Source organism: Microtus pennsylvanicus, chromosome 3 (genome assembly GCF_037038515.1).
Source record: "Microtus pennsylvanicus isolate mMicPen1 chromosome 3, mMicPen1.hap1, whole genome shotgun sequence".
Taxonomy (NCBI): Eukaryota; Metazoa; Chordata; class Mammalia; order Rodentia; family Cricetidae; genus Microtus; species Microtus pennsylvanicus.
The window spans coordinates 9931400-10041080 of NC_134581.1; the positions used below are offsets into that span (position 1 = coordinate 9931400).

The following is a 109681-nucleotide window of genomic DNA, read 5'->3' on the forward strand; positions in this document are numbered from 1 at the left end:
AGATTTACTTATTCACTTATACAATATCCTGTCTATAGGCCAGAAGAGGGCACCAGATCTCATTACAGATGACTGTGAGCCACCATGTGGTTGCTGAGAATTGAACTCAGGACCTCTGGAAGAACAGTCAGTGTTCTTAACTGCTGAGCCATCTCTCCAGCACCTGACTCTAACGTTTTATACCTAATTTACCTTTTATCGTAACTAAGGAAAACTTTCACTATGACTGTTAGTCTTAACTCCATCAAAGATCCCAGAAGCATGAAAAGTTACCTAAGGACAGGGCCATCTGCCTGGACAGTCACCCAGAGTTCTGTAACATTGGGGCATAATGTAGGTGGGCCTTCTGTCTATGTGTTACTTTCATTGGTTAATAAAGAGACTGCCTTGGCCTTTTGATAGGCCAGAAAATTAGGTGGGTGTAGTAGACAGAACAGAGTGCTGGGAAGAAGGGAAGTGAGGCACTTCCGGTTCAGTTCCCACGCACAGATCCCCTGGAATAATGAGTGCACGTCACCTCTCTAAACACTAATACAGCCCTTGTCAAACATGGATGACGCCCTGGGGTTAATCCACTACACGGAAGGTGGGGGAAGAGAACCTGATTTAACAATTTGTTTTGTCCTGGGATTAAAGGCTTGTGCCCCTACACCCTACTCTAATAATGTTCTTAATCTCTGAGCCAGCTCTCCAGCCCCACCCCCATAATTTTTTTGTTTTTTTGAGACAGGATCTCACTGGGAACTCTAGGCTGGCCTTAAATGATAGGTATTCCTCCCGCCTCAGCCTCCAAGATAGCAGGTGTCTACCACTATTTGTAAAGTGGAAGGGCCTTCTCTTAGCACCCAGTGTGAGGATTAAAGTTCAGTCCTTGGGCAGTGTTGTGACTCAGGTGGTAAAGCGTGCTCGCTCCGCATGCAGGGAATAATATCCCCAGCCCCTCGGAAACCCCACTATAATGGTATATGCCTGTAATGCCAGCATTCGGGATAAAGACATGAAGGTAAGGAATTAAAAGCCGGCCTGGGCTACATGAGTCCCCATGTCTTTGAAAAAGCAGATGAACCTGGCAGTGGTGGGGCAGGCTTTTAATTCCAGCACTCTGGAGGCAGAGACAGGCAGATCTCTGTAAATTCAAGGCCAGCCTGGTCTACAGAGCAAGTGCCAGGATGGGCTGGCTCCAAAGCTACACAGAGAAACCCTGTCTCGAAAAAAAAAAAAAATAAAACAAAACAAAAAAGGGCAGATGAAATGTTTCAGTGGGAAAAGGCATTTACCAACAAACCAGAAAGCGTGATATTAGCCCTGAGCTCCCATGTGGTGGGAGGAGAGAACCAATTGCTGCAGACAGTTCTATGGGCACCTGTTCTGTGGCATAAATACAACACACAAATAAATGTAAAAAAAAATTGTAAGTAAAGATAATAAAAATAATAATTAAAATACAATGGGATCACAGTGCAGAAGTCTGGCCCACAGACTAGATGAATCCATTCACCCTCTGCTGCCTCTGAACCCTTGTTCTTAGAAGCCACCAGAAGAAAAGCAACTGATGGGGCTGGAGAGATGGCTCAGGTTGAGAGCACTGACTGCTCTTCCAGAGGTCCTGAGTTCAATTCCCAGCAACCACATGGTGGCTCACAACCATCTGTAATGGGGTCTGGTGCTGTCTTCTGGCCTGCAGGGATACACACAGACAGAATATTGTATACATAATAAATAAATAAATCTTTTAAAAAGAAGAAGAAGAAGAAGAAGAAGAAGAAGAAGAAGAAGAAGAAGAAGAAGAAGAAGAAGAAGAAGAAGAAGAAGAAGAAGAAGAAGAAGAAGAAGAAGAAGAAAAGCAACTGATGATGTCATGGACCTCCGAGTCAGTCTTTGGCTTGAGGTCTTGATTCTCTTGCTGAGACAGACTTGACCTGGAACCAGGTTCTCCCCGCCATCTCCACCCCCCATCCTGGGTAGGGTTTCTCTCTATAGTCTGGTTGTCTTTTTTGTTTTGCTTTTCTTTTTTACATTTATTTTTATTTTATGTGTGTTGGTGTTTTGCCTGTTTGTATGTCTGTGTGAGAGTGTCGAGTGTCTTGGAGCTGGAATTGCAGACAGCAGCGAGCTGTCATGTGGGTGCTGGGAATTGAACCTGGGTCCACTGGAAGAGCAGCCAGTGCTCTTAACCACTGAGTCAACTCTCCAGCCCCTTTGTTTTGTTTTTCAAGACGGAGTATCTTTGTGTAGCCCTGGCTGCTGGCCTAGAACTCACAAAGATCCTCGGCTTCTGCTGGGATTAAAGGCATGCACCACCATTTCTCAGGCAACTTTGGTCTTGTGCCTGAGTTTTGTTGACTGTGGCGTGGATACCTTGGTCTTTCCACACCATGGAAGAAAATGACCTGTGCTGGTTGGTGTTTGTCAGCTCCACACAAACCAGTGACCTGGGAAGAGGGAACATTGCTGGAGAAAATGTCCCTGTGCTTTGATTGTTGATTGATATGGGAGGGCCCAGCCCATTGTGGGTGTTACCACTGCTGGACAGGGAGTGTAGACCAGACCAGCGGTGGTGCACACCTTTCATCCCAGCACTCGGGAGGCAGAGGCAGACAGATCTCTGGGAGTTGAGTCCGAGGCCAGCCTGGTCTACAGAGTGAGTTCTAGGACAGCCAGGGCTATGCAGAGAAACCTGTCTTGGAGAAAAAAAAAACAAAAACAAAAAACAACTTGAGCCAACTTGAGTCTGGGAGCAAGCACAGAACAGTGTTTCTCCATGTCTCCTGCCCCTGCTCCTTCTTGAATTCCTGCCCTGACATCATTCAGTGATGGACTGACTGGGAATCCGAAGACAAAATAGGCCCTTTCCTCCCCAAGTTGCTTTGGTTTTGGTATCTGTCATGGTGTTGGTCACAGCAAGAGAAGACAAACTAGTTCGGAGGTTGCAAAGAGGCTGAAGGCCTGGTTGTTGTTACTGTTCCTATTTTTGTGCCCCAGCTCCTACAGGGTCTGTAATTCTTATTTTTGTGTATATGTGCACATGCATAGAAGTGGCCAGGAAGCCAGAAGACAACAGTGAATCCCTTGGAGCAGAGTTACCAACAGTTCTGGGCCACCGGACCTGAGTGCTGGCAACTATGGTTCCCTGGAAGAGCAGCAAGCAAACTTCGTTTACTTAGCTATGTTGTAGTAGCTGCTTAGCCACTGCTCTGTGACTGTAAAGAGACACCATGACCACAGAAACTGTTATACATGGAAGCATTTAATTGGAGCTGGCATAGTTTCAGAGGTTTTATCATTATCTTTGTGGTAGGGAAGCATAGTGACAGGCAGAGGTGGTGCTGGGGACAGGATGGGGCTGATAGCTACATCCTGATCCTTATGCAAAGAGAGAGAGAGACTGGGCCTGGCTTTGGCCCTTGGGGACTCAAAAGTCCACCTCCAGTGGCACACTTCTTCCAACAAGGCCACACCTCCTAATCCCTCTCAAATAGTGCCATTCCTGATAACCAAGCATTCAAATATATGAGCCTATGGCGGCCGTTCTTTTTCAAAACACCACAGCAGCCGGGCGGTGGTGGCGCACGCCTTTAATCCCAGCACTCGGGAGGCAGAGGCAGGAGGATCTCTGTGAGTTCGAGACCAGCCTGGTCTACAAGAGCTAGTTCCAGGACAGGCTCCAAAACCACAGAGAAACCTTGTCTCGAAAAAGAAAAAAAAAAAAAAAAAACACCACAGCATCTTCCAGTCAGAGGGTACCACTGAGCTGTGACCCTCTGGCCTCCACCTCCTGAATGCTGAGCTTATAGGCTTCCAGCTTCAGTCTCCCCACTTCCCTTCCTCCCCTCCCCCAGAAAGAGTTTTCATTTCCCCTGAAGGGTGATGCCTTGGGCCACTCAGTTGCTAGACTGACCCTTACAGTTTCCGTATATAGTGTTCTTCATTCACCCTTCCAGCCCCCAAAGCCTCTTTCTCTTGGGTGCTCCCTGAAGACATCCAGGGCTGGAAAGTGTCTGGTCCCCTAAAACAAAAGCCATCATTCCCTCAGGGCCTTGAAGAAAGTTTCTGCTTGCTAAAAAGGGAGTTATTCTCTTTATCTCTGGCAAGAGGAACCTGTGGCCCTTCATTAGCAGAACTGTGGTGCCTATTAATTCATCAAGGTCAATGCCAGCCTCTTGGCTCCCTCAGTCCCTGCTCACAAGCCCCATCACAGCTCACAACAGAGACTGTCTTAGCAGTTTGGAATAAATTTTTCTCTTTTCGCCCATTTTCTTTTTTTTTTAAATATTTATTCATTCATTTATTTATTTATTATATATACAGTATACAATACTCTGTCTGTGTGTGTCTGCAAACCAGAAGAGGGCAGCAGACCTCATTACAGATGGTTGTGAGCCACCATGTGGTTGCCGGGAATCGAACTCAGGACCTTTGGAAGAGCAGGCAATGCTCTTAACCACTGAGCCATCTCTCCAGCCCTCTTTTCATCCATTTTCATTCAGTAAGGTTTTCTGTTGAAACTACAAAAGTCTACAGCACATTTTGTTTTTCATGGTATTGAGAATCAAACCCCAGACATCTCACCTCCCCAAGGAAATTTTGCTTTGTTTTTTGTTTTCATTTTTTTGAGGTGGTGGTGGTTGTAATGGTCTGCTCTGTTCCTTTAAGAGACAAGCCACGCCCACTCCCTCCCCATCCAGCTGATCTTCAGCTACCAGCCTGAATCTCTTCCTTTTCCATCTCTCTGGAAGAGTCAGCTTCTGTCTCTCCCTTCTCCTCACTTCTCCCTTTCCCCCCATTCTCTCTCTCTCTCTTTCTCCTTTCTTCCCCCTTCTCTTCTTCCCTTCCATAACCCACTAAATAAATATCCAACTTCACCCTCCATGGCGTGCCTGTCTGTAGTCTGTCTCTTGCCCTCCGCATGGCTCCCTGCCCAGGACCAACCACCTTCAGAGACCTGTGGTGTGGTCTCGTGGAGTGCCCATCTGTCTCTCCTCGTGGGACTCGCTGCCTCATTGAGGTCTCTCATCCACTAAGCAGCACATTGCCTGGGACTTGTGGCCTGCTGCAGCCACTTGGGGAACTGTGCCATCCCTGCCTGGGACTGGCTGCTCTCGTGATCCCTGCCTACCGCCACTTTGGGGACCTACAGCGTGGTCTCATGGCCCACTGCAGCCACTTGGGTATCCGCAGCATTTTACTTAAACCAGAACAGTAGTGGTGTTTTCTTTGAAACAGGGTCTCTCTGTATTCCAGCTGTCCTGGAACTCATCATGTAGACCAGACTAGCCTCAAACTGACACCTATCTCTGCCTCCCAGATTCTGGAATTAAAGGTGTGTGCCACCTTGCTGGAATAATTTTTTTCTTTTAAGAAAAATTTGCAAAAAGAAGAAGAAGAAGAAGAAGAAGAAGAAGAAGAAGAAGAAGAAGAAGAAGAAGAAGAAGAAGAAGAAGAAGAAAAGAAAGAGAAAGAAAGAAAGAAAGAAAGAAAGAAAGAAAGAAAGAAGAGAAAAGAAAAATTTGCTCTGTGTGGTACACAAGCCTTGAAATCTGGAGAGTGAAGCCAGCCTGGTCTACATGTCAAGTTCCAGGCCAGACCGAGCGATGGTAGCACGCGCCTTTAATCCCAGCACTCGGGAGGCAGAGGCAGGCGGATCTCTGTGAGTTTGAGACCAGCCTGGTCTACAGAGCTAGTTCCAGGACAGGCTCCAAAGCCACAGAGAAACCCTGTCTCGAAAAAAAAAAAAAAAAAAAGTTCCAGGCCAGTCAGGTATTCATAATGAAACTCTGTCTCAAATGGGGGGTCGGGTGAGAAGGTGGCAGGAGGGGGGAGGTTTGCAGGGATGGCTATATGGCTTAGAGCCTTTGTCCATTCAGAGTACCTGGGTTCGAGTCCCAGAACTCACGTGGTGGCTCAACATCACCTGTAGCTCGTTTCCCGGATCCAGCGCCCTCTTCTGGCCTCCATGGACACAGCACACAGGCAAAACACTCAGACCTATAAAATAAAATAATATGGTATTTTTCTTTCTGCGCATGGCAGTGACACAAGGAGCCTGAGATGGGGTGGCCTGTAAGAGCCCCAAGGTTCAAGGGGCCTCGGGATCCATGACCCTCAGGATCTTGTGAGTAAGAGTTGAAAAAAGGCCCGGGATAGGTGGGTTAGTGGTGAGACTGGATCCTGGGAGGCAGCTGGCCCGGCCTAAGGTAAACAAGCCGACACAAAGCCGGAGGGGAGCAGCGTTCCGGGCCGGGTACGAGTGGGCTGCCACGGGAGGCTGCAGTGAAGTTCATTAGCCCCCTCATTTGGGGCAAAACGAATCCGTGTGGTGACACACAATTGTCTTGGAGGATTTAGGGGGATTTGCCCGAGTGTCCCGGTGGGCCCCCAGCCTCCTCCTAATCCTGTCCACATTTCAGACTACTTAGGAACGCATTAAATGTCAAAGCCTGCGTTTAGGGAAATATCTACATTTCGTATGCATCGCCCGGGTCAAAAGAAAAGCTGAAACGAACCTTCCAGCATTTGGCGCGTGAGGCGCCCTGTGTGGTCCCCGGTGTGAATGGGGAGGGCCGCGCTCCAGGCCTAGGAATGCGGTCCTTTCACATGGAGAAAACGCTAATGCTTTGTTCTGCCTCGGCCTCCCCAGGCGCAGAGGCGCCCAGCACGATTGTCACTGCCACATTAGCATGTGAGCTGCCCCTGTCCCCACCCCCTACCCCCAAAGCGGCCCTGGTGGGGACTTCTGGGACTCCCGCAATGGCCGGCTGCCAACGGCTTGCCATCATCCACGGCTCCGCTGAAGCCTCAGGAAGCGAACCCAGGCAGCAGGCAGTTGGGGAGTTTTCATTCCACACTTAAATGTTCACCCGTTAATGTATGAGAAACAACTTTATTGTGAATGGTCCCACCAAGGAAGTCCAGTCATTGGAACATCTGTGGTCCAGCTGCGCGTCTGTTCTTGTGACCAGTGTATCCTGCACACGACGCGACGCTTCCCACGACTTCCAAAGCTTTTCCTGCGGGGACAACCGGGACAGAGACACCGTGCAAAGCCGTGCGACTGCCTGCCTGCCGGATCCCCTCGGGAAGGAACGGAGGGGCAGAGGCTCCGGACACTGGTGGGGACCCGCGTGGACCCCGGCACACCGAGCACCCGCTAGCGACGACGCGGCGCAGACCCGCCTCTTAAGTCACCCAGGCCGCCAAAAAATTTACCCAGTTTTCTTCATGTTAGCTGAGCTTGCTTTATTCGTTTATTTTCATTTCTTCTATTTTTTCCGTTTTACTTATTCAACTAATTCTTCAGCTAATTCGTTTTATATGACTTTGTTTTACTCCCATCACTTACGTGGTTAATGATTTTAGCTGAGTAAATGTTTCGTCCACTGTCTTCAGCTTTTTGTTTTTCCGTTTGTTTTTTTTTTTATTTTTGCCGTAACACAGTATTTAATGTATTTTATTTATTTGCTTCGATTCCATCACTTATCTTTGTTCTGTGGGTGATGACATAAACCCATTTTTGTACTCTTTTGAGGCTTTTCTGCCTGAGTTCTGAAGAATGGTTAAGAAAAGAAAACGCCTTACCTAAGTCCTCGAGGTATTGTTAACAACAAAATTTTATGGCTTTATGCCGTGACTGGTTCAGGCAAGCATCTATTAATTGGATACATACCATTATTAATAAGTCCTTCAGCTGAACATTATGACACACACCTATAACACTTGGAGTCACTAGACTGAGTGAGGCAGGAGGATTACTGAAAAAAAGTTTGTTTAAAGATTTATTTATTATGTATATGTGTTGTCTGCATGTCTGCCTGCAGGCCAGAAGAGGGCGCCAGATCTCATTACAGATAGCTGTGAGTCACCATGTGGTTGCTGGGAATTGAACTCAGGACCTCTGGAAGAGCAGCCAGTGCTCTCAAGCACCTGATTACTCAGAATTCAAGCTTGGCTACATAATGAGTTCTAGGTCAGCCTGAACTATGGAGTGAGAACTTGTCACAAAATAATCAAACAACTGGGCTGCTGCTCTTCCACAGGTCCCTAGTTCAATTCCCAGCAACCAACTGGTGGCTCTCAGCATGAGATCTTGTGCCCTCTTCTATGTAGGTATACATGCGAGCAGAACACTGTAAACAAAAAATAACTATACCTTTAAAAAAAGAAACAAAAGTCAAACAACAGGGACTGGGAAGATGGCTCAACAGTTAAATGCTGGCTGCTTTTCTATAAGACCAGGATTCAAGTGTCCCACGTGACCACAGCCATCTGTAACACCAGTTCCAGGGGATTTGATGCCCTCTTCTGGTCTTCCTAGGAATTGTAAGTGATGCACAGACATTTATGCAAGCAAAACACCATACACAAAACACAAAATATAGAGCTAGAGGGATGGCTCAGAGGTTAAGAGCACTGACTTCTCTTCCAGAGGACCTGGGTTCAATTCCCAGCAACTACATGGCAGCTCACAACTGTCTATTACTCCAGTTCCAGGGGATCCAATGTCCTCACACAGACATACATGCAGGCAAAACACAATGCACATAAAATAAAATTATTTTTAAAAAATACAAGCAAGGCCAAAAGATGTGGTTGCCTGTGACTTTAATTCTGACACTCCAGAGGCAGAGGTAGGCAGATCTTTGTGAGTTCAGGTCAGCCAATTACAAAGAATTGTAATTGTCTAACAAAAAAAAAAAAAAGAAACAACAGTAATACATAATATATAACATACTTCTCCAGTTGCTATAGTGTAAAAATAATAATTGAAAAATAATATATTAAAACAATATTATAATTAAAACAATAATTAAATTAAAGAAAAGTGAAATTCTTAGGTCAATCAGTCTCATTTGTTTGTTTTTTGTTTGTTTGTTTGTTTTTTGTTTTTTTTTTTTTTTTTTTTTGGTTTTTCGAGACAGGGTTTCTCTGTGGCTTTGGAGCCTGTCCTGGAACTAGCTCTGTAGACCAGGCTGGTCTCGAACTCACAGAGATCCGCCTGCCTCTGCCTCCCGAGTGCTGGGATTAAAGGCGTGCGCCACCACCGCCCGGCTGTTTGTTTGTTTTTTAATGTCTCAAGACAGGTTTCTCTGTGTAACCCTGGAACTCACTTTGTAGACCAGGCTGACCTTGAACTCAGAGACCCACCTGCCTCTGCCCCCCAAGAGTTGAGATTAAAGGCGTGTGCCATCACCACCCCGTTTTTTTTCAAGACAGGGTTTTTCTGTGTAGCTCTGGCTGTCCTGGAACTGTCTCTGCAGACCAGGCAGGTCTTGAATTCATAGAGATCTATCTGCCTGCCTCTACCTCTCTGTGCTGGGATTAAAGGCATTTGCCACCACTGCCTGAATTTGATTTCTATCTATTTATGTTCTTTCATTCATCCATTTATTTGTGTTTGTCAATGGGCTCCATCTAGGAACTGCTCCTGGCAAAGCATGTTGCTCAGCTCTAGAGCAGAACTGAAGGGGAGGTCCCTGCCATGGGCTGAGTCCCAAAGAGCCCCAAGTCAAATTTAGAGCAAAGAGGGGGAGCCCAACCCAAGGAGTAGAACAAGACTGAGGTTTGGTGTTTAGTCCAATGGCCCTGGGTTCCCTCCATAGCACAGGGGGCAGTTAGAGACAGAAGAATGTGGCAGATGGAGCAACGAGGATGCCTGTCCCTCTGTGAGCTCAAGGCTAGCCAAAACTACATAGTGAGACTCTGTGTGTGTGTGTGTGTGTGTGTGTGTGTGTGTGTGTGTGTGTGTGTGATTATATATGAGAGATGCGTCAGCAGTTAAGAGAACTTGCTGCTTTTGCAAAAGATATGAGTTCAGTTCCCGGCACCCACTTGATGGCCAACCATCTGTGACTCCAGTTCCAGGAGACCCAAGTCCCTCTTTTGGCAAGCACTTCCCTTTCAGTGGTGTGCAGACATACATCCAGGCAAAACACTCACACCCAAAAAATAATGTAAAAGAAATAAAACGAAAACTGTGTAATTGGGAGAGTCAGTTTTCTTTCTTTCTTTCTTTTTTTTTGGTTTTTTTTTTGTTGTTGTTGTTTGTTTGTTTTTTTCAAGACAGGGTTTCTCTGTAACTTTGGAGCCTGTCCTGGAACTAGCTTTGTAGACCAGGCTGGCCTCGAACTCACAGAGATCTGCCTGCCTCTGCCTCCCGAGTGCTGCAATTAAAGGCATACACCACCACTGACCAGCTCCTTCTTTTTTAAAAAATAAATGCATTTATTATGTATATGTGTTCTGCCTGCATGTCAGAAGAAGGCACCGGATATCATTATTGATGATTTGAGTTATCATGTGGTTGCTGGGAATTGAACTCAGAGTCTGTAGCACGAATAATAAAAACCCAGAGACAGATATTCAGGTTCAACCTGAAGAACAGCCAAGCCACTAGAGAGCTCTTACCGCTAAGAGATCCTCAGACTAAAAGAGAAGGAGTTCTTATCTCATCCCATGTCTTATATTCCCTCTTTAGTGGTGGGATTAACGGTGTGAGTCACCACCACCTGCATCTGTTTCTGCATTGATCTTGAGTCGCCCAGGGTAGCCTTGAACTCACAGAGATCCATCTGCCTCTGTCTCCCAAATTCTGGGATTAAGGCCACTAGTGGCTTAGTTTTATCTTCTGGTCTCTAGGCGAGCTTTATTTATAAAACATAAATAAAATGTCCCTGTAAGACTCAGCTTTCTCTAGGTACATGTTCCCTGGCAGGTTGCCATGCTCCGGGAGACGGCTCCACACCCGGGCACATATGTGCAGCAGTCCTCATTGGACTCCGTGGGCAGTAAGGTAAGGGGAGTGTGGAGCAGGAATCCAGGGCTGGAGGGTGGACTGGGGTGGAAACAATTGAAACACACGATATACACCCGTGAAATTCTCAATATTAAAATTTTCATTTAAAAAAACTTACCAGGTGTGTATACGTGTTTGCCTGCCTGTGTGTCTATGTACCGCATGAACGCAGGAGCCGTGGAGGCCAGAAGAGGGTGTTGGAGCCCCTGGAACTGGGGACAGGTATGATCTGCCATTTAGAGGCTGGGAACAGAGTGATGTTTGCTCTTCTCACAGTGATCAGGTAGACACCCTTCTTTTGGCTGGACCAGAGGACTGGAAGAACACGACGGTGGCAGTGGATGGCAGGAGACAGGAAGACATGTGTCTTCGGAGTTTTCTCATTTGCTTTGCTTGGTTTGGTATGGTTTGGGGATTCTTGGGTGTTTTTTGTTTTGTTTTTTGGGGAGGGGTTTGAGATAGGGTCTCTCTATATCATCATGACTGTAGACCATCCTCAGCCTGTAGACCAGGCTGGCCACGAACTCACAGAGATCCGTCGGCCTCTGCCTCCTGAGCATCACCACCGCCCGGCTCACATTTGATTCTCTGCTCTGACTCAGTCACCACAACTGGTGTTAAGTCTGTGATCCCAGTTCCTAAGTGGCTGAGGCAGAAGAATTACCATGAGTGATTTAAAGCTTCTTGGGAAGCCTTGTCTCCAAAAAACAAACAAACAGAGCCATAGAGTTCAATTCCCAGCAACCACATGGTGGCTCACAACCATGGGTAATGAGATCTGGTGTCCTCTTCAGGCAGAACACTGTATACACAGTAAATAAATTAAAAAAGGAAAACGTCTTTTTTTTTTTTTTTTGGATTTTCGAGACAGGGTTTCTCCGTAGCTTTTTGGTTCCTGTCCTAGAACTAGCTCTTGTAGACCAGGCTGGCCTCAAACTCACAGAGATCCACCTGCCTCTGCCTCCCGAGAGCTGCCACCGCCCGGCGAAAACCGTCTTAAAAAGGGGTGGTGGTGGCCAGATTTGGTGTAACCTCGGCTAAGTGGGCCTCAGAGAAAGGAGAAATGTCCAGAAGTTCAAAAATACGGTGACAGAAGTAGACCCTGCGTCTAAAATCAAGGTGGAAGGGGAGAGTCTCCTCCCGAAACGCTGTCCCTCACTTTCACACGTGTATGTATGAAGCATGCACATGGCTGCACACACAATCAAAAATCGCCCTTTTGCTGGGTGGAGGGGGCACAAACCTTTAATCCCAGCACTCGGGAGGCAGAGGCAGGGGGATCTCTGTGAGTCTGAGGCCAGCCTGGTCTACAAAGAGGATTTTAGGACAACCAAGGCTGTTACACAGAGAAACAAGAAACCCTATTTGGAACAAACAAACAAAAAATGTTTTGCCAGGTGGTGGTGGTTCAGGCAGGCAGATCTCTGTGTTCAAAGCCAGCCTGATCTACAAAGCGAGTTCCAAGACAGCCAACACAGAGAACCCCTTTCTCAAAAAGCAAATAATAATAACAATAGTAAAAGTAATAATTGCATTTATTTGTGCTGGCACAATGGAGAGAGACAGAGGGGCGGCCCCTGTGAGGGCCTCTGTGTTTGCCGTGGGATGAGTGGAGGTCAAAGGGCACCTGGCAGGAGCGGGTTGTCTCCTATCTTGTGGGTCCTAGGTATTGAACACAACACGAGTCAGTATGTTTAGTGACAAAGTGTTTCTAGGCCGGGCGGTGGTGGCCTAGAAAAAAAAAGTTCTATCTTCTGAACTCGCTCCTCAGGCCGAGTGAAGTTTAAAGCTGGCAGGCCCAGTGTGGAGAAATGACTCGGGACCCAAGTTTGGTTCCCAGCACCCGCATCAGTCGGCTCATAATCTCCTGTAACTCTTGCTCCAGGGAGACCCTACACCCCTTCTGGACAACTCCTTGGGCATCTGCACTCATGTGTGCATGTACTTACAAGCAGACATATTATATACAAAATTAAAAATACAATTAATTTTTATTTAATTAAAAAAAAGATTTACGGGGGCTGGAGAGATGGCTCAGTGGTTAAGAGCATTGCCTGTTCTTCCAAAGGTCCTGAGTTCAATTCCCAGCAACCACATGGTGGCTCACAACCATCTGTAATGAGGTCTGATGCCCTCTTCTGGCCTGCAGGCATATACAGACACAATATTGTATACACAATAAATAAATAAATAAATAAATAAATAAATAAATAAATAAATAAAAAGATTTACTATGAGTATAATATTCTGTGTGCAGACCAGAAGAGGGCACCAGATCTCATTACAGATGGTCGTGAGCCACCATGTGTTTGCTGGGAATTTAACTCAGAAACTGGAAAAACAGTCAAGTGCTCTTAATGACTGAACCATCTTTCCAGACCCTAAATTTTATTATTTATTTGTTTGTTTGCTTGCTTGTTTGTTTGTTTTTGGCTTTTCGAGGCAAGGTTTCTCTGTGAAAGCCACAAGTAATTTTTTGTAAAACAGAAACAAGCTGGGCAGTGGTGGTGCACGCCTTCAATCCCAGCACTCGGGAGGCAGAGGGGGAGGGGGTCTCTGTGAGTTCGAGGCCAGCCTGGTCTACAAGAGCTAGTTCCAGAGCAGGCTACAGAGAAACCCTGTCTTGAAAAACCAAAAGAAGGAGAAACAAGGAAAGATAATGGAACAAAGAATGTGACTATGACGTGGGCCCCAGGAAAGAGGTCGTGGGTCCACTGAGTCTGTGTAACTCGATCCAGGTTGGCAGCTAACACACAGATTTCTTCCTTAGGAGAGACAGAAAAGGGACTCTTCACTACGATCCCAACAGCGTACCACCCTCACAGTCCCGCTGCGCTTGAACAAAAACCCTAATTCGGTCCTACCGGTAAGGTTCCACCTGCCAGACTGGGCTGCTTGAGAGAGCAAGCCCACTGAATTAAAATTCAATTAATCGAACTTTAAGGGCAAGAGAAAGTATTTGTAAAAAATCATTAGAGAGCACATAAAAGACTTGGAGGAGCTGACGGAGGCGGGAGAGCACAGCCTGGCTTTTGTTAAGGTACTTCGGGCCCAATGAGTTAACTTTTTTTCAGGAATTTTAACAAGATCGTGGTCAAAGTGAAATTAGTTCGCCTAGTTTATTTAAGGTTTTACAAGGCCCTGGAAAGAGTCCGGCCGTCCCCTGGGTCTGGAGGCACAGAGCTGCTGACAAGAGGTGAGGTGTGGACGCTCAGAGGAGGAATTTTCAAACATGGTGTGGGCTGTGTGACAAAGCCACCAACTGCAGGCCTGGCGGGGTCCTGAGAGACCACGGGCGCCTGGGGGGGGGGGCTGTTCTGTAGGCAGGGAGTCAAAGGACGTCTTGGGACAACCGATGAAATGTGAACAGTCTGTGGATTAGATAGTAGACTTGTATCAACATGGGATTTCCTGGTTTTGATAACGGCACTTCGGTTGTATAAGATAACGTGGATGGTCTTAGCGAACACACACGGAAATGGTCGCGGTGAGAGGGCCGCTCACAGGAGCGGAGGTTTGATGGAGGTTTGATTTGTAATTGTCAGGGGCTGGGTGCACAGGTGAGGGAGTCGGCAGCATTATTGCGGGCTCTGTGGCTGGGCGTGGGAGTGGGGGTAGATAGGGTCTTTCTGTGTAATCCAGCACAGCTGGGCACCAACGGTTCTCTCCCTCCCAAGGGCTGGGATTTCAGCACGTGGGGTTTTCTTTTCCTTAGGGGGCAGGCATATTGAAGGCATTGAAGCTAAGTAGATGCTCCTCTATCTTCAGCCTTCCTTTTTCATTGTACATGCTCGTATGTGTATTTCTGTGTGAATGTGTACTGGTATACATGCACTCACTGTGTGTGGAAGTCACCAGGTTAGTATTTATTATTATTATCATTTTGGTTTTTTGAGGTAGGGTTTCTCTGTGTAGCCTTGGCTGTCCTGGAACTCGCTCTGTAGACCATGCTGACCTCGAACTCACTGAGATCCACCTGCCACTGCCTCCCAGATGCTTGGGACTAAAGGTGTGCACCACCATGCCTGGCCCATTTAGCTTTTTTTTTTTTCCGTAAAGATTTGTTCAGTTATTATTCCGGGCAGATCATTTTTAAAGATTTGTTTATTTATTGTTTATTATGGTGGCACACACCTTTAATTCCAGTCCTCCGGAGGCAGAGCCTGGTCTACAGAGCGAGTTCTAGGACAGGTTCCAAAGCTACAGAGAAACCCTCTCTCGAAACCCCCCCCCCCAAGAAAGATTTATTTATGTATTTAAGTGTTCTACTTACATGTGTGCATGCATGACAGAATGGGGTATCAGGTTATAGATGGTTGTGAGCTACCATGTGGTTGCTGGGAATAGAACTCAGGACCTCTGGAAGAGCAGCCAATGCTCTGAACCACCAAACCATCATCTCTTCAGTCTCTCAATTTTTGTCTTTTAGGTATACTTTTTTTTATGCTTATGGTTTTGCCTGGTCATATGTACATGCACCATGTGTATGCAGTGCCTGTAATGGCCAGAAGAGGGCGTCAGAATCCCTGGAATTGGATTGCCCACACCTTATTTTTGAGACAAGGTGTCTCACTAACCTGAAACTTGTCAATCTGGTTGCACCTGCTGGATTTGCTGGCCAGCAAGCCCCAGGAGTCCTTGTCTCTGCCTCCCCAGCTCTAGGATTAAAGACACACACTTCTGTACCAAACTTTTCTTTATCTTTTTTTGGTTTTTCGAGATAGGGTTTCTCTGTGTAACAGTACTTCCTATCCTGAAACTCGCTTTGTAGACCAGGCTCTGGCCTCCAACTTGCTGAGAACTGCCTGCTTCTACTGCCCAGCTTGTGTGTGTGTATTGTGTTTTTTTTTTTTAACTTTTATTGTCTTCAATTGTTTGTTTTGAGACAGGGTCTTACTGTATAGCCCCAGCTGGCTCACTATGTAAACCAGCCTGGCCTAGAACTCATATAATTTCCACCTGCCTTTGTCTCCCCAAGTGCTGAGATTAAAAGGTGTGTACCGCCACTGCCTTCCAAACAATTTCAAAGTTGATTCATTTTTAATTTATGCTTTTATTATTATGGGCCAGGCGGTGGTGGCACACACCTTTAATCCCAGCATTCGGGAGGCAGAAGCAGGTGGATCTCTGAGTTTGAGGCCAGCCTGGTCTACAAGAGCTAGTTCCAGGACAACAGGCTCCAAAGCTACAGAGAAACCCTGTCTCAAAAAACAAACAAACAAAAGACAGAGACTCATTAAATAGCTTTGGCCGATCTGTATCTATAGACCAGGCTGCCCTTGTACTGACAACAATCCTCTTTCTTCTATCTTGTGGGTGCTACGATCCCAGGTGGCCACCAGGCCCAGCCTCAGTGGCCAGAGAGTCTAAGCTGGGACCCCAGGGAGGATAAGCCCTAGGGTGGGGAAACGGCAGACAGTCCCTAGGGTGGGGAAACGGCAGACAGTCCCTAGGGTGGGGAAACGACAGACAGTCCCTAATACAGCAGAGGCCTGGCCTGTGCTGACAAACCCCTGGAGCCACAGAGTCTGCCCAGCCCAAGTTGCGCAAGGTACTGGAGCTCACCTGCCTGCGGGCTGCAGTCCCTGGGTCAGGGTCCCCTCTGGATGGGCATGTCTGAGGAGGGATGGACATGTCTGAGAGGGAATGCACCTCGTGTAGCCAGTGAGGCAAAGTATCGGCGATTTCTAGAAGGATCAGAAGCAACTCTACCTCTAGGTAGGTACCCGGAGGATCCGAACTCAGCATGTGGGAGAGATTTCTTGAAAAGATTTATTGTTTTGTTTCAGTTTTTGAGACAGGGTTTCTCCGTGAAACATCCTGGCTATTTTGGAACTCACTCTGTAGAACCGGCTAGCCTCTGACACACAGAGATCCACCTGCCTCTGCCTCTGCCTCTGCCTCCCAAGTGTTGGCATTAAAGGCTTGTGCCATCACTGCCCAGCCTAAAATGTATTGTTTTTATCTTACGTGTGTGTGTGTGTGTATTTACCTGCTGTGTACACATGTGCACTCTGTGTGTGCCTGGCACTCTAAGAGGTCAGAAGACAGTGTCAGATGGTCCCCTGGAACTGGAGTTACATATGGTATTGAGCCACTATGTGGGTGCTTTGAATTGAACCCAGGTCCTCTGGAAGAGCAGTCAGGGTTCTTTGACCTGGGAGCCATCTCTCCAGCCCCTGTTGAAGAGACTTTTATGTTTCAGTGTTCATAATGTGAACTCAGCTTAAATGTCCTTTGGATAAGGGAAATTAGAGAGCAGGACACTGGTGTATGGCGCATGCCGCCACTTGGAGGCTGAGGGAGGAGGGTCAGGAATTTGAAGATGTTGGAGAACTATGCAGTTTCTCTATCAGGAATAAGAGAGGATGACAAGGCATGGATGAATGGACAACACGCGGATGAGAGGGGAAAGAGAAGAGAGAGAGAGAGGCTCCTGCAATGGAATACGTTTTAGTCTCTGATAATAATCTTATTTACCTATTTTTTTTTAGAAAGTCACTTTTTAAAAATTAATTTATTTATTTTTATTTTATGTTCATTGGTGTTTTGCCATGGATCCCCAGTCTCCCAAAACTGGAGTTACAGACTGTTGTGAGCTGTCATGGAGGTGCTGGGAATTGAACCTGGGTCCTTTGAAAGAGCCAGCAGCCAGTGCACTTAACCATTGAGCCATTTCTCCAGCCTGATATTAATCTTATTTTTAATTATGCTTATCTGTGTGTGGATTTATGCACACAGGAGCAGAACCTTCAAATGCCAGATCTCCTAGAGCTGGAGTTCCAGGCAGTTCACAGTTCACTTTTTCTGTTTGAGACAGGGTTTCTCTGGCTCTCCTGGAATTTGCTCTATAGACAAGACCTGCCTCTGCCTCCTGAGTACTGGGACTAAAGGCCCAGTGTGTGTGTGTGTGTGTGTGCGCGTGTGTGTGTGTGTGTGTGCTTTCTGTGCTTGCCTTCCCTTAGTCAGCCTGATGTCTTCCAGGCTTTCCATATTCTCACAAATAGCAGATTTCCTTTCTTCCTGAAGACGAACAAGACCCGGAGAGATGTGTGTGTGTGTGTGTGTGTCTGTATTCACTTCCCTTTTCTTTCTTTCTTTCTTTCTTTCTTTCTTTCTTTCTTTCTTTCTTTTTTTTTTTGTCAGACAGGGTTTTTCTGTGTAGCCCTGGCTAGCCTGGAACTGGCTCTGTAGCCCAGGCTGGCCTTGAACTCACTCAGATCCGCTGCCTCTGCCTCCCAAGTGCTGGGATTAAAGATGTGAGCCACCACTGCCCGGCAGTGTCATCTCTCCGGGTCTTGTTCGTCGTCAGGAAGAAAGAAAATCTGCTATCTGTGAGAATATGGAAAGCCTGGAAGACATCAGGCTGAATGAGGGAAGCCAAGCACAGAAAGAAGTGGTCTCAAGTGTGAAATCTGAAAGACAAGCATTGGTACGCATCTGTCATGCATCGACTTATTCAAGAGGCTGAGGCAGGAGAATGATAACTTTGAGGTCAGTCTGAGCTATACAGGCAACATAATGAAAATCTGTCCTTTTAAAAAAAAAATTGGGGGAGAAGAGTGGTGTTGCACACCTTTAATCCCAGCACTCAGGAGGCAGATGTAGACCGATCTTTATGAGTTTGAGGCCAGCCTGGTCTGCAGAGTGCGTTCTAGGACAGGCACCAAAGCTACAGAGAAACCCCGTCTGGAACAACCAAAGGGGGAAATGGTAGTTAAGAGCACTAGCCACTCTTCTGAAGGATCCAGGTTCGATTCCCAGCAGTCACACGGCAGTCCACAGCTGTCTGTAACTCCAGTCCCAGGGGATCCAGTGCAGGGAGATCTTGGTGAGATTGAGAGCAGTCTGGTCTACATAGTTAGTTCCAGGACAGCCAGGGTTATATACACAGTGAACTCTTGTCACAGTGAGAACTTGTCTTAAAAAAGAAAAAGAAGAAAAAGGAAGGAAGGAATAAAGAGCCCCCCAGGTGAGTTGAAGGCCAGGCTGATCTACCAAGTGAGTTCTAGTACATGCTCCAAAGCTACAGACAAAAAAACAAAAACAAAACAAAACAAAAACAGAGAGTGGGGGAGGAGGACGAGGAAGAGGAGGAGGAGGAAGAGGAGGAGGAGAGGAGGAGGAGAAGGAAGAGGAGGAGGAGGAGGAGAAGGAGAAGAAGAAGAAGAAGAAGAAGAAGAAGAAGAAGAAGAAGAAGAAGAAGAAGAAGAAGAAGAAGAAGAAGAAGAAGAAGAAGAAGAAGAAGAAGACGAAGACGACGACGACGACGACGACGACAACGACGACCTGGGCGGTGGTGGTATGCGACTTTAATAGAGGCCGGCAGATATCTGGTCTGTACAGTAAGTCCAGAACAATCAGGGCTACACAAAGAAATCCTGTTTCAAAACAAAAAATAACAAAAAGGAAAAAAAAGTTTGAGTCTTGGTATGTAGCTCAGTAGTAAAATGTTTTGTTTTGTTTTTTGTTTGTTTGCTTTTCAAGAAAGGTTTCTCTGTGTAACAGCCCTAGATGTCCTGGAACTCACTCTGCAGACCAGGTTGGCCTCGAACTCACAGAGATCCACCTGCCTCTGCTGCCCAAGTGCTGGGATTAAAGGTGTGTGCCATCAACAACCCACTTATTTTTGGTTTTTTTTTTTGTTGTTTTTGTTTGTTTGTTTGTTTCCAAACAGGGTTTCTTTGTGTAGCCCTGGCTGTCCTGGAACTGGCTCTTTAGATCAGGCTGGTTTTGAACTCAGAGATCCTCCTGTCTCTGCCTCTCAAGTGCTGAAATCAGTAGTGAAGTATTTGCCTAGCATGTAGGAAATCCTGAGTTCGATCCCCACCCAGCACTGTGTAAACCGGGGCAGTAGTGGAGCATGCATTTGGAAACTGAGGCGGGAGGATCAGAAGTTCAAAGTCATCCTCAGCTACACAGTGTAGAGACAGTGTCTCCAAATAAAACAAACAAATAATACCCTAAGCAACAATAACAACAGAAAACCCTGCCAAACAGAAATTTACCACAACATAAATTAACTTCAAAGTAATTATCAGTGTATTAAAGTCAGGGGCTGGGGATAGCCCAGGGTCAGGGAACTTTGACCAATACAAGGGAGTCCAAGGGTTCAATCCTCCAGGGAGGGAATCAGGGGCTTGAATCAGGCAGCAGAGGTAAGGTAAACTGGGTGGGGGCTCTTTTAGTTCCAAAGATCAATTTCTACAAAACAAGTGACTTTAAAATGTAGTGGCGTGAAACAATGCTTAACTGGGTGTGGTGGTCCACGCCTGTAACTCTAGCTTTGAAAAAGCAAAGCCAAGAGAATGGTCACAAATTCCAGAATAGCCTGGTCTAGATAGCAAGTTCCAAGTCAGCCAGGACTGTATGGCTGAGATCAGTGGGCTGGAGAGATGGCTCAGTGGTTAAGAGTATTACTTACTCTTCCAAAGGTTCTGAGTTCAATTTCCAGCAACCACATGGTGGTTCACGACCATCTGTAATGAGGTCTGGTGCCTATAGGCATACATGCAGGCAGAACATTGTATATGTAATAAAAAAATAAATTAAAAAACACACAAACGAAAAGGGCTGGCAAGATGGTTGAGTGTATAAAGAGACTTGCTGTTGAGCCGAAAGATCTCCATTCCACACCCAGGATCTATATGGTAGAAGGAGACAGCCAACCCTCACAGTTGCCCTCTGAGCTTCTTATGTGTGCATATACATGCTTATACATATACATTCTAAATAAATATGTAATAAATTTAGGCCTGGAGGGGCAGATCAGTGGTTAAGAGCACTGTTCTTGCAGAGGACCCAAGTTCAACTCTTAGCATCCACTTGGTAGTTCACAATATATATATGGTTATATAACACCATCCTCTGGTCCTGGGCATTAGGAATGCTGATGTAGGCAAAACATCCATACATATTTTAAAGTTACATCAATTTATTTATTTTTATATGTAAACGAATGGGTGCATGCATGTCACAACGTGTTTATGGAGGTTTGCTCTTGAGTTCAGTCCCCGGTACCCACGTGGTGGCTTACAGCTGCAGAGGATCCAATGCTGTCTTCCGCCCGCATAGATGCTGCACATAAGCATACACATGGACAGAACACCCATACACATAAAATAAACTTACAAAACATCTGTTTGCTGAACTTTGTATGTACTTGGTACTATGTAAAGCATTGCATATTGATTGAGGAGCTTACTAAATCTGATTGGCCATTCATATCATTCTTGTTATGTGGACAAAAAATTGGATGTACAGAGTACAATAAGGGGACCCAAAGGAACCCAAAACCCGAGTTCTAAGTAACTTTTGTTTCTGAGAGAGGGTCTCGTGTAGCTCAGGCTAGCCTTGTGCTTGCTGCGTAGCCAAGGATGACCTTGAATTTTTGAGTACTGAGATTATAGTCTCACAGTCCAGTCTCGCCATCCTTCCTCCCTTCTTCCCTGCCTCCCTCCTTTGCTCCTTCCTTTTCGCTGCTCTGGTAATTCTCAGCAGTTGTGCTCAGGAAACCAATTTACTGTCTGCAGCCAAGTGTCATTTCTTCTCAAGTCCTGATGCCCTGCTCCTCAGGGACTGTCCACTTTAGGACCCAAAGAACTCTTAGTTTTTTCCCCACTGTGCTGTCTTGTCTTTATTTTTGGTGGTGGTGGGTGGGGCCAAAGAGTCTCCTCTGGAGCCATCTTCCTTCTGGCATTTTCTCCTATTCCCTCTTTCTGGCAAGTTCCCAGTCCCCTCCACCCCCACCCGCATCTGTTTTGCCTATTTTCTTCCTTCCTTCTTTCCTTTCTTTCTTTCTCCTTTTTCTTTCTTTCTTTCTTTCTTTCTCTCTTTCTTTCTTTCTTTCTTTTTCTTTCTTTCTCCTTTTTCTTTCTTTCTTTCTTTCTTTCTTTCTTTCTTCCTTTCTCCATCTATCTATCTATCTATCTATCTATCTATCTATCTATCTATCTATCTATCTATCTATCTATCTTTTCCCTACAGGATTTCTCTTTGTAGTCCTGAGTGTCCTGGAATTCACTCCATAGACCAGGCTAGCCTCAAACTCACAAAGATCCCCCTGACTCCACCTCCTGACTGCTAGGCATCACTACTGCCCGGTTATGTTTTTCTAAAGATAAAGTTAATTTTATTTTACATGTTTATGCGTTTTGCCTGCATTTATTTAAGTGGAAATGGAGTTATGGATGTTTGTTAAGCCCCCATGTGAGTGCTGGGTGTAACAATTCTGGGTCCTCTGGAAGGGCAGGGGGTGCTTTTAACCCGTTCAGTTCCAGTTTGTTTTTGAAACAAGGTCTCTCTACATAGCCCTGGCTGTCCTGGAACTCACTCTGTAGACCAGGCTGGCAGAGACCCTCGTGTCTCTGCCTCCTGAGTGCTGGGACTAACTATGTTTGCTTGTTTTTAAGTAACCAACCAGAAGTCTAGGATGTACTTCAGCCACTGGATTGATGGCTTTGAATGCAGGGCAGTCTTGTTGTTTGGGAGGGAGAGACAAGAGGATTAGAAATTCAAGGGCTCAGTGGTTAAGAGCACTGGCTGCTCTTCCAGAGGGCCTGGGTTCAATTCCCAGCACCTACGTGGCAGCCCACAAAGGTCTGTAACTCAAGATCTGATGCCTTTACACAGACGTACCTCACAGAGATCCATCTGCCTCTGCCTCTTGAGTTCTGGGATTAAAGGCATGCGCCACCACCGCCCGGCTCCTTTTTTTTTTTTTTTTTTTGACAGGGACTCACTTGGAGCCTTGATTAGTTTAGAATTCAATACGTAGACCAACGTGGCCTTGAACTCACAAGAGCTCTGCCTGCCTCTACCTTCTGAGTGCTTGGATTAAAAATGTGTGATATTGTATTGTACCTGGCCAAAACCTTTTTCCAGGATTTATTAATGTCTATGAGTGTGTTGTCTGTGTGTGTATGTATGTATGTATGTATGTGTATATATATATATATATATATATATATATATATATATATATATATATACACACAATGCATGCATGTGCCTAGTGCCAGAAGAGGGAGGGGAATCCTCTGGAACTGCAATTACAGAGGGTTGTGAGCAGCCATAAGGGTGCTGGGAACTGAGCCCAGATCCTCTGGAAGCAAAGTGATTGCTTTTAACTGCTGGGTCAGTTCTCCAGCCTGTCTCTTAAAATTACAATAGAAGAATCCTGTACTGTCAACTGGCAATACTAGCCAGGCATGGTGATAAATGTCTTGGACAATTGGGAGCTTGATATAGGATTATTGAGGCTAGCGTGAAGAAAAAAGAAAAGATGCCACAGAAAAGGCCTTTCAGTGACCCAAGGTATCACACACAAATTCTTTACCACTGTGTTAAACCTCCAACCTTTATTTTTTTATCGTTTATCAATCAAATTTTTCTTGAGATCAGGTCTCAAAAATTGTAGCCCTGGCTAGCCTAGAACTCAATTTTTAGACCAGGCTGCCCTCAAATACATTTCTCTGCCTCCTGAGTGTTTGGATTAAAGGGATGTATGGCCATGCCTGGCTTATTTATTTATTTTTGCATCTTCACAGTAGAAACCAGGGTACCATTCTGCAGCCCAGGCTGGCCTAAACCTTTCAATTTTGCTACCTCAGTTTCCCAAATGCTGGCATTTTAGGTTGCGAGACCACACCAAGCTTTAGCCCCTAGTTTTATTGTTTTGTCTTTTGAGATAGGATTTCATTATGTAGCCAAGGCTGGCCAGGGACTAGCTCAAAGTCTTAACCTCTCAGTGGTGAGATTACATGTGTTTGTGACAGCATGCCCAGCTTCTGCCCCCCATTTCTATTGAAACAATGTTCAGGGGCTGTAGAGAAGAAGGTTGAACAGTCAGGAGTGCTTACTGCTCCAGCAGAGGACTGAAGCTCTCAGTCCCCACCACCCAGATCAGCAGCTTGAGGAATGCTTCTAACTCCAGTTCCAGCGTATTAGATGCCTCCTTCTGGTTTCTGTGGACGCCTGAACACACACAGGTACAGCAGTAAGTCTCTGCCACCACAGAGGACAACTTGTGATTTGCTTCTCTCCATCCACCACGGGGTTCCAGGGATGGATCTGTTTTTCAGGCTTAGCTGCAAGTGCCTTTAGCCTGCAGAACCATCTCCTGTGCACAGACGGTCATTTCAAACAATGCTTTTTTGAGGTGTCCCCAACAATTTCATTACAAACGGAAAAAAGACGTCCTCTTGGTCCTCCGTGCTCCATCTTTGCTTAGTGGAGCTCTGCTCAGTTTTAGAGGACTGAGTTTTCTCACTTCCACACCCCAGAAGCAGATGGTCAGAGATCTTCAGCGTTGTTTCAAGGGTGAGCAGGGGAGCTCTGGAAACAGCTGTCTTCCTATGGAGCCGAAGGCTCTCTGGGTCTGGGAAGCTCTCACCCCAGGAGCAGCCCAGCCCTTAGGGCTCTGCCGCAATCTATCCAGTAGAATTGAATCATGGTTCCAGAATGATCTTCCCTGGTTTATCATGGATAGAAAGCAGTATCTAGGATTGCATCCCATCCCTATCACGATCCAGACAGATTGGAGGCTAAATTCTCTTCTAGTCTCTCTCTTTACATTTTATTTTATTGCTTAATTATGTATGTCTATGTGCCCATGAAGCCAGGTGCCCGACAGTGGCAAGAAGTTGGATTCCCAGCAGCTGGAGTTACAGGCAGTTCTGAACCATACATGGCCGGTTTTGGGAATTGAACTCTTGTCCTCTTGAAAGACTACGGTTCCATCTCTCCAGCTCTTTCATTGCTTTCTTGAGAGGTCTCATGTGGCTCAGGTCTTGAACTTCTGCGGCTCCAGTGTCCATCTTCTTTTTTCCACCGGGGTATAACCTACACAGTGAAATTTTATACACACTTTAGATGGCATTTATTTATGTATTTTACTCATGTGTTAATCTGACGTAGGGTCTCCCAGTGTAGTTCAGGCTCAGATCAATCTCCTTCCACAGTTCCTGCTGGATTATAATTGGGGCACTACCACGCCCATCTTAAATGGCATTTTTTTTAAAGTTTTGAGAGCCGCCTTTCCAAGTCATTCTTCAGAGAGCCTTAGAGTTGCTTTCCTAGAACAGCCTGGGGCACCACCCAGATGGCCTAGGGGCCGTCAGTGGGTCACCTCCTCTTAACAGCTGCCTGGGCTCCCATTAAAACAGAGGGTAACCGGCCCCTCGGATGATCAGAATTCAGATTCGTTTATCTCCACACATCCAACTGCACAACTGTGCGCTGCTTCGAGGTCAGTCTCAGCTTTGCAGAGTCCTAGAGAAATGCAAAGGAAAGAGAAAAAAGGGGGTGGGGGCTGTGGAGCAGGGCAACCCTAGCTCTCCCGGGCAGTGGCCATCAGCTTCCAAGAGGCAGGGATTCCGAATGAAGTCTTTTTTCTTTTTCTTTCTTTCTCTCTCTCTCTCTCTCTCTCTCTCTTTTTAAATAAACGGAAGAGTCGCTCTGCGCTCCTCGCCCGGGAGGTTCCAAAGGTCGTCACACTGAGGCCTGGGGGCGATCGTCTCCCCCGCGGCCGGAGCGGGGGAGGAGGGTGGTGGGAGGAGGGGAGGCGCACACAAAAGCGGGCCGGGCCAAGAGGGCTAATGTTTCCTGTTTGCCTGGAACCCCCTCCCCGGCCTCCCCTCCCCCACCCCTCCCAGCACTCGGGCGGAAGTGAGTTTGCTCCTTTGGAGATTAAAAGGATTCCGAATTCCGATCAGTCCCAATAACCGGCGTTCCGAGAGGCGGCAAAGCGGAGAAAGAAGGGGACACGCGCGCGCACGGTGCCCCCCGTTTCAGGGGAGTTGAGCAAAAATAAAACCCAAAGCAACCCAGGAGACCAGGGCACCGGGAGAGCCAGAGCCCGGTAGGCGCAGCGCACAGCCGGGGCCACCCGCGTCCCCGCTCAGTGACTCGTTTGCAGGAGGATGACGCAGGCGGGAGCCGCGGGCGGCGTTGGCCACGCGGCTCCTGAAGTGGCCGCGCGGGTCTCTCGGCGGCTCCTCTGATTCCAGCACGCCCGGGAGGGAGGCTCGGTCCCCGAGGCTTCGGGATTGCAGGGGGGACCCGAGCGAGGGTGAAATGGCCCGATGACAAAGGAAATGTGATCCCCCCTTCGCTGCCCAGGTTTCGGAGAGGACGGCCGTGAGGAGGAGGGGCGCGCGGCGCGCGCGGAACGCGGATAGCATTGCACGACGGCCCCGCGCGGAGCGGGCGGCGGGTACATCCAATATCTTCCCGCCGATGAATAATTCAGGGTGGCCCGCGGGGACCTGCGGCCCCGCGCCGCGGAGCGCCTGAGGCCGGAGAAGGGTCGGAGCGCGCGCTAGAGAGAGCAAGGAGGCCCGGGGACACGCGGGCGCCGGGCCGCGTGGGGCGCGCGTGCGTGTGAGCGCACAGAGACCGCGGCCCGGCCGGGCTGCGCAGAGGAGCGGAGTGCGTGGAGCGCGCGTGCGTACTTGGCACGCGTGCTTCCGCGGGCCGGGGGCCCCCGCACGAGGTGCAGCTGCGCGCTCCAGCCGACCGCGCCGCGGGGGAGGCTGCGTCTCGGCCGCCACGCAGGAGCTCCTGCCGCCGCGTCATGCGGCGGGGCGGCCGGCGTCGCGCGCGGGGACTGGGGCCGCTTCTGCTGCTGCGACTTCGGGGCGTTCTCCCCTCCCTCCAGGAGACCCCATCCGTTTAGCCGGGGGCAAAAGAAAAAAAAAGCAACACACGCAAGACTCGTCGGGACCAATTTTCCCCCCCTGGAGCCGCGGGACCGCATTCCACGGCGGACTTTGGGTTTTGGGCGGACGCTCGCTTGCTGCGGAGTGGCGGTGCATGCCCGCCTTGCCGAGGTGGCCCAGGGGTCGCCTCCACCGCGTCCTCGATGCGCTCTGCTGAGTGAGCCGCGCGCCCTCCTCCTCCTCCTCGCCGCACGCCCTCTTCCCTCCGGCCCGCCTGCAAATGGCTTCGTTCCCCGAGACCGACTTCCAGATCTGCCTGCTGTGCAAGGAGATGTGCGGCTCGCCCGCGCCGCTCTCCTCCAACTCGTCCGCCTCGTCGTCGTCGTCGCAGACGTCCACGTCGTCCGCGGGTGGCGGCGGCCCCGGGGCGGCGGCGCGGCGCCTGCACGTCCTGCCCTGCCTGCACGCCTTCTGCCGGCCGTGCCTCGAGGCGCACCGGCTGCCCGCCCCCGGCGGCGCCGGCCCTAGCGAGGCGCTGAAGCTACGCTGTCCCGTGTGCGACCAGAAAGTGGTTCTAGCCGAGGCGGCGGGTATGGACGCTCTGCCGTCGTCCGCTTTCCTGCTCAGCAACCTGCTGGATGCCGTGGTGGCCACCGCCGATGAGCCGCCGCCCAAGAACGGGCGAGCGGGCGGCGGCCCCGGGGGCGCGGGCGGTCACAGCAACCACCGGCACCACGCGCACCACCCGCCCCAGCGAGCCGCCGCTCCGCCGCCGCAGCCGCCTCCCGGCCCGGCCGCCTCCCCCGCGGCGCTGCTGCTGCGCCGACCTCACGGCTGCAGCTCGTGTGACGAGGGCAACGCCGCCTCGTCGCGCTGCCTCGACTGCCAGGAACACCTGTGCGACAACTGTGTCCGCGCGCACCAGCGCGTGCGCCTCACCAAGGACCATTACATCGAGCGCGGCCCGCCGGGGCCAGCGGCCGCCTCCGCGGCACAGCAGCTCGGGCTCGGGCCGCCCTTCGCGGGCGCGCCCTTCTCCATCCTTTCGGTGTTCCCGGAGCGGCTCGGCTTCTGCCAGCACCACGACGAAGAGGTGAGCGCGCGTGGGAAGCGGGCGAGGGTAGGGGACACTTGCAGGGTTGTATCATACCCCCCTTAAGTTCCTCAGAGAACCACGACCTGGCGACATACCCTTTCCCTGTGTATGTCCTGTCCCAAAACATTAGATTCCCTCCTTTTTTTTTTGTTTACTTTTCTTGTGCTTTTTAGGGGTGAGGGTAAAACCCAGGGCCTTTTGCTAGGCAAGTCTACCCATAGACTCCTAGCCCCCGGATTTAGCTTTATTTATTTATTTAATTTTTACATTTGGTTGCACTCGTGTGGAGGTCAGAGGACAACGGTCAGGAATCGGTTTTCTCCCCACTTCTCTTGTGGGTCCTGGGGATCGAAGTCGGGTCGTTTCAGGTTTTGAGGCAAGTGCCTTTTAATCTGTAAGCCATCTCGCCAGCCCACCTATATTTATCATTATTATTATTTCCCTGCGTGATGAGATGTGCAGTTGGTGTATCCAGTTGGGCACGAGTTTGGAAGAGATAAGTGTGTTTGGAGTCGTGGACTCCTTTTGTGTGGGCCCGCCAGAGGCCGCCCAACGTGCTGAGAGGCTCTCCGGGGTGGGGAAGGGGTGGTTGAGGTGCGGACTTGCTTCCCACGTGAGTGCTGGGTCCGAGGACTTGGATTTTGTTGTCATTTGCACAAGTTGGCATTCTCCGGGTTGTCTGGTTGTTGGTAAAAAGCATATGGCTTTTTGAGAACTGAGGAACCCCCGGAATTGACTCCTTAATTTTGCTTCTACAGTTGTTTTTACGTACTATGTGTAAAGCATGTTCTGGTTGGTGAGGACCCACGTGCGGTGACCATGTGGCCTCGTGGGGGCTCCTGAGAGAGCGACAGAAGCCAGATTGGGACCACCGCCGTTGGGCTTTGGCGCTGTTCCCAAGATGGCCCCATCTCCCATCCCGCGGGGACTTGGTCGCCACCCTGCCCATCCACAGGCGCCCTCCACTTGGGCAGCCACCCGCCGCTCGGTCCTGGGGGTTGTGTTGCTGCCCTCGGACCTGATTGTCCCTTTGCGCTCCTGATTCCTCCCCCACTTTGATACAGGACCGTCACCACTTAGCCCATCCACTAGAAGCTGAGAGCAGAGGCTTGGCGGACCACCCTTGATGGGTTGGGTAAGCTCGTCTAGCTCTACCTGGAAATATGAGACCCTGTGCGGTCGCAGTGCCATCCCTATCGCTGGGAGGAGAGCAGGGGACAAACAAGGCTTTCGCTGCCCCGCGTGATTTAGAGTGGGATTGCCGGCACCGCCGCGGCGGGTCCACTTTAACGTGTTATTTCGGGAGGAGGGCGGAGCCATCCTCTACCCTCTGGCCTTAAATTGACTGGTTTGGAAAAAAGTTTGAAATTGTAAGGCGAGGAAGTTAGCTTTTTAAGTTTTTTTTCCTCCCTAAAATGAAGTTCACTTCGGTTTTCAGCCGTGGGTTGACTCCCGTTTTCTCACAGTCGTAGCTTGATGTTTCTAGTATGTTCTTTCATTACTTTTAGAAAATCCCTGAGCGGGGAGATGGAGCCAATTCACTTGAAGATTAGGATCAAGTGCCAGGACTAGGCAGGGAATCCGGGTTTTTTTCCACGGAGGGGAAAAAAATTGAAATTTTTTTTTTTAATTTTTAGTCAAAGGTGCTCCATTTGGGCTAAGACTGTAGGTGTTTGGTGCTGACTGATTTGCCAGAAGCTAACTCACCGTGTTTATTTTGAGGTAGGGTCTTTTTCTTTAGCCTAGGGTGTCCTGGAACTATGTAACCCAATGCTGAGATTACAGATGGGAGCCACCATGACTGGCTTCACTTCAAAACAAAACGTGTTTGAGTAAGCTGACCACTGTGAGTTTCTTAATGGCATCTTCATCGGAGCGTTTCCTAGCTACCTCCTTAATCACCAGGTCTGGCTTCCTTTTCTTCTGCTTTTGTGTCAATAAATATCTAATTTTGTTTTTTTTTCCTTTCTGGTCTTCCCTCTGTCCCCATTTTTTTTTTTTTTTTAAAGACAGGGTTTCTCTGTAGCCCTAGCTGTCCTGGAACTCACTCTGTAGTCCAGCCTGGCCTCCAACTCAGAGGTCCATCAGCCTCTGCCTCCCACGTGCTGGGATTAAAGGTGTGTGCCACCCCCTCCTCATCTTTGAAGCCCCTTATTCCCTCACAGGCCATATTTAGGAAAAGTTGGGCTTTTTGGACGGTCTTCATTTCCATCCATTACCCTGCAGGTGACATGATTTCATTGTTTCTTTGCACTGTAAATTATCAAACCATGTGAACCGAGTGGGAGAGCGTGTGAGACCAAAGTGAGACTTGTTTCCATCCCGGGTCCCACCCTGATGCCTTTAAAAGTCCCTGTCAACATGTGGGGGTCAGGGAAGTAAGATGGGAGGCTGTTAAAAGGAACATCAAGCTTGCTGAGTCTTGAGCAAGATCCCTCTTTCTCAGTTTTCCGTTAAAGCAAGAAATGGTTAGACGTTTGTTCTTACTGAATGTGAGGGTCACAGCCTGGTGCTTTGAATAAAAAGACCAACAAATCTTCCTCTTCCCTCCTGAAGGAAATGATGTCTAGGGGGTCTAAGGGAGTTCCTTTAAATAGTCATTGCCTCTGGCTGGGAAAGTACCTGGGCTCCTTTTTTGGGGGGTGGGTGATTGATGCATTGCTGTCTTCACTTTTGGGGAGATGATAGATGGGACCCCTGTCTGGACTTTGGTACACAGAATACCTCAGTGCATGAGGCTTTTAAAGGATGTCAAGTTAATTGTGTGTCAACAGGGAGAAATGATTTGGGGTGTCTTTTCCTTCTGGGGATGATGATGTGGCTCCAGTGCCCTGCCCAGCACCTGACTTTGGGGGGGGGGGTTCAGCTTCCCTGGGGAGATGGCCTCAGGTATCCCGCAAGCCCTGAATTTAGAAACTGAGACATGATGTCTAAACATTTGTGGTTTAAATAAAAACTACAAGAGCTTGGGAATGGGTTACATCTGTAATCCCAGTGTGAGGCAGGAGCCTGGCTATGAGTTTGAGGCAAGCCTGGGCTACAGAGTGAGAGCGTAAAGGACAGGATGCACTTGGGTTTTCCAGCAAAGGGAGACATGCTTGCTCGGGCTTTTGGCTGGTTCTGAGCCTGAGAGCCAGTTAGTCCCTGTGTACCCCAGGGATAGGGTGGAGGTTTCTCATCCTAGGGACCAAGCCCCATGGCCACACATCTTGAAACTGCTAGTGCCTCCTTCTGAGGTTTGCAGCTAAGACCTTCGCTTTCTTTAGAAGTTGTACTGGGAAGCAAATCTGTGTGTGTCTCAGAACTGGGCAGTGAGCACACTTGGTTAAAATGGCAGGACTTCTGGGGACCTGCAGGGGACAGGTGACAGGTGATGATGGTGCCATTCTGATCTCAGGGGAACACTATGATGGTAGTATTGTTCCTGGCGTGGGGGGGGGGGTTGGCTGGGATTTTGCAGAAAATGGACTTTGAAATTTAGGGTTGAAGGTGAATGAAGGTCGTCCTCAGGGAGTTCAGCCGGAAACTGGGTTCCTGAAAGATCCAGAATTAAACTGATTTAACTCAAGAATATAGGGTCTTCCTGTGACTCTGATCTGGCTAAGGTCTTCCACTCCAAACAAGGCCATTTGCTGCCTAAAATAATTGGTTGTGTGAGTCCCTGTCTCAGATCCCAGAGTGAGCATCATGCCTGTATTCTGCACCGTTGTCATTTTGCTTTGCATATTCAGGATTGAAGCTGCTTTTAGTGTTCAGAAACTCAGTGTGTGTGTGTGGTATGCGCTTATGCGTGTTTTAAATCATGCATTTTTAAAAAATGTGTGTGAAGCCGGGCGGTGGTGGCGTACGCCTTTAATCCCAGCACTCTGGGAGGCAGAGGCAGGCGGATCTCTGAGTTCTAGGCCAGCCTGATCTATAGAGCTAGTGCCAGGACAGGCTCCAAAGCCACAGAGAAACCCTGTCTCGAAAAACCAAAAAAAAAAAAGTGTGAGTTACAAAATCCATGAAAAATGGGTTTTAAAACCACACAATTTTGTTTCTCATTTGTTGGTTCCTTTCTCCTCTCTTGGTTGTAAGTCAGTCTTAACTCATCCTGATTCTCCTGCCTCAGCAGGCCAAAGGGTGCTAAGATTACAGTGTCAGAATCAAACCAGAATCCACTCTCCTACCTTTCTTCATCCATCCATCTCTGGAGGTCCTACCAAAAACATGGGATTTAAATTGGAATGCTGTTGGTGGGAGAGAGCTGGAGGTCCCCAGGTCACAGTGCGTGTATCTCATCTGTGGGCTACAAAAGTAAGCTCCGAATACCTCAAAAGTGATAGGAGGCTGTGGTTCAGAAAATATTTTAATATAAAAACTTGGCGGGCACTTGCTGACTGCTAAACTTTGGACTATTTATTGAAGTGCAGAGAGTGGGATATCGGTGTGTTTTGCTTGATGAGGTTACCTCAGATACATGAAAGGCCATAAACTGGAACACACAGAGGCTGTGGTATCTGCATGGTGGGGGACCTGGCTGTATGTGCCTCTGAAATTATCTCAAGGAGGGAAGATTCTTGTTTTGGAATTCATGGACATGATAATTTATAAAAATTGGTTGTCCGTGTTTGGATTGTGTCTTGGATATCAGTGAAGGTGTTTTTAAGGGGAAGGGGAATTTTACAGGCTTCACTGACTGTCCTTTATCAAAGTTAAACTTTTAAATCTAGTTGGATCTGGACTAGGGAAACCCTGGGGTTTAGAGACTGAGGAGATTTTTTTCCTACTTTGGTGGTGTTCTCTTTTATTTTGGTCTTGTAAATACTCGGTTTTAGAAAAGAGTCCAGCCCTTCAGACTCAGGAGGCTACTACAGTGTCTAGTTTGTTAAAAAAACACACCTTAAAATGATCTCAACTTAATCCTGAATGCCTGAGCCAGTTGCTGAGCCTACTTTTTACCTTTTACCATTTTTTTTTCTTTCTTAAATTTCATGTGCTTTGGTGTTTTGGCTGAACCTGTGCCTGTGTGAAAGTGTTGGATCCTCTGGAGCTGGAGTTGCAGTTGTGAGCTGCCATGTGGGTGCTGGGGATTAAACCTGGGTCTTCTGGAAGAGCAGCCAATGCTTTAATAAACTGCTGAGCCGCAGCCCCGCAGCCTTTATCTTTTAAAGCCCAACTCAGTTGTATCTGCCCTTGTTTGTGGGAACTAACTTGGGGTTTTGTTTTTTGAAATATGAAAGTGTATTCTTCTAACTTGAGATTCTGATTTGTTCTCCAGTCTTGTTTGTTGGCTGCAGCCAGGTTCTTGGCTGACTTCAGTTCCGGCCTCAGCCTCCGAGCCTGCATCACTCAGCAGCGCCCCCCCCCCCCTTATTTGACTATCCAGTTCTAAAGTGTAATCCCCTCCTGTGCTCATAGTCACAAGGTTTGCTTACTCTTGCTGTTTCTCCATCCAGTTCCAAACATGGGTCAAGGTTTATTGTAGCTGGGTTCATTCTTAGTAACTAATGGTAGGTCATTAGGATGAGTTTTAGCCTATGATTGCAGTTTCAAAGCCCCCCCCCCACAACAGAAGCATATGGCACCCCAAGGCTGTTTTTATTTCTCTGTTTGGGAAGACAAGAGGATACCAGTAAGAGTGACAGTTCCTCCTGGGTGGTGTAAGCATCTCTTCTACTTTGGGTGTCTTCTTAACCACTTTCTGCTTGAATCTTTGAGGGAACCCGGGTAGCCAGAAACGGACTTGGAACCCCGGTCCTCAGCTATTACCAAAAGCAGTCTCTCCAAGGCGTTTAGTTTGAAATCAAATGAATTAGCAGGTTTGGGGCTGTGGGCAAGGTGTTGGATATTTGCATCTGAAAGTGACTTAGCGGCCCTCCCTGTACGTTAAATGGGAAAACTTGTTTACAATTGCTTTTAATAGAAAAACAGATGGAGGGGACGGGAATAGGTGGATCCTTACACCTAAACCTACCAAGTGTTTTTTGAGAGATCTATATTAGGTTACTAATGGGCTAGTTTTTGTTCTTAAAGTAGATTTCTCAAATCAGTTTTAAATTCTGCTCAGATCAACCTCACCTAGCGAGGGTTCCCATCTCCCAGCAGGGATCCCAGTTTAATTATCATATGGATCCCTACCTCAAACTTTGCCAGTTCCTCCATCCAGGTGCTTCTGGGGGAGGTGATCTCAGGATGCCTGCTTTCTGTAATTGTGTGTCAGCGAGTTGACTGGGGCTGGGGGCTGTTTGTCTTGAATGGCCTGTTAATTCTGAGCCATCTCTCCAGCCCCAAACCTTTTGTTGTTGTTATTGTTGGTTTTGATTTTTTTGTTTTTTGCTTTTTTTGAGACAGGGTTTCTCTGTGTAACAGCCCTGTCCAGGAACTCACTCTCTGGAACTCTGTATACCAGGCTGACCTCAAACTCACAGAGATCCATCCACCTGCCTCTGCCTCCTAAGTGCTGGGATTAAAGGTGTGTACCACCACCGCCTAGCTGTTTTGCTTTTCTGATACAGCTCTTTGAGTGGTGCGTACCACCAGACTCTGCCTTTGTTAATTTTTTTTAAATATGTATTTTTAATGTGTGTGAGTGTTTTGCTTTTTATGTCTGTGTACTACACATGCCTGATGCTGATGGAGGCCAGAAGAGGCTGTCGGATGTCCTAGGACTGGATTTGTAGGTGATTGTGAGCCACTATGTGGGTGCTGGGAATTGAATCAGAGTCCTGGAAGTGCTGAGCCATCTCTCCAGCCCCTCTTATTTGACTGAAGTCATTTCTCTGTGAGTGGTTTCTTGCAATAGCATGTGTTGGTCAGCGGTAACAGTTTGGAGCAGAAAAGCACAGAATGAACGGACAGGGCCTCATGACTTTGCCTCCCTGGGACATTTTGTTTGCGGGAGCAGTGTTTTGGATTTTGGAGCATAAGTAAGTGGGGATCCTGTGTATCTTACCTGTCACTAGCTTCATCATATTACTTAAGGAATGTTTGACTAGCTGCGTTAGAACCATAACCTTTAACAGATTAAAAAAAAAGCCTATTTCCTGGGACCGGAGAGATGCTCATCCCTTAAGCCCTGGAGTTACGTGCCTAGCACCCAGGCCTGCAGGTCACAGCTGGCCTCTGGGCATCCATACTCCCGCGCAGTGACAGACCCGTGTGGTGTGGCTCATGGACCAACCCACAACCCACTTTCCCTCAGTGCCACTTACCCTGGAGCTGAGACAGGAGGGACTAGAGGCTAGACTAAAAGCGAAATAAACTGTTCCATATTTTACTACTAAACAGCTTGATGTACAGGTCATTCAGTTTGTTCTGTTCTTTCCCTTGGGCATGGAAGCCCAGGCCTCCTGCAAGAGGAGAGTTGCAACCCCGGCTGAGGCACAGCAGTGCAGTGTTTTGGACATTTTAACACCTGCAGTTTCATTCGGTCTGTGCCCTCCAGGATCAGTGCGGAAGGGAGAGCATGTTGATTTAGAATCCATCGTGGGCTTCTAGCCAACGTCTTTCCCAATGTATGCGTAAGTGTGGGGTAATAAAACAGATATAATAAAGATAAATAATGCATTGGTGTGTGTGTGTGTGTATGATGTGCGTGGGGCACATGGGGAGGTCAGAGGACAAGTTTGTGGGTGGAGTTTGTTCCCTCCGTAGAGCAGTCTGGTCTCAGGGAGATCCACTCACCTGCCTCCAGAGTGCTGGGATTACGGATGGGTCTGGCCTGGAGGGATGGGGCCAGGTCACCCGGCTTACTCATTGAGCTGGAGCCAGCTTATTGGTTAAGACATCTGTAGTTCAGGATTGTGTCGGGCTTGCAGGTGTGATCCTTGCCTCCCAGGTTCTACTCCTGTTCCTTAAGACGATAGTTTGTAGTTAGCTGTACCTGTCATTCCAGCTGAGGCAGGAGGATTGAAAGTTCCCAGGCTCCTGCTTTTGGGGTAAAAGTTTCTGGTTGATGGCCAGAGTGATAACTCTGAAATGCTTTGGGTGGTTCTTAGTCTTTCTCACTGTGTCTGGGACGCCTGTCTTCACACAGCCTGTGGGCTGGAGAGGAAAGGGAACTGGGCAGGAGGTCTCAGCCTTCCAGCCTGGTTGCTCTACATGGACGTGGTCTGTTCCGTGAAACCTGAGCTGCTGAGGAGCCTGGTGGGGCTGGAAGTCTCGGAGAATGAGTGAGGGGATTTCGATGTTGGCTGTGGGGGTGGTTTCTACAGAGCCTCTTGTGGGTGGAGTCCAGGACACGTGTCATCATGGAGACCTTCACCCACCTTTTAGGAAGGTACAAAGTTCTCTGCCTCTTTTCTGGAGTGTGGTGGATTATACTTGAATGTGTCCATTAGGAGCCAGATCTTGATAGATCTAAGGCTGGGCTTGGAGGCTCGTTCTTGTAATCTCAGCACTCTGGAAGCAGGGGCAGGAGAGTTGCTGGAAATTCAAGGCCAAGCCAGGGATAGTTGGGAGGAGCTTGCCTAGATAGGACCGGTGGGGTAGCCGAACTGGTAAAGATGATGTCCTCCAGTTCAGTTCCCAAGACCCCATTTAGCAAATAACCCTTGCTGGTTGTCACCTGACTGCCCTGTCTGTCAGGGAGTTGGGTGCAAATAAAAGCAAGCTGTGGGGAGCTTCTGAGGCGGGGCCCTGCTCAGTTTGTGCTGAGTGGCTCAGCTCCTGAATCCTTGCTGGCAAGGCATGGTAGAATGTGAAGTCGAGTGTGGTGGCTTGGCACAGGGTGGCCAAGAGCCTGGCATGGTGGCCTCAGCCTGTAATCTCAGTATCCTGAGACTTATATTTCCTTATGGCCTCACACTTGAACCTGAGAATTTGATCGTGTCCAACGTGTGGGAGCAGCTCACTCAGACCCAGCCTCGCTCGCTGGGGACTCCCTGTCATGGCGTCCTACCCCTTAGCCCAAGGAGCTGTGTGAACCCTACATCCTTGTATTTGTTTATAGTGCTTCCTGATTGAAGGGAGGGTGGACGTGAGCTTTGTCCACTGCCCTAGAAGACAGGGGGATGTGTGGGTTCCAGAGATGAAATTTGGTGTGGCCTGAGGTTACCGCCTTGAGATGGAGAGGGTCCGGGCAGGTTGCAGGAAGGCACTCAGGATGGGAGCCCCTCCCCAGCCAGTGGGTTTGCTTGCTGCCTCTTGTGGGCTTGGTTAGAGGACTAGCCTCTACTAAGGACCTGCCCCAGTGGCTCCCTATTTGGGTGGGTTTGTTCACCATTTAGCATAGATTTCAGCCCATTTGGCAACACCTGTTGGTAAAAATTGCTCTAGCCAAAATGCAGAATAGATTGTCCCCTTCGTCTCCCCTCCAGCTGGCTGCCTCAGGATCTTTCTTCCATCTGTGTGCTTGGCTTCTCTAGGATGTTGTGAGGGGAACTTTGGATTGCATTTGGCTCACCCTTTGTGCGATGGGGAGGGGCTTAGTGCGGTCACTTTTCCAGCCCTTAAATTTTCCTCCCACTGAAACAGAGTTTCTCTGTTAACAGCCCTAGCTGTCCTGGAGCTAGCTTTGTAGATCAGGCTGGCCTCAAACTCGAGAGATCCACCTGCCTCTGTCGCCCGAGTGCTGGGGTTAAAGATGTTGCACCCCTGCCGCCCAGCTAAAAAAAGTTTTTAAAAACATTCTTTTTTTTTTTTTTTTTTTTGGTTTTTTTCGAGACAGGGTTTCTAAAAACATTCTTGTTAGTATTTTTTATTATTTTACGTTTATGGGTATTTTGCTTGTATATATATTTGGAGCATGTGCATGTCTGCATGTCTGGTATATCCGTGGAAGTCAGAAGAGGGTGTTGGATCTCTCTCCTAGGACTAGAGATGCAGTCAGTTGTGAGCTGCCATGTGGTAGGTGGTGAGAATCAAACTTGGGTCCCCTGAAAGACCTGTCTCTTCCTCTGAGTTGTGTCTTCAGCCCCTTAGTTTTGACTTTATGTGTGTCTATGTATTTCATTTGTGCAGTACCTGCAGAGGTCAGAAGAGGACCCTGGGTGGACCTGGAGCTGCAGATGGCTGTGAGCCACTCACTGTACGGGTGTTGGGAACTTGAGCCTGGGTCCTCTCAGCCCTGGATCTGCTCTCTGGCCCACAACAGAGAGGTCTCATAGTTTCTTTCCTCCTAGGAGGGATGTTGTGTGGTCTTGCTACTTCTCTCCCTCTCCCAGATAGGACCTCACTGTGTCATCCAGGTTGGCCTTGAATTTGTGGGTGCTGCATTGTCCTGCTGATTGTCCAGGGGCGACTGGAGAAGCTAAGCATGGCGTTTAAACTCGTGATGTCATCTCTTCAGGATCTCTGCTCCTAGGCTGCTCGCCTTCTGTGCTGTGTAACTAACTAGCTCTCCACCAGGCCCTTTGATTTCCGTTGTCCCGGGTGCCTGTTGTCAGTGGGTGAGCGTCTTCTCTCCATCTGAAGCAGGTTTGCTCAGTTACCAGAAGATATGCACACATGGGTGAACTCCTTTGAGTGCTTCTAAGTAGCCGTGCACCAAGCTTGGGTTCCATTCCCAACACCACGGAAACCTACTGCAGCTGCTTTGGTAACACTTGAGACTGGAGCACAGGATGACAGTTCTGGTTTCTTTTTTTGTATTTCGAGACAGGGTTTCTCTGTGTAGCCCTGGCTGTACCAGACCTCACTCGGTAGACCAGGCTGGCCTTGAACTCTCAGATCCGCCTGCCTCTGAGAATTTTGTTTTTAAATTGTGTTCCTATAGTCACACTAGAGGGTCTTCTAAAGCCTGACTTGGTTTTTACAGTTTGCTCATGCAGTAGGATGTCATTTTTCTGAGTCTGTTCAGCCTTTAGCCTTCATCTGCCCTGCCCTTCGCTGGCCTTGCTCATCTTACACTCGGGAGATGGAAGGAAAACAGGCGCACCTGGGACTGTCTGGTTCAGATTTAGGTGTTTTGTTTTTTTTTTTTTTGAGACAATACTTGCTATGAAGATTGGAATTGAGATGTCATATACAGAAGGCTAGCTGGTCATATTGGAATCATGGATAGGAGGCTCAATAGGGTTTCTCAGTGTAACCTTGGGTGTCCTTCTGTAAACCAGGCTGGCCTTGAACTCAAAGAGATCCACCTGCCTCTGCCTCTCTTAGTGCTGGTATTAAAGGCTTGTACTACCACCACCCAGCTTGCCTTGTTTATATTTGTTAAAGAAAATTTATCTAGTTCATTCTAGTCCTGATTTAACATAACCACTGTACCTAAATGTGCTCTTTAGGTTATCTGTAAATGTAAAGTAAAAAAAAAAAATTGTGCCCAGCAGTGGTGGTGCACACCTTTTAATCCAACCCTGCCCTGAAAAGCTTTAAAAAATGTATTTTATATGTATGAGAGCTTTGTTTATATGTATGCATGTATGTGTACCCAAACACGTGCCAAGTTCCCATGAGGTCTGGAGACCTGGAGTTAGGGATGGTTGTGAACCATCATGTGTGTGCTGGGGAGGCCCAAGAATTCTTAACTGCGGAGCTATCCTGATGGTCCCAAATTAATTAAAAGTGCTAGACCCTCGTGTCTCCCTAGCAGTCACGCGTGCACACAGAGCCACGAAGCTGTTTGCAGAGCCATATTGAATGCTCCACTCAGGGCTGGCTACCCCTTCCTGCTCCAGGCTTGGGCCTGGTCTCCTTAGGCTGACAGGAATGTTTGGTCTTTTCCAGCAGCAGTTCCTGGCCTGGCTACCTTGGACTTCTGGGACCCTGGGACCCTGAAGAGGCACATTTGAAATGTTAATAGCCCCAGGCCTTGCTCCCCCACCCCCAGCCCCATTTCCTCCCACTGTCTGCCTATTGCCCTCAATCTAATGGAAGAAAAATGGCCGGTCCTGTTTTACCCCACACTTCCGTGATTACCAGAAAGGGCGGATGGGTGTAGCGTTCATGCGTCCTATTGCTGCTTATCCGGGTTTCCTCCTTTGAGTTTTCTGCTCAGCATACTTTGGCCAACTTCTTACTCTTTTTAGAAATTACATCTTGTTTATTTTTCCATACATGGAGGCCAGAGGACAGTTTGAGGGAGCTTGTTTTCGCCTTTCACCGTGTGGGTCTTGAGGGTTGAACTCAGGTTGGCAGGCTTAGCACCAAGCTTCTACCTGTTGAGCTATCTTGCCGGCCCAGTAAGTCTCCCCTACCAAAGACAGGAACCTATCCTGGAACTAACTCACAGATCTGCCTGCCTCTCACTCCACGAGTGCTGGGATTTAAGGCTTGTGCTACCATCACTACTCCCAGTAAGTGGGGTGGGTTTTTTTTAAAGGTTTATTTATTTTTAATTTTTTTTAAACTTTTATGTGCATTGGTGTTTTTCCTATATGTGTTTCTGAGTACGCATCCTGGTGGGTGTGGATCCTGCAGAACCAGACAGTTGTGAGCTGCCATGTGGGTGCTGGGAATTGAACCCAGGTCCTTTCAAAGACCAGCCAGTGTTCTCAGCTGCTGAGCCATCGTCATTCCAGCCCCCAACGGGTGGGTCTTAATGGTAGAAATTGCCATGGCCTGGCTCACTGCTGATGGGTGCAGGATGTCTCTACCTGAAAAGCCACATCCTCTCCAAGGAAACCCCATTCTGTCCCCTCCCCCATGGTGAACATTTGCTGTTTCTGGGCCACAAGGCAAATGGCCAGGGCACATTGTTTTTACTGAGCAGATACCCGCTGGGAGGCGAATTCCTCGAGGACTGCCTGGAAAATGTGGAGGTGAAGTCCATTCCATCGGTGGTTTCCACCGAGTGTCCGCCTTGCCTAACTCCCTCCTGGTGTCTGAGGGACGCAGAGACCCAGAGACTGCCGTCTGGGGACCGTCGTTTGCGTCACCGGATTACGGGAAGACTGCTGGTCAGCAGCATTTGGCCTGAGTCATTGGTAAAAGTGCTCTGCGTTTACATTAGAGTAGGGTTTTAAAAGTTACCAGAAAGGCAGCTTTTGTGACGTTCCAGAGGTGTCCGCAGGGCAGGGCAGGGCAGGGGAGCCAGAGCAGCCAGAGCAGCCAGAGCCTTTGGAACTGACAGTGGATTTTCTGTAGTGGCCATTGATTGGGTCTGAGCACTTAGTTGCCTAGGCAACCAGGTGGCTTCCTTTCAGCAAATGTTGCATTTTGGCTTCTTAACAAGAATGTAAACTGTGCAGAAGATGAAATGGGGCCAGTTAGCAGGCATTCTACCAACAGAGCTACTTCCTGGTCCCCATCAGGGCAGCTTTGCCGTGGACCAGCTATTGTAAGTGTCTTTCAGAATAGCCTTCCGCTGGTGATGAGGTCCCAGGGGAAGTGACCTGATCGTACCAGTGGGGGCACGTGACTCCCTGATCTTTACAGGAGGCTGCAGGCTGCTTCCTTCCTGCAGGGTCCAGAGCCCTTCTCCCACCCCACAAGGCTGGCTGTGGAGGAAGGCTTCCTCACCAGCCCTTTTGGACCGGGAAGAGTGGCATCCTCTGCTTTGTTCCCCACCTACAGTCTAGGGGAACTGATTGGGTGGTACCCAGGAAAGGGATGAAGAGCCACGGTGGTGGTGGTGGGGTCCCCAAAAGACCTGGGAGCTTTTGAGTAGATGGGCCTTTGGAAATCTGGAAAATGCCTGGGCAGTTAGACCTCATCTACAGTAGCCGTTCAGTTCAGCAGCGTCAGATTAATTAGATTGGCTGAAGGAAGCTGTTTGGTTCCACTGAATATTTGTTTGATTAAGCTAATTACATTATTTGAGAGAAGGTTTCATACGTGCTATCTGTGTGAGTCCCAGATTATTCTTGAATTTGTGGCAATCCTCCTGCTTCAACCTCTTTAGGGCTGGGAAATTAGCTACTGTGTCTTGCTGGGCTGTCCTGTGTGCTCTTAGAGAAGAGAACCAGGCAGGTGTGTGGGTCCCCACCAAAGCCCAGGTGTCTTTAGCTGTCCGCCTTCTCCCCTCTGTGCCACCACCATAGACCCAGCAGTCTCCTGCATTCTCTGGTGGAATCTCCCTGAATCATCCCCTGTGGTGCTGTGACGCTGGGCTGCTGTTTGAACAGCCCCACCTTCCAGGCTTTGAAGGGCAGGCAAGTGTGAGTGTTTGCCCGAGTTACCGAAAAGCCAGTGCGCAGCAGAAATACAAAGGAGACCCTCGGGAAGCAGTTAATGATTAAATCCAGGGCTTTGGACCTGGTTTCCTCCCTTGCTTCTTCCTGAACTTTGCTCCCTCACGCCCTGGGACTCACCCCACATCAGCCAGCTTGCTGCTTGCAGACCTTGGTTTGAGTTGCTACTGGAACCCTTTCTTGGCCTTTCTTCCTGCACCCAGAGAATGGGGTTCTTCGTACCTCATGTCCTGTACCTCATGTCCTTGTGGCCTTTTCTTTCCTGCTGATCTGCATGTCCTGCTGTATGAATTCTCTGGGGCTTTGCTCCCCAAAAGCTTGAATAGTAGCTGTCCTGCAGTGTGGGACAGGATGGCCTGCTTGTCTTGGATGGATGGTGTCGTGAAAGCCCGGCCCTGCCCCTTAGGTGCACGTATACCTGGCTGTGACTAGACCTAAAACACTCTAAATTGTACATAGCCAGTTAGTTAGCTTTTGTCCTGACTTCTGGGTTTCCTGGGGATGGGTGTGTGTGAGCGCTTTGGCCTGCTCCTGTGGAGGACCTCTGCTTCTTAATAGGCTTAAGTTGGGACTTGCCTTAATTCCCAACTTTTTCCTTTTAAGGTGTGTCTATGTCCCCACAGTTTATCCTGAAAACCTCCTGATTAGGTCCTGATACTACATTTAGCCCCTTCCAGCACAAATGGTAGAACAATAAGTTGTCCTCATTATTCCTGTATGTGTGTTGTGTGCCATGTTCGGGATGGTGCCTGACATTTTGTGTGACAGCTTCGTTTAGAACCCTGAATGGGTTCCCTACTTTATCTCCAGAGCCCCAAGTATCCTTGAGGAGGACCAGGGTTAGCCTCAAGGCTTTCTGACCCCTCCCACCCCTGCATGCCTAGGGCAAGGGAGGAAGCTTGCCCTAGGCACACATGGGCTGAGGGGAGGGGGCAGTGAGTCACTGAGGAAGAGCTTCTGCTTTCTCTGGCTCCCAGGGCTGCAACACAGGTTTGTGTGGATGATGACCCTCCCAATCTATTCCTGTCTCTGGAGCTGAGCCAGGAGGACACAGATTCTAACACTAGAAGAGGATTTTACGGTTCAGTTCTGGGTGTGCATGCATGATTTTTATTTATTTGTTTGGTTGTTTGAAACTGGGTCCTTTAGGAAGTTGTCTTTGATCTCAATTTGTATTCTGGGCTGGCCTTGAACTGAGATCCTCTTGCCTCTGCCTCCAGTGCAGGGATTGGAAAAAAGCATGCCAGCTGGGCAGTCGTGGCACACCTTTAATCCAGCACCCTAGGGAGGCGGAGGCAGAGGCAGGTGGATTTCAGTGAGTTTGAGGCCAGCCTGGTCTTCAAAGTGAGTTCTAGGACAGGCAGGACTGTTAACACAGAGAAACCCTGTCTTGACAAAACAATAAAACAAGCATGCCACCAGTATCCAGCCTAGCTGGATTGGAACTCCAGAACCTCGTCCCTCCACCATGAAAACCTTTGTGTGACTTCTGGAGACCTCAGGGCTCAGAGAAATCAGTTCAGGGCAGGGTGGGATGGGGTGCCTGACAGATCTACACCTGCCGTCTTCTGGTTCAGCATGTGTGACTTTGTTCCCTGCTGTGGGAATGTGGGTGAGGGTTGGTTTTGTACTGATTGTGTATTATGGCGTAATTGTGTGTCCAACATCCCCAACGCTTTACTCCGATCTCTATCTATTTAAGAGACCATCCCAGTTAGCATGCTTCTTAATCTTTTTTTTTATTATTATTATTTAAATTTTCTGTGTGGCATTTTACCAGCATGGGTATCTACACACCATCTGGAGACAGTACCTGTAGAGGTCAGAAGAGGGTATTGGACTAGAGTTAGGGACCCTGGTGAGTAGTATTGAGCTCAGGTCCTGGAAAAGCAGCAGTTAACCACTGAGCCATCTCTCGGGCTCTCTCCTACTCTCCTTGGCTCAGCTTGCCTGTATCTGTAAATTTTTGTCTCCACCTGATGTGGTGGCATGGGCTGGTGCCACCCTGCCAAGGTGGCAGAGAGAAGCCAGGAAGTTGGAGGGAGTTAGTCAAGGCTAGCTTCAAGCTACCTGGGGGTTTTCAAGACATTGGTTGTGTTGTGTATGAATCCCAACATTTTGGAGGCAGAGTTGGTTTAAAGCCAACCTGAGTGTGACCGTTTCTCAAAAAAACAAAACAAAAACTTCTTTTTTTTTCCTGTAACCTACATTTCTTTTTTTTTTTTTTTTTTTTGGTTTTTTTGAGACAGGGTTTCTTTGTGGTTTTGGAGCCTGTCCTGGAACTAGCTCTTGTAGACCAGGCTGGTCTCGAACTCACAGAGTAACCTACATTTCTTAAGCTTGAGTAAAGCTGATAAAATAAGTTTTAAATAAAGTTGAAATTTGAGCTGATTGTGGTGGAATATTCGGGAGGCAGAGGCAGTCGGATCTGAGTTCAAAGCCAGCCTGCTCTGTACACAATGACTGCCAGAGCTATAGAATAATACCCTGTCTCAAAACAAATGACAAAAGGGTACAATTTGAAGGATTATGTATTTATTGCCCAGTGTAAGGATTGTTTTTGATCCAGCAAAACTGTCCGATGGAATGTAAAAGAATTAGGCCATTGTGCCGGCACAGCACTTGGCAAACAAACGCTAAATCCTCCAGTGCTGGCCGGTCTGTACTTGGACAGAGTCCAGACCCGTGCCAAGGGGCGGGCCAAGAGGACTTGGTAAAATTGCCACACGTGGAAAAGTCAAAGCACGAGAGCTCTCGTAGCCGCCTCCTCCCTTTGCCAAGGCCCTGGCCAGGTGTAGGCCATTCTGACGATGTTACCCCTACCCCCACCCTAGAACCTTCTATTCTGCAGTTTGGTACAACATGAAACCCCTTCTTGAGAGGTGGGAGGAAGTGGTTAATCCCCACTTCCTTCCCTGGAGTTTTATTAGCCTCTGGGAGCCTGCCTTACTCTGCCTTAATGGTCATAAATGACCCTCTCCTCTGAAGGCTGGGCCAGGCCCCTCTGATTCTGTGTCTGAACCCCAAGCGGTTTGGCGCTTATTAAGTACCTTTTGATGGTAGTACCATTGGTCTTCTGTGGCTGGGAGGTGGAGGGGAAGCTTCAGCATCACCACCGAGGTGGCTAGAAGGCCAGCTGGGAACATGACATGACCAGCCTGGGGCTGCAGGGTTGTCAGTTACTGGAATATGAATGGGGGACAGGCAGAGCTTCCAGCTCTCCATATCTGGCCTGAGAGGTGGAGGTTGTGGCGAAGGAGAATAAATAGCAGGGCTTGGAAGACCCGGGACTCAGCGCGGCAGTCGCCACCTGTCCGCTAATAGGTCTCTCTTTCTCTGCCGGCTAGTCTTCCTGCCAGGAAGCAGGCTTCGTGCGCCTGCGTGCTCACCCTGTTGCCCTGCTGGGTTTGAGAGCAGATGCGGAAGAGGCATTCCCTCCAGCCTGTTCTCTGAAGAGTCTTCCCAAAAGTCCTTCTGAATTTAATGTTGTACAAGTAACTCCAGGCTGTGTGTCCTGGCTAAACACTATGTGCTCCAGTGCAATATAAGGTGTCAGAAAAACTGAGAGTCCTTCCCTTCCCATTCCCTTTCTTCATGACAATGCATAGGTTGGCCTCGAACTGAGAGCAATCCTGTCTTGACTTTTTTATAGGCATACACTACCTTGTTTGTTTAGGAGTCTCTCTTTCTCTCTCTCTCCCCTCCCTTCCTCTTTTGTTTTTTCATGACAGGATTTCTCTGTGTAGCCTGCTGTCCTCTGTAGACCAGGCTGGCCTCGAACTCACAGAGATCCACCAGTCTCTACCTCCCAAGTGCTGTGCACCAGCACCACCCGGCATTGCTTGCTTGTCCTATTTCTTACGTTCTTGATCAGTGCTATCCCTTGCATCCGTATTCCCTCTTTGTTCTGAGGCCAGAGGATGTTTTCAGTGTCCCTGACCTGGTCGAGCAGCAGGTTTGCAGCAGGCCCTCTGGTACTGGCACCTGCCACCCCATGCACATTTGCAGGGAGTCTTTTTTTTTTTTAAATTTATTTATTTATTATGTATACAGTGTTCTGTCTGTCTGTATGCTTGCTGGCCAGAAGAGGGCACCAGATCTCATTACAGATGGTTGTGAGCCACCATGTGGTTGCTGGGAATTGAACTCAGAACCTCTGGAAGAGCAGTCAGTGCTCTCAACCTCTGAGCTATCTCTCCAGCCCCTGCAGGGAGTCTTGATTTGGGATTCTTAGGGGTATGAGCATTTCTTAAATACTCTAGACACTGTGTGTAGCCTGGCATTGTCTAAGATGGCATTATAGGTTTCTAGCATTTACACATTCAACCCTGTGTGTAAATTGCCTTGGGATCTTTTTGACTGTGTCTGAGTGCCTTTTTAAAGACACTGCCTTGGGCAAAACTTGCACTGTTTAAAATGAGGGTGGAGCTCTAAAAACCACAGAGAAACCATGTCTCAAAAAGCCAAAAAAAATAAAAAAATAAAAAATTAAAATGAGGGTGGAGACTAGCCATCAAGTCCCTCCCTCCTTCCTCCTTCCTTCCCTCATGAGAAATGTCTGAGTAGAAAATTAATTGGGCTAATTTTTAGTTCTCCCTTTTTTTTCCTTCTTTTGGTTTTTCGAGACAGGAGTTTTTTGTGTAACAACCCTGGCTGTCCTGGAACTAACTCTTGTAGACCAGGCTGGCCTCGAACTCACAAAGAGCCGCCTCTCTGCCTCCCGAGTGCTGGGGTTAAAGGTGTGCGCCACCGCGCCCGACTCACATTGATAACTCATACAATGTCATGTGTCCCGAGCGTGACTGTCAGCGGTGCTGCACAGGAAACTATGTATTATTATATAAGTGTGCATACTCTAGTGTTAAGTTCCGAGGACAGCTCTGGGGAGTCATTTGCCTTCATTGGGGGTTCCAGGAACTCATAGTATCAGACTTTTTATATACTGAGCCATCTTGCCTGGCTCTCAGCTTTCTCAAAAATAAATAAATAAATGAATAAAAAATGCATTTTGAGACAGGGCCTTGTTCTAGCTCCTGGTGTCCTGAGTGTTTGCAGTGCTGGGTATTGAAATCAAGGTCTTTTTGTTGTTGTTTTGTTTTGTGTTTTTTTTTTCCAAGACAAGGTTTCTCTGTAGCCTGTCCTGGTCTAACGCACACCAGGCAAATGTCGAGCCTCTGAGTCACATCTGCAGCATCATAGTGCAAGTGAGATGCAGCCTTTGCTTTTTTCAGTACGTGGTTTATTTCCCTCAGCTTTCACCACGGCCTCTAGTTTGATGTAGGCTGTCACAGATGATGGAGTTTCTTGCCGGGCAGTCATGGTGCACACGGGCAGAGGCCCGTGGATCTCTGAATTCCAGGACAGACAGGGCTACACAGAGAAGAGACCCTATCTCAAACAAACAGAAAACGTGATAGATGGAATATCTTTGAAGAGATGGTATAAAGAGTGCTGGCGGAAGAATAACTGGCTTAGTTGGTGGTGTTTGTCGTAGAATCCTGAGGGCCTGAGTTCAGATCCCCAGCACCACATCAGAGCTGGACACAGTGGCATGTCTAACGGGGAGCTGGAGACAGTCAGCATTAACCTGGCCTCTACACACAGGCACACAAACACCCACATACCACAGAACATAAAAGTGCAGGGATAGGCCGGTTGGCGGCGGCGCACGCCTTTAATCACAGCACTTGCGAAGCAGGGGCAGGCCGATCTCTGAGTTTGAGATCAGTCTGGTCTACCAGAGTTCCAGGACAGGCTTAAAAGCTACTGAGAAACCCTGTCTCGAAAAACAAACAACAACAAAAAAGTGCAAATTAAGAGCTGGACTTGGCTGGTGGTGTGTTGCCTTGCACCTGTGGTAATCTCAGCACTTGGGGTCTGAGGCCATATTACCAGGAGATCAGGGTAGCCTGGGCTAGAAAAGCCAGTCTGTAAAAGGCTTTAGAAGTGATCGCATGTGACTGTTTCCTTTGTCCACTTACTGACTGCCCTGTAGGCCGATGACTGGTCTTGTGAGTGTTGTTGTCCTGATGAATGCTTTCAAACACGCTCTTAAGTCTGGTCATAGCATAATAGTGCTTTAGTGTTTTGAGAGACCCTTACACTGTCTTTCTGAGCAAGCACCTAGGCCAGGGCTGTGCTCTGCTTTTATGCATTTGCCAAGTGTGCCTCCTGCCTCTGAGCTTTGTTCTCTGTACTCAGTTGCATTCGGCCTTCTTCCCCTGGGACACTTGGGTACCCCGGCAGCTGAGGTTTGCCCTGGACCTGCCTTCTCCATCCACTCCATATGGAGCTCTGTTCGTTCTCTCTCTCTCTCTCTCTCTCTCTCTCTCTCTCTCTCTCTCTCTCTCTCTCTCTCTTTTCCTCTCTCTTCCTCTCTCTCCCTCTCTCTCCCTCTCTCTTCCTCTCTTCCCCTTTCTCTCCTCTCTCTCCCTTCCCCCCTCTCTCCCTCTCCCTCTCTTCCTCTCTCTCCCTTTCTCTCCTCTCTCTCCTCTCCCCCACCCCTCTCCCTCTCTCTCCCTCTCTGTCCTAATGGGACACTCTAAAAACTTACCAGAGAGCATGGAGGAGCTTCTGCTCCTTGCTGCATGTGAGCTTGGCTCTCCTAGTCCTTGGATTCTTGGTTGACAGGCTCATACCTCTGGTGTCCTGCATGCAAGCACAGGACAGTCTCCAGCTGTGCTCCTGGGCCTGGGGCGTGTTCCTCCCTGCCCTCTTGTTCTGGGGTCAGAGGAATCCTGCCTAGGGAGTTCTGCAGGGTCTGGCCTGCCAGCTCTTATCTTGTCTCCAGAAGTCAGCTGGCCTTGCACTGTCAGCCCAGCAGCACAGCCGCGTGGCGCCACTCTGAGGTTGAGTCTCCAGGCCAGGCCGTGCAGCTGGGGCAGTCCCCTCCTAAGAAAGGACACTTGCTGATTCTCACGCTTAGCACTTACACAGCAAACATTCTCCTCATACTAATATTTGGGCAATTGTGCCTGGGAGTGTGTGTAGTTTTGTACCAGGCAGTGCCTTTTCATCCCCTGCCATTACCCTCTTTGGGTTTTTGTTTGTTTGTTTGTTTTTGGGACACTAAGTAGCCCATCCTGGCTGTCCTAGACTAAGCAGACAAGGCTGGGCTTGAACTCGGAGGTCTTCCTACCTGTTTCCAAGTAGTGGGATTCCATGTATACCCTCATACCTGTCAAGTCTAAGAATGTTGGAAAAAGGGGTCTTGGGTTGGGAAAGCAGGACTGAAAACTTTAGGGACGAGTAAGGAGGTGCTCTTGGCAAATCCTATGGAGGCCTCAGCACATTCTTGGTTTTTTTGGCGGGGGGCGGGGGGGGTTGGCGCTTTAGATTGTCAGCCTGGCTACAATCTCCCTCTGATACCCGGGAGTGGTGTTTTTTGTTATGTGATTGAGCCAGGGCCTTGGGTACACAAAACTACTGTCAGTGTGTTCTGAATTCAGCAAGCACAAGGCCACCTAGGACTTATTAAAAATTGAGCCAGTCTAGACTCCATTATGTAGCCCAAGCTGGCCTGGGACTTCTGTTTCTGTTGCATTGGCCTCCTAACTGCTAGGTACACTCTGCCCGACTGGAAAGGTTATGTTTGTAAGAGATTAGAGCACCCACGGGTCACAACCCTTTGGGGGGACAAATGACCATTCACAAGGGTCACCTGAGACCGTCGAGAAGCAGGTATTTACATGACCATTCATTACAGTTGTGAAGTAGTAACAAAGAATCCCAGCATTAGGAAGGTTGAGAACTACTGGATTAGAGAAAGGATCCTGGATAGGACCACGTAAACAAGAAATTACTCCTGCTTAGCCTGTGGCTGTTTTTCCCCAGTCCTCCAGTGGGATACATTAAGGGCCCTTATGACTGATAGGCAGGATCTCTAGCACCAGGCTGGCCTGAAACACAGATTTGTGCACACGTACGGGGGTTGGCAGGTCCCTGAAATCATCAAAAGTCTTTGCTCTGTGCAGATGTTTTAATTGCTTGCTTGGTTTTGAGACAGACCCTGGCAAGTTTGGAACTCAGTATGTAAAGGCCTCAGACTCAAGAGACTCGCCCGCCTCTGCCTCTCAAGTGTTGGGGTTAAAGGCGTGCACCATCACCAAGGGCTTCTGTCTAGCTAGATGGTAAGGTTTTGTGGCTCAAAATAATCTTGGAGTTTACTTCTGCCTTCCTAAAACAAGGTATCTATCTGTTTTATTTCAAAAGTGGAACAAAACCAAAGGCCTAGCATTCCCCCAACACGTAACTTCCCAAGCAGCTCTTTATTGGTCCTTTGGTTCCTCTTTGTAACCCTGGCTGCCCTGGAACTTCCTCTGTAGATAGAGCTGGGTGGCCTCAAACTCACACCCACCTCTCTCTACCTTCCCACTGCTCAGATGAAGAACATTCTGCTTTTAGAGGATCCCAGGTTTGATTCCCAGCACCCACGGTGTCTCCAGCTGGGGTCCAGAGGCTTCTGAGCACCAGAGAGGCACATGGAATACCACACCATGCCTCCATGGTTCACATGGAGATGAAGCACGATTTTTTTTTTCTGTTTTGGAATATATAAATGATTTTTGTTGAAATACATAGAAAGTTGAATTCATATCCCACGATGAGACTACTCCCAAATATTCATTTTTGTTTTTTAACTGTGGTCCTGCCAGCCTGGAACATGATATTTAGACCAAACGGGCCTGGAACTTACATATAGAGATGCCTGCCTCTGCTTCAAGTTTTGGGATTAAAGGTGTGCACCACTACACCCGGTTAGATTTATTTATGTCCTGTCTCTCCCCCCCCCCCCCCCACCGGGTTTCTGTGTAGCTTTGGAGCCTGTCCTGGAACTAGCTCTTGTAGACCAGGCTGGCCTCGAACTCACAGAGATCAGACTGCCTCTGCCTCCCGAGTGCTGGGATTAAAGGCACGTGCCACCACCACCAGGCTTATTTATGTTTTCTTTAATGTGTGTGCATGTTTTGAGGAGCATGCCAGGTCCCCTGGAACTGGACTGAGATGGTGAGCAGCACTAGGAACCAGCCGGGTCCTCTCCGAAAGCAGTTGGGGTTCCTCACCTGACTTCACTCAGGCACATTCGCAGGTCTGAATTTCAAGCCACCGTTAGTGAAAGTCATATAGGCTTGATGGAGCTGATTTGAATGATTGTGTCCACCAGGGGAGGTGTCCAGGTGGCTTAGGTCTCTGGCTGGCCACATCTTCCTTAGTCCTGGTGATGGGAATCTGACAGCTCACCAACAGGAGGCTGTTGACTACCCTTAGCTAACAATTTGAAGGAGCCAGAAAATAGGGCCTGGAGGAGAGTGGGCTGCCCTCACTGTCCAGTCTTAGAAGAACGTATTTTCTTGGGGTCAGCGAGCTCTGGCCTGAGCATGTGCCTGGAAGTCTTCCTCTAGTGAGGCTAGGAACAAAGGCACGGCTCTGGGCCAGCTGCCATCTTGGGCCAGTCATTTCATCAAGATCTTGTGCTTTGGACTATCAATTGATCATCTATTCCCAGGGGCGGTAGCCTTTTGGATTCTGGCAGCAGGATAGTGTTGTGGCCTGGGCTGGAGCATCTGGGGCACCTCTTGGAAAAGGACAGTGAGGGCGGTGTCCTGGTCTCTGACCAAAGGGAGTGTGGGGGTTGGGTCTCTCCAGCGTCTCCATTTCTGCTGCTGACTTTCACCCCCGAGGGGTTGTTGAGAAATCTGAGGTATTGGGAGCAGTATTGCAGGAGGCAAGAATGCAGCATGATAAGAGAGGAGCCTAGACCTGGGAATGGGACCAGGCTGACAACACCTGGCCGGACATCTCACCCTACCAAGCTCTGGAGATAAGCCGTCGATGTCAGGCCTGTTTACCCAAGAGGAATTTACTCTCGACCTGTTTGTAACAGAATGGGGAGCCACTGGGCTGTCGACTTCAACAAAGAAGTAGTCTTTGGTTGTGGCGATGGTTGGACCGCAGGAGCCTCACTGGCTCGGTCTGGAGAGGAGTCGTGTTACAGCCTGCCGAGGCAGAGGAGCCCACTGGTCTCTGCCATGACCTGGGGCCGCCTCCTAATTGTGGCCTTGAGCAGACTAAATGGTGTACGGCCATTCTTCATCCATGAAACAGCAGGGGTGACAGCAGTCACCTCAGTAGTGACCAGGGCGGAGCAGTGCCAGGGCTCAGCCCTGCTATGTGACCGCTTGCCCGCCGGTAAATATACACTGCGTCTGATAAAGCTGGGGTAAATGGCCCTCACGGTCACTAAGAAAACGTTTCTGTATGTGAAACTCAAACGTGTTGAGATAGGCCACACTGTGTAGTCCTGGCTTGGCTGTCCTTGGAGTTAATGTAGACCAGGCTGGCCTCAATCTCACACATCCATCTGCCTCTGCTTCCCGAGTGCCACCACCCAGCAGCCTCTTCTGGCCTTAAAAATGAAGAAACAAGATGGTGGCTTGTCCTGTCCCAGGCTAGCTGTTCGGAATGCTGAGACTGGAGGGTGGAAGACCACCTGGGTAACTCCGGAAAGGGAAACGAGGCTGTGGGTGTTAGTGGCATTGCTCAGCCAGAGGTAGACTACTTGCCTGAGTGCCATGTTCCCAGTCCTGGTTTCATTCTTTGTGCGGTTCCTAAGCTGTGTGAGGAGGAAGTGTTGGTATCGGCCTTTAACCTTCCTCAGTTATCACATTTTACCAAAATAGCTTTACAGAAAGAAATTCAAAAACATTGCTTAGGCTGTGAGGACTAGGAAGCTACGCATGGCACACGGGTATTGGGGAGTCTGACTTTTCCACTAAGGCTGGGGTAAGGGTGGGAGCTGCACCCCGTTTTGATGGAATTGGCTGAGTAGACAGGGCTAGGGAGAAGCCTTGAGTGTACTCTCAGGTAGCATACAGTAGACAAGGCTACTCATGGGACGTAGCTTAGAGGACTGTGCCCCAGCCACAGTGTCTGATCCCAACACTTGAGAGGCAGAGGAGGACGGTATGAGGTCCAGCACTCACTCACACCTGCCCTGTCTGCTCCCTGTACTGTGCCACACTACAGCTGTTATCTGTACAGGTGGCAAGGCCTGGCCACGAGGGCAGGAGAGAGCTTTTTAGGGTGAAGCCTGAAGGTTCTCTTTCCCGCCTGGAGCGAGTTCCCTAACACAGCCTACATTTTTATCCATGCTTCCTAGTGGACTAGCTGGGTATGTCATTTCTGCCGGGCCTGCCCTCTCTTACTCCTCCTGGCTTTGTTGTGTATAGGGATTCTGTGTGCCTTGCAGTCGCTATAGATAGTAAAGTCGCCTCTCAGTCTGGGGACTCCCCATCAAATGGCTGAGAAGGTAAGGGGACATTGACTCTTTCCTGCCGCAATTTTACTTTTCCAGCCTGTTTTACTAAATTAAATCGTTGTTTACTGAAAACCGTTGTTTCCTTCGTTCTATTTCTCAAGTATTTATTGAGGGTGGGACTACCAGATGGTTTCTGGGGCTACACTTAACTAGTGAACAAAACACAGCCTTGTTTAAATTCTAGGGCGGCGCGCGTGCACACACACACACACACACACACACACACACACGGATCTAATGACTCCTCAGTGGGATAATCACTTGAGCTGAAGGCCAGCCAAGACAACTAAGGGAGACCCCACCCAAGACAAAGAAGGGAATGGAACTGAGGTGAACCAGTACCACGCGCAGTAGCCGGAAGTGTTTGAGGAAGCCATGTTGTGCCTGGAGCCAGGCAGCCACATAAATAGAAGGTGGGTGCTACCCTCCCGTGGACTAACCAGGAGGATTTAAGTAGGTGGTCGCAGTGCACACAGTGTAAGAAAGAATCCCAAAGACAGTGGGGTGGCATCCCATGGAACCCACCCTGCTGAATGAGCAGGGCCTGTTCAGCTCTGGTGCTGACCAACAGGCAGGCCAGGTGGGCGCTAACTTGCTTTTTCCAAGCACAGGGACAGGAATTGCATGCATGAAAGGTCTTAGGCCTTTTAAAGGGCTCTGTCCTCTGCATGGGGAGAGATTGCAGGGGCAAAAAAACCAAAAAACTAAACAGCCTGTTACTGTTCTGGGAAGTGATATGGAACAGCGTCTGCTCTTGGAAGCTTCCCCCTTCATCTCTGCTTGCACATGTGACTAAAGTCAGACTCACCCCCCCCCCAGCATGGTACCCCAGGCCCAATTTTTTTTTTTTGTCCCCGAACTGGTTTGCTGGACTGTGACCCGAGCACATACGTGGAAGGACGGAGCCCAGCACAGTGAGGAAAGGTGCAGGGTTAGAATCTGCCATCAGGAACGATCGGCCACTGTGTGGTTCCTCAGTGGAGATGGGCAGCTGCTGGCCTGCAAAGAAGCTGGGCCACCGCAGTGTCAGAGGGTGTCAGTCAGCACACCTCTCCTGGTGGCAGCCCCTGGGGTCTCTGAGCATTCTTTCCAGCAGGCAAGCAGAAGACTTAGGCTGGAGAATGGAAAGGTCTTGTGGGTGCCTCCTTCCCCAAACAAAGTCTCCCTAGCTCAGGCTGGCCTTGAGTCTGTAAACCTCTGCCCCTCCCTCCTTCACTTTCCAAGTGTTGGGATTCCAGGCGCACGGGCCACCACATCTGCTTAGGTGATACTGGGCTTTGCGCGTGTAAGGCCACTGAGCACTAAACTAGTGGAGCCGCATCTCTGGCCTTGGGGCCACCCCTGCCTTCCTGACACACTAAAGCTTGTCACTTAGCCCCTTTTAAGTTGTGGGACACAAGCATGCATTCCCAGCCTCAGAAGGCGCTCGCGCGCTCACCCTCCCTTCCTCCCTCCCTCCCTCCCTCCCTCCCTCCCTCCCTCCCTCCCTCCCTCCCTCCCTCCCAGTCTGTGTTTGTGTGTGGTGTGTGTACCTCTGCGTGTGTAGTGTGTGTGTACCTCTGCGTAGTCCAGGCTGGCCTTGAATTTTCTGACTGAGGATGACCTTGAACCTCTGGACCTGCTGCCGGGATTCTTGTGTGTTAGTCAAGATTCAGCTGAGCTGCATCTCCAGCCCTTGTCGTGTGTGTTCTGTCTCACCCTTTTCTCACGTCTCTGCTAGTCCCTATAGAAGTAACATTCATCAGTACAAGACCAAATGCAGGGGCTCCAGGAACCCCCAGAAACTCTCTGAAGGTTGTTGTGCTTAGTTTTCTTCTGAAGCTTTAGATTATTGCCCCGATCCAGCTAGTTTTAACTAGCTTAGCTTCTTTTTTACAGGGCAGGGTCTCTCTGCGAATGTAGCCCTGACTGTCCTGGAGCTTACTTGCTCTGTGCTGTCTTCTAACTCACAGATTGATCCCCCAGCCTCTGCCTTCCAAGGACTGGGATTACAGGAGTGTGGCATCACTGCCCAGCTCTGGTTTATTAGCTTTTATTCCACCCCGGCCGACCTGATTTTCTTTTTTCTCACTCCTTTCTTCCCTTCCTCTCCTGCCTGTTTTCCTCTAGACATCCCTCCACTTCCCTTCCCCTCTTCCCCTCCCTCTGAGGTGATGCTATCTGGGAAAGTGGAGAGGGAAGAGAGGCTCTGTCAGCACCTCTAAGGCTGAGCAGGGGTCCTCAAGTGCCCCTTTCTCAGTTACGTTAATTAGCCGTTAATTAGCCGGCACTAGGTCATTTGAGGAGGTTCTTCACCTACACATTACACACGCCCATGGTCCAGCACCGAGACTGAGCTGGGATCTCATCTGAGACATGACATTCATTCTTTATTTTCCCAGTAAAACAAGCCAGGTTTGGTGGTGTAAAACGATAATCCCAGCACTTGGGAAGTTGATGGTTTGGGCTTCCTGACTTTCTGGGGGGTAGATGAGGAGGTTCTGCTAGGGAATGATTGGCTGCTGGTTCTGTTTTTGTTTTGTGTTTGGTAATGTCTCAAGCTGAAGGCAGGATGGCCTGAGATTAGCCCAGGTTGACCCCCGAACCTCACAGCAATCCCCCTGCCTTAGTCGTCCTGATTGCTAGGGTTCTAGGCCATACCATAGCCAGCCTAGCTTCTATTTTTGTTCTTGAGGTTGGGGTCTATCTCAGTCCCGCTTCCTGGGACATGTCCTGTGAGAGGCCGCATGGAGTCGGCTGTGAAATAGTCCCCTTCACAGTTACACAGAGTCCTGTAAATAACAAGATTTAGAACAATACTTACAGTGCCAATGAATGTGTTCTGTAACCAGGGACTGAGGGCTCTCAGGGAAGGAACCAGCCAGAGGCAACCGTGTAATGGAAGAGCCCAGCTACAAGGACGTGGAAGTTAGTGCAAAGATGGTCCTGTTACATTTGACAGGAAGGCTACTAGCTGTATGTATGTATGTATGTACGTACATACTTATCTATGTGTGTATCTATGTATGTATGTATGTGGAAGGGGGTATGTGCAGGTGTCCTGGGAAGCCAGAGTCATTGGATCCCCTGGAACTAGAATTACAGGACCTGAGCTCCCAATTGAACTCCCTGCAAGAGCAGTACTGGCTCTTAACTGCTGAAACATCTCGCCAGCTTCTTTTTTTTTTTTTTTTAATTTTCAAGACAGGGTTTCTTCGTAGCTTTTTGGTTCCTATCCTGGAACTAGCTCTTCTAGACCAGGCTGGCCTCGAACTCACAGAGATCCGCCTGCCTCTGCCCCCGGAGTGCTGGGATTAAAGGCGTGCACCACCATCGCCCGGCTAGCCGTCTTCTTAAAAAAAAAAAAATGACAAAACTGATTGCATTGTTTGCATGCGTGCATGCGACTCATTAAGTTATACCCCATGCCCTGTTGGTATCTGATTTTTTTTTCCTTTCTCCTCATCTTGGCCAGTTTGTGTGCTTTCTCTTGCTTTCCTCTCCACTGCCCCCACCAGCCAGGCAGCAGGCATCGGAAGGAAGCTTTGGCTACTTGAGGGGGTGAAAGGGTTCAGGTGCGCAGTGTCCCCTTACGAGGAAGGGAGGGGGCTGAGTTTCAGGCCACCAATGGAGTCCTCTCTGTTCTACAGTCAGTCCAGTGCCCTGCTTGCCTTAAACTCAGCTGACTTAACTACACCTGCTCTCACAGCCCTGGAGGCCACGGGAACGGAGACTCAGATATCCTTCCCTGAGGTGGGCCTGATTTGAAAGTCTATAATTTACATGCGCGGTGATCTCTGCGTTTGCACAGATCTCTCTTATTTCCGCCTGGAAGCCGCATTAAACTGCTCATTAGAACTCCAGAGGTCAGATGCTTGCCGGGCAGCAGCTGGGACGCTAATGATTTCATAGGCTCTGTGCGACCCCCTGGCCAAGGGTGCTGTAAATCGGACTGGGGATTCTAATTTTTAAAATTTTTAAAAATTTTCTTCCCAAGCCTCCAGGAAGTTGGTCCTTGCTTGCCTTGGGTGAGATAGAACTTAAGATAGTATTTAAAGTGAGGAGGGGTAGGGAGGGGGCGAGCAAGAGCTAATGGGACATCATGGACAGACTGGTGGCAGGCCATTTGAAGAGATTTTGTGGGGCCACCAGAGCTAACTCATTTCGTGTTCCTTATTATAGAGAGTGCTGCTGAGGAGTCTGAGTCCCACCCTGTCCTGTTGTTAGACATCTCCCTGGTGGAATTTGGGATATATACCAAATTTTTAGGGTTTGTTATTAATATTTTTGGTTTTATTTACATGTGTAGGTTTGCACACCATGTGTGTGCCTAGTTCCTAGTGAGGTCAGAAGAGGACATTGAATCCCCCAGAGCTAGTGTTTGGGGGTTGGGAGCTCGTTTGGTTATGTTCCTCTGTGACCCACCTCTCTCTCTGGGTGATGGTGTTAAAGCCCTCAGCCCTGTTTCCTCGTGCTTGTTTCTGCTTTATACCTCGCTGTACCCATCTTGAGTGGAGTGACGCTGTACACCCTCTTTGGATTCCAGCTCTTCTCCCCAGGATGAGGGTTGCCTGTTTAGCTAATCTTTGTAGTTGACTGAAGCAGTAACCCATTTCCTATTTACCTCTTGTGTGTGCTCACATAGCACGCTTCGCTAGCCGATGGGGAGTTTTTAGTTATTTATGGCCTTTATGTTTTGAGACTGGGTTTCACTATGTAGCTCTGGTTGGTTGGGAACTCAAAATGTAAGACTAAGTTGGCTTCGACTTACCTCTGCCTTCCAGCTGCTGGAACCAAAGGTGTTCTGGCACAGTTTTCTTTCTTTGTTTGTTTTTTTGTTTGAGACTTGATCCCTGCAACCTTCAACCCGGACTGGCCTGGAACTTGCTTAGGATGACCTTGGAAATTTTGTCTCCACTGGAGTGCTGGGGTCAAAGGTGTGCACCACCACTAGTCCACGCGTGCGTCACAGCACTCAAGTATGCCTTAGAGATCAGGTCCAGCTTGTGGGAGAGAGTCTCTTCTTTTTTACTCATAGTACAGGATTCGAACTCCGGTCCTCAGATGGTGGTGAGCAGCCCACATCTCTACTGAGGCATCTCACAACCCCATTTGTGTTTATAAAACACTGAACAAGCTGCGAGGTGGTGGCGCGCGACTTTATTCCAATCGTAGCAGAGGCCGGTGGGTCTCTGGGAGTTCAAGGCCAGCCAGGACTGTTACAGAGAAACCCAGTCTCAGAAAACCAAATAACCTGAAAACAACACTCTTCAACAATGTTATTCATGTAAAGAAATTATGGGACCGGGCCTGGTTGTGTCAAATCCCAGCACCTCCGGTGGATTTGGTGCTAGCCTAGTCTACATAATGAGTTCCAGGAGTATATATAGTACTCAGTCTCAACACATCCCCACCCCAAAAATAAACAAATTTGGGTCTTTTTGAAAAAGCAGTGCAGAGTTAACCACAGAGCCATCTCTTCACATTCTAATTTTTATTACCAAGTTCTGGCTATAATTTGTTCATGTAACAAACACTCCGAAACTATTCAGGAATGAAGGAGTATTCCGAGGACATTTTAGAAGGTTTAGCAAGTGAAGACCCAAGCACCAGTATGCCAGCACTTTGGTCAGGACAGGAACAGGAGATGAAGCGGGTTTCAGGCTAGCCTGGGTTACAGTATCTGATCTGAGTTGAGCAGGACCGCAGGTGGGAGCTCACCCCGCGTGTGCAAGGCCCAGCGTGTGCAAGGCCCAGCGTGTGCAAGGCCCAGCGTGTGCAAGGCCCAGCGTGTGCAAGGCCCAGCGTGTGCAAGGCCCAGCGTGTGCAAGGCCCAGCGTGTGCAAGGCCCAGCGTGTGCAAGGCCCAGCGTGTGCAAGGCGTGGATTCCAACCTTAGCACTATGCTAGAATACGGGGTACTTTGAGAGATTGTTAGAAATCAGGCAACAGACTGGAGGGTTGTTTTGTTTGTTTGAAAAGTTGGTCTCAGCTGGGTGGTGGTATATGTCTTTAATCTCAGCTCTTGAGAGGTTTGAGGCCAATCTGGTCTGGGTTTTCTTATTATTTTATGTGTGTAGATATTTTGCATGCTATGTGCTAAGTTGGGAGGCTAAGGAAGGGCGTAAGAGTTGGCCCTTAATGGCAGAGCCATCCTCCAGCCCAGGTTTGTTTCTGTTGTTTATATATTGAGACAGTTTTCATGCAGTCCAGACAGATATTTAATTCTAGACCAACTGCCTCTATCCCCCCCATCCCTACCCCCACCCATTGCTGGGGTGCTGGGGTTGCTGAAGTTTCCCGCCAACCTCAGTAGGCATTCTCCCGCCCCCAAATTTCCCCTATTCAGGGCTCAAGGCAGCACGTGCCATGGCTGTCGAGAGAGAGAGAGAGAGAGAGAGAGAGAGAGAGAGAGAGAGAGAGAGAGAGAGAGAGAGAGAGAGAGAGAGAGAGAGAGATTCCATTTCAGGATGGAAAAGAATGATTCGGTTCTACAGTTGGAAGCCAGCACTGGCAATACAGTGAGGCCAGTCCTTTTGTTTGTTGAGAGACAGGGATTTTCATAGCCCTGGCTGACCCAGGAACTTGCTATGTGAGATCCTCCTGCTTCTGACTCTACCAAGTTCTGGGACTAAAAGCATGCGCCAGCCACCACATCCTAGCAGCAGCGTTGTGAGTTGCCCTTCTTCCTGCAAAGTGGTTGCATTGCTTCCTTCGCTCTCTCCCCAGGCTTCCCAGCCCCAGAGGGCTTGCTTGCCCTTTGGTTTAAGAGTTCTCCTCTCGCTTTCTTTCTGTGAACGCTTGTTTGTGGTGTGTGCGCCCCTGCAGAAGTTGGAAGACGACTTGCTGGAGTCATGGGTCCCTGAGCTCAAACTCCGGTGGCCAGGCTTGGCCACCTCACCAGCCCAGCCGTAAAGCCTGGTTTTGGTGTTCTTTAGATGTTTTTCATGGTTCCGGAGCGCGGCTTATGATTTTTAAAGTGAGTTTCCGATGTCCATGTGCGGCCAAGGATTGGGCTTTTGTGCTTGCTGCCTGATACTTCAGGAATGGGAGGTGGTCACTGACCAGTGTGTGCTTGAGACTTTGTTCTGTGAGAGACCAAGCAACTGTCCTGAGCCATTTTAAGGAATACTGTACTTAAATTTTTTTTAAGTAAGTAAAACAATAAACAGTGGTTGTCACTGTGCCCAAGCTAAGGCGTCTTGACAAACTTGAAACCACGTGGTGATTGCAGCTGCCCTTCCCCCTTTCTCACTGATTCACTGATGTGGGTCGCTGTGTTTGGGAACTATTGCCCGCGTTTCCCCAACGTGTCCCCGGATGTGTGTGTCCCAGCTGGTGCTGGATGGTGGGGGGAGGGAGAAAGCTATACACACAGTATCTTGTTCACCAACAAAGCCTTTTCTTTCAGAAGGTACCCTGGCCAGCCTGCCTACCTTGTGTTGTTATTTATTTATTTTTCTTTAGCCTCCCCCACCCCCTGTTCCTTTCCTGCTGGGCCCGCATTCCTGGGTCTTTGTCTCTGCTTGGTATTTTAGAAATTTTGGGAGAGGAAGGCCGGGAGGGGTGGGACGTTCTAGAAGCTGGGGGCAGGGAAGGGGGTGGTCACTGGGAGGGTCAGAGGTCAGGCCAGCTCCATTTAGCTAGAGCAGCCAGATTGTCGCCAGGCCTGAGGGGGCGTGTCCATGCATCTGCCAGGGTAGCCCTAAACAGGCAGCACGAAGGCCCTGGAATTCTTGCCACTAGGGGACTCCACTTCTCTTCCTGCTCCCTAGTAGGGGCTGTCACTTTGGAGGTCACTGGCTCCTCTACCTAGCCCAGTCTATTCCTTGTTTTTTTTTTCTTAAACATTGGCTCCAAGGATACCCCCCCCAAGTATATTTTTAAACTACATTTATTTTATTTTTTTAGAGGCAGGGTATGTGGAGAGCAGGATTAACTTGGTGGAGTCTGATCTCTTCTCCATGTGTGGGTCCTGGGAACAGACTCAGGTTGTCAGGCTTGCCAGCAGGCGTTTAACCCAGAGTCATCTCCCCAGCCCCAAGTCTATTTCTTTAATCGTCTGACTTTTGAAAGTTTCCCGGTGCTATTCCTTCCCTGTTGATCGCATGTCTTTAGTTCTAAAGCTCTGCTTCCCCCTTCTTGGAAATGGCAGGTGAGTAAACCTGGAAGGCTTCCAAATTTCAACTCCCGCTCCTAACTAGAAGACTTAAAAATCGATCTTGTTTCACGGTCTTTTGAAGATGTAGTTTATTTGTTATAAACATGCCGAGGCTGTCCTGAGCATCTGTGGATTCCTCTTGACTGCCGCTGCCCCTCCCCGCTCCAGCTTGTCTACCCTGGCTCCTTGGACGCGCTCCCATTCACTTGGGATAGGATTCCGGGCCGCGTTTTACTAGGACTCCCTTGTCTCATTGGATGCTTTTGGGCTCTTCGCGTCTATTCTCCTGACAGCACTGTGGGTTCTGACTGGGATTTCTCTTCCCTAGAGTCCTTCCAGGTTTCTGTAAGGCCGGGGGTGGGGAGGGTCTCTTAGACCTGGCATTGCATAAGCCCTGTTGTAGGGCTGACAAGCCTAAAGGCCTGGGAGTTTCTTAACATGCGGACGATTGCACAGCACCATTTCTTATCTCAGCCCAGAATTACTTGAAAGCCCTTTGCTTCCTGTTGTCCAGTTCCCAGACAGGCTGGTTCCTGGGATTTTGAAGGTTGGAAAAGGTCTCCTGAGGGACCTCACCAGACCCCATTTGTTTCTCAGATTAGAAGCTCAAGCACGCCAGAGGAAGCCGCAGGGCAGGTGGTCCAGGCTCAGAAGCCGGGGGTGGGGTGGGGGTGCCTCTCTTTCGTTGTAGAGAGCTCTGTAGACTCACCTCTGGTGCTTTGGTCAGTCTGCATAGCCATCCCAGAGTTGCTTGGCGAAGAAGGGGCAAGACCTTAGCCCATTCTGTTTTAATTTAAAAGGCACCTTCTGGTGGGAGGTTTTCACACTTCGCTCTCGGCAGATGGAGCCCAGGGGAGGAATGCATGTAGCAGGAAAGCCCAGCCCAGCAGAACTTTCTCACCACACTGCAGCCTGCGAGGGAGGGATTGCTCCCGGTTATTCAGCTCAGCTTCTTTGGGTTGGCCATTTAGAAGTTGTCTTGGATTTTTAGATTCGCTAACAAGGAGGACATGTCTGGAGGGTTAGCTTGCTTAAAACATCGCATCACTGCCTGGTTATAGCCTACTGTGTTGGTTAAAAAGTGACCCAAAGTGATCGCAATCACATTTCCTTGTTCAGACTCCATTCCTCTATGAGATTAAGAAGAATATCTTGGGGTACAGGCATGTTTCACCCCACCAGGCACCTGTGGGGGCAGCAGATGGGCATGGGAGACAACAGACACTCACTGTGGTTCTTTCTCAGCCCCGGACCTTCTGGCTTTAAAACCTGTCGCCCAGCTTTTCCTGGATTCTGGGTCCATTAGAGCCTGGCCCCTTCCAGGATCCGGACAAGATGGAGTGTTTTGTCATGTGTTTGGGTAGCCAGCCCGTTGCTCGACTTGGAGTGTGCCCGCTGTGTGGTCTCCACACCACCTCCTGTCTTCACGTGGAGATTTAAGTGTGTTGCTGCGTGTGGCGAAGAATGCAGCTTACGCATTGATTCCTTGTGTCGCGTGTCAGCTTCCCCCGCCCCCAGCTGCTCTTGAAATCAACCCAGCGGAGGATCACAGAGGGAGGAGAGTGGCTGGTCTCCATGCCGAGCCCTCTCCTGAGAGCCTCTTGCCTGTCAGCAGCTGAAGGCTGTCCAGGGCTTCTCTTCACCCAAGCACACGAACTCTTAGGGAACGCTGATCCCCTGGCCTGGCTGCCTCCCAGGTTCAACTGCTTGGAATAATTTGTCAGAGGGAAGAAAGCCAAGAGACAGGCTGATGTTAACGTTCCTCCCGTAGCTCACTCAAGTGCTCAGGAGACAGACAAGTGCTGGCCATCCCGGCTGAGGGCTTAGAAGAGGGGTACATACTACCTCTTGATCTTGCTTCACGATCTTGCTTCACGTACAGGAGTGGCTACAAAAGCTTCATTCTTTTTTTCACTCAGACTTTTAACCACAGACAAGAGATTCATAGAACCTTCCATATCATTCTGTTGAGACACAGGGAGACCCCCTTCTTCCCCACCCGTATGCCAGCAGGGCTACCCTATATGATCCCCGACTTTGCTGTCCAGCACTTGGGTGGGGATTCCCCTCTGGTCCGAGGCAATAGGCATCAAGTGTGCACCTATGGCAGTCTTGTCTGTCTTGATGAGGGAGGGGGCGCTCCATGTTTGGAGGAGGACTGTTTGAATCTAGAGTTAGGGCTACGCTACCTCGCGTGCTCACACTTGTGTTTCTGGTCCTCAGGTTCTGCATCTGTACTGCGACACCTGCTCTGTTCCCATCTGCAGAGAGTGCACGCTGGGCCGCCACGGGGGTCACAGCTTCGCCTACCTCCAGGATGCCCTCCAGGACTCGCGGGCACTCACCATCCAGCTGCTGGCTGATGCCCAGCAGGGCCGCCAAGCTATCCAGGTCAGTTGTCCACTCAAAGGGACTGTAGTGTGTGACACCCAAGCAGCCAAGGTCTCTGGAGGGCTCCCAACAGTGTCCAGAGGATGGCAGATGCATGGTTAGCTTTGCCGAGGTTTGGTTCTGCTTTCCCGAGTTAGCAAGCATTGGTTTCCGTTTGGACTGCAGGCTGTGCGCCTGATGCTCTTTAGGCACAGGTATTTGATACACAGATTTACTTATTGAAAGCTGAGATCTGAACACAGGAGTCTTGAACTGTCCCTGGGTCATAAAGCCCTTGAATTCCCTTGAATTCCCATCATTCCTTCCTTTTATGGTTGGGGAGGGACATGTGTGACATTTTGACAGCTGCTGAGTTCTACAGTGTTAAGCAGTGGTGTATTATACATGGCTGATTGATGTTAATTCTTCCTGTCTATTGTTCTACGTGACAAGCGTTTAGGAAATTTTGACACGTTTTCCATGAATATGAGTTCGAAAGACTAGAAACACTGCTACATTTCCAGCCAAAATTGTATGGGAAGCTCGTTTAGGTACAGTTTTGAATCATTTAGGCTAAAAAATGTTTTAAGTCATCTTGTGTGGGGGTATACTACAGATTTGAGAGTGCCCTGTTGACAGTTTGGCAGGGGTTTGATTCACCTCACTCTTGCAGAGCTGGGTTACAGATCGTGCACAGTCACCCCTGGCTGAGTTTGCTGCAGGTCACTGAATCAGATTTTCAGCAGCCGACAGGTTTGTGTGTGTGGCATCTGCGTTGTCTTTTCTGATTGATTAGACTTTTTTTCCATCTCCTGATGTTTAAATACAGGTTAAAGAATATATTTCTGGAATGATAGTTCCTACCAGCAGAATTGGTACTTTATCAGTCTGTTTTTGAAGAGATTTTTACTTCCTATGTGTTTGTCTCTGTGTGCAGTGCTCTTGGAAGCCAGAAGAGGGCATCAGGTTGTTCCAGGAACTGGGAGTTCCCAATGGTTAAAAGCTGTCCAGTAGACACTGGGAACCGAACCTGGGCTCTCTGTGAGAGGAGCCAGTGCTGTTCATGATGATCCCCCTCTCCATCTTTTAAAATGCCTGCACATCTGAGGGGCTGGTGTCTCTTAACCTGGAACTCTAGAATTCCAGGCAAGCCCTGGCCACACGAGGCTACAAAGGTGCAAAACAAAACACTTGTATAGTCCTGTGTCTGTCTGTCTTCTTAAGTTAGTGTATCTCTTTTGTTCTGGTTTGTGCTGACATGCCTGTGTCTCCGCAGATAAATGCCAAGTGTCTTCTTTTGTACTGCTACAGTTAGAATTCCCTACAAACTGTTTTGCTTAGTATGATGTTCCTGGCCACAGCTTCTGACCCGGGACTAAGAGAGCTGCTGGTGTGTGTGGTGTGTGTCTGGGGGGTGATGATGACACAGTATGACCCCTTTCTGGGTCCAGCCTAATGCAGGCACCCGTCAGCCACCCCGCTCCTCTCCCCACATGATCTACTTTCTAAAGTCTTCGCATGATCTTAAATACCCCCTTTCTGCTTTTGGTGCTTGCTTTTAAAATGAGACGGGGTCTTCCTGTTAACCCTGACTATTCCAAAACTTGATTTATTGGGCCAGGCTGGCTTTGTCCTCGGGGCTTCTCCTGCCTCTATTCAAATACTGGGATTTGGTGGATGCCACCATATCCCGCTCTCCAGTTTCAGCCCACAGAGACTGAAAGCACCCAGGTAGACTAATGAACTTGATAGAATTAATGCTGTGTATTCTTCGTGCTTTGTGGGCCCAACCACTCAGGGGAGAGAAATGAGTTTTCAAGATTGGATGGGCAGGCCAGGCCAGGCGGTGGTGGCTCACGTCTTTAATCCCAACAGTTGGGAGGCAGAGGCAAGCAATCTCTGTGAGTCCAAGACCAGCCTGGTCTGTATTACAAGAGCTTGTTCCAGAACAGCTAGGCTGTTACACCAGAGAAACCATCTCTCTCAAAAACAAACAAAACAAAAAGATTGGATGGATAGAGAGGTTGCAGAGATAGAAGATGGCTCAGTGGTTAAACCCAGGTTTCCTTTGCAGGGCCCATGTGGCAGCTCAGAACCATTTGTAACTCCTGTTTCTGGGACACGCCGCATGGTACACACACACAAATAGGAAAACAGTCTCACACACAATTAACTAAGAAGTCTAAGCTTAAAAAAATGTGTTGTCCCCTTAAAGGAGTGGTTAAAACAGAGAAATCTCATTTCTGTAGATGATTGTGTTCTAGGCGAGAAGAAAAGAATAGAGGTGTAGCATTGTATGACCTGCTCAGCTGTCTAAGCACAAATCTGAAGCATAGGCCACAGGACCAAGTTGGTGGTCTGTGTCAGTGTTGGACTGGAGATCAAACCATTTGACGTTAAAAAAAAACCTCTTTAAATGTTTAAAAATAAAATTTGAAAAATTATTCTGCTTATGGCTGTTTTGAATGTGTCTTGAGTGCCTGGTATCCATGGAATTGGGTCACATGAGGTGGGCAGTCTGAAGAGTAGAGTGGGTGGTAGGAGCCTGTTGTGTTCCAGTCTGAGAGTCTTAGGTGTGCGTTCGAGGTTCCCACGTGGCCAGTGTGACTGTTGTGTTCCAGTCTGAGAGTCTTAGGTGTGCGTTCGAGGTTCCCGCGTGGCCAGTGTGACTGTTGTGTTTCCAGTCTGAGAGTCTTAGGTGTGCATTCGAGGTTCCCACGTGGCCAGTGTGACTGTTGTGTTTCCAGTCTGAGAGTCTTAGGTGTGCGTTCGAGGTTCCCGCGTGGCCAGCGTGACTGATTCTTGGCTGTACCCTGGAAACAGGTTTGGTCCCAGCCTACCGCACGTGAAGTGGTTGCCACGCAGGAGTTAGCCGGTATGCATAGTCGCCCTGTCAGGGCCTCTCATCCTTTCTGCTCTGAGGTTAGCTCTGAAGTTCCTCTCACCAGGTCAATTGTCTGTGACTCCAGCTCCAGGCCTCCTTCTGGTCTCTGGGCACTCCCTACACACGGTCCACAGGCATACATGCAGACAAACACTCATTCACAACATTAAAATAGAAACATGTTTTTAAAATAAGGAAAATGTAGCTTGGTAGTGGTGGCGCACGCCTTTAATCCCAGCACTAGGGAGGCAGAAGCAGGTGGATCTCTGTGAGTTTGAGGCCAGCCTGGTCTATAAGAACTAGTTCCAGGACAGGCTCCAAAGTTACAGAGAAAAGAAAAAAGTTACAGAGAAACCCTGTCTTGAAAAACCAAAAAAAGAAAAAAGGGAAAATGTTCTGTGGAGTTGAGCTTTGGTATGGAGATCTCTCTAAGCTAAAAGACTGACACCTGAGCCCCTTTTCTCTCTGTTATTTTCCCGGCCCCATTCCAGCGCCCTGCAGACCCAGCCCCTGCTGGAGTGTGTTCAAGACAGACCATCGCACGTCTACAGAGTCATTTTTATCACCCTTAGGAATGCTGTGACCCTTGCTCAAATACTTCGGTGTCATAAAAACTTTCTATCCCTCTACCTGATGGAAGATACGTATCTTCAGTACAGCTGGATGATACCTAAACAGGTCTTTGGGGACATGCTAGGACACACAAATGAGTTACAAATGAGTAAAATTTGTCAAAAGAGGGCACACTTGTCCACCCAACAGGGAAAAACGGTCATTGCTCCCGCATTCCACTGGTCCCTGCTTGGCAAGGGAGCAAGGGAATCGGTTTATCCCGTAAGATGACATTTGCATAGTATGTTGACTAGCTTCGTGTCAGCTTAAGAAGGGATAAACTGTCAGTTTAAGAAGAATGGTGGTGGCGCACGCCTTTAATCCCAGCACTCCGTAGACAGAGGCAGGTGAATCCCTGTGAGTTTGAGGCCAGCCTGGTCTACAAAAGCTGGTTCCAGGACAGCTAGGACTGTTACGCAGGGAATCCCTGTCTCGAAAAACCAAAATAAAAATAAAAGAGATAAGCTCAACTGAGAAAATGCCCCCGCCAGACTGGCCTGTGTCCCCCTTAATAAAGATGGTAAGTGTCATACAGATGGTATCTCGTTAACAAAAGTAAGCTTGTGTCAGGTGTTTAAAATATTAGTTTATTGGGAGGCAGAGGCAGGTGGATCTCTGTGAGTTCGAAACCAGCCTGGTCTACAGAGCTAGTTCCAGGATAGGAACCAAAGCCACAGAGAACCTTGTCTCGAAAAACCAATAATAATAATAGTAGTAGTAGTAGTAGTTTATTAAACAGACGTTTGCTGTATTTTATTAGATAATTGTATGTGGAGACGGCAAGGACCTCCATGTTCATGTTGAGATCAGAGAATTTGGTGGGGTTCTCCTGTCAAGTCACCCCTGGGGTCCCAGGCCGAATGCATGCTATCAGCCTGCAAAAAGCACCTTTACCAGCTGAGCTAACTTGTTGGCCCCTCAGTTGCACACTTACAGAGTGCTTTGTCGTCCCTGCTTGCTCGCTTCTCCTGCTTCCTCCTCCCCTCCTCTTCCTCCTTCTCGTCTCCCCTCCTGCTTCCTCCTTGTTCTCGTTCTGTTCCAGGACAGTCAAAGCTGCACAGAGACCCTGTCCTCCTGTCTTGAATAAAAATTAAAAAAAAAAAAAGAACTATAGGTGGATCAGTTTGTTGGCCCTGGGTGTTAGAGAACCATCTGAAAAGAGTGGTGCTGGTCATTCTACATTTACTGTTTTACTGCTTGGCTTGCAGCTTTCTTTTTTGGGGGGTGCAGGGGGAGATCTGCCTGCCTCTCTCTCTCCACCTTCTGCACTTAGGGATTACCCTTGGAAGGTAACTTGCTTTAGAAATACAGACTTCATAGAGGCTAATTAGTTAAGATTAACTCCGAAGGCACTTGCACACATGTGCTCATTCACACGCGAGTGCACAAACACATAATTAATAACAAATTCCTTTTAAAAATTAAGATGGAGTGGCCAGAGAGATGACTTGGTGTTTAAGAGTACTTACTGCTTCTTTAAGAGGACCTGGGTTCAACCCCTTGCACCTGTGTGGTCTTTCACAATTATCTGTAACTCCACTTCTAGGGAATCTAATGCCCTCCTCTAAAAATAGTTTTATTTTATATTTTGTTTCCTGAGACAGTTTCTTTGTGTTGCTTTGCAACCTGTACTGGAACTAGGTCTTGTAGACCAGGCTGGCCTTGAACTCACAGAGATCCGCCTGCCTCCCGACCGGGGACCGCAGCCCTGCCACCTCAGTTTCTTACACACCTCTTATCAGTAACTGAGTAACAGTGACGTTCTGCTCTCACCGTTGCTTGCTTCTCTGCATGTTTTGTCTTGGGTTTCTCTCATGTTAGCCATCCACCAGGGTTCGAGAGAGGATTCGTAAATGCCTACTTAGAACTAATAGGAGCTGGGATTTGAACTTGGGCTACTTTAATAAAACACCTACCGGCTGAGGTGCAGAAGACCTCCCATCTCATATCAGAGAGCCCTCTGCCTGAGCAGGTACCTGCCCATTGCTTCCCTGTCGTGCTGGCTGTACGACTTGTGTTTTCTGTACCCACCTGGGTGGATCAGCTGCTCTAAAAAGGGTTCCTCTGACAGTCGGGTCGAAATCCTGATTTAACTGCTCAGTGCCTCAAAGAAATCCTTGCGGCTTTTTTGAGATACTTCATGTATTATTAACAAACACACCAGGCCTCCTGGATTAATTTTTCATGAACAATATGTCTGATTTAGCCAGCTGATACAGCGGGGCTTGGTGGTGTAAGATGAAGGGCCCCTGACTACAGGGTGTGATCGATGGTTTTCTTAGGTTAGATTAGGTGATACTCCCAGAGTGTGCAATTGTGTTGCTTCCTGTTGGGTTAGGGGGATTACTGACAACCGATGTAAATGTGTGGAGAAGCCACTAACCGTCGTCGTCTCCCCGTCACGGACTTCCCTGGTTTGCAAGATTTCCTTCAGGTTCAGGAAGGAAGCCCAAGAAGTCTGAAGTCTGTAGAGAGCCCAGAGCTGTAGGTTTTTTACCTGACGGTCCTTCCCAGTGTCCGCACAAACCCACCTACCATGGCTGCTCTGTTATCAGCTTCCCATCATAGTCTGTACTCAGTGGAGGTGCCACTTCCGAGACACAGACCCAGCTCTCGCCAGCAAATCAGTTACACCTCAGCAGGTGCCAGCAACGTCGTCCTAGCATAAGTCCCGTGGGCCTGACCGAAGCTCGGTCCTGGGTGAGAGGCGAGGTTCCTTCCAGCACCTAAAGGTTCTGTTTGCTTTTACAGCTGAGCATTGAGCAGGCCCAGACGGTGGCTGAGCAGGTGGAGATGAAGGCGAAGGTGGTCCAGGCAGAGGTCAAGGCTGTGACAGCCCGCCATAAGAAGGCCCTGGAAGAGCGTGAGTGCGAGCTGTTATGGAAGGTAAGGAGGTGCACGTCGCATGTCCCCACCCCAGCGGGTTCCCCGAGTCTAGCCTCATCTCAGATCTGAGGCCCGGGCTCTAAGCTGGGAAGGAGGCGTCCTTGGAATGCTAGGTGTCACTCACATAGCAAAACAAGAAACCCTTTCAGAAGAGCCCAGTAGCCAGGATGGAGCAGGGCTCAGGTTTTCTGTTGCTTGCCCTGGAAAGGAGGCAGACAAGAGGGAGACAGTCAAAACTCTCGTTAGCAGAGGGGTGGGGAGGAAACAGCCCTTATTTTTTTGGTGTCCTGACTGGCTGGACTTCCTGACCCAGTTTGGAAAGCCTCTGTTTGGGAGGGTTTGTGTGTGTGTGTGTCTGTGTGTGTGTCTCCCCATTTCCTTTTGAAAGCTAGGAAGAGCTCTGAGTGCACACGGGTGGGCTGTCGGATAAAAATCAGCTGTGAAGACTTCCACCGCCCTACCCATATAACATCTTAGCTGTTCTGGTTGTGTGTTCCCCCACCCAAGAAAAACGGCTAGCTAAGGTTGCCTATGGCTACCTATGGGCTGGTATTCAACCATGATTCTTGGGCTGTGCTGAACACAGGGCTGCAAAACTGACTTACAAGAGTCCTCCTCTGTTGGGTAGCTTGCTTTGACCTGGTACTATGGTAGGGATAGCATCTTAGTTCCCAAAAAGGACCCATAAAATTAGTTTAAGACTTTCATTTTTAAAAGCTGTGTGTGTATGTGATTGTGGGTGCCTGTGGAAGCATAGGTTCGCCCTAGAGCTGGAGTTTCTAGTGAGCAGCCTGACCTGGGTACTGGGTCAGGTGTGCAGGGGCCAAAAGAGAAGGATGGGGCTGGAGCTGGGGTTACAGGTGGCTGTGAGCCTCCCAATAGGGATGTCATGTGGACTGAACTGGGGCCCTACCCTTGTAGGTCCTAACCTGTGAGTCATCTCTCCAGCCCCCTGCCCCTTCTTAGTACAGTCATACCCTGATACGCTGTGTCAGGATATGAGAGCTGCTTCAGCAAATCCATGTCTGGATTTCCTGATGGAAAAGACTTCTGTGGTAGTTCTGGGCCCTTGTTTTGGTTCTTCTTTCCCACCAGCTCTCTGTAGAACTTATTTCTTTTCTTTTCTTTTCTTTTTTTTTTTTGAGTTGGGGGGGCATCTGTATAGCCTCCTTGCCATCCTGGAACTCACTTGTGTAGACCCAGAGAGACGCACCTTCCTCTCTCTCCCAAGTGCTGGTGTTAGTGTGTCCAACCGTACAGTGATTTGTTTGTTTGTTTTGGTGGGGGGATTTGAAGATGCCATCCTGTGTACTACGAGTTCATTTTTACTTACCTAGAATCCCTGTTCTTAAATAAACTTCCTTGTTTCGTGGACGCTTCCACCTCATCCGTCTTTTTTATTGTGCTTGGTGTGTGTGTGTGTGTGTGTGTGTTCTATTCTCATTTCTGTTCTTGCAATAAAATACCCTGACAGGAGAGTTTATTCTATGTTTTATAGTCCATTGTCATGGAGAAGAGCAACATGACTTGAAGCGCCTAGTCACGTGACACCCACATTCCAGAGCAGAGAGATATGAATGTGTGTGGCGGTGCTTTCTGGGTGGGTCATCTCCAGTTAGTCCAACTCAGGAGATCCAGGGCTGGAGAGATAATGGCTCATCAGTTGAGTGTCCTGGCTGTTCTTCCAGAGGACCCAGGTTCAGTTATTAACCAGCGCCCGCACGGCAGCTACAACTGTTTGTAATTTCCAGTTTCAGCTGATCTGGCCCTTTCACACATAATTAAAACAATCACATTCGCTTATTTTTAAATCTAGACCTCAGAAAAGTTTCATTGGCCTTTCCTAGCCCGGAGAAAATCTTGATGCTAGGGCAGGCCTGTAAATTGAGTCACTTCTCGGGGTGAGGGACAACTTGCTTAGGCCTGGGAACTGGGACCATGTGAAGGCAAAGAGTAAGGGGGAAACCCATTCTGTTTCGTCAGATAAAATCTATTTCTGCATAATTTAGGTTTTTGTGCCTAAATTCCTCCAGGTCCAGCGTGGGTTTCTCACACATTCTCTGTGCTTGGATCTAAGTCTGTCCTTGTTTTCTGTCTCCCTGTCCAGGTGGAGAAGATAAGGCAGGTGAAGGCTAAATCTCTATACCTGCAGGTGGAGAAGCTTCGTCAAAACCTCAATAAGCTGGATAGCACCGTCAGTGCCGTCCAGCAGGTCCTGGAAGAGGGCCGAGCCTTGGATATCCTGCTGGCCCGAGACCGGATGCTTGCCCAGGTGCAGGAGCTCAAGACCATCCGCAGCCTCCTGCAGCCCCAAGAAGATGATCGAGTTATGTTCACACCCCCCGACCAGGCCTTGTACCTTGCTCTCAAGTCTTTTGGCTTTGTCAGCAGCGGGGCCTTTGCCCCACTCACGAAGGCCACAGGAGATGGCATTAAGCGAGCCCTTCAGGGCAAAGTAGCCTCCTTCACTGTGGTGGGCTATGACCATGATGGTGAGCCTCGCCTCTCGGGAGGTGACCTGATGTCAGCTGTGGTCCTGGGCCCCGATGGCAACCTGTTTGGTGCAGAAGTGAGTGATCAGCAGAATGGGACTTACGTGGTGAGCTACAGGCCCCAGCTGGAGGGGGAGCACCTGGTGTCGGTGACCCTGTGCAACCAGCATATAGAGAACAGCCCCTTCAAGGTAGTGGTCAAGTCCGGCCGCAGCTATGTAGGCATCGGGCTCCCCGGGCTGAGCTTCGGCAGCGAGGGCGACAGCGAGGGCAAGCTTTGCAGGCCCTGGGGCGTGAGTGTGGATAAGGAGGGCTACATCATCGTGGCCGACCGCAGCAATAACCGCATCCAGGTGTTCAAGCCCTGCGGCTCCTTCCACCACAAGTTTGGTACCCTAGGTTCCCGGCCTGGGCAGTTTGACCGGCCAGCCGGGGTGGCCTGTGATGCCTCCCGCAGGATCGTAGTGGCCGACAAAGACAATCACCGCATCCAGATCTTTACCTTTGAGGGCCAGTTCCTCCTCAAGTTTGGTGAGAAAGGAACCAAGAATGGGCAGTTTAACTACCCTTGGGATGTAGCAGTGAATTCTGAGGGCAAGATCCTGGTTTCAGACACCAGGAACCACCGCATCCAGCTGTTTGGGCCTGATGGGGTCTTCCTGAATAAATATGGCTTCGAGGGGGCTCTCTGGAAGCACTTTGACTCTCCACGGGGCGTGGCTTTCAACCACGAGGGTCACTTGGTCGTCACTGATTTCAACAACCACCGGCTTCTGGTCATTCACCCTGATTGCCAATCAGCACGCTTCTTGGGCTCAGAGGGCAGCAACAATGGACAGTTCCTCCGACCACAGGGCGTAGCTGTGGACCAGGAAGGTCGAATCATTGTGGCCGATTCCAGAAATCACCGGGTGCAGATGTTTGAGGCCAATGGCAACTTCTTGTGCAAGTTTGGTGCTCAAGGCAGTGGCTTTGGGCAGATGGACCGCCCCTCAGGTATCGCGGTCACTCCGGATGGATTGATCGTCGTGGTGGACTTTGGCAACAATCGAATCCTCATCTTCTAATCTCATCTTCTGGGTTTCTGTGTTTAGGGTGTGTGTGTGGTGCGTGTCTCTCTCTCTCTCTCTCTCTCTCTCTCTCTCTCTCTCTCTCTCTCTCTCTTTGAATAACAAAGAAGAAATTGTCTCAGGGATATTTCTTTTTCTCCCCTTTTTTATTTTTATTTTTTTAAAGAAAACAGAAGTACAACATTGCTTAAGTCCTACCTCATCTTTTTTTTTCTTTTCATTTTTTTTTTTTACAGTTGAATGTATTCTCTTGTGCAGGGATTGAGCCTGTGAAGTGGTAATTTCTATCTACCTCAGATCTTTGCATGTCTTTCTAGCAACCCTCTGCTCCTCCACGGAGCTCACAGTCCCTTCCCTCTTGAGGGTGTGGAATGCACAGGCCAGCACTTCTGCAACCTTGAGGGCACTGGAAGAATAGGGTGGGGTGCATTTTGTAGATTGAGCCAAGGAACCCCCCCCCCCAAAAAAAACTACTAAGTATAAGATGTTGGAAAGATAGGATTTAAAATTCATAATTCTAGTGTATTTGTGTTCTTGAGAATACTGTGTATGCGTGGGGTTAGGTTGTTTGGTTTGATTTTTTTCCCCCCATGCTGCAACAGAGATTTCCTCTGTTCTCGGGTTACCTCAGAATCTAACATCTTCATCCCTAGGATGGCTGTGGCTTGCTCGCCAAGAAAAGCAGACCATTCGTGTTTTAGGTGTCTGGTCTTTGTTTCTGCTAAGGAAGGGCGTGTGCGTGTGTGTGTGTGGGTGTGTTTCAAAGCCATCTTCACCTTGGGGGGAGGGGGGCTGGATTTGATACATGCACATCCCAGGGAAACTTCTTCCCAGTTTGCTTTCTAAGATAGGTTTAGCTCAGGACTCTCGGTTAAAAGTGTTCTCAAGTTTCTGTGTTTTGTTGTTTATAAAGACTTAGGTATAAGCAAATAAGTTGACCTTGTTCTCAGAGAGGGGCTTTTCAGATGTGGGCCACGGTGCCACAGAAGTTGGGGGTGCTGGGGAAGTGAGGCACCCCTACATCAGGGACTGTTGGGGGGGGGATCCCATCACAAGAGTGAGCGTTCTGCAAGAGTGTGTAGTAGGCAAAGGGATAAACTTTTATTTGAAAAAGCACAATTTTTTTCCTGCTTTGGAAGTTCAGGGAATATAGAAGAATGTTTGAATGACAAGTAGGAGCACCCCATCCCCACCCCCTTGGCTCAGGTCTCTTTCTCAGGATCCTTGTACCTGAGTGGAGTCAGACCTAAAGGTTAACGTGAACCCCGCTCCCTCCCCCAAAGGCCTTTGAATGTAAAGCATTTGTAAACCAAATCTCCCCAACCCAAAGTGCAGGACACAATATATATCCTTTTAAAAACCTGTACCAAAGAATAGAAACGTGGGGGGGGGTGGCTCCCGTGCCACGTAGGAACTGTTTTGTGGTAAACTACAGATTGGATGGGTCTTTTTGTCACTGTCTGTCTCAGGACGAAGACCTGGTCGTGCCTCTGTTCCTCACTACTGAAATCAGATCTGATTCGGAAGGGGGCTCTCGCATCGCTGGCTGAGGACCGAAAGCTCCTGCCCGAAACAGACCAGATGATCAGTTTCTGCCCAGAATGGATTTGGTTTTAAAAGTTTTCTTTCTGTCATCCCAAGGAGAAGGTGATGATGGGAAGTTGTGTGATGGATCAATCAAATTGCTTTGGGACGTTTAACTTGCCAGTATGGACTATGGTGTTCATTCACAGGACTTGTAATTTCAGGGTTTCTGAGCGACCCAAATGGGGAAGCGATCAGGGAGAGTGGTACACAATCAAGGAACCCTGAAAGTAGCTTCCGCTGCTGACTCCCCATTTCTAGGTTCCTGGGATGGCGGAGAGGAAGGAGCACGGAGAGCGTACTCGGCACAAGCTCCTGTTTTGAAATTTAATAAGTGGATCCTTCCCCAGTTCATCCGCCTTTAGTCTTTATTGTGGCCCCCGAGTGTTACACTGGCTTTTATAGGACAGATACCCAGGAGGAGGCTCCTCCCCCAGTCTGCCCAACATCTACCCCTAAACACTCAACACAATCGACTTTACGTCCTTCACGAAGATTCCAGGCGAAGAGACGAGTCTTGGCAACATTCTTAGAAACCCGATTTTAATCGTGGCCAGGGAGAAGCTGTCTTTCAGTGCTGTTTCAGTTTTTTCTGATTCTTTTCACAGCTTGCCTGGCAGGAGTATCAGCTGTACGGTGGGGAAATTTCTGGGTGAATTACGACAAAAATATTTGATATTATACTTAGGATTGGATCACTCAGCCTGGGTTTCCACCTTGGGGTTGAAATGTCAGGTCTTAAAGAGTAGTAAGTAGATAGGCCAGTGAAGGCTTAGGGCAAAGTGGGAGTGTCCTTAGAGGTATGTGGCTCGTTAGCTTTTTGTATCCAGAATGGAATATGGCTGCCTTCTAAGAACATGGCCACACTTGGAGAGCTTTTGTTTTTAAAACAAGTGGCCATTTGTGGTCACCTGAGATCTACTCCTGGCCTGTGGGGGAATTGGTGCTAAGCACTTTGGAGCGTGTTATAACGTGGACTATTCCTTATGACGCAAGCCATGTTTGGTGCACCCTAGTGTGAGTTCGCCACGTGCATACCTATGCACGCCTGCTGCCATTCTGAGGCCACGCGTGGGTACGACAGGAAAGAGACCAGGTCCTGAGTGCTGTGAGTGAAAGGAGACTTTTGTCAGCGATGAGGGACAGACAGGCAGTGGTCCCCATGGAGATCTGCCCTGTTCCAGGGGGGCAGGCTGGAGAAGGTGGGCATTGGGAGGTCCCTGGTGAGTATTAAACCCCTGGTTGCCACCTGTTTAACATTCCACAATCATCACGAATCTCTCAGTTTGTTCATGAAGCTACCCTGCCGGTCTCCAATCCTGTGTACTGCTGTGGCTGGCAGGTGACTCCTCTAAATTTTGCGTGGAGCCCAGTTGTCTGGGCTGCCCCCCAGGTGCACAGAACTCCTTAATTAATACCCTTTTTAAGTCTAACTTATCTGGGGAAACATACAAGGGTACCCTAACCAGAACGGGACTTAGTGTTGGGCCAAAGAAGCTGCCAGGATGCAGGTACTCTGAGGTGGATGGCTCAGTCTGTGTCACTGTAGTTAAGCCAAAGCTTAGTTGTTTGAGTTGGGAAGTCTTTTAGGCTTGAAGCAGCAAGCAGCACAGTACTGTTTGTGTGTGTTGTCTTTTGGGTTTGGGAGGTTCTAGGGTTGCTGTATTCTGGTAGGTAGTAAATGTATGCCAAAGTTTATAGGCCTGTTTTTCCTGTTGTTTAAGAAATATGTGTATACGCGCACACACGCACACACACACACACACACACACACACACACACACACACACACACGCTCACTCACTCTGGTGCCAAAATGTACGTATTTAGAACATCCCTCTGCTGCCGAGGTTCTGACAGTCTGGGACTGTAAATGAGGTTGACATATCACCTGTGCATATCAGGTAGGGTTGGAGCCTCCTGATATTCAAGGGCTTCGTTTGGGCCAGGGTCACAGGACACAGTGCCCTGTTGGTTTTATTAGATCTTATTGCCACACTGCTTGGTTTATTAGATTTTTCTACCTCACTTTTGGCAAAGTTGTCTACCTCATGTCGGCACCTGGTGGGTCTTGAGAGGATGGACCCGTGGGTAGTGGGCAGACTGCCTTGAAGACAGCCTTTAGGATCCCAGACTTGACTTCCAGTAGAGAAATATTTGAACTTGAACAAGAGATATAAGGTCAGTATAGTCATTCATCCAAGTAGTTCTCAACCAATCTTGCATTCCCCTGCCACAAACCCAGTTTGTATGCAGTATTAGGAACTGCTTCTGACCTAAATGGAGAACTTTAGTAGAATAAAGGCCTTTGGGTCTCTCTTCTCTTCAAGAGAAAGCTGATTTACCTGTTAGGAGTGTCTGCAAACGTACCCTTTCCATGTGAACCCTGAAGGGCTAGTGGAGCACCAGGTATTTGAAGGGAATGAGAATCTCTGACTTTGTGATTGTATTTGTAGCTGTCTGTACCCAGCAGGATGGATGCCACCTGGTGCAGCCCTCTCTACAGTGGCTGGTGCAGCCCTCTCTACAGTGGCTGGTGGCGTGTGTATTGCTCTTTGTTTTGATTTGTTCTTCCTACCAAAGGCAACACTTTGACATTTGTTGTGCCCCCTCCCCTTTTCTTGTTTGTTAAATACTTGATAAATTTGAGAAGCACATTATCAGGAAATGCTGTACTGTTAACCTTCTACCTCTGTACATACAGGTAGCCTTCGGGTCTGCCTGGATGAGAGCATCCTGAAGGCCACCAGAGTAACATGTCACCATGAAGAAATACCTCAGTAATGTCTATTTTTAAAACTGGTCTTACGGGTTAACAGATCCAGCCTCGTGGGCTGTTTTCCATCGTCATTTAACCAGCAATGGTTCTAAATGTTTTTGTGTATCCGCATGGTCTTAGACCTTCTTTTAATGATTGTATTAACTTACGAGCTCAGGTCGTATCTTAAGGCTATCTCAGAGCACACTGGCTGAATGTTGGCGCTCGTGGCAGCAATGCGTTTACTTTTCTCTGTGACCAGCTTTGCAATGGTTCTTGATGTTTCTAGCAGTCTGGGTAGTTGGCCTCCTCCAGAGGGAGACTCTTCATACCTATGGGACTCTCTTGTTTTTAGGATGGTAAATGTCTTTTCCCTTGACGTCAGTGCTGGTGAGGGTGGGTGATTTAGCGGTGTTTAACTAGCATGTTACATGTAGTTGTGGGTGGGAGGGTTGTTCGGTTTTTGTTTTTATGGATCTTGTTTAATACTGTCCATTAGCTCTCATGCCTGGTCAGCCAAAAAAAGAAGAAAAGAAACTTTAATTTTTAAGTAACTATAGAATATATGACTCAGTTGGGTCTCCCCCCCTTTTTTTTGTTTGTTTTTGTTTTTAAAGAATGGTTACAGATCTGGGTGGAATTCTTGGAGGAGTGTTGCCTGATGTTGTCTCTTCTCACAACAAGGAGCTCTGCCATCTTCCCTCCCCTGGCACCAGAGCCCTCACTGCTGGCCCACCTGGGGCTCCAGCTGCCTCTGCCACGATTAGAATTGCTGTGGCATTTCAGAGCTCATCAAGGCAGTGGGTCATTAGGGGAACTATCCCCAAACCTCAAAGCAAAAAACTTTTTTTTTTTAATTAAAATTTTTTAGGGGGGAGCAAGTCCCTTCCCCTGCTTTTGGACTTTTACCTTTTAAAACCTTAAATGTTATTATTGCCAGCCGCAGGCATGATGGGCAATGAACAGGTGACGAGCCAGTGGAGCAGCGTTCCAAACCTCCTGTGAGCTCACAGGCTTCTGAATGTATCTCTGTGGTCCACAGAGAAGGCTGGGGAAGTAGCAAGGCGACGTATCAGCTACTGCAGCCTTAAAACAAAGCCGGTGTCTCTATGGACTTTAAAATTGTTCCTATGCAGCTTATTTTATTTTTGTTTAATCAAATAAAGAGGGTCTTCCTGTGAAACGTGTCTGTGTGATCTTTCCATCTGGATTAGGTATGGGTGGGTGTACCTCCTTGGTGGAGGGGGCAGGAGGATGCCTCCCTGGTGTGGCTGCCCCAGGACTGCATGGGCACATGTGCTGAACTGGGTGTCGGTAGTTTATTGTTTTAAATAAAGAAAACAGAACAACAGGCTAGAGGCAGGCAGGCGGCTCAGCTGGTAAAGATGCTTGCCACCAAGCCCGAGAACTCAAGTTCGGTCCCCATGACTCGGTGGTAGAGCCAGAGAACCAACTCGTACAATTTGTCCTCTGACCTCCACATTCACACCGTGACATGCCCACACCCCACGGCTATGTGAGTCCGTATTTAAATTAAAACAAAAAGCAGGCTTTATACCCCATCCTTCATACTCCCAAAGGAGGAGGGCAACAGATGTCTCTCCAGAGGGGAGAGTACGACTCACCAGCTGCCACTGCCTTCTTTTTTTCCCTTTCTGGTGGGTACTGGCCTTTTATCCACCTGCAGTGATGGGGAGGGTCCATTTGAGAGCTAAGCTGCGGCCCCAGGAGGGTGAGCGACTCCCTCCTGACAGTTCCTGCTTGGGGGGCAGAGGACCCAGGCTGGATTCCCAACTCCAGAGGATCCAGTGCCCTCTTCTGGGCACCTGGCACACCCGTGCTACACAGACCTACATGGAGGTAAAATGCCCGTGCATAGGAAGTACTTTTTAAAGATTTAAGCCAAGCCCTACATGTTCTAAGGTGTATTTGGGATTTACTTAGTAGAGCTAAGTCTTAGCCTGATTGTGTTTCTCAAAGCAGGGACTGGAGATCACCCATATGACAGAATTCTGCATTTTTCCTAAAATTTGTTGCCATTTGCCACTTGCCTAATGTGGCCAAAATAAAGAACACCTGCATTTCTGGAGAGCCTCGTGGACGGGCTCTGAGCCTGTGCCCTTTCTGGTTCTTCCCTCTTCCTTCACTGTCTCCTTCCGGTCTGGTTATTTCCCTGCCATCCATGACTGGGCACAGTGGGAGGTTCCCGGAGATGGGTTGGAGGAGGCATTTCGAAAGATATTCATAGGCTCACAGGTTAAGGTGATTGCCACCAAGCCTGATGAATGCTGGGATTGGTTCCTGGGACCCATGGGATAGAAGTTTTCCTGGCCCACAGAAGTGCCGTGGCATGTGTGCCCCCACATACTGTTTTGTGTATGATTTTTTTTTAATGATAAAAAGTTTAGTTCCATGTGATTCCACTGTCTCTGGCCCAGTGAGCTGAAGGGCTGAATTGATGACACCAGGTAGCAAGCCCCTAATTAAAAGTGAACACCCAGTAATACATATAAACCAAGTATTTTACATGGATATGGGGAGAGGCTGGAACCCTTGTTTTCTTGTTGCTGGGATTACAGAATGGGACACACACACATCTGTACCACGTGCATGCCTGGTGTCTGAGGAAGCCAGAAGAGGGGGTCGGAGTCCCTGCCCTGGACTCTCGATCTTCCTGCCTCAACTTCCCAGGTGGTAATTCTACATGTTCTCCCTCCCAATGTGAAAACAGACATTCCCGGAAGAAACTTTGGAAAGAGCCCTTTGGAGGTGTGACATTGTGATGAAGAAGCCACTGCGCAGTGCTGTAGTTGGGTGTTTTATTTACACTTGACTCTTGGGTCCTGTAATGTGATTGATTGCATTATGCCCCATTAGCACTCCTGAGTGCTAGCTTGGACAGGTGGCCCAACAACAATTTCTTCTTCTTGGGTGGAGTAGTTTGCTGGGTTTCTGTTATTATTTCAATTCTTTATCCCAGTGGCCACACACAGTGTTTTATTTTAGACTTTCACATGGCTGTTCCTCATCTCTGTTTTCACATCCATCCTCCAGGACACTAGTCATAGCTTAGCCCAGAACACACAGGATCCAAGCCAAGGACTGACTAAAGCCCTCTGCTGAGGCTGTGGCCTGGAGAAGACTGGATCAGGAGAGAGGATCCTAGAAAGAGTGAAATGAGTTCATTGCATGACAGCAATGGGGGGGGGGGCACCTCATTTGGCACCAGTAGCCCATAGGGTTCTGAAGAGCAAGCTTTTTGGAGCTTAAACTGCTTAGCATGTTGGCTTCAAGGTATGGAGTAATTCCAGAACAGGGTGGTCCATGTCAGGTACAGGAGCCCAGTGTGGTGGTGAAAAGGTAGAGGCAGGCCTGAAGGAGAGACCACAGACAGGTATGTGTGTGTGTGTTGGGGGGGAGCTCCTGGAGAGACATCCTGAGAGCAGGTAGGGACCAGGTGGAGTTGAAGATCCAGTTGGAAGATTCTGTTCTAATTCATAGGTCAGTGATTTGACTTAGGCTAGAAAAGACTTGATTCCAGCTGTGTTCCTGACCTGTCTATCCCATTCTGCAGAATCGAGGGAGATTCTCACTGTAAATATATCACCCACTTGTGGCCTTAATGCATAAACCCAGCTTTCAGGTCCCGTAGCCTCTGACTATGTGTTAAACCTATCTCATTTGGGGTTTAAATGCCTTATCTTCTAAGTAAACCACAAACAAGACTTGGCCCAAGCTACTAAACCCTGCCCTGGCTTGCTGTGATAAAGAGTTCATCCATTCCAATCTGTAACATTCTCTGAAGATGATCACCGGTAGCTGAGCGTAGCTGAGCGGTGGTGGCGCACACCTTCAATCCCAGTACTGAGGAAGCAGAGACAGGTGGATCTCTGAGCTCAAAGCTACCCTGGTCTACGGAGTGAGTTCCAGGACAGATTGCAGAGCTACAGAAAAATCGTGTCTTAAAAAACCAAAAAGAAAAGAAAAGGATGGTCACTGGCATCTCTTTCATTGCCAAGTGGGGGGTGGTAGGCATAGTGACAATGTGGGGTGCCTGGCTGTGAAACAATGGTCTGGCTTGGCTCCAGCAGGGAGCCTACACACTTCACTTCCATCAGGCAATCTTTGAGACGGGGTATCCTTGTGTAGCTCTGACTCAAGATCCTGCCGTGCTGAGGGTACAGGGGGACTCCTCCCTACCAGGAATCATCTTTAAGAAAAAGTCATGGAGGCCAGAAGAGGGAATTGGATTACACACACACACACACACACACACACACACACACACACACACACACACACACACACCCAGAGCTGAAGTTAGCCGCAGCTGTGAGTTCCCTATCATGGGTGCTGGAGCCCAGCCCAGGTCCTCTGGAAGAACAGCAAGTGCTCTTAACTGCTGAGTCATCTCTGAAGCCAGGAATTCATGGAGTCGAGGAGATAATGACGAGAGGCAAGGAAACAGGGGTCATAAATACGGAGCACTATTTTCTTCCTGGTGTGAATAGAACCCAGAGACCAGAGCCTGCAAGCCATGTACTTTACCGCGGAGCGCTGCCTCGGCAGTGAAGAAAAGTAGAGAGGGCGGCGGCAAGATGGCCCCACAGGTAAAAGTGCTGCCGCCAAGCCAGACAACCTAAGTTTAATTTCTGGATGCACGTGGTGAGAGGAGAGAAGGATCCCCCAGAAGTTGTCCTCTGACCCCTACACATGGACCCTGGCTAGTGCATGCTACCTCACATACATACATACATACATACAGAACACTTCTTGCCGGGCAGTGGTGGCGCACACCTTTAATCTCAGCACTTGGGAGGCAGAGGCAGGCGGATCTCTGGATCTCTGAGTTCTAGGCCAGCCTGGTCTACAGAGCGAGTTCCAGGACAGACTTCAATGCTACAGAGAAACCCTGTCTTTAAAAAGCAAAAACAAACAAACAAAAACCAAAAACAACAACAAAAGTTTGTTCTTGAGATAGGGTTTTACTAGTTAGACCAGACCGGATTTGAATCCCCCAGAGATTTGCCCGCCTCTGCCTCCAGAATGCTGGAATTACTTCCTTAATGACATCGTTGAAAAGTGGGAAATGCTGCCATCTGCTGGCCCCTATAGTTTCTACAGCCAATTTGGGGCTGAAGGGCCAACCCAACCTTTGTCAGAGCCGGGAAGAGCCCAGTGTGCTGAGGGGAACCTGTGAGGAGGAGTGGGCCAGAGTCCTCGTCTGTATCTCACACAAAGGAGGCTCAGGGACATCCATTAACTGGCCCCAGACGCCTTCCTCCGGGGGCAAGGGCTGAGTTCTCGGTGATATGATCTGGAATGATGCCCAGATCATCCCATCGGGAAAGTTCTCAGAGCTCAGGTCGAAGCCCATGTGGCTCAATGAAGAGTATGACCCTGGAGCACCCTGGAAATGAGGGGACCCAGCACAAAGGGAGGCCATCTTCCCTGTGCCTCCTGGCAGCCCTTCCGGCTCCTGCTTCTCCCAGCAGCCACCTGGACAGAGGAGCCTCAGTCTCCATCCCAGCGCTCCGGAGGCAGAGGGAGGGAGATCTGTGAGTTTGAGGACAGCCAGGGCTACACAGAGAAACCTCAAAAACACAAACAAACCAGAAATTAACCAAACAAAAAAGATCTGTCACCCTGTCTCCGCCTTTCCCCATCCAAGGATTAGACTCGAGCTGAGGCTACGCGATGATCCTCAGCCTTCATTGCATCTGTCCAATAGAACAAATGCTGTCATGACTTGAGTGCGTTGCGTTGACTCTCCCCTGAAATCTCTATGACTTTGTTCCCATGCTGTCCCTACTTTCCCAGTCTCTAGCTCCACGGCTGGTATCAGCTTTTCATTGCATTCATTCCCCCCACTTAAAGCATCTGCTTTTCATCTCAGCACTTGGGTGGCAGAGGCAAGAGGATCTCTGTTAGTTTGAAGCCAGCCTGATCTACATATTGAGTTCCAGCACAGTCAGAGCGACCTGTTTAAAAAAAAAAAAAATTAGATGGAGGAGGGGAGGGGAAGGGAACTGTGATTGGTATGTAAAATGAAAAAAAAAACCCTTTCAAATAAAAAAAATAGATTGATTTATTCTGTGCAGATACGTATTGTTCATGTGTGGCTGGCACCATCTGTGTGGCTAGAGTTACAGACGGTTGGTAACCACCATGGGAGTGCTGAGAACCGAACCTGTGTCCTTAAAGGCAATAAATGTTGCTAACAGCTGAGCCACCTCTTCAGCCTCTCATTAGGTATTTTATTCGACTTACTAAGCTTTTCATTTACAAAGTTTCTATTTTTACTTGTCGTTTTCTTTGTTCTTGAGACTGGATCTCACTAGCTGGAATTAGTACATCTGGTTGAGGATGACCTTGGACTCCTGTAGTTCGTCCCTGTCCCCATCATCCCCCCCCCCCCCCCACCGCCCCACGTCTCTACTTCCCAAGTGTCAGATTATAGGTGTGTGTCATCATGTCCAGTTTGGACTCAGTTTTGAGTCCCTGGCTTGATCCAGTCAGTTCCCCTCTCAGCAGCAAAACACACTTTCCAAATCTCTCCCTTAGGCAGGTCCTCTTGCTCTGGTGCCACTGTGAGCAGCCCTTCCTCCAGCCACCCACCCCCACCATCCCCCAGGTGTAGTCAGCTGGGGTTAGCCCCTGTGCTGAGTTACTCCGGTCAGCCAATCAACAGGCGCCTAACTAACCTCACCTGGAAGTCCTCCCTACCTGCTTTTCTAGCTCTCTCTGTCAGCCTTGCCTGGCAGATTTCTCTCGCTTCTAGCTGTTTCTGGCTGTTTAGCCACCGGACTAAGCCACTATGGTTCCGCCGCAGAATCCCAAGGGTCACCAGGAGGCCTGAGGGGGTGGGCTTCCTAGTTCAGATATGCTGCTCCCACCGGTAGCCTGAATTATTTTGTCTTTGGTGTTTGATTCAGACTTGGTCCTCAAGGGGGCGCTACAGCTCCATGCCGGACACAGGCCTGGCGTGGTGGTGTCTGGGCAGGCTTTTCATTGAGTTTTGTTCCTTTCATGGGCTCCTTTCTTGGAAATCAAGCCTAAAGCGGCTGTGAAAACGTCAAGAGCAAGATCGTAGGCCTAAGTGTGCCCCTCTGGCTTGGGCATACTCTGGCCTTCTGCCCTGTGGTTTCCTATTTCTTTTTTTTTTCTTTTTCTTTTCTTTTTTTTTTTTTTTTTTTTTTGGTTTTTCGAGACAGGGTTTCTCTGTGGCTTTGGAGCCTGTCCTGGCACTAGCTCTTGTATCCTATTTCTTCACATGTGATCTGGACATAGTGAAAAAAAATTTCATTCATGTACACAAAATGCATCCTGGTTACCTATTCAATCATATTTTTGATTTTTAATTTATTATTACCGTTGGTTTTTAAGATTTGTTTTCGTCAGGTTTAGGGGAACATGCCTTTAATCCCAGTACTTGTATTGCTTCTGCAGGCAAGACAATTTTAGGGTAGCCAAGGCTACATGGTGAGGCCTTGTCTCAAACTCCAGAACCCCTGCCCCTGAAAAAAAAATCATTTATTTTCATTGTACGTGTATGAGGGTTTTGCCTGCATGTATGTAAGTGTACCACTTGTAGAACTGGAGTTACAGGCACTTGGGTACTGAGAACCCATCCCGGGTTCTCCGGAAGCACAGCCAGTGCACTCAGTGATGGAGCCATGGAGCCTGACTAGTGTTCTCCGGACTATGGTTTACTTACCGCCCTGACTGCTGGCTACCTCTGGGCTAATAACTGCTCCATCTCAAAGGCCGCAAGCGGCCCTTGGTCTCAAGAGCAACTCACGGTTCACTGAAGCAGCAGCTGGGACCCAGGAATGGCTAAGGGGGACATGGCAGGCTCAACCATTTCTCTGTCTACTTCTTTCGTGGATGGGTAGTTTGCCTCCATGTGTATCTGTGTTGCACCTGCTTGCAGAGGCCAGGAGGAGGCGTCGGATCCTCTGGAATCAGAGTTATCACTACAGCCTGACCCCTTATCCAGGACAACCAGCCTCCTTATTAAATTAAAGGCACCTTCCAGGTCAGACAGACACAGTTAGATCAACTTCCCCCTACTCTATGTATGTGTGAGTGCCTTTTGCCCTGAGACGCTCCCCGCTTCTTGCTCTGGCCATGGCAGATCTGGGAAGTATCTGGGGATTTAGGCCGAGTCATTTGGAGAGCATCACACAGTCGAGTGTCTGTCTGGCATTTAAATATATATGGATACATATATATATTTGTTATTTTTGAAATATAATCTCTCTCTGCAGCCCTAGCTCTCCTGGAACTTACTATGTAGATGACACCGGCCTTGAACTCACAGAGAGCCACCTGACTCTGCTTTCCAGGTTTTCCTGTTTGCCTTGCATATTTGCAAGAGGGAAATAATAGTCCTGGAACTAGCTCTTGTAGACCAGGCTGGCCTCGAACTCACAGAGATCCTTCTGCCTCTGCCTCCTGAGTGCTGGGATTAAAGACGTGTGTCACCACCGCCCAGGCATTCTCTGTGTGGCACTGGGGACCTTGATCACACTGTCAATTCTCTACCTCCCTAAGTCACCAGAAATACATTTTAAAATTTAAAAAGCTTTAAAAGTAGAAAAATGAAAAAAGCTTTAGAATATTTTCTTTTTATCCCCCCTCCTTTCCTCCCTCTCTCCCTTCCCTCTCTCCCTCCCTCCTTTCCCTTCTGTTTTGAGGCATGATCACATGTAGCTCAGGTTAGCCTTAAATGTGCTATGTGTCCAAGGATAACCTTGGGCTCCTAAACCTCCTGCCTCCACCTCCAAAGTGCTGGGATTATAGGCATGCGCACTGCACCCAGCTTTTCTTTTCATTTTTCTCCCTTCCCACAGAACGAACCATACCACCCTACCTTTGAGTTTGGGGAAATGAGTCACACAGGGGTTTTTTTCTCTCTTTTCTTTTTACTTCTTCCTTTTGTTACGAAGCCTCATATGGGTAAGGGAAGAGCTGGTATGTCACAGGAAGTCACAAACCCTTCAAAGTACCTGAGCTGCTTTAGGGATCCTGGTATTGCCTCACAGACCGTCTCCAGGACCACACTCAAAAGAGCAAGGTAAGTGGAGATGGGACATTTGTGGGCTCTGTGGCTATCTTATTGCAGGTGTATGAACAGCATGAACAGGTACCTGCTCCAGCCCAACATCCAGGTGTTTATTTATTTTTTAAGATTTATTTTCTATGTAAGAGTGTTTTGCCTGCCTATGTGTAAGTGCCCCATAAGTGTGCCTGTGCCTATGGAAGTCATAAGATGAGGGCTTTGGATCTCCTGGAATTGGGGTTATAGCTGACTGTGAGCCACCCTGTGGATGCTAGGAATTGAACCCGGGTCCTCTGCAAGAGCAGCAAGTGATCTTAGTCGCTGAGCCGTTCCTCCAACCCCACACTCAGGCTTCTGTTCTTGTTGGTGTTCGCTGGCCTAGATCCTGGAGTGTTTGCACTTTCTACCTGCTTGCGTGCCTCCCAAGGCTTCCTTAGCCAGGCTTTCACGTAGACTCGGCTCTGCCCCCAAACCTGAAACTTTCCCTAGGATTGCTAACTTTCTGCTTCTACTAACAAGTCAAGCAATGCCACACACGTGGGATTACAGAACTGTAAGCAAGTTATTTACTTATGTATTACTTTTCTTTTAAGATGTATTTGAGGGCTGGGGAGATGGCTCAGTGGTTCAGAGCACACACTGCTATTCCTGAGGTCCTGAGTTCAATTCCTACCACTCACATGAGGTGGCTCACAACTGCCTGTCACACCAGCTCCAGGGGAGTCTCACACCTCTGACCTCTGTGGGCACCGGCATTCATGTGCACATACCCACATACAGGTAACTAAAATAAATAATTAAAAAAATAAAAAAGAGATTATTTGATTACATTTACTTATATATGGTGTGTACATGTTTACATGTGTGTACACGCTTGCCAGGGTGCTTGTGTGGAGCGCAGAGAATGATCTGCTACAGAGGACTGTTTTCTTCTACCTTGTGGCACCAGGAGATTAGACTCGGGCTTGATGGCAAGTGTCTACATTTGCTGAGCTGTCAGTTCTGCCTCTCTCCTCTGTGAGAGTCTGATATGGTGTAGGCTGGCCCCAAACTCACTGTGTGGGCGAGGCTGGCCCCAAATTCACTGTGTGGCTGAGGCTGGCCCCAGACTCATTGTGTGGCTGAGGCTGGCCCCAAATTCACTGTGTGGCTGAGGCTGGCCCCAAATTCACTGTGTGGCTGAGGCTGGCCCCAAATTCACTGTGTGTCCGAGGCTGGCCCCAGACTCACTGTGTGTCCGAGGCTGGCCCCAAACTCACTGTGTGGGTGAGGCTGGCCCCAAATTCACTGTGTGGCTGAGGCTGGCCCCAGACTCACTGTGTGTCCGAGGCTGGCCCCAAACTCACTGTGTGTCCGAGGCTGGCCCCAAATTCACTGTGTGGGTGAGGCTGGCTCCAAACTCACTGTGTGGGCGAGGCTGGCCCCAAACTCACTGTGTGGCTGAGGCTGGCTCCAAACTCACTGTGTGGCTGAGGCTGGCCTTGAACTTCTGGTCTTCCTGCCCCTGCCTCTCAAGTGCTGGCAGGAGCCGCTGTGCCAGGCTGACCATTTTTTGTTTGCTTTTCCGAGACTATCCTCGTTCCTGTTTTGTTTCTCCCTTCCATTTTCACTAGTGAAACGCTGTTAGTCACTGACTGACTTCTCTCAGGAGACCCTGCCATGCGGCAAGTCTTCAATGTGCCTTTCCAAGAAAAACAAATGAACAAAATCTTTGTTGAGAAACACCAGGGCAGGGGCTAGGGAGGTGGTTCAGTGGGCACAAGGCCCCGAGTTCAGATCTCCAGCAGGCAAGCAAAAGCCGGGTGTGGTGGCGCGTGCCTGTAGCCCTAACCTTGCAGGGTGGAGATGGGCACCTGGGGGCTCCTTGGCCAGCCTGTCTACCCAGAACAGAGAGCTTCGGGTTCAGAAATGAGACTGTGTCTCAAAAAGAGAAGGTGGAAGGCGACAGAGAAAAACCCTCTGGCCCCATAAACGCAGGCAGAGATGATGTGTGCACGTATGTCTACACGGCACACAGACATATACAGGGGAGCACTGTAGGATTCAGGCATGTAGTAATGAAGACACGGGGAGGGATTAGATGTGAATTCCTGAACAAAATGAGAAGGATTTAGTAGGGACTGCCAGGGTGCCAGAGAGACAGAGATCAGGAAGTGGGGGCTGGTCCTGGGTCAGAAAGCTGCTTAGTCCCGCCATGCTCAGGTGAGTATTTTGTGTGAATAACTGCAAAAAAAAAATGTTTTAATCTCTGTATCCACCATTTTACCTATTCATTTTTATGCTTTGTTTACTTATTTGAAAAGGTTTCTTCTGTGTAACCCTGGCTGTCCTGGAACTAGCTCTGTAGACCAGGCTGGCCTTGAACTCACAGAGATCTGCCTGCCTCTGGGTGCTGGGATTAAAGGTGTCCGCCACCACCGCCCGGCCACAACCAGAATTCTTAACCACTAAGTCACCTCTCCAGCCCCTTTAGCTCCTTGTTTATTTTTGAGACAAGGTCTATCTATCTAGCCCTGGCCGGCCTGGAACCCTCTGTGTATACAAGGTTGACCTCAAATTCACAGAGCTCTGTCTCTGCCTCCTGAGTGCTGGAATTAAAAGCAAGCGTCACCGTGCCCTGCTTCCTTTTATTCTTTTACATTTATTGTGTATGTGTGTGTGGGGGGTGCATTTATGCCAGAAGACAGCTTTCTTGAGAGTCAGGTCTCTTCCTTCACCTCAGTGGCAAGTGCCTCTACCTGCTGGGACATCCCACTGGCCAGAGAACATTTTAAACTGTACCACCTCGAGGGAGAAGTCCAATCCTTACTTATCCCTGAGGGAAATGAGCTTCCCAGCAGAGAGAGAGAGAAGTCCAGGAGGTGAACGCTTCTGGCTGACTCCCAAGGTAGAGGTGATTTTCTCTGACCTTGTAGTCCCTTCTGGACAGGGTGTACAATTTGGGACAGCATCATGTACAGCTGTTCCTAGCATTACTCAATCTTTTGATTTCTTTTCATTCTTCCAGGCATCTCATTTGTTCTTTTCGTTGGCTTCTTCTGCTTGTACCCGGAGCCCATAGATCCTGAAGATGAAACCCACGGATGTAGCAGACACCACCACCCAGGATGAAAACGTGTACAGTTATTACTACGACGGAAACATTCCCAAACCTTGCACCAAGGAAGGTATCAAGGCCTTTGGGGAGCTCTTCCTGCCTCCTCTTTATTCCTTGGTCTTTCTGTTTGGTCTGTTTGGAAACTCTGTTGTAGTTCTGGTGTTGTTCAAGTACAAGAGACTCAAATCCATGACCGACGTGTACCTGCTGAACCTCGCCATCTCAGATCTGCTGTTTGTTCTTTCGCTCCCGTTCTGGGCCTACTACGCCGCTGACCAGTGGGTTTTTGGATTGGGTCTGTGCAAGATTGTGTCATGGATGTACCTGGTGAGCTTTTACAGTGGCATCTTCTTCATCATGCTCATGAGCATCGATAGGTACCTGGCCATCGTGCACGCGGTGTTTTCCTTGAAAGCGAGGACTCTGACCTATGGGGTCATCACCAGCTTGGTCACGTGGTCAGTGGCTGTGTTCGCCTCCCTTCCGGGCCTCTTGTTCAGCACTTGCTACACAGAGCACAATCACACGTACTGCAAGACCAAGTACTCAGTCAGCTCGACCACCTGGAAGGTCCTCGGCTCCCTGGAGATCAACGTCCTGGGGCTGGTCATCCCGCTGGGGATCATGCTGTTCTGTTATTCCATGATCATTCGGACCCTGCAACATTGCAAGAATGAGAAGAAGAGCAGGGCAGTCAGGATGATCTTTGCTGTGGTGGTCCTCTTCCTCGGCTTCTGGACGCCGTACAACGTGGTGCTTTTCCTAGAGACCCTGGTGGAGCTTGAGGTCTTTCAGAACTGCACCTTGCAGAGGCGCCTAGACTTCGCTATCCAGGTCACAGAGACCGTGGCCTTCATCCACTGCTGCCTCAACCCCGTCATTTACTTCTTTCTCGGGGAGAAATTCCGAAAGTACATCGCCCATCTCTTCAGAACGTGCCGGGGTCCTCTTGTGCTCTGCCAATACTGTGACTTCCTTCAGATCTACTCAGCCGACACCCCCAGTTCCTCCTACACGCAGTCCACTGTGGATCATGACCTCCGGGACGCTTTGTAGCCACGTGAACGGGGTAGCATGACATTAACAAGCTCTCCACAGCCAGCGCTAGCCCACCTTGTTTTCAGCAAGGGTGCCCGAGCAGGTGTCTGAGGAAAGCAAACGAGCAAAACTCATGGAGGGCTGGCTTCTCACTCTGCAGGTGGCTCTTCCTCTTTCCTTGGAGAAGTGCAGTCCGAAATGTGTTTAGCTGCTCTGAGTTTGTTCACACACCAGGTCTGCCTACGGGGAGAGGGGAACCTGGGGAGGCCTGTCCAGTTTCAGTGGGCTTGTAGATTGCACTGAAGACATGTCCCCTCTTCCCATCCTCCCCTGGGAAGGGGACTCTCCAGAGAGATCCAGAGCCCTGATGGGTGGAGGAAATCACTCTTCCGCCGTGGAAACGAGCCTTTGAATGAATCTCCAGTTTTTGTAGAACTGTCTTGATGACTTTGGCTTGCTGTTGTCCTGGTGTTTTTCCAGTGGTACTCCATGAAGACAGATGTATAGAGAAATAAGGATTTTAGGTCATGGTTCTTTTGCTATAGAGGGTTGTTCATTGATGCCTGGCTATACATGAAGGTGATGAGGCATTCAGATGATCCTGTCTCCACTTGAAACAGGCATTTAGAACATACCTGTTAAAATCCACATGCGGCTTGGCTTGCATATATATATATGCAAATATATATATTTGTTTTTGTTTTTTCAAGACAGGGCTTCTCTATGTATCTTTGGCTGACTTCAAACTCACAGAGATTTGCCTGCCTTTGCCTCCCGAGTGCTGGGATTAAAGGCATGCACCACCAGGCCTGGCACTGATCTATGTTTTAATTATGACAGGTGGTAGTTATTCAAATCAGGGTAGGGGGTGAAATGCCCTTGTAATCTTATCTGCTCTGTGGCTGAGACCAAGGGATCTTAGATTCAAGGATTACCTGGATAATACCAAAACCAAATCCAAGCAAAACCCCAATGTTTAGCTCTGAAAGGCTCTTCTGAGTACCCTAAATTCATCTTTCTCTCTCTCTCTCTCTCTCTTTTTTTTTTTTTTTTTTGGTTTTTCAAGACAGGGTTTCTCTGTGGCTTTGGAGCCTGTCCTGGAACTAGCTCTGTAGACCAGGCTGGTCTCGAACTCACAGAGATCCACCTGCCTCTGCCTCCCAAGTGCTGGGATTAAAGGCATGCGCCACCATCGCCCGGCTTTTCTCTCTCTTTTTTAATGTGATCATGGTGGCAAGTGTTTTTTATCCCAGCAATTGGGAGGCAGAGGCAGGAGGATCTCCAAGTTTGAGGTCAGCCTGGTATATGAATTTAGTTCCAGGATAGCCAAGGCTATACAGAGAAACCCTGTTTTGAAAAACAAAAACATTAACAAAACCAAAAACCACAAGCTTTATGAGCCAGGTGGTGGTAGCGCACACCTTTAATCCCAGTACTTGGGAGGCACAGGCAGGTGGATCTCTGTGAATGTGAACCCAGCTTGGTCTACGGAGTGAGGTCCAGGCCACTCAGAGCTACACAGTGACACTTTGTATCAACAAAATAGGAAGGAAGGAAGGAGGGAAGGAAGGAAGGAAGAAAGGAAGGAAGGAAGGAAGGAAGGAGGAAGGAAGGAAGGAAAAAGGAAGGAAGGAAGGAGGAAGGAAGGAAGGAAGGAAGATGGTATATTAATAAAGTATGACAATATCTATTGAGATAAGGATAGAAAAGTCATTATTGAGCCGGACGGTGGTGGCACACGCCTTTAATCCCAACACTCAGGAGGGAGAGGCAGGCTCTTCTTTGAGTTTGAGGCCAGCCTGGTATACAAGAGCTAGTTCCCAGGACAGGCTCCAAAGCTACAGAAAAACCCTGTCTCAAAAAACAAAAACAAAAAAAGTCATTACTAGTGTGTGTTAAGATAGCTATTAAATTATAAAGTTGTGCTGGGTGGTGGTGGCACACTCCTTTAATCCCAGATCTCAGGAGGCAAAGGCAGGCGAGCTCCAAGTTCGAGTCCAGCCTGGTCTACAGAGGGAATTCCTGGACAGCCGGGGCTAGAACAGTTACTCTTATAATATTTTAATAATTTATCATGTTATAATTTATCATGTTACATCATTAAGATAATTTGCTAAGTCTGTTTTTACTCAATTAATTTAAAGTCTTCCCAGTTATTTTACATGTATGGTGTTTGCCTGCATGTATATCTGTGTACCACATGTGTACCTGGTGCCTGCAGAGGCCAGAAAAGGGTGTTGGACCCCCTGGAACTGGAGTTACAGATGCCTGTGAGCTGTCCTGTAGATGCTGGGAATTGAACTCAGGACCTCTGGAAGAGCAGGCAGTGCTCTTAACTGCTGAGCCATCTCTCCAGTCCCTTGTTTTGTTTTTTAGACAGCCTCGCCGGGAGCATAACCTGCCCTAGGATTCAGTGTGTAGCCAAGCTGGCTCTGACTTTTCCCAGTCCTCATGTGCTGGGATTATAGATGTGAGCCTCACATCCAGCTCCATAGTTTAACTGCTCAGAATTGAGTGAAAACTCCAATAGTTTGTGAGAGCAGATCCCTCCCAAAATAAGAGCCAATCTGGAGAGATACCCGGTTATAATGCTTCTGTTAAGTGTGCACATTGTAGCACCTGCTGCCTTTATTAAGAACACATTTCTAGAAGTTTATTTTCTGAAGAGTAGCTTCAACAGGAAAATTTGAGAAATTTATGGAAAACAAAATAAAGTCGCGTATTCAGCTGCGCTAAGCCTTTGTTCCTGACCGTGTCTCTGTGTGCTCTTCTGGTATGGGTGGGAGTTGGAGTTCTTGGCCCACCAGAGGTCTAGTCACGTGCTGTAAATCCAAGAGAAGAATGGATGAGTTAACTGTTAAATTCTCCATGTGGGGGCTGGCAAGATGGCGCATATGGTGCAACGGGCAAAGGTGCTTGCCACTAAGCTTGGTGACCTGAGTTTAATCTCTGGGATCCACACGGTGGAAAGCAGAACTGATTCCCAAAAGGTGTTCTCCAACCTCCTTATCTGTGCCATGGCACATGTGTGTACGAGAGAGATAGAGAAAGAGACAGAGAGAAATGGAAAGCTAAAGGCCCAGATGGGCCAAGAGGAGCCCTTGTGTTGTGCACTAGGAGGTGAGGGCACATAGAGGTTGGAGCGGCTCCTGACTTTGTGTGTATATAGGTGTGAAATTTTGCTTTCTCCCTCTAGGAAATGACATGTAGCAATCAGTCTTTGCCTCCTCAGATATGATTCATTACACACTGTAGTCACATGTTGGATTCTCACACTGTACCCCATAAACATGTACTTGCATCCCGCACCTATCTAAAAGATAGCAGGAGAAGGGTATATAGGCTTTGTCCAGACTTTTCTTTTCTCCTTTTGTTTTTTTCTAGGCAAGGTCTCTCTATGTAGCCCTGGCTATCCTGGAACTCCCTCTGTAGACCAGGCTGGCCTCAAATTCAGAGATCTGCCTGCCTCTGCCTCCCAAGTCCTGGGATCAAAAGCGTGCGCCACCACAGCCTGGTTTAGGAGTAGCTCTTATTTGTTTTCTTAGAAAGCTTTGACTTGCTGTGCAGTGGTAGCACAAGTCTTTAATCCTAGCACTTGGGAGACAGGGAGGCAGAAACAGGCAGATCTCTGAGTTCAAGAACAATCTGGTTCACAATCTAGTTCCAGGACAGCCAGGGCTACACAGAGAAGCCAAGTATAAAACAGCAACAACAAAGACAAACAAAAAGAGGAAACTTTGGCCCTAAGGTGGCTATCAGGTGGTAAAACGCTTGCAGTGCACAAAGACCCAGGTGGCATCCCTAGAACTCTCACAGTTTTTAAGAAGCCAGGCATGGTGGCATGTACTTGTCATCCCAAAGTGGTGGCAGCAGGGACTGCAGGAGACTTGCTGCCCAGTCTAGCAGGATCTGCAAGCTCCAGGGCCAGGGGGAGACCCCATCTCACAAAGAAACACACGAAAACATGGAGAGCCATTCATGAAGACAGCTGATACTGCCCTCTGCATCCACACACGTGTGCACATATCTGCCACACACCCACCTTCACACACACACAGAAAATTTGCACCTAGTGTGACAGGCTCCTCTTACTCCGTGGGAAGCCTGAGCATGCTGCTGCTTTTCTCCTTGGCCTCAGTTTCCCCATCTGGGCCATGAAATGTCTTTTTTTTTCTGAGACAAGATTTCTTTGTATAGCCCTGGCTATCCTGGTACTCCCTCTTGTAGACCAGGCTGACCTCGAACTCACAGAGATCTGCCTGCCTCTGCCTCCCAAGGGCTGGGATTAAACACATGTGCCACCACTGCTTTGCCCATGAAACATATTTCTAGATGATTGAAAGAAATCAGTAAGAGGACTCATGCCAAGAATGCTCCAAGCTTGTGCAGAGGGTGTGGGAGTTTCTCAGCCGGAGGCTGCCTCCTGTTTCCTGGCAGAGCTTTGCTCATTTTAGCATCGTGACACAGAAGCATGGTGACTGGTAAAGGATCTGCTGCCTGTCCCCAGCACACAAAAGACTGAGCAACGCTGCATTGTGGTCCATGGCTCCATCCTTCTACCATGGTGGGGTCTCCTCTTGTCTCCACCCACTCACAAAGGAGGCAGCTGTGTGGAGTTACTGGCAAGTTACCATCCTGCAGTGGCCTCAAAGACGGGACAGAGGCCTGTCCACTCCACCCCTGTCTACTCCACCCTTGTCTACTTTACCCTCGTCCACTCCACCCCTGTCCTCTCCACCCCTGTCCACTCTACCCCTGTCCACTTGTCTACTTTACCCTCGTCCACTCCACCCCCATCCACTCCACTCCTGTCCACTCAATATCTGTCCACTCCACCCCTGTCCTCCCCAGCCCTGTCTACTCTACCCCCATACACCCCACCGTCATCCACTCCACCCATCCACTCCACCCTCGTCCACTCTACCCCTGTCCACTCCACCCTCATCCACTCCACCTTGACCACTCCGTCCCCATCCACCCCATCCCCACTCACTCCACCCCTGTCCACTCCACCCCATCCCCGTCCACTCCACCCCTGTCCATTCCACTCCAGCTCAGGTCAGAAGCATTTCCTCTACTACTTATTAGGAGATTGACAGCTGACAGCTCAGCCACTATTTCTTCAGGAATGGTCATCTTCTGGGGACAGTTTGTATCTAGTGACCGCATTATGAATGGAGGCAAGCCTTTTCTCCTCACCCAGCTCTGGGACAACTCTGAAGGATCCCAGCAACTCTTGAGCTCCCCTAAGTTTATCTGAGGCTTCTATTGTATCCCATCATGGTGAGCCTTTCTTTCTTTCTTTCTTTCTTTCTTTCTTTCTTTCTTTCTTTCTTTCTTTCTTTCTTTTTATTATATTTTATGCTTTTGGTTTTTCAAGACAGGGTTTCTCTGTAGCTTTGGAGCCTGTCCTGGAACTAGCTCTTGTAGACCAGGCTAACCCTGAACTAACAGATCTGCCTGCCTCTATCTCCTGACTACTGGGATTAAAGGTGTGTGCCACCACCGCCTGGCCATGGTGAACCTTTCTTACTGCCCAAACTGGTGCGGCTCATGCCCATACAGGTGTTTCTGAGAGGAGTGCCGTGTGGTTCCCTGCATGCTGCTTTCAGAGTCTCAGGCTGTTTCCAGGGAGGTGAAGGCCGAACACGACACCAAGCATCACCTGGTCCTTGCACCAGGGCATCCTTCCTTCATCATTCCCTGAGCATCTGCCACACTGGATCCTTGCTCCTGCACTCTTCAGGACCCTGGTGACCTGCCTAAGCCCTGAGGTGTTTTCCTCACGACTTTGCCATCTGACGCAGCTTGCCATTCTGTAATCTTCCCTCAACAAAATGAACTCCTTTTTGTATTCACGGCACTTCATTTGTTTTTTAAAAATTACATTTATTATAATTTAGTGGGTGTGCCAGCACACGCTTGCCACAGTGTGCACTGACAATCCGAGGGTGGACTCGCAGGAGTCCCATCTCTCCTCCCTCTGCTGGGTCCTGGGATCAAACGCAGGCTTAGCCGTGTTACTGCTTAAACGTTTCTGACAGTTCCAAATTCCCCCCTCAGAGCCCCAGAAAGCCACCAGTGCCTTCACAAGCTGAGACTCATTTCAGACTTTCAAAAAGGAGATACAGTCACTTTAATGATCTCCAGAATTGGGGTTCAGGGGCCTGGGGATGTAGCTTAGCTGGCACCAGTGAAGCCCTGGGTTTGCTACATAAAAGGGGCACGGGGGCACAGCCTGTGAGGCGCAACACTGGGGAGGTGGAGGCAGTTACATTTACTTGTTGTGTGTGTGTGTCTGTCTGAGGATAATTTGCAGAAGTCAGTTCTCTGCTTCTACCATGTCCCAAGTATCAATTTCAGATCATCAGGTTTGGCAGCACCTTTACCAACAGAGCCATCTCACTGGCCCAGTGGTCAGGAGTTCAAGTTCATAGGCACCTACAACATTGAGTTCAAGGCCAGCCTGGGCTACACAGGATGAGAGAAATTAAACAAACAAATAAATAAATTGAGGATCAGGGAAACAATATTGAACCATGTATTTAACTCCACCGGCAGTAGCCACCGGGTCCAGGTGTAGTGAAATGGGTGAAAGAAACACTCGCTGGTTGTTTTTCACCTCGTGAATGCGCTTCCTCTGTCTGCCTAAGGCCTCTGCTCTAGTAAGCCCAGTTTCGCTTTAAGTATACAGAGACGCAGACCTCTAGTTCCAAAATCCCCCAAGTGTGTTTCTAATAAAACTTTATGTGACCCGGTTCAAAGACTGACCCAGTTGTTCCAGAAGCAGAGGCGGGTTTTGGGTAAAAAAGTTACTTCATCGAGACTTTTGATATGAGCAGAAGTGTGAGAGCTGAGAGTCTGGAGTTTCACCTCTGGGAGGTTGTAAAATAACATCAAGAAGAATAAACTTAAAAGCCATAAATTCCCGATTTTTATTTTTTCAGACAGTGTCTCACTAATGGATAAGGCTAGCCTTGAACTCAAGACCCTGCTACCCCAGCCTCCCACATGCTGAGATTACAGGTGCCATCCACCATGCCTGATTAATAAGGCCCAAACTTATTTTATTTGTTGAAGAATCTCATGCCTATAGACAGACCCTCTATCCTCAGCTGCACCCTCACGTGGCTCAGAAGACACAAAAGGAAACGGAGTGCACGGGTCTTTGCATAATCATATGTCCACATGAAATCATAAAACAGGAAAAATAACCTGTTGAAAAAAACTTCTAACAGTGCTCAACAGAACTTTGCTGCATTTCATTGCATACGGAGATGTGGGTATACACACACATTCGCCAACATTTTTATATCACATGCTCAAAATAGGCAAGCTGGACTTAGGATGGCGGCGTACACCTGTAAACCCAGTAGTTAGGAGCTAGACCAGCAAGCTACCTCGGAGCCACGTCTCCAGCTGCAAGCTGTGCCTTTTTGTCCCCGAGAGAAAAGTAACTATTACATAGTCTAAGGAATTTCCAGGCTGCTCCTCAGAGGATCGGAGGAAGATAGAAAAGTTAACACAGGCCAGGCGGTGGTGGCACATGCCTTTAATCCCAGCACTCGGCAGGCAGAGGCAGGCGGATCTCTATGAGTTCGAGGCCAGCCTGGTCTACAGACCAATTTCCAGGCTCCGAAGTTACACAGAGAAATCCTGTCTCAAAAACCAAAAAGAAAAGAAAAGTTAACACAGAAAGGGAGAAGACACAGAACCAGGGTCTCCTCTGTAGCTGGTTCTGGACAACAGAAGGGATCTCATCTCCACACAAGGTCTCAGGTCTCTGGTGTGCCTTCAGCAGAGCCCTTCCCAGTTAGTAGCCAGCAGTTTTGTTTTGTTTTGAGACAGTGTTTCTCTACGTAGCCCCAGCTGTCCTGTCACTTTGTAGAGTAGGGTGGCAGTGAACTCAGAGATCTTCCAGCTTCTGCCTCTCAAGTGCTGGGATTAAAGGTGTGCGCTCCCTTGCCCAGCTGTTTTTTATTATTTATTTTTACTTTCTTTTTCTTTTTGTATTTTTATAATTTACTAGTCCACACAGTTGGTATAAAATCAGGAAAAGCAAGCCAAGAGAGAGAGAGAGAGAAAGAGAGAGAGAGAGAAAGGTCTAGAGTCTTAGCATCAGAAGGGCACTGTATATACATCTACAATTGGTGGCCAATACAAGTAAGTCATTGCCAGACAGTCCTTGGAGGCACAGAACACTCTAGACCCAGCAAGCCAGGGAACTCACAGTCCCAGGGGTCTAGACGCTTGTCCCGACACTCTGACCGTGAGAAAACTGTGGGAGTGATGGAGGCTTTGAGATTTATTTATTGTAGTAATAACAACAGCCTAGCTAGGTATGAAAGCAGTTGTGAACCGTTTATATCACATGCAATTATTCTACTTTATGTCATCAAACTGTTAATCGAGTTTCCAGTGAGTGGTTTAAGTGATTAGTAATAACGAGGAATGGTAAATCTATAGCACCACTTCACAGACTCCTTGTCTCCAACTTCTCGTTGAAAGGTGTGGCCCCGGTACTCTGCCTACAAGGACGAGTGTCCCAGTGCCACCAGGATGTTTTTGCAGAGGGCTCTGGTCAGGGTGTGTCGTCTGTGAGTGCGTAGGGCTCCTCCACACAGCGATTCGGGCAGTGGATATTCCTGCGAAATGTACCAGGTCACCCACAGTGTGAAGGCCTTTGGCCATTGGGGGTTTGTCCGCACACTTTGAGGCTGAGTGGGAGGGAGGTATCTGATTTTAGATGAAAAGGGCCACATGGGAGATTTTTATGTCTGAGCAAAACAAATGATAAAAACAAAAACAAAAAAGATACTGAGCTTGGTTATAGTGTTAAGATGTGAAGTTCTTTAAGATTCAACACGAGGCTGACAGTCAACATAAAAAGCAAACAATCCTATGTACATATATGTAAAAAGTGTTATAAATAGGTTTTATAAACCATAGGTATTCTATACACCTTAAATTGACAGCAATCCTCACTCAATCACGTTCTGTTTAGTTTGACTTGAGTTGAGCTTTGGGGCTAGCTCTTTTGGTTTGTTGGGTTTGATTTCTAGTTTCTTTCCTCCCTCCCCGTGTACCCTATGCATGCTCAGAGCCTAGATGGACAGTGCATTGGGCGCCTTATTCATGTTTTTGTAGGATTACGTAGACGATGCCACTGAGGTGGGCCAGGGGAAAGGCCACCCAGGCCAGGATGTAGGCGAAGCCATGGGAGTATTCAGTGTTGGCCTGCCACTCTCTGTGCCTCACTGTGTAGATGGCCGCTGTACGCATCACGCAAAGACCAGCAAGGATTTGGAAGAATCTGGTGATGTAAAAGTGGCTGCCCTTGGTGAGGGTGAAGAGCTGGCAGAAGAACAGGAACAGAGACAGGAGACCATGGAGGCCTGGGCAGACTGCAGCCATTTGCTCGCTGATGGCGAGGAGCAACATTGGACAGCTCCGGAGAAGGTCATGGTACAATTCTGCCGGAGATCAGTGGTGCGTCCATTGCCCGCGAGCCATTGGCTGATGATGGTGGTGAACAGCAACACTCGCAGAGCGACGTGGAGGAACAGGATCTCCAACAGTAGGAACATGGTGACTGGGAGTTGGGTTGGGCTCGGCTCAGTGGAGTGGTGCTTGCAGTTCAAAGGGACAGCTGTCTCAGAGCAGTGTGGCCTCAGGCACAAACTCTGGTGCCACCTCGGGGTTGCTGGTGTCCCCAAAAGACAGCTGTGCTTTGGGGTTGTGCATGCCTGTAGGGAGCAGTGAGACCCCAGATCCTGAATTTCTTGTAACCCCCTGATCTGAGTGCCTACAGCTGCTCTGAGCACGAGATCTTCAGGAGTTCCTGATGGCAGGAGAGTGGTTTCTGGTGGGTTTGGCTTGGGTGTGGCTATCTCTATATAATCTGCCCCTGAACACAATAAAGGGGGCATTCATGGGGAATTCAAGGATGACCCGTGTCATTGTCTCTCTGTCTGTGTGTGTCTGTGTATTTTAACCTCCAGCCCCCTTACCCGAAGCTCACGAACTGGGTGCCAGGGCACAGAGCGCAGACATGGGGGCGCGGTGCACGGCACACACCTGTTTTTGTTTTTTTTAATTTTTAAATTTTTCTTAATTTTTTTAATTTTAAAAAATTTAAATTATATCTATTTTTTGCGGGACACCCGTGTCATGGAGCACATGCAGAGGTCAGAGGACAGCTCTCTCCCTTAACCATGTGGGAACTGGGAATCGAACTCAGGTCATTAGTCTTTGCAGCAAGCCTCTTTCCCTGCTGAGCCATCTCATCAACCCCTGGTTTTGATTTTTGAGACAGGTTCTCAATGATGCAACAACTCAGGCTGACCTTGCACTTAACTCTGTTCTTGAACTGCAGGTGATCCTCCTGCCTCAGCCTCCCAAGAGCAGGCACTACAGGCATATAAGGAGTAGCTGTGTGAGGAAGAGAGGAGCTATCTCTTTAGGAGCTAGAGGAGGGTGTGCCTACTGTGAAGTTTTCTGGCTAGGACGCTGTGTTGGTTACTTTCTTTTGCTATGTCAAAATAACCGACACAAGCGAGGAAGGGTTTATAGTCTCTCGCAGTCTGAGGGTGCAGTCCACCATGGTTGGGGGAGACACCACAGCTCCTGAGGTGGTGAGACAACCTGCATGCGGGAGCTGGTCACAGGCATCCACAGTCAGGAACCAGGGATGAACATTGAGTCCTTCTTACCCAGTTTGGAGCTCCAGCTCATGAGATGGTACAGCCCACACTCAGGGTGAGGGGGTCTTTCTTCCTCAGATAAGCCTCCCTGAAAACACTCTCACAGACACACCCAGAGTTGTGTTTCCATGGTGACCCTAAATTTAGGCAAATTTTTTTTTTTTTTTTGGTTTTTCGAGACAGGGTTTCTCTGTAGCTTTGGAGCCTGTCCTGGAACTAGCTCTTGTAGACCAGGCTGGTCTCGAACTCACAGAGATCTGCCTGCCTCTGCCTCCCGAGTGCTGGGATTAAAGGCGTGCGCCACCACGCAAATTTTTTTTTCTTAGGCAAATTTTTTTTTTCTTAGGCAAATTTTTAACAATGCAGATTCACCATCCCTGGCAGGTTCTCAATGATGCAATTTGTCCAATTCAGGGCCAACCAAGGAGTTGCTGTGGAGGGGAAGAGAGGGAGAACGAGGAGAAAGAGAAGGAGAGAGATGTTTACAAATACAAGGGAATCTGGCCTGCAAAAGAAGCATCCAACCCAAAGCTCAGCCCGAGGAAGAAACAGCAATAGACAGGATCAGCAATTAGCACATGGGTTCAAGCAAAATAGTGTGGGAAACGCTGTGTGTGGGGAGGCTGCTGACTTGGGCTGAGGAAAACACCCATTAAGAAGAGCAGAAGAGAGAGAACAGTTGCTGCTGGCAGGAGGGCGGTTCCCACCCAAAGGTGTGACCAGAGACGTGTGGGTATCAGTGCCAAACTGCTGTCTACAGCTGAACTCAGTTTCTCTTTTGTGCCTCCAGTCCTTCTGAAGGTGGGAACTTGATGATCCTCTAAAGTCCTTGTGGTTTTGAAAGGGTGACTTTGACTTTTGTCATTTGCTGATGTCACGACCTGCTGTGTTACTGAACAGATCCACTCTCAAAGCCGGGCCTTCCCCAGGTCCATTGTGGGCATGTGTCTGTGTGTGCCTCGGCATGTGGATAGTGGAGGGCAGCCTAGGGTTCCATCCATCTTTGCTGTCGTTTATTGAGACAGTCTTGGAGCTTGCCAAGCAGGCTGGTTGGCTGCAGAGTCCCCGGAATCCACCCATTACTGGGGATAAGGGGTTGGGCTACCATGCCTGGCTTTTTTATTTTCTGGGGATGAAACCCAGATTCTACGGCTTGCATGCTGAGCATTTTACCAACTGAGCCATCTCCACAGCCCACACGCCCACATCTTACTCAGATCTTTTGCAGTCTTGAGACTTAGGAAATGTTTAGACTTCTCCTGGTCTCCCCGTGGCTTCAGATGATGTCACCGGGCTGGATACTCAAGGCTTTCTCCTTGCTGTGCTCTAGGTGGGTGGGAAGCCTCCCTCCTCTCTCCATTCTGTGCCCAGTCCACTTGAACCTGAAGGTGGCCCTGGTCTATCCACAAAGTCAACTCACATTGACTACTTCTGAGCCAACACCGTGAGGGGAGCTCCGGGGTGCTGTTCCCTTTCAAGCTTGACCCTGAGGGTGGTGGCTCAGAGACCTGCTTGCTCAGACTCTAAGATGCTATTCTGTGTCCTCCCACCTGAGGAGTCTCAGGGTGAGATGGCTGTGGGATACCTAGTGATGGTTCCCGGCCCCTGGTTCAGTGTGTTCATGTGCATAATGTGTATGTAAGTGTGGAGAATGCACATATGTGCCCATGCGTGTGAAAGCTGGAGGCCAACCTCAGGTATTCCTTAGGTCAGCCATCTTTCTTTTAAGAATTAATTCTTTCTGTTCTTTAATATTTATTTATTTTTTTGGGTCTGGGATACCTGACTCAGGATAGTGTTTTCTATTTCCATCCATTTGCATGCAAAATTCAAGAAGTCATTGTTTTTTACCGCCGCGTAGTACTCTAATGTGTATATATTCCATACTTTCTTCATCCATTCTTCCATTGAAGGGCATCTAGGTTGTTTCCAGGTTCTGGCTATTACAAATAATACTGCTATGAACATAGTTGAACATGAGGAGCAGAAGGAGGGAGAAGATGAGCAAGGAAGTCAGGACCACGAGGGGCGCACCCACCCACTGAGACAAGGGGGCTGATCTAGTGGGAGCTCACCAAGGCCAGCTGGACTGTGACTGAAAAAGCATGGGATAAAACCGGACTCTCTGAACATGGCGAACAATGAGGGCTGATGAGAAGCCAAGGACATTGGCACGGGGCTTTGACCCTACTTCATGTTCTGGCTTTGTGGGAGCCTAGCCAGTCTGGTTGTTCACCTTCCTAGACATGGACAGAGTGGTGCGGACCTTGGTCTTTCCACAGGGCAGGGAAACCTGACTGCTCTATGGACTGGAGAGGGAGGGGGAGAGGAGTTTGGGGGAGGGGGAGAGGGGTGAGAGAAGGGGGAGGGAAAGGGGAGGCTGGGAGGAAGCGGATACTTTTTTTCCTTTTCTCAATAAAAAAAATATATCTATTTCTTTAAAAAAATATCTATCTATCTATCTATCTATCTATCTATCTATCTATCTATCTATCTATTTATTTATTGTGGGGCTGGAGATGTGGTTCAGGATTTAAGAGCACTTGCTACTCTTACAGAGGATCAGGTTTGGTTCCCAACAAGCACAAAGCACAGGGGTTCACAACTGCCTGTAACTCCAGTCCTCTCTGGCCTCTTTGGGCACCTGCATTCAGATGCACACATTCACACAGATGCAGATCTTTATCTCTATCTATCTATCTATCTATCTATCTATCTATCTATCTATCTATCTACATAATTTAAAATAAGTCTTAAAAGTTTTTAAAATAAGTGTGTGTGTGTGTGTGTGTGTGTGTGTGTACCAAGGCACTCACATGTAAAGGTCAGAGGACATGTTGCTAGAGTTGAGTCTCTTCTTCCACCATGCATGTCCCAGAGAATAATCTCAGGCTGAGGCCCGGTAGTAAGTGTCTTTGCCTGCTGAGCCACCTCACTGGTCCTGCCTTGTTCTTTGAGACAGGGTCTCTCACTGGGCCAGAACTTTCTGAGGAGGTTGGGTTGGCCAGTCTGTGGGCTCCATGTCATGGTCTGTTCTGTCCCTTTAAGAGACAAGCCCTGCACACTCTCCCCTCCTTCTGCAGAGGCAAGTGGCTCTTCCTTCTGCTTCCAGCCTGAGCTCCTTTCTTTTCTGGTCTCTCCTGAAGAGGTAGTTTCTCCTCTCCTCCATCCTCCATCTCTCTCTGTCTCTCTCCTTGTCCCCCTTCTCCCTCCCTCTCCCCTTTCCCCTTCCCTTCCATAACCCACTAAATAAATACTTACTTTCTCTGCATGATGTGCCTATCCATCTCTGTCTCTGTCTCCTCATCCCCCTTCTCCCTCCCTCTCCCCTTCCCCCTTCCCTTCCATAACCCACTAAATAAATACTTTCTCAGCATGGTGTGCTTATGCATCTGTCTCTCACCTACAGTGGCTCTTTGTGGGACCGCTGACCTGCTGAGTCTCTCACCTGCCAAACAGCTCCCTGCCTGGGACCCACTGCCTGCTGCCACCTCTCAGGGGCCTGCTGAGTCTCTCACCTGCCAAACAGCTCCCTGCCTGGGACCCACTGCCTGCTGCCACCTCTCAGGGGCCTGCAGAATTTTATTTTTACCATTATATTCCAGAGATCTGCCTGTCTGTCTCCCTGCTGCTAGGATTGCAAGCAGGTGCCACCACACTCTGGCTGTTGCTTCCTTCTGTCTCCTCTCTCCCTCTCTCTGACCTTAGAAGCCTCTTGCCTCCCAAGGCCTCATCCTCAGGACCAGGACCGAGAAGGACATACATGTATCATTTTAGGAACACAGATGGAACATCCGTAGCCTGAAAATGGCTAGAGATGAGGAGGTAAAAGTGTGCAAAGAAGACAAAAGGATGACCAAGCAATCCAGGGGGTGGGAGAACCTCTCCAGGCTGAGGCAGCAGGCTGGGAATGTAGCTTGTTGGTACAGTGCTTGCCCAGCATGCATGAGACCCTGGAATCCTCCACACAAGTGATGCCTGATGGCCCATACTTACAATCCTAGGACTTTGGAGGTAGAGGCAGAACCAGAAATTCAAGGTCATCTTTGGCTACGTGGTGAGTTCAAGGCCAGCCCGGGCTGCACGAAACACTGTCACAAACAAACATACACACAAACACAGAAAAAAAGGGAGCAAAATCGGTATCGCCTCTCAGTGTTATTGAGTTTGTCTGGTGTCCGCTGCATCAAGGCTTCTGTGGTCTTACAGGTTAGAAGGCCCAGTGTGGGTGAAGGTTTCTGGAACTCAAGGCAGCTGCTCCGCATTTGAGTCACGATACAGCAGCAGAGTGTGTAGAATGCCCCTGTCTCTCATGAACCGAATTGTTTGGAACACGCAGACTGTCTAGCCAGAAGAAACAACGGGAGGGGTTAAAAATGTTTTTTTCTTTTAAATGAAATCTTGCATCTTTCAAGAGGACGACACTGGGGTGTCAGACATACCTGAAGGAGTGGTGGCATCACGGGGCCCCAAGCCCCCTGCGCCTTGGCTGAGGGCCTACTGGGGGCTGGATGTGCTCCGCCAGGTGCCATGGATATAGGAATTGAACATCACGTGAGGGATTGGGAACCCTTTAATCCTCTTGCTTCAGCCTCCCCTGCGGTTGGATCACAGGTGTGAGCCACCTACACACAGTTCTCTTCATTTGTTTCTGAGGCAAGATTTCAAGGATGGCCTTGAACTTCTGAGACAGGGTTTCTCTGTGTAGCTTTGGAGCTTGTCCTGGAACTTGTTCTGTAGACCAGGCTGGCCTCAAACTTGTGGAAATCCACCTGCCTCTGCCGAGTGCTGGGTTAAAGGCACTTGAACTGGCAGCCTTGAACTTCCTACATAGCTAAGGATGACCCTGAACTTCTGAGCTTCTGCTTTGCTTCCCAAGTGCTGGAAACAGAAGTGTGTACCATCATAATAGGCTCCTGAGGAAGGACCCAAGTCCTTCGGCTGCTGCTCCTTGGGCCATTGCATGATTCTAAAGTCCACAGGAAAGGGAACAGGACAGATGTAATGAAACCTCCACAAAGTCTCTTTGCTTAGCAAAATTCAAAGCAAAGAGGAAGCAGATGGGATAGACAGCACCGCCTGTCAGAACCCTGAGTGAAAGATTTCACCAACAGATAAGAAACAAAGAAACCCAGCTTGGCGCTTCTCACGCCTGTGTGGGGCTGGCGGGCACGTTCCTAACCTGCACTGAGGTTCCTACCGCCTCCCATCTGGTTAGTTCACCAGGGGCCAAGACAAGCTGAAATGGCCCAAGGAATCCTCGCCGTAAAACGCAGGCTAAGGGAACCTAGTGTGGATCAAGCCCTGTGCTTTGCCAATGGGCAGGGACCAAACAGGAACAGGATTCATTTCAGATCAGTGTCTCGACCTTGCAGTGAGATGGACAGACAGGTACAGAATGATTGCAACTCAATACTCTTAACAGTTTTTAAAAATAACCGCTATTGTCAGGAGCATGGCACAGGCCTTTAATCCCAGCACTCAGGATTAGGGTTAGAAGCAGAGGCAGGCAGATCTCTGTGAGTTCCAGGACAGCTGAGGCTAAGTAGAGAGACCCTGTCTCCAAATAAGGAAGAAAGAGAAGAAAAAGGAGCCCTCTTGGGCTGGCCGTTTTATCTGTTCCATGTAGCTCTGTTGGTAGACAGTTTGCCTAACGTAAACCCTGGGTTTGATTCCCAACATAAAACCAATTATGGTAGTTTAGACTTGTAATTTAGGCTCTTGGGAGGTAGTGGCAGGGGGATCAGAAATTTAATGTCATCTACAGCTACATAGTGAACTTGAGACCAGCCTGGGGCTCCATGAGACCCTGTTTCAAAGACAAGAGAGGAGTAGTTGCTTTGTGCCTCTTCCAGCTTACTGCAGTGTCTTGCTACATAGCAACAGACACCTTCAAAGCAGCAGGTGAAGGGTGACACATGCCCAGTGGGCAGGAAGTCACTGTTCTGGAGCCAAAAAATCACTCTTGCTGCTTGAGAGCAGGAACACAGTGGTTTTAAGGAACCAGAACCCCAAAGAGGGACACACTGTAGCCCTTGAGGCCAACCCTGAGCCTGGAGCCTTTTCCATAGGCTGAGTGTCCTCTATGGTCCCGGGTCATGGTTAGAGGGCGCTCTGGATGCTGCCGTTCCCTCACCCTCAGTTCTTGGCTCCTACCATGCCTCATCAGAGTCAGGAACCCTATTGCTGAACTGAATACTCGGACAGAAGACAGGATGGAAAGAATCAAGAAACGTGTGTGATGTTTAACTTTGTCAACCAGACACAATGTAGATTCCCTTGGGAGAAGAGAGCCTTAGATTGGAGGGGTTGGCTGCAATGGGTTGGTCTTTGGGCACGTCTGTGGTGGACCCTCTTCATGAATTGATGTGGGAAGCTCCAGCCACTGTGGGCGGCACCATTCCCTGGGCAGGGATCTCAGACAGCCCCATGTGGCCAAACTGAGCTAAGCACAAGCGAACCAGCAGGGGCTCACGCACCAGGCTCCCTCTGTTTCTGACGGCAGGGTATATGGCTAGCTTCAAGATCTATGCTGCCGCTTCTGCTACCCTGCAGTAACAGAACTGGGAGCTGAAACACAACTTTTCCCTCTTAGGCTGCACTTGCCAGCAGGGTGTTCTCACAACAAAAATGAAATCACGACAACAGAAACGAAACTGTAACAACGCGCTCTGCGGCAGGTGCTAGCGGAGGTGCTGAGGCAGGTGCCAGCGGAGGTGCTGCGGCAGGTGCTAGCTGAGACGCTCCCGGGGTTGAAGCAATCCAAAAAGCCTACCAAAAGCCGGGCGTTGGTGGCGCACGCCTTTAATCCCAGCACTCGGGAGGCAGAGGCAGGCGGATCTCTGGGAGTTCGAGGCCAGCCTGGTCTACAAGAGCTAGTTCCAGGACAGGAACCAAAAGCTACGGAGAAACCCTGTCTCGAAAAATCAAAAAAAAAAAAAAAAAAAGCCTACCAAGTGAGGCCCACACTTGAGGAGACCAAGGTGTATAAGTGAGTCACTTTCTTGTCACCAATGGTGAGAGAGAGGGAGGGGGAGAATCTAACATGAGTTTTCATAACAAAGTCTGGCCTGTTAGTGTTATTGTTAATTTTATTTTAACCAAGAACTTGCTATGTGGCTATGACCTTGAACTTTGGATTCCTGTAGCCTCTACTTTTGAGTGCTAGGATTACTACATGGGTGCCTGACCACCTGACCATACTGATTTTTTTCAGTGATGGAAATGGAATCCAGAGTCTCATGCATGCTAGGCAAATCAACTGAGCCACATCCTTGATCCAGTGCCTTTTTTTTCTTTTCTTTCTTTTTTTTTTTTTTGCCTTTGGAGACACTCTGAAGGTTCAGAGAGTCTGGAGGGCCTAAATTTGTGGGATGCTTCCTCAGATTTGTGAAAATCCTTTAGACTGTGGCAATATACACCTTTAATCCCAGCACTTAGCAGGCAGAGACAGGCAAATCTCTGTGAGTTAGAGGCCAGCCTGGTCTACAGAGTGAGTTCCAGGACAGCTAGAACTACATAGGGAAACCCTGTCTAGGAAAAAAAAAACAACAAAATGTCTGGTGGGGATAATACAGAGTCCTCAGTGCAAATTTCCAGATAGCCGAGGGGCTGCTCTGACATTCAGGGGCTGGGATGACGTCACCAAAAGCCAGTTCATTCCCTCCCACTCCTGGACTCCAGGACCTGATGCTCCTGAGCCCACACATGGTATTGTACCATGACCTAGAAAGGTTCCTCACAGTGACTAAGAAGTGACTTCAGAAATTGACCTTTTATTTTTCATAGAAGAAAGAAATAAAGACCAAGACCACAGGAGATGGTTTGCTGTTCCTGTCACTTGACAAAGGACACAGGGCTGGTTGGGGAAATAGTAGAACCCCAGGCTCAGATCAGTGCTAAGCAATTTCATTTTGAATAAACTGGAATTATCAAGAAACAAAAATGGACGGGCCAACAAACAAAATGATACCAGACCATGGAGAAAAAAGGCCTGGGAATGTAGCTCTGTCAGCAGAGGGTCTGCCTAACACGCATGAAGCCCTGGGTAAAAATGGCATGGTAGTGTA

The 109681-nt window shown here is 48.7% G+C and overlaps 2 protein-coding genes and 1 pseudogene across 2 annotated transcripts; 2 read left to right on the forward strand and 1 right to left on the reverse strand.

The window, feature by feature from the left end:
* The first annotated feature begins 26438 nt into the window (after window positions 1-26438).
* Window positions 26439-73409, forward strand: Trim71 (tripartite motif containing 71). The gene is made up of 4 exons (XM_075967689.1): window positions 26439-27541; window positions 63278-63445; window positions 69672-69806; window positions 71914-73409. Exons 1-4 carry the CDS (start codon window positions 26729-26731, stop codon window positions 73363-73365), a joined length of 2568 nt encoding a protein of 855 aa, XP_075823804.1. The 5' UTR covers window positions 26439-26728; the 3' UTR covers window positions 73366-73409.
* A 13345-nt stretch (window positions 73410-86754) lies between these two features.
* Ccr4 (C-C motif chemokine receptor 4) lies at window positions 86755-91015 on the forward strand. Its single transcript, XM_075964261.1, has 2 exons — window positions 86755-86789; window positions 89782-91015. The coding sequence occupies exon 2, from the start codon at window positions 89845-89847 to the stop codon at window positions 90925-90927; it is 1083 nt and encodes a 360-aa protein (XP_075820376.1). The 5' UTR covers window positions 86755-86789; window positions 89782-89844; the 3' UTR covers window positions 90928-91015.
* A 9023-nt stretch (window positions 91016-100038) lies between these two features.
* LOC142846699 (peripheral myelin protein 22 pseudogene) lies at window positions 100039-100496 on the reverse strand (annotated as a pseudogene).
* Between the last annotated feature and the right edge of the window lie 9185 nt (window positions 100497-109681).

What these genes read in the sequence shown, in the direction of transcription:
- Trim71 (XM_075967689.1), top strand. Translation starts at nt 26,729, where the DNA reads ATGGCTTCGTTCCCCGAGACCGACTTCCAGATCTGCCTGCTGTGCAAG. An exon ending in GCCAGCACCACGACGAAGAG is followed by an intron (nt 27,542 to 63,277) that starts GTGAGCGCGCGT and finishes TCTGGTCCTCAG; the next exon opens with GTTCTGCATCTGTACTGCGA. An exon ending in AGTGCGAGCTGTTATGGAAG is followed by an intron (nt 69,807 to 71,913) that starts GTAAGGAGGTGC and finishes CTCCCTGTCCAG; the next exon opens with GTGGAGAAGATAAGGCAGGT.
- Ccr4 (XM_075964261.1), top strand. Translation starts at nt 89,845, where the DNA reads ATGAAACCCACGGATGTAGCAGACACCACCACCCAGGATGAAAACGTG.